Source organism: Pygocentrus nattereri, chromosome 22 (genome assembly GCF_015220715.1).
Source record: "Pygocentrus nattereri isolate fPygNat1 chromosome 22, fPygNat1.pri, whole genome shotgun sequence".
NCBI lineage: Eukaryota > Metazoa > Chordata > Actinopteri > Characiformes > Serrasalmidae > Pygocentrus > Pygocentrus nattereri.
In genome coordinates, this window is record NC_051232.1 from 14,292,382 (window position 1) to 14,436,560 (window position 144,179).

Sequence of the window (144,179 nt, forward strand, 5' to 3'; positions counted from 1 at the left end):
GCTGGACTATAACATTTTTAAAATAATTTTTTCAATAATTTTTTAATAACTTCACCTGGTAATTACTCTAATTAATATGCACAGTACTCATACTGCAAGGGTTGTTCATGGTAATGGCATATTGTACTGTATTTTTAAATGCAGTACAAAACTTTATTTTTATAGGACTACATGTTGACAGCAGTATATCCTCTTCTCTGAATATTACCTACATGCATGCACACATTAGGAGTTAAATTGCATCTAAAATACATTTTAAATAACTTTTTGAAGAAATCATAAATTCTAACAAACATATACAAACAGCTTTTTTTCAAAAGATTACAGGCTCCTCTATTTTCAAGTTTAACTTTATTAAAAAGATACTAAAAGATTTACTGGTTCAGTGATTAAAATCAATGTGGGGAAGTGAAAGAAAGCCACTGTTAGCTTGGCACTAACATGACACAGCAAATCCCAGAGCTAGCTGTAATTAGCATAAGTGTAGAGGTGGTAAACAGATACTGTACAATGATAAAAAAAAATAAAAATTTAAAAGGCCATGAAATTCTGCTTTATGTTTTGTATGTAAGGGTTGTGTAAGTAACAATGTTATTACAGTTAGCTAGCATTTACTAGCTAGGCTAATTTTCACTAACTTTACCACTAGTTAAGCATAAACCTGTAACATTTACATTGATTCAACAATTTTAGTGCAGTTATTAACCTTAGTATTGCCCTATCATTGCATGAAATGGTTTGATCCTGCTCCAAGACCAGGCGCAAACAACATTTGCTGTCTCTGATTGAGCAGCTTCCAAAATTGCAAAGAAAGAAAGGAGAGAGAAAAATAAGAGTGACAGTTTCTCACCTGATTTTTCATAAAGAAAGGCGGTGAATGCTCAAAAAGGACCTGTTAGCTTAGTTCATAGTAAAACAGGCTACTTTTGCTCTCTTCACATTAGCTACATGTTTACATTTCTCTCCTTTTTTAGGCAACGTTTAATCAATGCAGGCGAACTTGCAAGCTGTTCATAAAAAATCAGTTGTCCCTGCCCCGGTCATCATCCACATACCCCTACCAAAGAACCAGCCATCTCCCCAGCCCAATTCCCCTACCAATGAACCAGCCCTGTCTCCCCATCCCCATACCCCACCAAAGAACCAGCCCTGTCTCCCCATCCCCATACCCCACCAAAGAACCAGCCCTCTCTCCCTGTCCCCATACCCCTAGCAATGAAGCAGCCCTATCTCAGTCCACATACACCTACCAATGAACCAGCCCTGTCTTCCCATCCTCATACCTCTACTAATGAACCAGCCCTGTCTATCCATCCCCATTCCCCACCAATGAACCAGCCCTCTCTCCCTGTCCCCATACCCCTAGCAATGAACCAGCCCTGTCTCAGTCCACATACACCTACCAATGAACCAGCCCTGTCTTCCCATCCTCATACCTCTACTAATGAACCAGCCCTGTCTACCTATCCCCATTCCCCTACCAATGAACCAACCCTATCTACCCATCCCCCTTCCCCTACCAATGAACCAGACCTGTCTCCCTATCCCCATACCCCACCAATGAACTACCCTTCTTTCGTTGTCCACGCACTCCTACAAATGAACAAGTTTTGTCTCCCCATCATACACATACCCTTTCCAATGAACCAGCCCTGTCTCCCTGTCCCCATACCCCTAGCAATGAACCAGCCCTGTCTCCCTGTCCCCACACCCCTAGCAATAAACCAGCCCTGTCTCCATCCACATACCACTTCCAAAGAACCAGCCTTGTCTCCCCATCTCATACCTCTACCAATGAACCAGCCTTGTCTCCCCATCTCATAACTCTACCAATGAACCAGCCTTGTCTCCCCATCCCCATACCCTTACCAATGAGCCCTGTCTCCCTGTCCCCATACCCCTACAGGTAGACCAGCCCTGTCTTTCCATTCCCATATCTCTACCAATGAACCAGCCCGGTCTTCCCATCCCCATACCCCTCCCAGTCAACCAGCTCTCTCTCCCCATCTCCATACCCCTACCAATGAACCAGCCCTGACTCCCCATTCCCCATACCCCTGCCAACTAACCAGCCATGTCTCTTAATCCCCACACCCCTACCAATGAGCCAACCCTTCTCCCCATCCCTATAGAATTTCTTGTATCATTTATTTCTCACTGAAACATGAACATAATATCTTGAATAGTCAATTAATTAAAACTCATAAAATGCTATTAGATGGCTAGTATTAGCTAATTAGGCTAACTTTAACTAATTTTAGATAGTGCTGTACAGTGAGGATGTAACTATGATTACTTTTGTAATCAGTTGATCTCTCTATTTTTTTTTCAATAGCTAGCTGAGCTAAATTAATATCTGTGAACTAGGGTAAATGAAACCCTAACCATATAAATGGGTTCATAGAGTAAGCCATTCTGACCATGAGGAAAACTATCACAGCATGCCTCTGAAATACAAAATTGGGTTGCAGCCCATGCCACAGGCGTCATGTGTAATCTGTGATCCGGAGTGCCAGGGCCAGTGCCCAGCTATAGAACTCTCCAGGGTGGTAGGACCGGCTGGCAGAGACAACTTTCAGAAAGGAAATATTCACCCAGTGCCAAGTTTTCACACAGAGCTGAGCTGGGAGGACAACTGAGCTGTGACAATGGAAAATTAATAATATGGGCTGCATAAACTGGTCCACTAGTCTAGTGGTTGATAGTGTCCTGTGAAATATGAAGACCTGGCTGGCAAATGAGGCAAAAATGAGGAAATTTTAATGTATCACATACTATGTTTAACAGAAATAGTTCCATTCATTTTTAATAGGGACTCTTTCTGGGCCCTGAAAAATTTAATCTAAGAATGGTGCTTTTGATTTTTGGCTAAAGAGAAAAAAAGATTAAATCTATAGTTTTTTTAAAACTATAAAGTTTTTTTCTGGACAAAATAGAAGTCACTGGCTATGGGACAAATTATCATTACATCACAATGGCAAAGAACCTACCACAGATGGATAATGCAAGTAGCACTGCACTGGTACATACAAACTTTGTTTTAATCCTGAGACTTGTTTAACCAAGATACTGGAAAAACAGAAAGCTTTTTAAACTGAGGTGGTCAGGTGGCTTTTTTTTACTGTTGAGTGCAAAAAGATGAGGACAAATTCCATGGTTGCTGGCATAAATGCTAGTAGATTAGACTCTTATAGTTTATTTCACTGTATGTCAAGCTGTCTATGAAGTAATTGCTCCAAAAATAGCAAGCATCACATCAACATACCATTCAAGTTTACATTCTTGTGCTATTGATAGTGATGTAATTCTCTGGAAGAGAAAATTCATCAAAAAAAGTACATATCCTCTGGAGACCCACAAGGCTCAGTTTTAAGGCCTTTGCTTTTCTGATTGTATATGTTACCTCTAGGTGATTAAGAAATATGACATCAATTTTCATAGTATGCTGATGACAAGCAATTATACATTTCCATTTCTTGTGAAAACCAAGGCAGATCTGTGTGTCAGATATTGTTCAATGGATACGGTTTCTGAGAACATGGATCAAAGAACATTCAACACTTTAAATATAGACTAATGGGTGAACTATGATAACATATGGTAATGGATTAACTATGATGAATAGTGCCTAGTCAAGTCATACTTTAAATACCTAGTCAATGGGTAACCCCTGATGACCCCTAATATGATGTTGTAAGTAAACATTTTAATACCACTATTTTAACCCTAAAACAAAACAGAGAATGGCCGTGTTGTTCTTTGTGCACTGCAAAACAGGACCACAAATGGCAATAATGAAAACTGAAGAGGGACCAAGACAACTAAGAGTCTTTGGAAAGCAAGTGAAAGGAAAAAGTCGCATTGTGCCCATTAAGACTAATAGAAATACTGACGTTCTTCATCAGCTGCCCTGCAGGGACCTGGGCAGTTTAACGTTCCCCCATTTTTTTTACCCAGTGACTAAACACTGGGCCATTTGGGCATGAGCTTGATCAGGTGTGTCAAAGCAATGTCTACATTTATGCCAAATGTACAAAAAAATCACTGTTCTTCTCACCACTATGTCTGTAGTAGAGCACACATGATTCCATCTCACACCATTATTATCAACACTATTAATGAAACTGGCCTACATTTTTATTATTTAAAATTAAGCAGGTAAAAAAAAAATATTAACTTACAATATCATGTTTAAGATCCCTTACCCCCAACTATCTTGTAGAGAAAATACTCAGCTAGCTCAGAGACCCTCTGGTATATTGTATTTCTCTCACATGTATGATACAAATCAAAGATTTTGACACATTTACTACATAGAACAGGTTTTCTATTCTTATTTTTACTGAATGAACTGGATGGCCACCTCTAAAAAGCTCCCTCACAGAAAGTGATTACACGAAATGGTTATGAACATGCTGCATTGTTTTTACAATAGTTTTTTAAAAATTTGTTTTCTTTGCTTTTTTTGTAACGTATTTTAAATGGGGGAGTGAAATACGCAGGGTGCATATGTAAAAAAAAGTCACTAATAGTCTCTTGTTATGAGATGTTATGTCAGGCCCCACATGACTATTCAGAGCTTGGTCCAGCATAGTTTGGTGATTTCCAACTCAAACACACATTCTAAACTTGTTACGTAAGTGCTGAGTTAAAACATGTGTGTTTGATTTATCTGTTTTAGACTGTTGGACTGGGTTTCAGATAAACTCACACTTCATCAACCACATGCTAGTAGGTAATACTGAAGATCTGGAACGTGAATCGAAGAAGCTCCAGTGCTGGACGACTTATAGTATTAGAGAAAGGGGGGTGGGGGTGGGGAGGGATAGAGGGATAGAGAGATTGAGAGTGAGAGAGAGAGAGAGAGAGAGACAGAGAGATAGAGAGAGAGAGAGTGAGAGAGAGAGAGAGAGAGAGAGAGAGAGAGAAAGAGAGAAACAGAGAGACCCTCTGAGAGTGAAATTGATTTTGTTATTCTTCACAGGAACTGATTTTATAACATTAAAGTCTCCTCTGCTCTATCACTTCGGTTTGAAAAAGACCAGTGGACAAATAAATCCTCCTGCTGAAGATTTCGCAGCCCGGCAGCGGTCACTTCCAGATTTAATCTAACTTGTCTACTCCAGATAAATCAAAGACTTCATTGATTATCTGAATCAGCCAGATAAAAAAGAGCAAGAGATCTCAGAACTCTGTGAGGATGAGTGCTGGACTTCAGGCAAATAATGCTGAAGGGGTACATACAGGAGGAAATGGGGGTCATTGTTCATTTGTCATTTATACATAATATATACATTATATATATAGAGAGAGATATAATCTCATTTACAGTAAAGCTAAATAATATCTGTGTGTGAGTGTCATGCTGAACGAGAGAGTCCATATATGGATTGTATGGACTGAGTGAAGAGCATGTTCATATGAAACTGCAACAGTGTTTACAAACTACATCAAACTTCATTTAAAAGAGTGAGGAAAACTTGATTTTCCATGATATTACCTATTAAGAAATACTTGCGACTGTATTAATTACATTATTATTATTATTATTGCACCATATTGTACATGACAGTGGAGATCAGTTGTGGATGGAATTGTCTACAGAATTGTCTACAGCTCAAAATCAAACATATGTTATAGGTTTTTAAACTCTGTGCAGCATAAAAGCACTGCAGCATAGCTATTAAAACTAGGGAAGCACAAAATATCAGCCACTGAAAATCTTCAGTTGATAATTTTTGAAAGTGGTACTTTTGGTTTTCTAAAGTCAAACATGTTCTGCATAGAGTTCCATACACTTTTTAACTTGCTTTAACATTGACTTAATTGATTTAATGAAGTTCTTTAAAGGAAATAAATAACACTAAGTGAAAAATAGCTTTTGGTACAAAAAAAAAGGTACAACACTGTCACTGGGGCAGTACCCCTCTTGTCACTGTGGTGGTACCCTCAGGGGTACATCCCAGTACCTTTAGTCAGGAAACATAATTGTACCAGAATCCAATGAAATGATATTTTCTAAGCTGTACTGACTCTACACAGCCTGTCTCCAGGACTTTTTTTACTGTTCTGTTTTAAAACATTAGACTAAGAAAAGGTACAATATCTACTTTTCCACTGGGAAAAACTCATGTAAGGTACACCATTGGACCTTAAAACCACTGCTGTACCTTTGAGGGTACACTTACATTATGTGTACCTTGATGAATGAATCGAGTACCTGCATAGTACGTTTAATTCTAACAGTGTAATGAACTTTTCATTTTTATTACTGTAAACGTGCATTAGATCTTCCTGGTGTGGGTTCTTGACCGTTTCTTCTCTAAATGACGAACAGGCATTTTAAAGCCACGCCCACTTGCTTTACATATTAAAAAACAAGGTGTTTTCCATCGTTATAACAGAGTATCTCTGGAATTCAGTTTTAGATGCATTTGGGAATCCATGGGCATTTGGGAAGTACTATATATTCATTTTACAACTTTTAAATTGTTAACCTATAAAATTTGAAATACAAATAAGAAGACAATTGGTTGAATGTTAATGTACTGAAATTACTTATGTTGGCTGCTAGTGATAATCTATGACCTCAGCACCCCAAACACAATTTTAACCTGTTCAACATAGAATATATCAGCTTTTTTTTATTTATACCCTGATTTTCTCCCAAATTTATTCGTCTCCAATTCCACCCGCTATTAGGACTCCCCCAATCACATGATGCTACCAATGCTAGGAGGGTGAAGGCAGCACAGGCTTCCTCCGAGACCTATGAAACCAAGCAACGCTTCTTTTCAAACTCCCGCTCACGCAACGTCACAGGACAGTCGAACGCACTCGGAGGAAAACGCCAACTGCCAGATCTTTTATGTCAGCTAACAGACGCCTGGGCTGACTAGCATCACATTGAGTGATGGGGGGGAAAGGGGGCCATCCTACCTACCTACCTACCTACCTACCCAGAGAGAGCGAGGTCAATTGTGCTCTCTTGAACTCCCGGCTATGGATGGCTGTAGCATCACCAGGGATTGAATTCGCGATCTCCTGATGATAGGGCCAACGCTTAGACCATTGTACCACTCGGGAGCCCCAAGATGCAAACAATTTTTTTATATTTAGAATGCAATGATCACTTCGATAATACACATCAACTAAGCAAGCCCACATTTCAGTTAGATTTTGTTGTAATGCCCTCACAACACTCATATGCAGCCAAATGAATAGGAAGCTGCTTCCATGACTGCATGAATGCAGTGTAAGAATTATAGATGGACAGCAACAGAACTAAAAAACTAAACTAGCAAGGCTACATTTTCTTTATATGCATTACAAACACAAACACAGTGTTTTATTTAAGATGTCTGTGATTCATACACGGTTGCACTGTCACAACTTACCCTGCAGGCTTTATTTAATGCCGCAGCAACGCTGGCAGGTGCTACATTTCTTCTCTTTGCATTTACACGCACAGACGAAGCTGCTGTCATCCTACAAATGAGCTAATGTGGGTTATGGATCCGCACTGTCAAAAAAGAAATAACAACAAATAAATTCATCAGCAGATACAAGCAAATTCAGCTTCAGCTCTGATTAAACCGATAGTTCAGTTAAAAATCAAATTCACACAGTTCCTCCTCCTCATCTCAGATGTGGTCGATTAATCAAGACATGTTTGGTGTCTGATGTTTGCTTCTTTAGTTTTAGCACTGGAGCTACATGGTCTATGTAGCTCAGAAGTAAATGCTAAATACATGCCTGAATCATAACACATCTTGATTATGAGGTTTCTGACTCTGTATAATATATTTTTATAAATAAACATGAACTAAAGTATTGACAAAATTCAGGCTTTGAGGTGGCTGCATTTTGCTACATGTACATGCATTTTTGGCCTGTTAGACATTTTTCCATTCATAGTTTCATATTAACTGAATTTCATTTGTTTTTATGCTACATATTACTCTAAATCTAGTGAATTAATGGTAACGAGTAAAGACTTAATTGGGTGACCAGCTGTGGTAGTCAACATAGCCACATTCTTTGGAGCAAGACATTCCAAGTGGAGTGGTTTTGCTGTCATTCATTATACTAATTCAGAGGCTCTGTCTGAAGTATCTTAGCATAGCTAAAAACTGTAGCAACCATGTACTGAAGCTTGCGTTTTGTCTATAGTCTGCTTTTTAAGCCATATTCTTAATCTCTTCCAGAAATTTTAGACACTAAACATGTCATGATTAACACAACCCTTCTAACCTATCTTTCTTCCCTCCCACTCCGTTCTCTCTCTCTATCTCTCTCACATGTGTCGAGATGCCCCGTTGGCCTGTCTGGAGGTGCCCCAGTCGTGGTTCCAGCGTTCCAGCCATCTTTTTGCACTCTCTTTGTACTGTTGTTCTTGTTTCTGTTCTGTTTCTTCTGTGCGGGTCGACCCACGGGGGTTGGGTTCCTCGGACTGAGCCTTGGTCCCTTCTAAGGTTTCTTCCTCTTAAAGGGAGTTTTTCCTTACCACTGTAGTCACCACAAAATTGGCTTCACTGTGGTGATGCTCATAAGAGGCGTGGACCTGTTTTTCTGTAAAGCTGCTTTGTGACAACCTTGTTGTAAAAAGCGCTATATAAATAAACTTGAATTGAATTGAATTGAATTGAATGGCTGATCAGTGGGGAAACTGGTGAAATCTTTTTTTTTTTTAAGTTTTTTTTTTTAGACAAATTATCACTTTAGAGCCAAGAAAAACTTTTTTTATCCATCTGTATGCAAATGGAATAAAATAATAATGGAATAAAATTATGTTCATCTAGGGTCTGTGTTTACACAACAGGGCAGTAACATGCTCCATTTATTCAGTGACAGGAGGTACTGAAGCAACATTTTGAAGGATAATGGATGCTAATATGGTTTCTTCTACTCAAGTATAGAGTAAAGTCATTTGCTTTTCCCTCAGTCCTATTTTAATGATTAAGTTTCTAATTCTCTTTTTTGAGTTTAATTTCATTCTGTTGTTTTGGTTCGGCTCCTGTTTAGCTTTTATGGTTGTTTACAGCTCTTACTTTGGAGCTATATGCTTTATTGGACAGAAAGGATCCAAAAAAAGAACAGAGTCTAACTTCAATTCCTATGCTGACTCATGCTGGATGGACCAAGAAGTTCCCTTGCAGATCTATAGGGGAACTGAGCACGCCAGAGGTTTTAGGACCCTCACAAAGGTTTCTGAGAAGCTGGTTTTATGTCAATACTGCAGTCATTATTTTCCAGAAGAACTATGCTTTTGCATGAGTGTGGCTTTACCATACTCTACAACACCTCTTGTCCACGGGATTACAAAGTAAAAGTGAACAACATGGTGTAAAACAAAGTACTGTACACAAGCATAATGAACACAATTACATTAAATTACAATACTACAGTATAATACTGCCCACCAAAAGTTTAGATAAATGTTTTTAACATGACAAAAACAATTCAACAAAAAAGATGAGCTGTGAAAAGCTTTACAGACTGACTAGAACAAAACCACATTCAGATTCATCTGGTAAATATTCGGCTGAGCTGAACCTGATATTGGCACATCTTTATGGCTGTAACACATGAGAGCTCTACTTTTGGAAGGAATTCTTAACCATATTTATGTTTTTGGTTTTTTTTTTACTTTTGCAAACTTTTGTATAAAAGCAATAGAATACTCAACGTTTTGGGCAACAGGCAATAATAAACTGTAGTCACTTTTTAAAAATATATTGGCTTGGTATCAGTTGATACTCAAGGTTTCAATATCATTGTTGGGGAAAAAAATCTCCAGCTCTATTGAACACTGCATTTTTTTTTTTACAGTGCAGTCCTTAAATCATGTACAGTATGCTGCAGTGCGGAGGCAAGGCTCCTCCTGCTGGCAACTTTAGAAAATACACCTCTCTATTTCTCTCTTTCTTAATGAAGCAATGGGAACAGAGCATCTTCCATAGCAACAGCACTATGGCAACAGTGATGCTGAGTAAAGGACATCTATTACAGCCAGGCAAAAACGGTCGCTATAGCAGCAACACTCTCATCTCACACACACTCTGCATATGTGTCCTTGTGTTAAAAAAGAAATTTAATGTAGCACACACACACACACACACACAAACTACTACTACTCAGAGAAACCTACTAGCAGAAAGAGAGAGAGAGAGAGAGAGAGAGAGAGAAAGAGAGAGAGAGTGAGAGAGAAAGAGAGAAAGAGAGAGAGAGAGGAAATAAATGATGATAGAGTGATAGGGAGAAGGACAGCAGAGAGAGGGATAAGGAGTGATAAAGAAAGAGAGTGAGAGAGAGAGAAATAGACAAGAAACACATAAATGAGAGAAACAAACAGCTAAGAAAGAGAGGGGCAGTGAGAGGGACAGCAGAGAGAGGGAGAGAGAGAGAGACAGAGACAAGCAGAAAGAGGAAAGAGAGACAGGAAAGAGAAAACGGAAAGATACAGCAGCTAAGAAAGTGAGAGCTGAGAAAGGAATCACATCATTGCATTTCACTAAAGAGAAAGCGATAAAGAGAGAAGAGAGAGAGAGCAGAAGAAAGTGAAAGAAATGTGAAAGAAGCAAAAAGCATGTCTATCCCTTTATACACTTCAACGTGTGGAAATAAACAAATAAATAAATAAACGTGCTTGGTGCTTTGCTGCAGCCATGATGACTCACTGCAGGGCCAAATCAATTTCAAACTCTCACAAATCCCATTATAATACAAATAGTTCTGGTTATGAAATCTGACTGGCTGAGCTTCTTTATGAAATAGCGGATATGCACATATATGGCCACGCACATCCAATTTCTCAAGTGAACGTGATTTCTTTTCTTTAGTAATGTTGGTGATATTTTGATTTTGATATTTAAAAAATATTCAAGTTGATTTTCTTCCCACCAGTGGAATGGTCACTAAGGGGCTGCAGAAAGAGGTTCATAAACAATAATCTTACAACTTGTGCTAACAACTAACCACAAAACCAAAAACGTTCCCATTATGAGCAATAAAGCTGTCCACACTAGCCATGCCATTTTTGATGGACCTCCTGTTTTTAATTTTGACATGCCACAAGGCATTTGGGTAGCACTTTAACAAACATACATTGTATGTTTTGCAAGTTAAAACATGGTAAAACTAGACCAGTGATCACCAACACCCTTCCTGGAGATCTACCTGCAGAGTTTAGTTTCAAACTGCATCAAAAATGCTGCTTCTCATTACTTAGCACTAAAGAATCAGACTTTGCAGGAAAGTAGATCTCCAGGACCAGAGCTGGTGACCACTGAACTACACAATATTGGAGAAAGATTAATTATTCCATGAAGTACAGAAAAGAGAACTCCACTATTTTTATAAGGATATTATATATTTTTTGTTGTTATCTTCAGTAATCCACTGGTATTGCAATTAAATGTGTTACACAAATGCAAAATATGTGGTTAAAATATCTGATCTTTAAAAAAAAAAGAATTTTCATTGAAATACACTACAAATTTAATGCTGAAGTCTCAAGCTATCAGCTGGTAGGTCTGCAGTTTGTTTACATTTTGAAATGGTTGACACATTTGTTGATTGTTTACAACTGACTTAACATTTTCAATGTTGACATCAGAGATATTGTGACAAGATGCATCACTATATTTTAACATGCACTTACTGTCAGGACAAAGCCTAGCATTACTAATAGTGTCTTTATCCCTTCAAAGTAGGATTAGAGTTTCTCCATGATAATTCCAGCACTATGCTGACCACTATACATGGTGTCTAAATTAGACACCAGGGTCATTCTGAGAGAGAGAGAGAGAGAGAGAGAGAGAGAGAGAGAGAAGTTGGGTTACTTTGATCACTGTTTGATGGAAGTGGATGGGTGACTTAAAGGATTTATAGAGGACCTGCAGGGAAAAACTCTACAAATAAACACTTAGTGGTTAATATGAGGACAGAGTGACCTGAAAAAATCTGCAAATATTAATCATGTATGCTATTTTGATACACAAGAATAGCTGTGCCATGGGCACCGATGACATCCGCAAGAGAGGGCACAAAGGCGGTGCCCATGGGTCAGGCAACTAGCACACTAACGTTATACAGTATAAATGTAAATATTACAATAAAGGATGTTTTTAAATGGCAAATAATATGGTGTAATACATTCTGAATCTGTAATATAGGAAAAAGATAGAGCTGAGAAAGAGCAAAGGAGAGCTGACAGAGACAGCTGAAAAAAGAAAGCTAAGAAAGTGAAAGCGAGCTGAAAAAAGAGAACTACAAGAGAGATGAAGATAGAGGCAAAGAAAGAAAGAAATATATATATATGCGCAAGTACACATGCACTATGCCAAAAGTATTCGCTCACCCATCCAAACCATTGAATTCAGGTGTTCCAATCACTTCCATGGCCACAGGTGTCATAAAACCAAGCTCCTAGGCCTGCAGACTGCTTGTACAAACATTAGTGAAAGAATGGGTCGTTCTCAGGAGCTCAGTGAATTCCAGCGTGGTATTGTGATAGGATGCCACCTGTCCAGTTGTGAAATTTCCTTGCTACTAAATAGTCAGTCAACTGTCAGCGGTATAACAAAGTGGAAGTGATTGGGAATGACAGCAACTCAGCCACAAAGTGGTCATGTAAAATGACAGAGCAGGGTCAACAGATGCTGAGGCGCATAGTGCGCAGAGGTCGCCAACTTTCTGCAGAATCAATCGCTACAGACCTCCAAACTTCATGTGGCCAAGCAGCTGCATCCAAGCGCAATGCAAAGCATGGAATGCAGTGGTGTAAAGCGCCACCACTGGCAATCCGATGGATGAGTCTATGTTTGGCAGTTGCCAGGAGAACGGTACTCGTCTGATTGCATTGTGTCAAGTGTGAAGTTTGGTGGAGGGGGATTATGGTATGGGGTTGGGCTTCTAACACAGGTTTAACGATTTATAGTCATAAATGCGGGATCTAATGTATAACTGTGCTTTGACCTGTGCACTGACCTTTAAAACTGACACACATGGTCAGTCACAGACAACAATCTCACCTAGATAGTAGCTAATGAAATGGTAAAGAAGAGAACGATTCAAGCCAAACATCGAGATTGGACTAAGCAAAGGTAGGCAGCTGCCGAGGGCCTCCATGAATCAAGGATCTGTGATAATGCAATTAGATATACTGCACATGTTGATTTTGAATAAGCTTTTAGGAAACATATGCATTTTATAATGGCATGGACTGGAATAAACAAGGCAATAAAGCAATCTACATAATGCAAAGAAGGGCCTTTGGTATGATTTACTATAAGTTTCAAATGAAAATCAAATTCAAGTCAACCAAGTTCAGCAGAGAAACAGAAAAATAGGGAAAAAAGCAAAAGGTTACTCTGTACCAAATTAACATACTACACTGACAGATAATTTTGCTAGTTGAAAGTACATGTAATACAATAATAAGAATAATATTATAGTTGTTTTGTTTATTAGGCAATATAGTGATACACTTGCCAAGATGTCATTTTTTTGCAGTGATTTTTTTTTTTTAATCTTGGAGCCTTTAGGTTCCCTAAACAGTCGTTCATAGCATGCGTTTCAGAAGAGAATTTGTGGAAGTGGAAAACTGAGGTCCAGAAAGTAAAAATCCTCCTGAGAACTTTGTTCTAGTTGGGCAGACTCTTCTGCAGTTGGTTTTAGCTAATTGGAGATGACAGGCAGTCCTGAGGATCCTGGGGAGGATTTTAGCTTTCTGAATTTGAATTTTCCACTTCTGAGTTTTTGTACATGACATATGCAAGTGTGAAGAGCTGATTAAATGTTTAAAGAACATATAAAAAATTAATTATTGTAGCCAGTTTAAAGTAAATAAGGTGAGGCAGGCAAGTGCACTCACATTGTCTTTGAACACTAACGCGACACCTGCATGAAGATGTCTACTTGGCTCATTGTGTTAAATGCCAGTCGCCTCTTTAAATGGAGAACTTTATCTGATTCATGTTATTCAAATATGCTTATTAAAGAGTAAATAATGACATTTTTACTGAGACTTTGAGACTATTCTACACTATTCATATGTTCAGCCCACAAAGTGTGAGCATTGGGTTTAAAAAAAAAAAAGGCTAATAAAAATCCTAAAAAAAAAAAAAAATCAGCCATAGGCCGAATGGTCTATCGTGGCCTAAATAAATGCCTGTTATATGACCTGTGAAGTTATTTAGTGCTCTAGAAGTACTGACACATCATATACTCAGAAAAGAACATTGTGACAGAATTTATCATGATAATGATCAAATATCACCATATTGACCAACCCTACCTTTAAAGCAGGTTTTTGATCAGACACAGCTCAGCACCTGGAGCCCTGAGTGTGTAAGGGAAGGTTTATTACAGCATCAACCAACCAACCCGCCCTCATGAACTTTTTTAGCAACTGTCTGCATCTTTCATACTAGCTAAAAGAAAAATTACAACTTTGTCACCATTACTGCTCAATGGATCCATTTTTTTTTTAAACAACCTCCGACGATAACTTTACCTGCAATGTGTGCCTTTTTTGGGGAGCTCCAGATTGTTTTGACAGAGTGGCTCATAAACCATAAAAACTAACTTAATCCTTTCTATAATACTGCAATTTTAAGAGAAACAAAACACAAAACCACCCATTTAAGAGGAAGACGTCAGACTTATATCACTATATATTATTATACCATGACACACATGGAAATTGTGATATTTCATTCTATCAATATCACTCAGTATTAGGAGTGGGTGATATGGCAAAAAATATTTTACCACTATAATTCAAGACATTTTCATGATACACAATATGCTTGAAGATAATTAGTTGTTCTGAAATTCAATAACTTGACAAACCTGTATTGCCACATCTAAAAATGTAATAAACCTACAGTGACAAATGATTACTTACTCAATGTTTTACAAACACTGACTGTACTGATAATACCCACCATATGCTCATAAAAGCATACTGTGACATGACATCATAATAGCGAGAAAATAGTTATATTGCTCACCCGTACTCTATTAAAAGAAGCAAGGGGCATACTTTGGGCTTAAGAACATGAACCCTGATGAACAGCAGAGCTTTTGTACAGCAAAAGATGATACACTTGGTATCACTACATGCTCTGAATGCAGGGGAAACACTACATTCTCTCAATGGCAGTCTACCACATGAGCATCATGTGGCATTTTAATGATTTCCTTCCTCCAGCACACATGCATCAATGGATTAAATGCTTTACAATTACCTACTGAAAAATCAAGAACGAACAAGATAAAAACATGCAGAATACAGGACTTGCAGGACCTGGGCTGGTGTTCAGAATCACCACTTAAAGACTGAACTACACAGCAATTTATCTGTTATTTGGACAATGAGTGTGAAGACTCAAAAAAGGACATTCTGGAGAATCACCACCCATATGTCTGAACCAACTTGACAGCACTTAATAATATAGTCATCAGATTGTTCTTTAAGGTGTAATGTGTAACTGCATGCTCTTAAAAACCCACAAAGTATAACTTTAAAACAAACAGCAGAGAAACGTATCAACATTTAACCAGCTTGCAGCCAGTCAAAATCCCTTTCATTATTCATTTTACTCTAAAGGATTGCTCTGTCTGATCTTACACAGGTACAACTTTGTTTAAAGAAACACGAGTCCACAGCATCCTGAATGTTAAAGTTTACACAAAGGAAGGAAGCAGACAGTAAGTGCACTGTAAGGAACCACAACAGTTTATTGGCAGAAAACATGTTGCCCCAACTGTAGTTTTAGTTTAAACTTTGTACTGGTAAAACACACCAAACGTGTATGATCAATTTTCTCCAATTCACATAAAGCAAAGATAATGAACCCTGTGGCTCTTACAGATATAAACAGTAATCTCTGGTCATTTTAAACAGATCGTCATGCAGAAGATATTTAAAGTAGAACACTAGGAGAAAAGCATGAGCCCTAAGCTTAGTCTTGCATGTCCATACTGGGTTCAACTGGCACTTATGAGAGAGAAAAAAAAAGCACAGTGCTGTGGCTCAACTAGTCCACAAGCACAAATACATAAGTCCTATTCAGGTCCATAAAATGCAGATAAAAGTAAGAGTGCTTAAGGTTTGAATTATTAAAAGAAGTCACTGTGGAAAGTGGAATCGCACTCAAGGTCTGTCCACAACCTGTGGATAAAACTAAGAGGAAGTTAGACCATTAAAATATCCCAGTGTGAGGGGATGGGAAAGTATCTAGCATCCAGCAGCAGCTCTTCGTAGCTAGGTGAATGTACATGTAGCACACTCAGTCCGTGTACTCCGTATATTTCTTAGACGATCCGTGCACTTTGCTAGCTGGGTATTTTCTCCGGTTGAGCTCCATCTTTTGCAGCACAGCCTGTGGTAGGTCGACCCTGCACTTCTCTGCCAGTTCCACCAGATAAATACACACATCGCTGAGCTCCTGGGAGACCCTCTCCCGGTCTGCGTCGCTCCAGTCTGGCAGGCCCTCAGCCACCTCCCCGCGCCACTGGAACAGTTCAGCCAGCTCCCCTACCTCTCCCACTAGAGCCAGCAGCAGGTTTCTGGGCTGGTGGAACTGGCTCCAGTCACGCTCGGCCGTGAACTCAGCCTGCAGTCGCCTGATATGCTCCAAACTTGGTTCTGCGCTAAAGCTGAACTCTCCTTCTGGTTCAGATCGCTTAACACTCGCCGGGCCGTTAGCGACTCCATTCGTGTGGGCAGAACCATTCTGTTGCGCTGCCATGGTGTTAGTCTAAATATTGGCGCAAAACAAGAAAATTCAAGTTAAACCGTGACTTTAACAGCCAAAACGGAAAATGTAGACGCCAGAGACCGAGTGTGTTACTGGTGTTGCAGCACGCTGTCATAAAAACAATCATTAAAATAGGTCAAGGCAAACTCACGGTGTCGTTCCGACCACGCGGGTATGATCTCCCGCCACAACAAGATACGGGCGACGGAAATGGATGAAAGTGCGTCACAAACGGAAGAGGCGGAGTACTACAGCATTGTGGGAAATCTAGTTTCTTTAAAGCAACCACGCACGCCCTTCACCCACCGAGCAGCTAAAAACTCAATTTCCCACTTTACCCCCGTTCTATAAACACACAGCAATGGCTGCCTCCTCGTCGGGAAGTAGCACATTAAAGCGTACATTATGTACATTTATTAGATATAGAAGTGTCCGCTGTGTCAGGCAGTGCAACGCCTCGATTAGAACGGTTTGTACGTCTGGATCCACGTCCCAACTCCAACCCAAGATACAGAGTAAGGGGTAAGAAAGTGGTTATAGTGTTCAGTCTCACCCAAACAGGGGTCATCAGTGTCTCCAGAGTTCACAGCATTTTGAAAAACTGTTCCAGCTGTTTAAAACTGTACAGATGCCACTAAAATAACCAGAAACGCACCAGACTACACCTATACAGAGTGAACATGTTCTGTATCGTTCTTGTAACGGGTCTAGTTAAAATGCTACGACAAGCTATGACATATGATGTTGCTAAACGCGATGCTTTTCATTAAGTTAGCTGTCAAAACATTTTAGCAGCGAAATGTAACTAATATATTAAAGTAACAGTTAGCTAACGTGATATTCGTAATTGTAAGATTACAGTAGCTAGCTAAATGTCAAATGCATTGTGTTTTTCATCCAAAAGCCAAAGCCAAGCAAGGATATTTACATTAGCTTTAGCGTATATAAAGGAACACATTTTACTCTAAAACGCGTACTTCGTGTTGTGAAAAGAGCTTAACGTTGTTTAATGAACTACAGCAACACCAGATCTGTCACACTTTACTGGTCATGAACAGTGTCTTATTTTACGTTTCGTTAACCTGATATCGGTTATAAGGAAAGCCTTAACCTGGCTCAGTGTAATCAATGATCTCTGATCACATCTCTCGCTCACTTTATTGGTCATATAACGTTACCCTGTCTACCGCCAAAAATAACCTGGAAAGCAGATTTATTTAATGGTCTACAACATTAAGCCACGTTATAATGTGTTTTCGCCAAGAGGGGAAAAAAACTTTGCTTAGTCCAGACTTTAAACTAACTAAAGTTAGCTTACGAGATCATCATGTTAGCAGTAATGAGCATTTGCGAGCAGTAAACTGTGGGAAGTGTTTGTGTTTTAGTGCAGATTTAGTTAGTTACATTTTTTTATATAAATGTAAGGTTTGTGCCGATAGTATCTTAACGTACTAAAGAACACGTAACATCTTAAATTCAAAAAGTGGTCATAGTTTTCTGCAATCAGTCCGTTTTTCCCCGTTTTTTCGCTATAAGCAATGTTTGGATTCCGTTTTACTGGAGAATATGTTGGTGGATGGATGGATTTAATTTCCCACAGAAAATGAGATTAGTAGTCATATCTGATGACGACTGACCACAACAAGATTTATGACGGGGTTCTCCTCTTCCCTGGCCAGGTTTCCAAAAAAGTGAAAATTGCTATTTTAGCGTTACTGAAGATGGCTGGGTAATTAAAATCTCTTCATTGGTATTAAAGGAATATACTACACAACTGTGGACCAATTTGTCTTTCTCTCTTAGAAAAATGTTGAATTTGCAAAATGTAGTAATTTCCCCTCTGACATTATTCACTAGCATTAGCTTTAGCATGTTGGCTAACAAAGGTTGTCAGGATTGTCACCCACTTACCCTCCAGTCCTTTACACAACGAAACACAAACGTTGTGGGTTGCTAAATATGTAAATAACACGCTATTAAACTGGTTTGTTCGTGTGTGTTTGTTTTGTTAGCGTCTCTTCTCAGCTGCGCGGAGTCGTGGGACTGGAGATCCACGCGCAGATTCACGCGACGTCCAAACTGTTCGCCTGTTCCCGCGTGGCCTTCTGCAGCCCGCCCAATTCATCAGTGGCATTTCTAGATGCTTCACTGCCAGGAACCCTACCGGTGGGTTCTAAAGCATATTAGGTTCCACTGGAGAACTGCAAAAGGCCACACTATCTGTCTAAAAGTCTGCTCCCTATGAAGTTGCGCCTGTGTTCATGTGCATGGAAGTTCTTAGTAACATAAGCTGCTAAATTGACCACCACTGGCCCTAAGTGTCGAAAACCGGTGCCTTTCTTCATAAATCTACCCAAAAAGTGTTTCCTCTGAATTGTATGTGTAAGTAGTATATATGTGTAAGTATGTATAAATAGGGAACAAGGCTTTACACTAGAGGTAGGGAAAATTGCTTCAGGGATTTGATTGCATTCAGCCTCAAAAACATTGTTTAGGTACTGATGTTGGATGAATAGCTCTGGATCACATGCCACTGCATCTCACCCCAAAGATATTGGACAGGGCACTTCATCACTCCACAGAACAGAGTGCTTTTTACCCCTCAAGCCAACACTTGGCACTGGGTGACCTTGAAGTAGCTAATCTCACTCATTAGAAGGACTGCCTGGACACATAGTGTATATGTAATGTGCATAATGTGTACGATACATTTACCTATCCATGTCTAACATCTTGTATGATGAGAAAAAATGTTATGCTAATAATTAAATTTTCATTCTTGTATTCACAATTAAATTAGGTTTTTTCTTAAACGCAAAAAATTCTTTACATTTGTAGTTTGTAAGATTATGTATAGACCCCAGCCTACAGCATTTTAGCTCCAGCCATTCGCGATGAAGTATTGTGTTTCAGTCTGCAGAGCTTTTTGAAGGAGGCACAGTAAAGGATAGCCAATCACAGCAGAGCTCATTTACATATATACATAATCTTCTACAAGGGTACATTAACAAAAAACAGCCTGTTTAATTCTTAGGGCTAAAGAAAGGTTGGAAAAATAATTAATAATAATTAAGAATTATGGTTTTGGTACACAAAACAACATAAATGTCATAAGTAGATTTTATAGAGAAAAAAAATAAAGTACAACAAAAATGTAGGCAATGGATTCTTTAAGAATCATTCCTCTGAGTCATTGGGTCATTTTGTTTTTTCTCAGGTGCTGAACAGAAGATGTGTTGAGGCTGCAGTGATTACTGGTCTGGCCTTGAACTGCACCATCAACAGGAAGTCCCTTTTCGACAGGAAGCACTACTTTTACGCCGACATGCCTGTAAGTTCTCTCAGTCTCACAGTCGCTGGGTAATTGATGACAACACTTTGTCTAACAGTAATTGTTTGATAAAGTTCTGCAGCAGTTGTTTTCTTCTGTTATGGTGGAGTAAAACACAACAGATCACCCCTACACTTCCTGTACTCCATTACAGTCTGTCAGAATGGCCATGTGAATCACATATAGAGCACTGTTTAAGTAAAACAATAGAAGCCATGTCATCATTTGTTGACTAATCATTTTAGCTGTTCATAAGCTGCTCAGTTCAGATGTCATCTATCAGAATAAATGTTTATATATGTACAGAGCAGCACAATGTTTTATTAAGTCATAAGGAAGCAATGCTGTCCTGAAACTGAAAAGTGTTTGAGTTTTAAACCTGCAATTACAGCACTGTGGACTAGGACATACTTAGGCCGCAAAGTTGATAGGAGGTGATTTTAAGATCTCTAAAAGAAGCTGCTAAGTGTTCATTGTTGGAAAAGTGCTTGAAATAAACTTAATGTGGGTTTAGAGAATGAATTCCAATGAAGGTTGGATTGACTAAAAACAAAACTACTTCATTAACTCTTGAGTGATCTTATTTGGCTGTAATGTAGATATCCATTTATACTGGATGTTTGTGGCCCAATATATACTCACTTTGAACAGTTCTACCTTTATAATAAGGCAATAAGCTGAGTGAAGGAAAACAAGTCTTGATTCTTCTTGATTCTAAGGTGAGTGGAGATGCTATAAAACCACTTTTTCCCAATTCAGATACTGAAAACTTTAGTACGGACAGATACCAATCTAATATTTTTTCTTTAAAGGAGCATTCCTGCCAATAGCTTGCATTTCATTCTTTATTTATTGTGTTATGTAATGTTCTGAAGTGCAGCATTATATTTCTCAACCCCATTAGTTTGACGGTTTCATTCATCAGTGTTCTCTCACTACAATACCCAGCCTGCATTATGCAAATATGTCATACAACCACTGGGAATCCCTCCTGCGGCAATTATTAAAAAAAAAAAAAAAAGTCTGACTGCTAGTATAGCCCCTGCTGTAGCGGCTAATAGGTAGTGGAATAAAGTGATATTCCAAGTATTCACCCCAGGGTGCTTGAAGTTTTTGTCACGTTCCTCCCACCTTCAAGATACATCATCAGAAGGGGCTTTTCTTAGTCTTCAAATCATTAGCTCACCCTCAAGACGACTGCAGCCCCGCTGTAGGCATGTTTACATGTTTACAAGGTTATAGTTTTGTATTTTAGTCAAGATTGTCCTCAGGAGATACAGAAGATTACTACCAACATAATTAGGAAGTGAACCTATCATGTTTTGATTGACAATGGAGACCAATTTTGTGAGGAAAAATGTAAATTCTGGAAGTTCTAGATACGTGACTGACTGTGAGTATGTTTCTAAGCAGATTTCAGTCAGCTGTTAGAAATGGAAATGGCAGCAGCAGCTCTGTGCCAGGAATCTTTACTGAAAGACTGTAAAACTGATACATACAAGCTCACATGTATGTTAATGTCTGTTAGCTTCAAATAAAGCTTATGGAAAGTCTTATACAAGCTGTGTTTGATCTAGAGCAGCAAAAAAATGTTCATTAGCGATGACATACTATTAGAAATCCTGTAGGGAGGCTAGCAGTCTTGTTTTTTGACCAAGGTTTGACATTTCTGGCCCAAACTGAAGGCCTAGCTGTAGTCAGGGTTTACCGGTGTGCAATTTGCATTACTCTCCTTTATGTTGTGTTGCCCTACAAACAATTCTGGGACATAAGCTACATTTTGTACAGAATCAGATCAGATTTGTTCTTTTCTTCTTTAGTATCCAATGCCGGATTCTGCCGGTAGCTAATGAGTACATTGAGCATGGCTGTGTCGCCAGTAGATAAAGAAATATAAAAGCTCACATGCTGACGTGTGATGTGTGATGACGTGTAGTAAAGCAAAAAGACCTACTGCTGTGCTGGCAATTGGCAGGAACTACCAAGAATAAGTGTAAAACACTGTTTCAGCGTGTGAAAAAGCTGAGGTTTTGCCCAATCCTCCAGTGCCAACAGGCCCATGACTGATTGGTTTTCATCCCAGCAGTCGTTTGGAATTAGAGTGGCGCTCGTGAAGCGTGTCTGTGTGCCTTGAAGCCCTGCTGAAGAACACAGTAATTAGACGTGTGGATTAGCTGCTGGGGCGCCGAGCCGTGTTATTAGAGCTGGTAGAAAAGTTTAGCGTGACTGCTGCTTTAATGCTAACACAAAAACCTTGAGCAAAGCTGCAGCTGGCATTGCTGATGGAATTAAAGCGATAGTTTGGCGAAAAATCAAATTTACACAGTCTTCTCCCCTATTCCAAATGCAGTCGATCAGCCAAGACATGTTCGGTGTCAGAATTTTTTTATTTTTTATTATTTATTTTTTTTTTTTGCACTGCTTGGCTAATGCCGTTAACAAGTAAATAAAGCAATAGCTTTAATTAGATAGCAATATGCCAAATGCATGTCTAGATCACACTTGTCTCAAACCAGGTAATCTTTAATAGACTTGATTATTTTTGTTTCTGACACTGTTGTCTATAAACATGGACTAAAGTGTGTTAGAATAGCTAGAAACAGTAGCTGCATTTTGAAGACTATATTTATAACCTACTTTTGTCCAATTGTAGACACTGAGAACTGAGGAAACCTTTTATTGACAGCTGTTGTACAAGGAATGCCTTGAATTTGTGCTCTATAATTTTTTAACTTTATAAACAATGAAAAGCTCTTTGGTGAACTTTAACAAGCAAATTCGCACCTTTGACCTCAAGCACAACTGCTTTGGCTGTGTTGCACCGAGTCAGGGCTGCATAGCACCGAGTCAGAGCTGGTGTGGATCCTAATCACACTTTCCCAATCCTATTCTTACATCCTTTGGTTTCTGCTCACGATTGTTACAGTGTTATTGGATGAATCATACAAATTAGTGGACAACTCTGGTAGGAACTTAAAAAGGCATAGGTAGATATGTTTGTACTTCAAAGTATTTGTAAATTAATGCAACAAAGCTAGCACCCAACTCACTTAAATTAATAAAATTTTAGTTATCTTTAATGGCTTGCATGAAAACGAAAATGTGTTTTTAAACATTTGTGCAGGAGCTTCCTTTAAGTTTGGACAACAGAAGGAACATATTTCATCAGGACAGCAAAGACAGCTTACCTGTACCTTTCCGCTTTTCTACAACATCATATCTTGAGAAGTTAGCATTTCTGCTACTGAGTGCTGATTGGTTAACATTTCTGCTACTGAGTGCTAATTGGTTAACATTTCTGCTACTGAGTGCTGATTGGTTAACATTTCTGCTACTGAGTGCTGATTGGTTAACATTTCTGCTACTGAGTGCTAATTGGTTAACATTTCTGCTACTGAGTGCTGATTGGTTAACATTTCTGCTACTGAGTGCTAATTGGTTGGTAAGCTTATCAGCTCCTTGGCTGAGTAAACCGTTTGCTCACATTGATGCCATGAACATATGAGACACCATATATATATATATATATATATATATATATATATATATATATATATATATATATATATACCAAGTCCTATAACAACATCAGTGTTGAAATATTTTATGATATTGTGTTTTGCATTTATAAACTATGATTTTTGCATAAAGGTTCAATAGGAACCCCTTTATTTTGGAATCACTCAGGAGCACCGTCTAGCGTCTGACAAACCCAGAAGACATTACTGAATGACAGTTCTCTCTGCACATTCTCTGCACAATAGAAGACATTAATAATGTAACTAGCCTCTAAACACAAACCTTTAAACATTTCTTCCCCACTTACAATGAACAAACACATGAAAGACAGACTCTATATGTTGTCAGTTCAGACCTGGAAGACCGTATTATTAGATTTACATTTGTGCTTTCACCGTTTGTGTTAGAAGAGTTAGCCAGATTGCTAAAAGCAATGTTATCTTAATGGATAAACGCAGCTGCACACAAGTCACCCCACTATCACCAACCATGCCAGTTATCTGCAGATTTACTGCTACAGATTAGTGTGCAACACTTGTGAGTATAAAATTTTGTTCACTTGTATGTCATTGTAGTATGGCATGTGCTACGGCAGGGAGCTCTCTCACCGGCGTCCTCGCCGAGGTATATTGCCGCTGAGTGTTCGGGGCCCACCTTTCTGTCGGCTCTCTCGGCCGTCATCGTCGGGGCCCAGGGGGTGGGCGTATGCCACCGTCATCACTGGTTATGGTTAGTGAATTAGCTAACTTGTTCACTGCACTACATCGATTTTTTTTTTTTTTTTTTTTTTTTTTTTTTTTTTTTTTTTTTTCTTCTTTTTCATTCAAGCCCATTTTGCAAGCCCACGCAGACAGCAACATCTAGTGTGAATAATAAATGAGATTTTTTTTTTTTGGCACTTTCTCAGTTCAGTTTAACGCTGGATATCCAGGATTATTTTGTCACATTGATTTGTATGTTTATGCAGCTGATACGTCAGTAGTGAATCCCAAATGAATTCAAATCTGCCAAATAGTATCCAGAACCCACTAGGAGGTTCTAAATGATTGTAAACTGACTGTAAAAGACTATTATCTTTGCAGGTTTCTGGCAGTGTGCTAGTATTTTATTTGGCTGCAATACAAACATCCATGCTTATTGGATATTTTGGCCTGGTCCCATATACTCTAACTGCATATGATTTTCCCCTTTAAAACTGAGGAAAAGCATCCTGAAGGACACTAAGGGAGAAAACGCTGGTTATTATTACTCTTTTTCATCCATCCCCCCCTTACAAATCCAATTTCTCTAGTGCTCAATTGTGCTTGTTTTTTGTTCCAGTAATAAATTAATTGATCTGGTGGAACACACAGATGGTAGCTTGTTTGCACTCCACACACCCCCCACCCCCATGTATACATGTTCTGTTTCTCTTGGCATGTCAATAACTCTGATTAATGATCAGCCTTTTTCTTTTTCTTTTTCTGAGGAGTTGCTATAGTAACAGCTATGAGTGGTCTAGTACCTGAGCATTTTTCCTTTTTTAGAGCTACAGCCCAAATGACTGTTTAGCAGTGTAACTGTCTGACAGACGTGTTTCAAGTAAATGTTTGTTTTTTGTTTCGTGTGACTTGTTTTTGGTCATAAATTCATGATTATTTGAGTTCATGCATCCATTAAACATCATATAAGATGTAAACAAGAGGGGTAACATTGACAGAAGAATGTTCCACCCTTTATTGTAATGTGGAGTATAACGAGTCACAGTTCAGTTAAGGGTATGACAGTGGCATTGTGGGTCAGAACAAACATTGATGCAAAGGAAAGGCTTACAACCCCAAAATAACCTTGTTGTACATGTGGTCCTAAAAGCACGCACAGTAATTGTCCTCTGTTTGTTCATGTTGTGTGTAATGTTGTTGATGTGTCTTTGATGTGTCTTTACATAGACAATGTGATATTTTTCTGTAATTTTATTTAATTTCCTCATATTTCTCTTGTGGTAACGCATTGGAACCTGTACATCAACATACACTAGCTTGAAAAAGACTGAAAAATATATTAGAACATTTTAAGTGATTAATTTTCTTGTAGTTTTCATAGTGTGTGTGTGTGAGTGAGAGAGAGAGAGAGAGAAAAATACATTTTCAAGACAGCTGTATGAGGCATGGCCATTAATTAATTGGACTGGTGTAGCTACAGGTGTAAATGCGCCTTTAGACCAATAGCTTTTTCACTGAGCACTGCTTAAAATCAGACATACTTCCACACTCTGTTTACACTGACCCTAACAAATCAATTGTCACTTTGTTTGATCTAAATATACTGTGTACATTCATTATGCAATTAGTGTGGAAAAGTCTGAGATTAGTTATTTAATTCCCAGTCAAAATAGCCATTAAGTACAAGGTACTATTTTCTCCAGAGATATTTCTGGTTAGATTAGATATAAACTAATCTACGTGCATAAGGAAGGAGAATGTTAAAGGAAAAAAGTAACGGAGGAAGCAGGAGTTTCCAAAACTGGATTTTAAAGTGATTAAACGCTACAGGGAAAATTAAACTCCTAAGAACCATCTGTAATACCTGGTACATCACAAAAACTGTCCCCATCAGATAAACAGTATTTAAAGCTTTTGACCTATGGAATGTGGAGAAAATGTTAATCCAAGACTGAACTTAAGAGGTGTGGGGAAAAATATCCCTGCAGATTGTTTTGAAAAACTGAGAGCAAGTCTCCTAAAAAAAAAAACAAAACCAAAAAAAAACATAGAAACTGGTACTGAACTGATGGCCAACTGAAAAAAAGCACAGTTCCAATTTTCTACTTTGTGCAGTGCAAAATACCCGTTGTGGTTGTTGTGGTTGTTGTGGTTGTTGTGGTTGTTGTTGTTGTTGTTGTTGTTGTGGTTGTTGTTGTTGTGGTTGTTGTTGTCAGGCTCTTTATATTTGGTCATATCTGTCTTTTTTATGACCCATGCAGTCATTCAGTGATGTAGAAGTACTGACCATACCCATTGTGTACTCAGAAAAGAATATTGTAATGGAAATTGTCACAGTAATGGTAACACACCATCATATCGCCTAGCACTGGGTATCTGCCTGAAAACAGGAGCCAAAATCAGACATCAGTCCAAATAGGAATCACAGCTAACTGCTAAATCACTGTGAAATGTTGAGCAGTGAAAGCTGCCTGGCTGCCATATTTCTGTTTTCCAGAGCACCGGTACCCATATGGCAGGATTGCATTTGTCTCCAGTCCAAATCCAATAGCATTTCTCAGATAGAATAGAAACTGGAGCTCCAGTTCCAGGTTTATGGTGCTGGAATGGGCCTCTGTCCCAAGGCTTTTAATTAAACAGCTCAGTCACAGTAATCGAAATGGCATTGACCCCAGTGCTGCTGGACCCTTGAGTTGTCTCGATATATGTATATGTATGGTGAGGTGTACATTTCTGAAATGTCTCATTCCTTTGATTTGTTGAAGAATTTAGCTCTTCAGAAATAATTAATATTTTCTAATTAAAAGGAATACTGCATCTTTTTTTTAATCCTAATCTTGATGTGTTACTACGTCCAGTCAGCACCCATAATAATCTTTAAACATTTCTCTGAAACCTATTTGAATTTGAAACTCCAGTCTTTCCACACTAACAATGTACATGTTAAGATGAGACAGACCGAGAGACTGTCTTACCAAAACTGTTCTTATATTCTTAAGATTTATTTAACTTTACAACACTGGAGCAACACAATAAAATAAACAGTTACAATTACTATCACTTTTCGTAAAGTTAGCTGGAATCCATGGTGACAGGGCATCGCCTATGCACACCATTGTCCTGCTAATGAATTACCACAATTTCTTTCCTAGTCCCACCTAGTGCCTCATCTTAGAAAGATCCAAATATAAGATTTACAGATTATTTTCATAAAACCCCCAATAAAGCACCCTTGAATTCAAGAGTGTTCTACAAAAACGTGTTCTGCATAAATGTTCACTGGTGAATCATCTGTCCTTGCAAAAGTAAAGTATGGTGTTCCACAAGGCTCTGTTTTAGGGCCTATATTATTCACAATTTATATGTTACCATTGGGCACCATTATCAGTAAACACAGTATAAATTTCCACTGCTATGCTGATGACACTCAGTTATACATATCAAGTGAACCGGACGATAAAATGAAACGTGGCAAGATTGAGGACTGTCTGAAAGACATAAAAGACTGAATGTCGAGTAACCTTCTCTTACTTAACTCGAATAAAACAGAGATCCTGCTTCTTGGTCCAAAAGCAGCTAGAAACAAACTGTCTAACTTACTTCTTAAACTTAACAATTTTTTAGTTGCATCAAGCTCATCTGTTAAAAATCTTGGTGTCGTGATAGACCCTGATCTGTCCTTCAATGCACATATAACTAATATTACTTCGACAGCCTTCCTGCATCTCCACAATATTGATAAAAAAAAGAAATGCATTATCTCTACAGGATGTAGAAAAACTAGTTCATGCTTTTATTTATATACTTCAAGGCTTGATTACTGTAATACCCTGCTCTCTGGGTGTCCCAGCATAAGCCTCAACAAGCTTCAGCTAGTTCAGAACGCTGCAGCCAGAGTCCTCACAAGAACCAGAAAGTTTGACCATATTAGCCCAGTTTTATCAACCCTGCACTGGTTACCAGTTAAATTTCGCATTGATTATAAAATTCTATTATTGGCCTATAAAGCTCTAAACGGACTTGCCCCTCAGTACCTGAGTGAACTTCTTTCCTACTATGAACCATCACGCCTACTTGGATCACAAGGTGCTGGCTTACTACTGGTACCTAGAATTAATAAAGTTACATCAGGGGGGAGAGCTTTCTCATACAAAGCCCCCCAGCTCTGGAATAATCTTCCTGTTAATGTTTGGGACTCAGACACAGCCTCAGTTTTTAAGTTTTGGCTAAAAACTTGTATAGTCAAGCCTTTGGTAATTAGTCTTCCCTGTCAGATCTAGACCTGACCGTCTCTGCTGCTCTGTTATACTGTAATCTGTGGTCAGCCACTCTTTACAGAACTGACTCTGTCTTTTCTGTGTTGATTTGAACAGCTGCCCACCCTGTGCGTCTGATGCTGTTGGCCCTTCTGCCCTGATCGGGTGCCACTGCTCACCAGCCATGGGCTTGACCACAGCTGTTGCTGCATAATCATAAGAATCAAATTAGCCACTGCTTTCTACCCAATCAACCCCCCCCCCCCTCCACCTTTGTTCCATAATACTTCGTAGTAACAATGTTTGCTATCTGGTGTTGACCAGAGGAGTGTGGGTTCCCCTTCTGAGTCTTAGTTCCTCTCAAGGTTTCTGCCTCTTCTAGGGAGTTTTTCCTTGCCACTGTTGCCGCTGGCTTGCTCATGGGGGCTTGGACCTGGATTTTTCTTTTCTTTCTTTCTGTAATACTGATTGTTCTGTAAGGCTGCTTTGTGACAACACCTCTTGTAAAAAGCGCTATATAAATAAACTTTGCTTGCTTGCTGGCTTTACTGATCACAGCAGTTGCCCACTGACTTTTCTTGTAAGTGAAGCAACTTTTTCTTTGTAAAGCGACCTTGGGTAGGAGGAAAACACTATATAAATAGAATGAATAAATGAATTAAATAACTAATTGTATTATAAGTGAAGTAACTTCAGCTATGTAAAAGGCACTACATCAACTGCCTGTAGCTTCTTTTATAAGTAAACTTTTTCTTTGTAAAGCAAACTTCTTCATTAGAAAGACACTATGTAAATGGAATAAATAAATATCTTTGCCCATTGGCTTCTAGTACAAAGTGTTTAGACTCACTGGAGTTCCTGTTATCGCCTATTGCTATAGGTCCATATGACTGCATCCCTTTAACAGCTTACATTATTTGCACAATGTTTGTGCGTTTGTGTGTGCATTTTGGGGGCAGTCGAGGGCTGGAGGTTAGGGATCTGGCCCTGTGACCGGAAGGTTGCCGGTTCGATACCCAGGGCCGACAGTCCATGACTGAGGTGTCCTTGAGCAAGACACCTAACCCCCAACTGCTCCCTGGGCGCCGTGGATAGGGCTGCCCACCGCTCTGGGCAAGTGTGTGCTCACTGCCCCCTAGTGTGTGTGTTCACTAGTGTGTATGTGGTGTTTCACTTCACGGATGGGTTAAATGCGGAGGTGGAATTTCCCCGGTTGTGGGATCAAAAAAGTATCACTTATCACTTATCACTTACCCTCAGGCAGGTTATCAGATCACCCAGCAGAGACTGCCCATTGCAGTAAATGGGTCACTCATCTACAGCTATTTTGGAGGGAGGAAGAGGAACCAGGTGTTGAGCAGGTGTGTGAGGATCAAACAGATCCAGCTAGAGCAGGACAGCGGGAAGAGTCTCCATGACGACCAGCGCAGCCAGACGCTCATAGACCTCAACAGAGCAGGTACGGCCTGATAGTTTAACCGTGGTGGTCAGGAGAGGTCAGAATATAATGAAGGAACAGAATCAGCCACTTTAATCCCTACAGCTTTAAACACCACTTACAGAGCAAAGAGCTGAATTTAATTAAACAACACTGTCTTATTTTCTCTGTCTCTCTCTCATCCTCTCTTTCTTTGTTACTTTTCCGTTTCATAAATTTTTTCTTTCTCCTTTCTCTGCTCTTTTTCTTTTTTCTTCTTCTTTCTCCACTTTTCTCCCTGTTATCTCTATTTCTGTGTACTCCCTCTCTCTCTCTCACTTTCTCTCTTCATTTTCACTTCCTGTGTACTCTCTCTTCGTTATTTCTATCTGTACTTTCTCTGTGTTCTCTGTCTCTCTCTCTCACACACACACACACACACACACACACACACACACACACACACACACACACACACTCTCACACACACACACACACACACACACACACACACTGTTTTCTCTGTGTCTCTCTCTTTCTCTCTCTAGGAGTGGGTCTGATGGAGTTGGTGATGGAGGCTGATATGAGTTGTGGTGATGAAGCTGCTGCTGCTGTTAGAGAGCTTCAGCTGATCCTGCAGACGCTGGGCACCTGTCAGGGGAACATGTCTGGTCAGTCTCTGACACTTTTACACATTGTCTCTACCCCACCCATCATTGGAAACGGGGTGACCACCACTGTTGTCCTTATATAATTAGGGTGGTGGTCCATTCTCAGCCCAGCAGTGACAGTGACATAGTAGTGTGTGTGTGTGTGTCTGTGTGTATGTGGTGCTGTTACAAGTTTATTTTAATTTATTTAGACATTTTAGACATATAGACAAGTTTATTTAGACATACCAATGTTGCTGGAGGTTTTACGCATGTCAGTTCACTGCAAGGTTGAGAGTGAAGCACAGCCCAAGAATACACAGCTAACAGCAGGACTGATTATTCATAGAGGACTACAGCAGGGGTGCCTAGCTTTTTTGTCTTGAGGGCCAAAGTGCTATACATGTGGTGTTCTGAGGTATAGAGTATACAAATAAATAAGGTACAGTTTTATGTTAAAGTTTATATGCCCCTGGTCTAATTCCATGTATTTGTATGTATGTATCTTCTAAGTGAGAATAAGTTAACACATTGTCTACAGAGAACACACTTCAGTATATGTTAATGCACAACTACTATTTATCTGCTGACTCCAAATTAAAGGAGGGAAACATAAAATGCAGTCTGTGCAAAGATTATGTCATTACAGTATTAAAACGTAATATACATTTACGGCTATCCAGTGCCCACCTAATGTGTAATCTGTAGTGTTATAGAACAAGGCCAGGGTATGTGCGTGTCAGTGATAGCTGGGGAAAACCATAGCAAAATAGACAGGGTTCTGGTAAAACATGGCCCATGAGAAGTTAAAAGGGGGCAAGGGGGTCTACAATGGCACTGATTATCCATAAAGTTGGCCCTAGACTAAAAACGTTTGAGAACTGCTGCTGTAGACGATGTGTTAACTTATTTTCACTTGGAACACCAACAAAACATGTCATTTGACCAGGTGTGTTCAAAGTTTTGCATATGACTGAAGGTAGACCTTACATTTTTTGAAAATGTATTTTATACCATTACACTATAATTTATTACTAAAATGCTATGAAAATCCTGAATGTAATGTCATAGTATAAAAATATCTTCACATGAATCCCATTTGTTTATTCAAAATTTTCTACATAATTGGAACACAACAGAGATCCTTTATTTTCTGAAGGTGGTTTATGTGGCGTTGCTACAGTTTCTGTGGTAGTCCAGGAGGTTGCGATGGTATCCCAGATGGTTTGTAGGTTGTTGCTAAGTGGTTGGTACTGTATCCAGGGTGATTGCCAATTTGTTGCTTGGTAATTGTTTTGTTTTTCCAGATGGTTGCTAGGTGGTATGGTATTCCACATTGTCGCTAGTATTCCTGTTTGCTAGGGTGCTGCTAGATGTTTGATATAGTATTCTAGTGTGTTGCTATTGTATCCCAGGTGATTGCTGTGGTATTTCTGGTGGTTTCTGGGATGTTGCTAGGCAGCTTCTATAGTATTTCACAAGATTGGGGGGATATTGATAGTGTCGATGCATTATTGGGGAGCACAAATATGCCCAACATAATTCCACCATTCATTTCATATTGGAAATAATGCTTATTTTTCGATAATTGTTAAATTGTAGGTGTGATCAAAAAGCTGCATACAAGCATGTTATTCCCAAAGAGACTGAACATCTCAACTGAGCTAGAATTGATAACTGCAGCATAAGTAAGAGGACAAAGATCTGTCAGAAAAATAAGAATATGCCATCAGATAACAAAAATAGTTTTTAATAAATAAAGAAGTCAACTATATAAAAAAGTATTTATTAATGCAACCAGTTAGCCACTTCTGAAAATCCCTCTTTCCTCCAGAAATACAGTGATAGACTGCTTTTTCACCATGTTCACAATTTTAAATAAAAGATTGCTAAAAATTGCTTGTATTTTATGTTTGCTTTAACAGGTTTTCTGTTATTTTGTAAGTTCAGGGGAACCGGTTGAAATGATTGCCTGTGGTAAACTCATGCTCCAGATAGAGATTAAGAAAAATGTTTCACTCTTTGTTTAAAGCACTGAAGCTGAATGGCCTAGGCAGATCCAGATGTCTAATTACAGCAGGGTGTGAAATGCAGCCTTAATATTGGAGTAAATTGTGGTCCATTTCGAAACAGATCATGTTGGAGTCTTAAGAAAAAACATAATTGGTTTCTTCTTCATCTAGTCACAGCTTGTCATGGCCCTGCTGAACTGCTGTCTCCCCATAATGAAAAATACGAGCGTTCCAGTTTAATCAAAAGGCCCCCGAAGCAAAATACAGCAAATTGTTTATTTGGCTTGAACGAAGCAGTGAAAGATTTTCACCAGAGTGCAGGCTGCATCGGGACGCTGCATTATTCACCTACCTTATGCAAATAAAGTCATTCTCATTCAAATTTATGCACAGTCGTGCACAAGTTTTGGAGAATTTTGGACAGCTGAAACAAACCAGTGATTTCAGCACGTTTATTTACATTCTCATTCTCACCCCCCCCCCCCATTTCCTTTTTTCCTCTTTTTCATTTTCTCACTCCTACTTTCTTTTTTCTTCTCTCTCTCTTTCTCCATCACTCTGTCTGAAGAGGGTCAGCTAAGAGTTGATGCTAATGTTTCTGTTCATTGTCCTGGAGAGCCATTGGGTGTGAGAACCGAAGTGAAGAACATTAACAGTGCTCGATATGTAGCAAGAGCCATAGGTAAGAAAATCCCATTCACCCTAATGAGCATCCAGGACACACTCAGTTTATATCACAAGACCTACATTTAGTGCCGGTTATTCATTCAGCCTAATGAGAAACTGTAGAACAGACTCAGTTTATATTACAATACCTGCATTTATAGCCAGCTATTCATTAAGCCTAATGAGAAACTGTATAACAGTGACTGTGATATTTTAAATTTTTTTTGTTTTCATTTTGTTTTATGGAAAAGTTTACAGAATGTAAGAATGCTGTTCTTCTGTTGATGTTTTACAGACTATGAGATCCAGAGGCAGAAAAAGGTTCTAGAAAATGGTGGAATCATTGTAAATGAGACAAGAGCTTTTGACAGCAAGTCTGGGTAAGGGTCAAAAATAACAAAGGCCACATTCAGGTAGAATGGTTGATTGGAACAAAAATAAATGTAAAAGAAAAGGAGAAAAACATATGCATAGTCATTGTCAGGTCACTTTAACCTTTTTATGATAATAATGTTTATTCTGTTCATGTTAAATGTATATATTAAGTAAATAAATATAGTGTAGATGAAGCTCTGTCATGAGTTGTTATGATCCATATTGAGTTTATTCTCTTCTTCCTCTCTCCTCTTTAACAGAACCACAATTCCAATGAGAGATAAAGAGGGACTGCAGGACTACAGGTGAGTGAAAGAGCACGATGATGGGAGTTACAGGAGAGACGGAAAGAGAGGAACAGAGAGCAGGAGAGAGTGCAAAGCTATGGTGTCCAAGTGATGTTGTGTATATACAAGTTGGAGTGGTGGGGAGAGTGATGGGCAGTGAGGTGGTGGGGGCGGAGAGAGTGATGGACAGCGGCGAAGGGGTTATTAGACATCATCTTTTTCAGGTCTTCTCCATTGCAAATCATTAGGTGTATCTCTAAAATTATAGATTTCTTTCCCTGAATACAAACCTTTTAATGTGTGTCTCTCAATCCCTCGCTCAGGTTTATGCCAGAGCCAAACCTTCCCCCTCTGTTTGTTTATGAGGATGAGGCCTCAGTGCCTGCTGGTGTCAATCCCACCCAGGTGGTGATGATTGACAGGCTAAAGGCTGAGCTGCCAGAGCTGCCAGGAGTGAGACGGGCAAGAATGGTGGATCAATACAAGATACTGCCTGAACACAGCTTTACACTAGTGGTGAGAGAGAAAGAGAGATGGAAAGAAAAATGTAGAAAAATTAATTTTGAATTCTTTCCTTTAAAAAAAAAAAGTTGAATACCTATAAAAAAAGTACAGTAGGCATAAAAAGTACAACAGGCAATTAGTTGCTGTAACAACAACTATTTCTCAGGTTTATTATGGCAGTACAGTAGCCTTCATTAGAACCAATTATACAGCAATGATGACTTTCACACCCACACTTTCACAGCGCTAACTGAGTCATATACTGTATTAAGTGGTATTATGTAGGCTGATGGAAAAAACATCATTTGGGTTATTTTTTCTGTTTAAATGTAATTTTTGTCCATAAGGGGGCAGTAACTACTCACTCTCAAACAATAACACTAAGATTATTATTCCGTTATTACTCATTAGACATATTATTTAACTATTACGTATGAGCTATGATAAATGATTCAGCAACTACTTTGAATTATTTAATAATAAATGATGCTGTACTTTTATAGCTCATACAGTTGTCATTCCCAAATATCTTTTAGATATAAAGAAGACTGCTAACTTTAAATAGAGCCTCCAAAACTAGATTAGTTTTATTTAAGTGCTCACTGCATGCACAAGACACTATATTTCTGTTTGGCTAGTATGTTTAGAGATTTAAAGCAGCTGTATGACTATTTTACCTGTGTTTCAGAATGAGGATGGCCTGACGGAATATTTTGAGCGTGTGGTCAGGAACACAAAAGCAGAGCCAAGGAAAGTGATTGGCTGGGTGATGAAGGAGCTTCTGGGTAATCTGAACCAGCAGAGTCTGAAGCTTGCTCAGAGGTGAGTCATTGATAACTACGCAGCAGCACTGTCTGGAGAAGGAGCATCACCAAAATGCTCTGAGACCTCCTGTGTAGGGGTAGGGGGAGCATGTTTCAACAACAAAGTTCAGTTGTTGACTTCTAGAAAAAGGTAATGAATGACCAATGTGCAGGAAAAAGAAATGTTTTAGGAAAAAGAGGAAAACACACAAGGCTTTTGCTGCTCAGTTTCTCTCCCATTTCTCTCTCTTGCCTCCTACATGAACTTTTGCCTCCTCTTTCCCTCCTTTTTCCTTCACAATTTTCTCTGTATTCCATCCTCTCTTCCCTTCTTTTTTCAGAGGTAATAATGAGCAGCACTGACTCCTACAGCTCTGAGAAAGATCACATAGATGCTATCACGGCCAAGACCCCCAGTGCGAAATCGGCAGTTTGCTAATTGGCTCTTAAATTGCGCAGTGATGAAACGTTTGGTGTCAATTTTTTTTTTTTTTTTTTTTTTTTTAACTGAAACAGAACCGCTCATAACAACAGAAAGAGTCTGTGTTATACAGCCACTGGTGGTAAATAACAACAAATTGAGGTTGTTTTTGCTTGTTGCCTAAGGCTGTATGCAAGTGTATGTCTGTACTCAAGATCACTGATCCAAGACCAACTTGATGATCACCTCCATGTTTTTACAGTCCTCATTGACACTGAGTAAGTAGGGATTAAAAAAAAAGGGAGCCTGGAGGAGAGTTGGCCAGCCATGCTGCAGCTAAAGTAGCATAAAGTAATGAGTTCTCCTGGGTCCAAACAATCCTACTTAGACTTTTTCCTTACCCTCTCCATATCCACCAAGGGCAATATGTACTTATGAGTGCACACACACCCAGAATGTGCTTAAATACGAACACGAGGCACGAGAATTGAACATTTGGGTAGCACTTTATTTTATGGTATGTTAAATATTACTGTTAAGTGCCATCAAGTTAGTTCTGACTCCTTGTGACTATAGAAATAGTCTGTCTCCAGAATATCCTGTCTTTTATTTGGCTCGTCAGACTTCTAAATGGATTGTATCCATTCATCTTATTGCTGGTTGTTCTGTGTCCTGTTTTAACTTTAGCTTTTCCAAGCATTATGGTCTTTCCAGTTAATTGGTTCTTCTAAGAATATGTCCAAAAATAATTTTGAGTTTGGTTATCTGGGTTTTGAGGATGCATTTGTTTGCTTTGGCATGCAAAATATGTAATATGTAAAAAAAAATATCTGGTACCTACATTGCATGTGCATAATATGTTCCAGGTCTGTATGGCAGTACTTAAACATAATTTACTGTTAAATATGTAGTACTTACAATTACAACTTGGTGCATACTCTGCAAGAAGAAATATGTACAGAGTAACTAATGTGAAAAATGCATGTTTCTGCATTAGCAAATAAACACCTTTTATGAGAAGAGTAGATTACAGGTTCAGGTAACAAGTTTAGGGTAACTGAATTGTACCTCAGTACAAGTACCTTTTTTCCAGTACTGTAATTTATACCATTTTGGGCAAACGCTCTATGCTGTACCAATAAGAGTCCTTGAGCAAGACTCCTAACACTACCTTTGCCTATCTGTGTAAAATGATCAAAATTTAAATTGCTCTGGATAAAAGTGTCTGATAAATGCCGTAAGTGTTAACATATCACTTAATATAAAATTAATTACTGTCCTGGAATAAAGTAATACAGTAATTACTCTAACCTACTGTGTGCTTCTGGATCACATGTGCATGTATTTACTAAAATGCTGAATCATTAAAAGCTGAATTATACCTGGTATTTCTCACACTTGTTCCTTTGTACTTACATTCAGAACTTGCAAAATATGTATGAAGTATTACTTATAATGGCAGTTTGACTCAAAAGTAAATAAATGAAGCTGATGTTTACATAGTGTTCTTGAGAGTTTAAACAGTGTTATTTGATGTTTAAACAGTTATTTTGATATTTACTGCAGGTAATATAAATGTTAATTATTCTTTCAGCTTGTTTGAGGCTCACGTTACCATTTAGCTGCTGTATCTGCTGCTGCTGGTAAAGGAAATCTCTTAACATGGACTTGGAGATGCTGCTGCTAATTTGCTGCCAGCTACTGATAGTTGTTCAAATTTGAGTACATTGAGTTGAATATTTAGAATAAAGACTCACTTCCAAAATCTCCACTCATATTTCAGTGTGTTCCTCCCTCAAATGTATATGCATAACATAGAGCGAGGCTTGTATGCCTTTTTTGTATCTTACAGTACTATTCAAACATAAAATGTCTGTATTTCAGTATTGAAATAGTGGCACCTCGAATTGCTAACCTAGTACTCCAGTACCCATATACATTTTACTACTAGTATATATACCATATACTAGTTTTTACACCTCAGTGTAGAGGTGGTTACTATGAAGATATTTTATTGTTATTGTGATCAATTTCATTGTGATAAACAAAATGCATTTCTGAGTGTATTGTGGATGTTGTGGATGCTGAACACTGACTGAAAATGACTGACTGCATGTTTTATTACAAACAGAGCATAATTAGCCCTGTTTAACTGTATTTAGTGCAGTAAAATTATGTAAATGTAAATTATAATATACCCAGAGTTCTTAAGGCAAAAAATTACAGTAAGTGTAAAGTTTTAAATTTAGTCAATATGCCTAATATCTAACTTTGAGACAGTTGTGAATGATATAACATTATTTAACCTATTTCTAAATGTTTTACTTGTTTAAAATAATTTTCAATTGCAAGAATATCTTATTCTGTTGGCAGATAATTTTACTTGGTTTGGGAACCAAGTAATATAGTTTTGCTTATGTAAATAAATAATGCTAAAATCAAGTAATATTATCTACCAGTAAAAGTATTTTAAATAAGTGAAAGTGTCAAAAAATAAGTTAAATAATCATATTATTTTCTTACAACAATCTCCTAATGAGAAATATTACATCTATTAACTAGATTTAAGATGTTTCTGCTTGCTAAGATATAGTTTTGCTAAAATATCTGGCCAACAGTTGCTCTGTGGTCACAAAGTGACCACTGATGAAGAACTAGAGGATGGCTAACACTGTGCATCATTAGATGGGCTACAATCTCTAACTGTATACCAAATAATATCAGGATACAGCAGTGGTACCAGTGGTGGTCTTTTTCCACTGATAAATGGATAGAGAGGAGGGCTCAGAAACTGTACAGTAACAGATGAGGTAACTGTAGGCCTATAAAGTGAAGGTGATTCTTAGGCGTTTCTCATAAAATAGAGTGTAGCTGCATGTTTAAATAACAACTTATTGTGTATGTATTTACATTTTTTTGTTTCTCACCTCCTTCCCCCTCTTTCTTTCTCAGCCCTGTTTCTCCTGAAGCCCTGGCGGATCTGCTAAACGTTCTGGAATCTGGGCACATCTCCTCCTCCGCTGCCAAAGTGGTGAGTCAGAAAGGGAATGCTTCACTAATCTTGTTTCCATATTCAACACTACAGCACCCACTGACATTCTGCCTGCTGCCAGCAGAATGCTGAACCTCAGGGAGGCTCCTACAAGTACAAAACAGTGTAATTTATTTAAACGCTCTTTAATGCAAATCAGCTCACCTCGCCTGTGTGTGCAATTATGTACATTGGAGGAAAAACTGCATTGATCAGATGGCGGTGATTCAGCTGCCTCAACTTTAATAATAATAAGTAATAATATAAGTATAAACAAATATTATACAACAATTCTAATAGTATTCAAAATTCAAGATATATTGAGTATACTTAAGATGTTGTCACTTGCTTAGATATATCTATTACTACGTGTATAATATATCGTACTATGCGTGCATTAGATGAATGTAATAAAAATCAGTAAAATTAAAAATAAATAATGATAAAATAAATTCTCTGATTGTTCTACTTTTTTATTTCTTCTACTTTAATGCTGAATCGAACAAAAAAAACCGAATCAAACTGTGGTTACCTGAATCGATTCCTACAGAATCGTAATTGTATACTTGAATTTCATTCCAAATTTATTATTAAGATGAGCTCTCTGCATTTATTCATGAATGGCGTATCTTGAAAGCACACTCAGACTGTTCCTTTTGTACGTGAGGTTGGAAACTGTACACATTTTGTTTTGTGTCAAATTCACTTTTTATAAATCACCACTTAAACATGGATTTTCCCATACAATCAATTTAACTATAAAATATATGGATACATTTTTTTTTTGTATTGCATATGTATGTATTTATTAAACTGAAATATGGACATATTAGAACAGCAGAGACTAATCATACATGCATACAAAAGAAGAATGAATGAATAAATAAATAAATAAAACGAACAAACAAATTAGTTAATTAAAAAAATGAAAATACTACATACATCTAGAGACTAAGGCTACATTCACATTACCAGATTAAAGTAGCACAAATGTGACTCAGATCTGATGTTTTCAGGGCTGTGTGGACATACAAGTTTGATCTTTTAAATCTGACCTGAGCCACTTTCATATGTTGTCCTAGATATGTATCGGAGTCATGGCCATGCAACCTTAATGTGAAAGCTCAGATTGGAATTTGTGTGCTTTTTTCCTACTGCGCTTGCTAAGTGTTTACCACATTAGAAAATTCTAACTTCTGACTGGTGCTGAAACATTTTATATATTAACAAAGCTTTCTTAAAAAAGCTTTTAAAGCTTTCTCACTTTGCCTGATTCTACACATCTGTGTCACTGAGGCATCTGTGTACGTTTGTTTGTATGCCTATAACATACAAGCGTAGTGTTTTATTTCATGTCCGTAAAATCAATGCCAACGGCTTAAAAACTAAGCTGGCTAATCAGGTAATTTGGCCACTTCAGGCTTGTAATTTAATAGCTGCATACAATTAACAAGAAAAGTCAACTAAACTGTTAATTGCAATTATTTAAGTAGCAAGTAATTATCAGCTAAAATCATCATAATTACAGGCCTACCAGAGACATCAAACTATTACAGAAGGATTTCATGAATCAGGACAAACAGGGACATTGAAAACTGATCAGAGACTGTCTCAACGCGACAGGGCCTCAAAGTATTCGTTGAAAGATTTAGCCTTTTAAGGATTAAAATGGTCTGTAGATACACAAACTGATTAATTTTCTCTACCTTTAAGAAAACATTTTCTTCAAGCCAGAAGTTGAAAGAAGGGGACTTGTTTGATTTTCAAAATAAGTTTTCTTATTTAGTTCTGCTTCCCATTTCAGTCTTTGTTTCTGAAAACTACTGCTGTTATCTGTGAAATTTAAACCCTATATTTAATTGAAAGCAGATCAAAGACAACATATCAAATGTTGAAACTGAGAAATGTTATTGCTTTTGAGACGAGCGTTTTTCAGTTTCAACATTTGCTATGTTGTCATTGTACTGTTTTCTATAAAAAGCAGGGTTTAACTTATTGTGCAAAAGGCAGATAAAAACAGAACGCAATGATGTGCAAGTGTGCAAACGTTTTTGGAAATGGGATTGTTATTGTACAAATGTGAAATTAAACCTCTTCTGTGGGTAGTTTGGGAAATGATTGGTGGGCAGTGAAAGTAGAGGAATCTGTAGCAGATGGAGGAAATAAATAATTAATTGCTGTTTATGGCAGTAGTACCTAACTGCAGAACCACAGCACCGCAACTTTATACCCTAAACTTTCAACTCCCTCCGCATCTCTCATGAGTGCGGGGGTAAACTGCGGATTGGACTTCTACTACACTGCTCTTATTAGATGGGAGAACGTATTTATAATTGTGTATTTATGGTAAAATTTCAGTACCAGAGTGTAATTATGTGTAAAAATTGGTGTTAATTATCACTGATTAGCCACTCATTCACACAGTTTGACTCTCCATCTTCCAGCCAATGCTCAACCATGCCGCAGATGTAGTGTTTTGTATCACAATCACATAGGCTGAATCTCAGATTGCTTCCTAATCCCTATGTAGTGCATTGTGTAGGTCATAAAATCATGGCTTCTACACCCAAACACTGCATTATGTTGAATAGAAAGTCAAACATTTATAGCACTCTTTGTGTGCAGAATCCATCGTTTCCTGTAGGGAGTAGGGGAGCCTCTTGACTACTATTTAAAATGGTATCTAGAGCTGAGTGTGGATCTGAGAGTGCAGTACTGCAGCGGTGCACTTGGACCCTTCTCATTTATGGAGACACTAGAAATTTTAAGATATGAGCAAAACTGAGACCTTATTTGAATGGTTGAGCAGACTTCAGGATTCAAAGCCTATTTTGAGGGTGTTAAGGGGAGAGAGGACCAAGATTTGATAAATAAGTATGTATTTATTACAGGTCTTCCAAGAAATGTGGAAAGCTCCAGAAAAGGCTGTGGAGCAGCTGGTGAAGGAGCTGGACCTGGGGCTTGTCAGCGACAGAGAAAAGCTCCTAAAAATCTGCCAAAAGGTGGTGGACACTCATCCTGAACAGGTGTGACCACTCAGCTGTCCAAACTTGCTTTTCTGAAACACGTGTCTTAGGTTAATGCAGCTAACAACTAATGGAATTTACATGAATTAGCCATTAGCATGATGCTACCTATATGCATTATCATCACACTGTAAACTATGAGATTTTTTTACCTCTGTCTAGACCTGAAACTGTCTCATTTCACTGTTATTAAATAGTCATATGTAGAGGTTTATATGCCCCTGGTCAAATACCTATATTTGGTTAGTTTATTTGCTAAATTTAACAAATTGGGGAAAAATAAAACCTAAAATGTGACCTGTGCAGAATTTCTGACACATAGCATATTTTATGTTTTAGCTTTTTCCAATACGTTAAACTCACCAAATAAATGTGTGTGTGTGTGTGTGTGCATATATGTGTGTATTTTTATTTATATATATATATATATATATATATATATATATATATATATATATATATATATATATATATATATATATATATATATATATATATACACACACACACACACTCACACACTGCTCAAAAAAATAAAGGGAACACTCAAATAACACATCCTAGATCTGAATGAATGAAATATTCTCTTTGAATACTTTGTTCTGTACAAAGTTGAATGTGCCGACAACAAAATCAAATTTATTAACCATTGGAGGCCTGGATTTGGAGTCACACACAAAATTAAAGTGGAAAAACACACTACAGGCTGATCCAACTTTGATGTAATGTCCTTAAAACAAGTCAAAATGAGGCTCAGTATTGTGTGTGGCCTCCATGTGCCTGTATGATCTCCCTACAATGCCTGGGCATGCTCCTGATGAGGTGGCAGATGGTCTCCTGAGGGATCTCCTCCCAGACCTGGACTAAAGCATCCGCCAACTCCTGGACAGTCTGTGGTGCAACGTGGCGTTGGTGGATGGAGCGAGACATGATGTCTTAGATGTGCTCAATCGGATTCAGGTCTGGGGATCGGGCGGGCCAGTCCATAGCTTCAATGCCTTCATCTTGCAGGAACTGCTGACACACTCCAGCCACATGAGGTACCAGGGCCAACCGCACCAGCATATGGTCTCACAAGGGGTCTGAGGATTTCATCTCGGTACCTAATGGCAGTCAGGCTACCTCTGGCGAGCACATGGAGGGCTGTGCGGCCCTCCAAAGAAATGCCACCCCACACCATTACTGACCCACTGCCAAACTGGTCATGCTGAAGGATGTTGCAGGCAGCAGATCGCTCTCCACGGTGTCTCCAGACTCTGTCACTTGTGCTCAGTGTGAACCTGCTTTCATCTGTGAAGAGCACAGGGCGCCAGTGGTGAATTTGCCAATCCTGGTGTCCTCTGGCAAACGCCAAGCGTCCTGCACAGTGTTGGGCTGTGAGCACAACCACCATCTGTGGTCATCGGGCCCTCATACCATCCTCATGGAGTCGGTTTCTAACCGTTTGTGCAGACACATGCACATTTGTGGCCTGCTGGAGGTCATTTTGCAGGGCTCTGGCAGTGCTCCTCCTGTTCCTCCTTGCACAAAGGCAGAGGTAGCGGTCCTGCTGCTGGGTTGTTGCCCGCCTACGGCCTCCTCCACGTCTCCTGGTGTACTGGCCTGTCTCCTGGTAGCACCTCCAGCCTCTGGACACTATGCTGACAGACACAGCAAACCTTCTTGCCACAGCTCGCATTGATGTGCCATCCTGGATGAGCTGCACTACCTGAGCTACTTGTGTGGGTTGTAGAGTCTGTCTCATGCTACCACGAGTGTGAAAGCACCACCAACATTCAAAAGTGACCAAAACATCAGCCAGAAAGCAGAAAGGTACTGAGAAGTGGTCTGTGGTCCCCACCTGCAGAACCACTCCTTTGTTGAGTGTGTCTTGCTAATTGCCAATAATTTCCACCTGTTGTCTATTCCATTTGCACAACAGCTGTGAAATTGATTGTCAGTGTTGCTTCCTAAGTGGACAGTTTGATTTCACAGAAGTTTGATTTACTTGGAGTTATATTGTGTTGTTTAAGTGTTCCCTTTATTTTTTTGAGCAGTGTATATATAAATTGTTTAGTAAGCAGAAAAATGCCATATTCAAGTTTTCTGGAATTAACTTTCACTTTCTTTAAATGAGAAATATTTGACATATTGCCAAGATTTAAGATGCTCTCACATGCCAAAATATGATTTATTGCAATGTATATCCATACTTTTGTCTATTTTCATAGATAAACACTGTTAGTTATATGGTTAGCTGCATTAGCCTCTTAATTCCAGTCCTAAACTAAAGAAGTAAACTTCAGTCACAAAATATGTTTTATCTGATCGACTAAATGTGGGGTAAACGGGGGGGGTAGGAGCAATTATATAAAGTTGATTTTACTGCCAAAATATTCCTTTAAAATACGTAGATGAGGTGTGAGACAGTGATGTCATTCTTCTCTTTCTTTGCTGCTGCAGAGTTTATAATGTGTGGCTGTTTGAGTCCATGATTATGTCCACAGGTTCATGTTATCAGAGCGGGGAATAAAAAGGTTCTGAATAAGCTGATGGGTGCTGTACAGACGGAGACCAAAGGCAGAGCAGATCCGGTCCAAGTGAGGGCCATCCTGGAGGAAATGACATCATGATACCTGCCCAGGGTCCCTCAACACAGCCAACATGAATGAAACACATTTTGAATACATAATTAACAGTCAGTTCTTCAGAAACTAGCATTCAGGTTTGTTTGGCTTTAAAAGGTACAAGGGACTGTTTACTAGAGCAGAATTTGTCACAAAGCTGGACAAAATTTATTATTTTAAATTTGCTTTTGGTACCACAGAGATTACAAAATCACTTTTACAAAAAATAGGGCACAAAATGTTTAAAAATGGCACAAATAACAAAATACAACGAATTAACTTAAACTAAATAAATAAAAATAAGGTCACAATCAGACTTTTCTAGTAGTAATTGGTCAAAACTGACCAGTGCTCCATTCAAGAGAAACGTGCTGAGTCAGAATTGTTCACATTGAGGACAGGAACCAGATGTCCAACTTTCGCACAGAAAGTTATTACATAAAATCATGAATACACTGCATGACAGGGGAGACACTCTTTTAGTTTTAAGAAGGTTCTGGTATAATACCCATTTTTAAAAGCCATTCATGGTGGACGTTCAACACATTTTGAGGCAAAGAAAACCCCAAAAAAAACACATTATTTAAAATTTACATTATTTTACCATCACCATTACATATAATGAACCCAGAAGACACATGTAGGTTCATTGATGGTTTTGGAAGGAAAATAAACAACAAACCCTTCTGAATAACTTACTCAACCACTGGGTTACACAGAAAAAAACTGAACAAAAAACAAACAAACAAAAAAAGCAGAATTCCCCTTTATTTCTTCTTTTACTAGATGGACCATACTTTGGGCTTAAATTATCTGGCTAACTAAAATAATCCTGCTTTATTAAATATCCCTCAGGTCCCAAGCTAAAGCTATACAACTGTTCTTTTTAGTGGTTTTTTGCTCTAAAACTACATTCAAGTTATGAAGAACTTGTGCTATTTGAAAACTGAATTGACTGGAATATGTTAATATATTAAAAAATATAAATGAAATGTAATGTATTTTTGTTTTTGAATGGGACAGCAGGGAAGACAACTCTGTACAGCTGCTTATTTAAGTAGAGTGCTTTTTATGAGCCTGAAACTTTCTTAAAAAGCCAAAAAAATAAACGATTCAAATAAGGCTCAATACAACTCACAACTTTTTTTTTTTTTTTTTTTTTTTAAACACATGTATTAATGTGGTTTGGACTTGCTATATGTTTTGTTGCGCATTGCAAATGTGCAACTGTTAGCTTTATTCCACCAAACTTGTCATTTAATTTAATCTGTTTTGTTATCACCATTTTGTAATCACTTGTAAAGATGTCACTTCATTGTTGGTGCAGAAATGATTGCACTGATCTTTAAATGCAGAAAAACTGAAGCGTTTTCATGCACTACCGTGTCTTCTGTTTGGGTGTTGCTTAGCAACCCCCATCATCAGGCTTGTCTCCCAGCTCATGTGGAAGAGCAATTAACATCGGCCTTTAAGCCCTGAAGCCATCAGAAGATAATTAACTCCTGACCATTTAGCTCACCTGCAATGAGGCCAATTACAGAATTAGATTAGGTGAGCTAACATTAGCCACAGCATGCGGACCCACTGTTTAGCAAAAAGTCACATTCCTGTCAAATTGAAATCTAATTTATAAAAATCTAGAAAATGTGCTAAAGTACAAACAAAATTCATGCCTTAAGTTGATCTCAACACTATGATAGCATACATTTAGCTATGCTTTTAGCTATGCTAGCAGACTTTTGTCCATGTTAATAGACAACAGTGTGTAATACATGTACAGGGTGGGCCATTTATATGGATACACCCAAATAAAATGGGAATGGTTGGTGATATTAACTTCCTGTTTGTGGCACATTAGTATATGGGAGGGGGAAAACTTTTCAAGATGGGTGGTGACCATGGTGGCCATTTTGAAGTCGGCCGTTTGGATCCAACTTTAGTTTTTTCAATGGGATGAGGGTCATGTGACACATCAAACGTATTGAGAATTTCACAAGAAAAACAATGGTGTGCTTGGTTTTAACGTAACTTTATTCTTTCATGAGTTATTTACAAATTTCTGTCCACTTATAAAATGTGTTCAAAGTGCTGCCCATTGTGTTGGATTGTCAATGCAACCCTCTTCTCCCACTCTTCACACACTGATAGTAACACCGCAGAAGAAATGCACGACGACCAATCCACTTTCCAGGAAACTGTTCATCTAGGAATGCTCGGACCTGACACCCATAATGTGGCGGTGGAACGTGCCAGCTTCCAAAGTGGATTGGTCGTCGTGGGCCAGTTGAATGGCCCCCAAGGTCTCCCGATCTGACTCCCTTAGACTTTTATCTTTGGGGTCATCTGAAGGCAATTGCCTATGCTGTGAAGATACGAGATGTGCAGCACCTGAAACTACGGATACTGGATGCTAGCATTTAGTGGAAAGGTGATGTAACACAGTGGTAAACGTGCCCCTATCGAAGCTTCTTTGGAACGTGTTGCAGGCATCAAATTCAAAATGAGTGAATATTTGCAAAAAACAAAGTTAATCCGTTTGAACATTAAATATCTTGTCTTTGTAGTGTATTCAATTGAATATAGGTTGAAAACCATTTGCAAATAGTCATTTGCAAAAATTCTGTTTTTATTTATGTTTTACACAATATCCCAACTTCAATGGAATAGGGGTTGTACGAGAGTAGAATCACATCCATTAAGTTTACAAAAAACATCATATCTTGGGAACTTAATGTCACCAAACTATCAATTCAATATTAATCATCAGTTCACTGAGCCAGACTTAAGTCTCTGTGACCAAGAAAAACAGAGGATGATAGAAATCAGGTTTACTTAAATGTTATTCAAAGCCAAACTTACCTACTATTTATTTAGATGACTCAATACACTAAATACTTGATACAATAAGATATTTTGTAGCTGCAGAAAATGGATAGTTAAGTTTCTAGCAATGTGTTAACGCTTCAACAGTAAATCGTTTTGTCCCACAGTTGTTTGCATAACATCATTAGCTTTAAGTCCTTAATTATGCATTTGTTATTAAAAAAAATTAATCTGAGCCAATATAGACACGCAGTTACACTGAAATTGCCTGATGTACGTTTTACCCCAAAACGTAAAGTCTCATTTATAATTCATTATGTTTCTAATTAAGCATGGTGGCCTTTCTCCATGCCTACCAGAACACTGCCCACTTCCACTACCTCAGAGAGTGGCTAGGGTATAGGTGAATTGTTTCTGCCCTCTTGTGGCCTACAAGCAGAAGTGCACCACATTCAGAATAAATAAGTGCCTTTTATGTTAATTGAACATGTGCTACTCCACTAAAGTAACAGTAACACTGAAAATGGATATTTATTAGACTCAACATTGCTTCACCAGACAAATACCTTGGCTGAACAAAAATAATAAAAGTGTAAAAATGATGAGAAAACAGTTCATCTGAAGAATGAAATGGACAAGATGTTGCAGCTGAACAAGGCTGACATGTGGCTTTAATATCCCTGGCTGCAGCGTAATAAAGCAACATTCATTTAAAGGGTCCATGCACTATTTTTTCCTCTGCTTGTGTTTATGAACCAGCATAATTCATTTTTACATGTCCATTTTACAATCTCTCTTCATTTATGCTGTGTTCTTGTACATTTAAAACAGATAAAGACCACTCAGGGACAGGCATCAAATTCAAAATAGGCATATAGTTTTCAAAAAACAATAACATTTCGCAGTTTCAACATTTGATGTTTGATGCACATTATTACATTGTTTTATTTACATTTTGCATCATGCCCCAACTTTTTTTAGAAATGGAGTTGTTGATTGAGTTTAATTAAAAAACAAAAACATTATTTAAAAAATGGTCATTTTCATGTCCCTAATAAAACACTGCTAACACAGAGTGCTATTTTGGCCAAGCAACTGCATTTTAGAGCAGATTATTTTGATGTAAATGTCTCCAAAAAAATGTGTGGGGCTAAACTGTAGTAGGCTGGGTGGGTGGGTATATGTAAACACGCTGGTTTTCGTGACATCACAAAACCAATGAATTTAAAGCAGGTAGTTTTTGCAGTTTAGTTTCCTCTGTGTACCGGGGACTGAATGGTAACTTTTGAAACTGGTCCTGTGTTGTAATGCAGCAGTGAGTAAGTTACTGATATGGCATTCTGAGAGAAATGCTTTCTAAACAAATCTGATCTACAAGTTAAATTTGGACTTTTTTGATAAATTCTAACAAATACACATTGAATTTGATATTGGTGATGTTTTCTGAAGCTGACTGTACAATAATGCTGAGGTGCTGATGAAAAGCTAAGACGACTGTCTGTAGACAGTGTGTTCAGAGTGGCTGTATGAGGTCTGTAATAAGACGGCCGTTAGTGGGGAAAATGGCTATTGTTGTGGTGCTGCAGTGCTAGATGTTGTTTTCTACGTCCAGTGCAAGAGGAGGCCTAATTCTGAACAAAAGACTTTTAGTAGACTATTGTGGTCAAACTAGGCCACCTCTGTCCATCTGCAACCATTTTTAGTGCAAGTGAGCGAGGACTAGTAGAAACGGCAGGGCTGCCACACTTTTACATTGCAGAGGTATCTGTATTGATCTCAACACTCGTTTCACTATGTTTACATCAAATCTGACACTTCAGCATGAATACAGTTAGAGCCGTAGCTTGGCCAAGAGTCTAATTCCCCCAGCTTTCCCCTCTGATCCACGATATAGTTGATCAGCCATGGCGTTTCTGCAGTTGGCTTCTTCAGCTTTAGTAGTGGCGCGAAATGGCTCAAGCAGCTAACAAGTGAAGGAAGCTTATATACCAACAGTTAGCATGGTAGCATGATGCTGCCTAAATCACTAAATCATCACAAACCACGCGGAGATGTCAAGCAATCTTTAAAAAACGCAATTTGTCACATTTTCCAGTTTCTAGATGGCAACTGCTGCTGTTTTTTTGTTTAAAACTAGGCTAGCATACTTTTCTGCATTATACGCTAGTTGGCAGGCAACCCTTTGTTACTATACTCAAGTACTGTTTTGAAATATTTGTAATCCGGCTACTACTAAAATTCAATACTATACTGAAAACTGAATATTCTTTCAATCAATTAATTTTCCAAAGCAAAATTCATATGCTTTACTCCTTACATTTTCATTTAGGCCTTTAAAAAACTTACCACTCTCAAAGGTTAGATGTCATTTTCAGTTAAACTCATGTGGATTTGAACATGTAGGTGTTTTTTATTTTAAATTAGACATGCTGATTTGCATTTGTGCAATAATTGGTCTCACGGATACACATACCTACATGTCTTGCTGTCCGCTGTTCTCCATCTGAGGTGACAGTCCGCCGTTTTGCAGTCGAGCTCAAATTCACTTGTGTAGAGAGACGATGAGTTCTCAGAGTTAATCGGCCACAACTTCCTTACCTCATTTGTAATGTTGTAATCCTCAGACATAGATTAGTCTACACTGCACGGACTGCTCCGGGTAGCTTTTATGATGTTACCGTTCTGTGACCGTCGAATTCTGTGACCGTTGGGGGCGCTATTTTAAAGTTTCTGTTCACATGCACGAGCGTTTTACGCAGACTGCCTAAACTACGCCGACGCGCGTTCGTTTCTCGTTCTGCTGCCGTGAGTATGTCTTACGATGAGAAATGCGTGTGTTTACTTTTCTTGTTGCTTGGTTATCATTGAATTATTCCTGGCTCTGATGTTTTATTACAAATGTTCTACATGTATAAACGTCATGTGATGAAAGATACAATATGTACACACGCTTTTTTGCCTTTTCGCCTCCAACGGTCACATAATTCGACGGTCACAGAATTCGGTGTAACACCGGCAGAAAAGTATTCAGTCTGCACCTGAAGTTAAAGAACAGTTTAGCGCGAGCTCCGGCAAATCCATAAATGTGTCATTAGCCACGTTTACATGCAGCCTAATAATCCGTTAATAATCCGACTAATAGCTCAATCGGAATAGAATACGTCCATGTAGACACCTCAATCGGAATAGACTAATCCGATTGAGGCCAATCGGAATACAATTTCTATCCGATTGAACGAGGTGGGTAAACCTCTAAATAACCCGTTAAATAGAAGAAGAATAGCCATGTAAACGCCTGAATCCGATTAAACTAATCGGACGGTGTAAATCCGTTCTGCGCGTGCGCGCGCGTTATGGCGAAAGGTTTGAAACTGGTCTGCAGAGGTTTACATGACGAGGTTTATACTCTGAGCTTTAAAAGACGGCGGTGGAACGGACGTCCAGCTTGTGTCTCAGAGCACGACGTCTTCCTTTATAAGTACATGTGAATGACGTTTTTATGAACCTGACATCAGTTTAAAGCCATTAAAAACACAAACGCGCCGACTGGAAACTCATCTCACGCCGACTGGACCTCACGTGATGTTCGCTGTCATGGTAACGTTCATTCTCAGCGCTGCTCCACGCATGCGCGTCATTCTGCATCGGATTACTTGCAGCGAGCAGGTAAACGAAGATTTTCATCAGATCGTTGAACAGAGTGAGAATAAACACCTCAGTCTGAATCTGTAATCCGATTGTTTTCAAACGGATTGGCAAAACTCTTTGCATGTAAACATAGCCATTCTCTTCTAATCTTAATACACAGAATAATAAATGACTAATTTTGGACAGTATCTTTATTAAACTGCCGCTCTGTAACTGTATTGAATGTAATCCAGCAGGGATGTTGGCGGCGCAGCATCTAAGTATGTACATCTAAGATTGGTCTGCACACAACACACCTCCAAAGAAAATGTTTCATACATTTGTTAAAACATTTACTCTCTAATTTGACACCTGAGTTTGTTTTCATTTATATACTTTTTCCCCCCTCTGGTAAATTTTTGTATCATTAAACTTTGTGATGTTGCAATCCACCAATAAATGTATACATTTTCTGCACTCAAAATTATACAGAAGATTGTGCTGTCAAGTTACAAGCTGAAAACTGGTCTGTTTTTCTTGCAAGTGTGATGTACAGTACTGTATTGTGCCTTGCTTAAACAGCAGTCTGGCCTGAAACATTCCTCATAACTTCAGCGTGAATGTGTGGAGCTGACCTGCTGAAGGTCATGTAGATGTAAACAAGTTGGTTTCTGTGACAAAAACATTGATGTCCTTGTTGCTTAAATTTAGGGGAAGGGGGAAAACTGTCTAAATGTATTTTGGCTGAACTTTGAAAAATATTACACTGAATACAATACACAAGAAAAAAAAGAGGACAAGAAGTCTTTATTCAAAAGGGCGAATAAAGAATTCATCAAACGCAGCATTAACTGAACTTACAGCAGGGCTTCTTAGCACATTCAATCAGATCACCTTAAAGGTCATTTTTACAGATTAAACAAATACATCTCAATAGGTGGTCCTTTATTTATTTTTGCTCCCAAAACACATACAGAAAATGCTGTGTCTGCATGTTACTGTTAGTTATTTCTGCAGAACTGTCCTTATTCTTGTCCTGTAAAAATACACCTGATATTTTTTAAAAACCCATATAAATATCTTTGGATTAAACATATACAGTGTGGCTTGATCTCTGAAGGCTGGTCAGTGTTTGGTATGAATGAGGAAATACATTAAATATTTGTGGTAATGCTTCATCTAAATTTAGTCTAAATGATGAGATGTAGGACAAATTAGCACATCGCTAACTGCCCCTACCAGATTTCGTGCATTTTTAGCATTCTAGATAAAGTATTCCATAAGCTGTACATTTTACCCTTGACACGCTTGGATTTAAAATCTTTATTCTGTGTCAAATATGATTACTTTTGAAAAAGTGTCGACTAAAATCAAGGCATTCTCAGTGACAGTAAAGAGCACTTTTGCTGTTTTATAGTACCTCTGATTCTCAACAAAAATAACCTGTCATATCCAGTAGGTTGATCCTAACATTGTGATCCTTCACACACATAGAAACTCAATATCATTTGAAATGAACTGCACACTCTAAATGAACGTACAGTATTTTCATAAACTGAGCTCTTTGTTAGACTGAACAGGATTTTTGCCTACTCTCACAACAGAAGCTATGAATGCATTTGTGGACAGGTCAACTCCATATATCCTCAATACCAATATCCTTCTACAACAGGTCTAATGATGTGCTAATTGTATTGCACATTACAATAATCTGCTCTAAGACTTCACACCATTAATATACAAATTTACCACAAACTGAATATGCTGTTCTTTCTCCTGCCTGCTGTTTCTCCTGAGCCTAACACCATGTGCTATATCCCTAAAAGTCATAGCTAAAAAGACAAGAAATACTCAAGAGAATTCTTAAGTACAAGTACTCTGAAAAAATATGGCAATATAATCTTTCTAGAAAACCGTTTAAATACCCTCCCCCATTGAAAAAATAAGCCCAACTAATGATTAGTACTACTGTGCTAAGTTCAAATAATTTCCTAAAACAAACAACATTCCCATATAAGGTACTCAGAAAGGCTTAAATAAGAGTGATGAGAGTTTGTTGTATTGCATTAGTTGACTAATGGCAATGTGATGGTGTTAGATTGTACAACTGATCCGTCTCTGTCTACAGACTTGTTAGTGCCTCTTATTACCATTAATATTGACACATTAGCATGATTTTGTCACTGCTAGTTCAAACCATGCTAACTGGCCTCTGTTGTCATTTTACAGTCAGCAAAGGAACTCTGGGTCTAAGCAGTTTTTCTCTGGGAAAATGAATGGCATTTGCTGTTATGCTCTGTGCTGACAAAACTTTTGTTAAAAATGTATTCTGTGTACATTTTTCCTCCAAATGTCTCTGGTTGTTTAGCAATCAATAATCTAAAAAAATAAGGCAAAATGAAAGCTAACACTCGACATGCAACCTCACTAAAATACCACAAATAAACCCCCATGCTAAACTACCAGTGTGGTACGCTGCAGTTTGTTTAGGGATGTGCATTCTGACTGACTTTGATATTCAAGTAAGAGTTTATTAGGGAAATCAAAATAACTGAAGAGAAGAGAAAAAAAAGATTTTAGCTAAAATTTAAATTTAAACACGTTTTATTATTCAAAAATAGATGAGAGAAACATAGGATTGCGTGTCAGATGAGTAGCATAATGGAGACTGCCACTTCAGAACAGTTAATGAGTAAAAACAATACAAATAATTGCTACCACTAAATACTGATTCATACTTGTCACCTTCTACAGGTGGACCTTTCTCCTGAATGAACAAGTCTGCATGTTAGCTTGTCAGAGGAATATGTGTTCACTGTTTCTGTAACTAACAACATTATTTAACAACTATTTAGCAATAAAGGCTGTGCTGTTTCTACCTTCCCGGTCACATCCCTGGAAACACACTCAAGCTCAGGATGTCGTGTTTTGGAGTTGCAGGTATGACATACTTACTTGCAAATACGTGCAAAACTTTCACATTATATTCTGTTAAAACATAAAATCAGCATTTCTGTATAGTTTCTCTGTCTTTATGTGACAAAACAGAATGAATACCCACAGTGATTTCAGTATTTGAATACTGGCACCTCAAATGGTTAATTGAATATTCACTACTTGCTAGTAGCATGCCTGTAGCATTATTCATATTTTGACTACTTAATGACCTCATAATACAAATAATCCAGAGACATTCAGGGGGAAAATGTACATACAGTGAAATGTATCAATTTTGGAAAATTTCTCTTAACCACAAGATAACAGATATATTCAAAACATTTCCCAACGGTATTATATGACATAAATTTAGAGGTTTGTTCACTGTTAATGAGTGAAATGGTAATTGGCAGTGCTACCTCCCACTGCTTCCTCTGTGTGGTATTATCTCATCTTATTGACTTCAGAAATGGTCAAGTGAACCAGTAAATATCTGCAGCACTGTAGATGAGAGAAAGAAGGCACTACTTTCTGTATTAAGGCCGAATGAGGATACAAAAGGCATGAGCTGTGTATATTTAAACTGGCTGGACGCTACAATCGTATCATCTGCTGTGTTTTGAACCACCGCTACCAACCTGAAACTTCTCATCTTTCAGTCTTTGGTTTTTGCCTGGAGCTGGAATTTCAGTACTGTTGAGCAGTACTGTGTTTCCAGCCAATGTGGGCCAACGTGTCTCTTTCACTGTGATGCGAAACTCCATACCAGCAAGGCTGGTGAAAAATAAGAGTTGATTATGAAAGCTGATAAAGCTTAAAAATTGACCGTGTCTGAAAACATAAAAAACAGAATTTCCGTGTCTAAAAACATAAAAAACAGAACAGCAATGGGTTTAAGAGGTATCTTCATCTAGTAGTACTGAGGGTTTAAGATAAAGAAAAAAGTCAGATTTAAGAATTAAAAATGACAGTGAACTAATAGCAGCTCTACTCCTCCATGGTATGGTGGGAAAGAATTGAGTGTTCCTGTGCAATAGCTGCTAGCTCTTTAAGGAACTCTGTGAAAATGACTGTAGCGTACACCTCTGTCCGGTTAGGAGGGACCACAATCTTGGGCTGGACAGGTGGGTTCTTCCGGGTCCTGCCTGCAGCAGAACTAGAGAAACCTTCCGTATTGTGAGGGCTGTTGGAGCCTGGAAGCAAATCTACAGCAGGACAGAGATTAGCCAAAGATTAATCAATTCGACTGAAACAATGGACTGTGCATGTGTGCTCAGAGTAAGGGCATTTGCATATACCTTCCTACATTTCTGCATAATTCAGAGGCTTAGATATAAACAAAGTCCCTCAGAGTGGTTTAATGTGAAATGGTTAATTTATAGAAAAACATACCGACTTAGATTCTTAACAGTGATCATGACAGGAACCAAGGATCACTATACCATTTTATTTACTATCCAAAACCATCAGTCATGTATGTTTTAGACCTTCTCAAAATTATCGTAAAACATCTCAAACATCAAGCAGTGTATTAATAACATATTAAACATATTAATAACATTTCACATAGTAATTTTAAGTGAGGTAGCTTTTATTAGAGGTGAATGTCTGGTTCTGGTCAAACACCACTGTTAGTAATTCTAAGTTTCTATAGAACAGAGCATTTCACAACAAACCACTGTGAATTATTTTGTTTACATCTCAACCACTGACTTATAATGAAATATTAAGAAATTATTATTAATCATCATCCACCACAAAAATTAAGAGCTCAGACAATTAAGAGTTCAATTACACTTAAAATCATGCTTATTGCCCTTCTTGATTATGTTTCCTAATTGTTTTCTTTTGTTTGACTTATAAATGTATTTTTTAATGGGTGAAAAAACCCTGCATGATTTGCATAGTGCAGAACTGTCAAAGTAGAAATGTCCAAAAGGAAAACAGGTGTAACAAAGCCTTTTTCTTCAGGCCCAGGGACTAATCTAGAAGAAAATATTCAAGCGGTTATGCAATGAGGAAAAAACATAAATTAAACACAGCTTTTATTTTCTTTTTTTGGTGCAGAGATATTTGTTTTTATCATATTTTTCATCTTATCATGGTTAGAATTTCTGTGTAAAAAGTTATTGCTCCCATCTGGTTATTCAGAAAACAGCACACTACATCACTGTATTCTGATGGAGGTAAATACATTAAAAGAATAGGACAAAAACATAAGATATTACCAGTGTACTTTTCTTCTGAAAATACAGTGTCAAAGGACCAGGTACAGTTTAAAATCTTTCAAATTTTAATTTAGTGGTTAAGATGTCAACAGCTATTTACAGTGGTCTGATGTGAAATGGCCAAGACAGATTAGTTGGCATGACTATACTCTGCAGAGCCAATACAGCCACCCTCCACCAGCTGTAACAGTCTAAATGAACTCTGGAAGAATCAAGTTGCACAGGTTCTTGAATAAAAAAGCTCAGACTATAACTCAAAATGTCATGTTTTCTATTCTGGATGTTTATTTAGAGGGCTGCAATATTGATCAGGGCTATCTAACAGTGACGTTGGTAGGTGGTCTAGACTTTTGCACTGGAGGTGTTATGAGTAGATGACAGATCCTGACCTCTGAGTGAACTCTCTCTGGCTAGTAGGCACTGCTGTGCAGCTGTAAGGAGCTCGGGGAAGTCCTTCCTTGTGGCTGCCAGCTGTTCTATCTGGTTCTTCAGAGAGGCAAGCACCTACAAAAAGTGAAAATGTGTAAAAGAAAAGGATTTACCATCCTGGCTGTGCTAAAGCTTAAATGGTGTTCGTTTTCATCCAGCAATTGAATTCATTGTAAGTCAAAGGGAACAAATCTTTATCAGCTGACTGACATGAATGAGGCTTTCATCATCCCAATCAGAAGCTTCTTTATGAGTCATTCACAAAGCAAAAGCAGACATGAGCTTTAAACCTGGCTTGTGCACCAGACACTGTTGCAGAACATCATTCCGCTTTCATCTCCTCTCCTCTGATGCGTGTGTGCCACTGCATCATTTGTTTTTCTTGATTACAAACTGTGCTGTTAATTATGTATGACAGGCGGACATAGCCCTCAGAAACACTGTTAAACCAGCTCAGGTTCCAGTGGAGAGGGATGAACCTTGTTTATGAATGTTTTTGTTTTTTCTTCGTGGGATTTCAGCTTTCAGTGACAACACATTCAGTGTCAGTCATTACAGAGGATTACACTATGGGTGGTTGCTACAGAGCCAATTTGGGATGACGGTTAATTTCTTTATTGCACTGATAAGAGATCTATGGTTTGTACCGAGCTGCAGTACCTGGTACAGCGAACGGACGCTGGGCTGGAAGACCATGTTGGTGTTGAGCAGGAAAGACCGCAGCAGGGGCTGAGGATATGCAGCTAGTTGTGCCAGAATACCTGTTAGCAACAGGTTCACATGGAGAGAGTTATCCAGCATGTTCTCCAACCGAGAGAGCAACACGCTCACAAATGGACCTGAAACAACACACAAACACAATTAACAGTATGTTGGATGTCAAGACCACCTTTACACACATACAGACAGAGCACAAGGGACTTTTGCTCTCAGACTGTATATGTGTATAATATATTTTTTACACAGCCATTCAAGATCTGTTTCAGTAAGACGAGGATCAATCTCCCCCTGGGAATAGTCTGCAGGTTGGCTAGAATTGCATAAGCTTCATCGTTCTTAAGTTCCCCTTCTGGTGCAGTACTGACCCACTTGTGGAAGGTTCCCCCTCAGTAACTCCAAATTGCCTCAGATCACACAATGTTGGAAATCCCACTGAAAGCACCGACTACATCTCTTCAAGAAAGCGACACATTGCATAATTGCATAATTTTAAACAACAATCCAACACTAAGGGGCACCAATATCCTGTTAAACCAAGTTATAAAAATCAAATATTTATGCCAAGTTCTGTAGAACTTATAAACAGAGCTATACCTCCATTTACAGCAACTGCATAGCACAGTGGAAAACTCGCAGCTTTTACGTTAGAGTATGGGGCTTAAATCCCTGCCTGGGCAGTAAAGATGCAGTCACACTGGACTGCCACCTTACTGTTTTCTTGTCGAGGTGAAGAAGTTGAGTACAGGCAGTAATGATGTGACGTGGTTTTGAATATATGTATGATGTGGTTTTTGCAGAGAATATTGTTTGGTAAACTGTAAATGTTAGCTGGTTAACTAGATTATATATTGACTAAGCAGCAGTTTCTCTGTTTAGTTTATTTTAGAAAAAAAACACCACTGCTCACCTTCCTTTTCTGTTAACTGACACATCCCAGGTTCATTAAGCAAAATTAAACACTAATGGAGTGAATTTTGTTTTTTTCATTCCTGTGTCCTTCCCTATTCATGTGTTCAGCGTGACCATGGTGTAACGCAGGTAGTTTAGGATTTCTTGGGGAAAAACTCTAAAACATGATTACATTGTTTCTATTGGAAAGAGTTTTGGCAGCATGTTACAAATAAATTAGGTTGTATTCACATTTAGGTTGCTTTTTAATCCCCTTGAGCAAACTGTCCCGCAAAGCTGTTTGTGTACAAGCCTGGATAAGACTTGAGTCTAAAGCAGGTGAAGACAGAGTCAGAGTTCAGTACCTTTTCAAATCTGGGAGAGTTATTTGAAAGTCAAGCTGCTGGTGTTTTAAAACAACTTATTGTCACTGCTGGACTGAGAATAGTCCACCAACCATAAATATTCAGCCAACAGTGTCCTGGGACCACTGATGAAGGACTAGAGGATGACCAACACAAACTGTGCAGCAGCAGATGAGCTATTGTTTCTGACTTTTCATCTGCAAGATGGACTGACAAGGTAGGAGTGTCTAATACAGGTGGACAGTGAGTGGACACAGTCTTTAAAAACTCCAGCAGCACTACTGTGTCTGATCCACTCAGAGCAGTGCAACACACATTAACACACCACCACCACCACGTCAGTGTTACTGCAGTGCTGAGAATTAATAGTACCTGCTCTGTGAGGGTCCTTGGGGGTCCTGACAACTGACGAACAGGGTAAAAGGGGGCTAACAAAGTATGCAGAGAAACAGATGGACTACAGTCTGTAATTGTAGAACTACAAAGTGCACTCATGTAGTAAGTGGAGCTCATAAAGACAATGAGAATAGAAAGAGGTGGTCATAATGTTATGCCTGAAACTCTATAGTACCTTTGTAACGGTGTGTTATTTTGCATAATGTGCATTAAACAGAGCATAAAATAACTTCTAAAGATGCAGAAATTAGTCTGTCTGCTCTTACCTGTAAAAGGTATGGTGTGGTTCCTGCTGCCAATGCGAGGTTTGTTCCCAAACGGCAAGGGAGTTTTCTCTGCTTCTGGCGTTTCTGCTGAGAACAAGCTGAAGTCTACTTCATCCTCTTCTTCCTCCTTCGCCACTACTGGACTCCTCAAATCTTTGTCTGATTTTGTTGGACTGGCTGCTTCTACCACCAGAGTCTGAATTAGATCCTCATACTGAGTAACTAGGTCATCTCCTTCTGGACACCTGGCCATCACCTGGAACCCATCTTTCTCTTTGGAGTGGTTCTCCTTGTCTGTCGATATCTTGGAGATGCTTAAACCATTACACATTTGAGGTTTCTTGTTAGGAGAACCAGACTCAGAATTCTGAGTACTGGGATTACTTAATGGTTTTCCTGGCGTTTCTACAGCTGGTTGGGTGTTAGCATGATTGAATTTAACTTTAGCAGAGTCCTGAGCATCCTTTTGGGCCACCAGATTGTAGACCATAACATCATTTTGGAAATCTGACTCCTCAATGTAGGAGCCCTTAACAATCATGATTGCCGTCCTCCGCAATTCCTGGATGTGTTTTGGGGGCTCCTCCAGGATCACAGCAGGAATTACTTGTTCTTCTTCCAGCTGTGCTTGTGCAGGACACGCATCATAGCTATCGTCCCACTCCAGTTCCAGTACATTGGCATTATTGAGGTCATTAAGGGTCTGTGGGTTCACCCGAGACAGATCTTGTGGGCGTTTTGATGCCCTCTGGGTGGCAGTGGAGGTACATACCCGACTCCCTTCCTCCAGCGTACTTGGCTGGTACTCATCCGGAGGCGGGTTTTCACCATCATAAGGGGCGGACCAAACCTGACATGCCCGCATGCAGCTGCTGATGCCATTTCGGGCATCATACAGATAGTGCAGGTAACTGACATCCAGGTAAATCTCTGAGCCAATCACACAAGTGTGGCCGCAGTCATCTTCTTCTGACAATGACTGCTTGGTTTCTGCAAAGTCAATGGAAAGTTATATATGTTCCTACAACAACTAATATATGTATCACTTACTTTATTTTTTAATCTCTTGAACCCTGAGGGTCCTTATGTTGGTAAACACTTCAATTCCTCATTCTCAGAACCACAGATCTTACTAGTTTAATAGTAAATACTGCATAATTCATAGTAGACACTGAATGATTTATATTTGTTACTAAATAATTCATAGTAGATACAGAATAATTCATACCAGTTATAGAATAATTCACAGTAGGTACTCAATAATCCATAGTAAGTACTATGCATTATTTAGTAAGTACTATGGATTACTAAGAATAATTAATAGTAGTTTCTGAAAAATGTATAGTAACTACTCAATAATATACAGTAGATACTGAACATTTTGTAATATAAACTAAAATAGTAATAGTTACTGAATAATAAATATTAAGATTAATATGTGCTCTGTTTCATCAGTGCAATGTGTGTCTTTAGTAATTTATACACTGCTATTTTGTTTGTATAAATTATTCTTGATTGTGGCTTGGTTGTTTCTGTAATTATTTGCTGACAGGTTAAAGGGTTCCATTCTCAATTAAACTATAAATGTACACTAAATATGGTATCTACAAATAAGTCGAAAGCAGGCTTCATATTTTTTATGTGGTCACTGAGATCTGCATGTGGGAAACACTGTGGTCATTCAGAAGAAAAGGTGGTGAAAATGTTCCTGTCACTCCAATGTGCAGAAAACGCAGCGTGAAATTAGAGAACAAAGAGAACAGCAGAGCTTCTGTAATCCTAATTTGATCCTAATTTATTCTGTTGAGTCTCACTAATCACCACTGCATGACTCTGAGAAAAAGACTAAAATAATGGATTTTATGTCAGCCTGTCTCAGTTCATCCTAAAATATGAACAACTTCACATAAGTTTTAATGGTTACACTAGAATTCATGTCCAGCAATAATTTCTAATAAATTTAATAATTAGCATGAAATACTTTTATTATTTTGTGGTATTAACTGCTAATAAAATTTTTTTTCAGAACATTTTTCTAATAAAATGAATTTCTAGAATGAGGTTCTTATCTGGAATTAATTTATAATACAATTAATATCCAGAACAAAGTTATAATAAAATTACTACTCACAATGAAGTTACAATGAAATTAATATAATGAAGCTAATATAATAAAATTAATAAGATTAATAATAAGACTAATATCTTGAATTATGTTACAATCTTAAGGCAGATAAATATTCAGGCAGATTATTATTTGTTAGCCATCTTTTGACCTGTTCTTCAGTTGCCAGGATCCCCATGGACCCTAAGATTATTAATCCTTACTAACTTCTTCATGCTCCCAAGAAACTTAAAACACTGAATAAACCATAAATACCTTCTTGTGATTTTGTAGTAACATTTAAACCTACTTTTTAGTTATCATGGAATAAAATGAAAGCGAAAAGAAAAAGAAACTGTAATTCTGTAATAAGAGATTTTGAAATGTAGAGTGGTGTATATTACCCATCGTTCCTGAGTGGGGTCCATTGGTGCCCTTCGACCACAGAATAGAGTCCAGTTGTCTGAGAGGTGGAGGGACAATCTCTGGAGAGCAGCAGGACGGGGTGAGGGTCAGGATTTTAGTGGCCGAGACAGAGTAACAATCTCTCTCTTTCAGCACCTGCCGCTGACTCCGCATCATGTGATTACAGGGGATCAGATACCTGCCAAAAAAGAACACCATCCAGTAAAAGTATGGTAACCTTTACAGTGGCATAAGCACTTCAACAGTCAGTACTGATAATGCCTACTCAAATAAGAGCACTTCTACTCTTCTTCTGCAGGCATAATTTATTTCAATATACAGTCAAATGCAAAAAATAAAAAAATACCCTGGCCAACTTCTATTTTGTTGATTTTCCAAGTGAAATTAAGGCAACACGTCTTCTGCATAGAACAAACGTATATATTTACATTTTACAGCAACATTTAGTGCGCAATTTCCATTTGCTGGGTTTAACATATTGGAAAAAAGAAAAACCTAACATATAAAATATGCCATAATGTCAATATAACTTTTTGCACAGGCCACATGTGCTTGTGTTTTCTGACTGGGACTGTATTCTGCTGGTAGGGTAGGCTCTGAGTTTTTATTTACTTCTACTTATTCTTATTCTGTATTCAAATGCTAAATTAAGACCCATCTCTTTGTGAAGCAATCAAATTAACACTAAACTAGCACTAATTTAAATGTGTTGCATTGCACTTATGCTACATCTTAATTCTGTATTTTGTATCTTTCTTTCTAGGTACCAGCACTAACTTTTGTTTTAGACAGTAAGCAGCTAAGTATATACAAAATCATAATTTATAGGGTACTTTCTATTTGGAGGTGGCTGTGGCCTTGTGGAAACAACTGTTAATTCTTTTGAGAATTCAGAATTTAAAAAATTCTTTTAATGTGAAGTTTGGAGATTTAGATTGATCATAAATCTGAATACAATAACTAAACATTGAATAAAAATACAATAAATAAATACATAAAAACATCATTCAAAAAAATGTTGTCCCACATTTTTATGTCATTAATGAAACACAAAATTTGAGTACATTAGGCAGAGCCTTATTTTAGTCACACTCTTGCATTTTAGAGTAAAAAGTCTCTCATGGCCACATTGCGAGCAGTTAGACCTTATTGTTTTAAAGTAAATGTTTTCCAAAGTCTGATAGCCAGTGGGTAACATTAAGTTTGTCCCCACCACTGTAAAGAAATCTGGATAGTGAACCACTTTGTATCAAGCCACTGTGAATGACTGTTTACATCTCAACCACTGAACTGTGCAGAAATTGTGAAAAATTGATGGAATTTCAATGCGTATGAGAAATACTTACTTTAGTATGAGCTGCAGCATGACATCCTCACAGTAAAGGCTGATCAAAGTGTGAAAAAGACCCAAAGAGACTGTTCCCAACTGAAACATCAGAAAAACGTAAGTGTTTTTGGAGAAATAAACGTACTTGGCTGGCTTCTTGGACATGGATTGAGCCTGGACAGCAAACAAATTATAAAAGCAATATGATGTATACAATTTTGTCATTTTTATAAGTTATAAAAGGTATCTATCTATACACAAAACGTGTATAGTTTAAAATTAGTTTATTAATGTTGTTTATTTAGGTCATAAACACTGAAGTTTAACATCATAAATGACTGAGTTTAGTATTGGGCAAACAACAAGTCAGTGTTGCTCTTTTTATTTTATGTGTTGTGATTGATGCAAATTATTTTAAAGTGTTTATGAATGAATTAATAAGCATCAATAAACTAATTTCAAACAATTCATAAACATTTTATTGGGGTAATGTTGTTTTGAAGTGATGTCTAAAAACCTCACATCTCCAAAACATCCAACTTATAGGAGATAATAAAGCATCTATATTTAATATGTTATTATTAAAAAAAGCCAAAAACTGATGTAAAAAATATTTTTAAAAATACTGAATAGTTCACACAGTGTAAAGGGTAGCCAGTGTTTCCTTAGCAAAGACCAAACCACTCTGAAAGACAGCAATAACAGTCAAACTGAATGCTAGCTACCTGGAAAGGTGTGTTGATGCGGCTGACCAGTGTGTCCAGGATGTGCACATTGTCATAACGATGGAGGAGGATGAAGCTGAGGAAGGTGTGCAGCAAGGCAGGTTCGGTCACACTCCGCAAGAAGAGGTCCAGATATGCTGTCGTGGTCATCACTTCCTCTACAGTGAGCTAAATAAACAACAAAAAAACTATATACCAATGTTCTACTTAACACATCAGAACAAACTATGCCTAACTGCACTCAACATAAAACAGAAGTATATTAAGAAAAGTAAGTTTCATTTAAAAACACGTTACTCTAAACAATGTGAGGAAAACAGAATGTGTTAGAAGTGAACAGCGCACACTCACTTTATGCAGTGCTGGTGCTAAAACAGGCACCAAAAAACCATTGCAGATGTAACCAACCAGCTGATCTCTAATGGACGGATGAGCCACCTGCAAAAAAAAAAAAAACAGCATATAAACAATGCATCTGTGTAATTTACCTTTATAAACATAAAATAGAGGTTATATTGAAATGAAATGAACCTTTATTGTCATTACACATTGTACTTGTACATTTGCGCAACGAAATTGGTTTACAGCCCCCCCCCCTTCTTGGTTCAATAGAAATAGAAAGTTAAAATGTAAAATAGAAAAGTTTTAAAGTATAAACAAATTAAATAATAGATTAGAACTACGGTTAACTATACAGGCGTAAGCATAAATTAACTAAGCGCTCCTATTTACATACTAAGCTTTCCTATATACACAAGTGATTTCCTATATACACAGTGGAGAATTGACATATGCAGCATCAATTATTGCACATTATATTTTGTTGTTAGCAGCATGGGTCATTGCACTTATCCCTGTAGGCAGACAGAAAATATTGTACATTTGTGTATCTGTATAATGACTGTATAACCGAACATATTCTTGGAACATGCAGTACTTAAAAGAAAAACTCAAAACAACACACAAACTCTGCAAAATCAGCTCAGTACATTCAATCATTAACCATTCTACAGTTGCATTAAACTCTCACTCTCCCTCCCTGCTACTCCTGTCCATTCCACCCCTTCATTCTCCTCTTGATGCAACCTGCACTCCACTCCTTCCTTGTCTTTTGCTTCAACTATCCTGACCACCCTTCCCCATCCGGATTCATTTTCTTCTCTCTCACTGGACATGGCTACAGACGCTTTCCTTTCTTCACTCTCATCTGCAATTAACTTTGTGTCCTCTCTCCTCCAGGCCAGCAAGATCTTAGCCACCTGCCCCCTGGCTAGGTGTTCTGCACAGCAGGAAATTCCAGCTCGACTCGGATCTCCACTCCTACCAATCTCTCCTTTCCAAGCTCTCACTTGAAGTTACTGCTGCAAAGTCATCTTTCTACAGAGGGAAACTAGAAGCATCAGTATCTGATCCACGCAAGATATTCAGCATTTTCTCCTTTTTCCTCAACCCTCCTCTCTCACCCCTGAGGATTAGGTCACCTTCTTTGAGGAGACAGTTGACGGAATCCACCAGTCTTTTTCAATTCCAGTAACCCAAACCACTGCTGCCCTGCATCAGATGTCCTTGTCATCAGCAGTCCTTGTCATCAGATGAAGTTCCATCAACTTTCAAGACTGCAAGAGTACTTCCCATCCTGAAGAAGCCCACACTTGACAGCTCTGATGTCAACAACTATAGACCAGATATTACTCCTTTCTTCCTGTCTGTGCTGTCTATAATCAACTGTCTCTCTTTCTCACATCGAACCAGCTCCAGGACCCCTACCAGTCTGGTTTCAAACCAGCACACTCAACAGAAGATGCTCTTATAGCAGTGACTGAGAAGCTCCAATCAGCAAGATCAGCCAAACAGCCATCTGTCCTGATTCTTCTTGACCTCTCAGCAGCTTTTGACACAGTCAAACATACAATCCTTCTGGATGTCCTCAATAACCTTGGAATCACTGGCTAAGCATGGAAGTCGTTCAAGTCTGGAGGATCTTTCTTATTAGGTAACATGGAGAGGGTCCACATCGGTGCTGGGTCCTCTTCTCGTTTCTCTTTACACTAGCTCTCTTGGTGATGTAATATCATCTCATGGCTTCTCTTATCATTGTTATGCTGATGACACTCAAGTAATGCTTTCTTTCTCACCCTCTAGCACACAGGTTTCCAGCCGCATCTAGGCATGTCTGTCTGACATCTCTTCATGGATGGCAGCTCACCACCTGAAGCTCAATCCTAGCAAGACTGAGCTGATATTCATCCCTGCAACTACAGGTCCTCCTCATGATCTTGTCATCTCATTCGAGAAACTCTCTAATTGTTCCATCTGTAGAGGCAAGAAGTCCAGGGTGTGATTCTGGATGGCAAGTTATCGTTCTTGACTCACACCGCGAACCTAACTCGGTCATGAAGATATCTCCATGTACAACATGCTGAGGATCCACCCTTTTTCACTCGAGAGGCCACCCGAGGGGCTAGTGCAGTCTCTTGTCATCTCAAGGCTTGACTACTGCAACTTGCTCTTGGCGGTCTTCCCATGCAGGCCTCTGCAACCCATCCAGAATGCGGCAGCATGGCTCAATCTTCAGTATCTTAGAGATCAATTTATTGACTTTGGTGTGCTTCTGTGAAATTATGCTTCTGTTAAGTCAACTACACTATTAGCTGCGTGTTAGTGCTGTTTCGTATTTCCTGCATGACGGCATTACAGAATTCAAGCGAGTTGAGGAATTGGATGAGAGCAGGCACCTGCTGCCATCCTCTCATGTTCAAGACAGTGCCAGTCTTCATTGGGCACCTCCAGCTTAGTGGGGCAAAGATGAGTACAGACCACTCAGACCTGTAGCTATACCTGTAAGGAGGGGAAAAAAACAAACATACACATTATTACTAAAAAAATAAAGTTAAACACAGTTTAAAATAAATGCAATGTGACAAAATATATCATGTTATAAATACATGTTAAATAATGATTTATTTTAATATTATACCATTCACAATAAACAACTCTTTTCCAAATAATGTAGCTAGTCAACAGTATTATGTACCAAGTTATGGTTGCCAAGCAAAAAATGATCAAAGAATAGGTTTTCCATTGTTTTTAATAAGCTGTCGCATTTATACAGAATTTAGCTGTGTGCAGTGATCTGCATGCACACTGAGAGTCTCAGTCAATCAAATCTTACTTATTTTAAATGGATTTTTGATAGACATTTCCCTTAGAGGCAAGACAAGTCAGAACAGTCAAGAAGAGGGTGTGTATGATGCCTGTACACACTGTACAGATGACATTGACACATGAATCATCATCAAGTTTTAATGTAGTTAAATCCCCTATGCCATTATATAACACCACCCAAGCATGCCACAGCACACCTTACATCTTCACCAACAAAGCTCCAACACAGACCTTTAAAGTCAAGCTTTGGCCTGACTGTACCTGTGCAAATGCTCATATCAGTTTGTGTCTGCATCCTATGTCCAAATGTATATACTTCTGATTAGTGAATTAAGGTCTTCAAGGACTTTAAGGTCACCCTTTTCTTTGAAGATTATGCAGGCAAGCACTGATCAATAGATTGGGTGCACACTGATCAGCTGCACTAATATCTAAAGTAACCATGGCCAGTGCCAAGCATAAGGCCAGAGGGATATAAACTTCCCCAGCAATGGAACAGCATTCTCTAAAGTTTAAGGGTCTCCATTGAATACCTTTGGAATGAACTGGAATGCCGTTTGTGAACCAGTCTAGTCAGTCAACATCTGTACCTGACCTCAGTAATGTGTTTCTGGCTGAATGCAATCAAATCCTCACACGAATGTTCCAACATCTAGTGAAAAACCTTTTGAACAGTTGGGGCTGTTACCGCAGCAAAGGGTGACAACTTCCTTGAATTTCAGACGATTTCTTAAAAAAAGGGCATCAGTTTCCAATAGCTTACCGACACTTTGGGCCAATGGGGGGGGTGTCCAATTCAGCAGCTTATGTACTAATAACATAATGCAAAGCCATGCAAATGAGCACAGCTGCAACTTCATGATTAACATACGAGCAGGGTGTTTAGCTCACATGCTTCCTGTAGGAAAGTTTGTTTCCACCAAAGATCAGGGTTATTATAGGTTTTAAATGTTCATTACTTTTTGTTGTTAGTTTTTATTTTGGTTTTAAATTTGTTTTTAAATTAGTTTGTAAGTTTGGTTTCATATAGTTTTAAGGTGCTGTTAATGGTCTAAATTTTGTTTTTATTTGCTGAAAAGTAACAACTGTACATTTTTTTTAGATTCAGTTTTAGCTATAGTCTTAGTATTATGATTAACATTAGGTTAACAGGTATTTGTAAGCATGGAACAAAATGAACACAGCCAAACATAGAAGAGTTCTAGTTTAAACTCTTATTCCTGCACTGAAAAAATGAAGACTAAATATAACTATAATCATAATGTCAAACAGGAATTCCAATAATTTTCAAAAATGGTACAAAATCTCTTAAAAAAATATGTAAACAAAGTAATTCAAAGTGGTTTGCTGTGAAAATCTCCATTTTAGACAAACTCATTAAGTCAAAATTGTTCACAATGGTGCTGACAGTAACCAGATGTCCACCTCTAAAAGCTTGCTCACAGAAAGTTATTAAATAAAATAGTTGTGAATACGCTACCTGATGTCGGAGATATTGTTTTATGATAGTTGTTTCATCCATTTATATTGGAGGGGGCATTGCAGGGTGTTGAGGCAAAATAATAATATAAAAAAAAAAAAATTCCCAATATTTTATCCTCATAGAAAAACTCAGAAGACACATATAGGCTCACTATCCAAATGAATGGGCTCATGTGGAGCTTTACAGCATAAATCATGGTTTGTAAATGCTTAAACATTTTACCTAGAAGAATGCATTCATTTCGTGAACAAAGAACAGCACAGATCATTAACATAGCTGTTATATTTCTGAGGACTTTCTAACAGTGCCTCATGCATTTTAAATACATAACTAAATGCAAACCACTTCACTCAGCCAATGAGTTGATCAACCAATCATCAACTAATCAGCACTCAGTAATAGTATAATACTAGCTTTCTATGGGCCACAATAAGTTTGCTGTAGAAAAAAGGAACTATACAGGTACTATTTGCTTTTTAGTGAAATACATCCTTCATCTAGTGAGAAACTATTTTAATTTTTATGTGTTTAGCCATTTGGTTCCATTCAACCCATTCACTGAGGACTTGCTCGCAGGCGCCCTCTGGAGTTTTGAAGTCATGTTTTGGATATAATGGGAAAAACAGGAAGTGGCCAGGATCCTCTTAAACCAACTCCATGGCCATGCTTGCCCATTGTGACCCCTGGTTCTTATCACCAACACTATCAAATCACCTCTGAATGATTTTATTCTGAAAAAATTAAAATCAGTGCAATTCCCCCTTTAACATTACATAATCATTATAATCATCCACAACCCAATGTTCTGTACTTTGAGAGGGAAACTCTAATAATAGGACATGCAAATGAGGTGAAAACTCAAAAGAGCAGTGACCCCCCTTTGATCTTGTTATGGATGGTAAAGGTCACTTTTTAACACCGAAATAGTATTTGCAACAGCACAACACATTAGTAAATCTGACCCACTGTGTACTATAATTAATATTGGATTATATATGCATCAGATCTTGCACAAATGTACTGATTCACTCTAGATGTGGGTGAATATGCCAAATATTATCATGATAGTTCAAGACCTTTTCACAGTACACAATATGAATCACAATATTTAGTTTTTCAAGACAGAATAAGTTGTAACAGACAAAGCAGAAACCTGCCACATAAAATACTACGATAAAAGCAGAAAAAAATAAGAAGGACAAATGACCAAGGAAACTACAATGACTTACCTGACATTTTATAAACTGCACTGCACTAATTTCACTGAATATCTAATTAAATAGGCCTATGGCTCGACTTTGTTAGTCAGCGTTCAGTACTGATGATAATACCCAATATAGTGAGAAAAGTGTATTGTAACAATTTACCACGTCAATGACAACAATCTTTTTATATAATTTTTCCTCTTAATTAAGTCATATTTGTATTTAAGATCATAAATGTGTGGTCAACCAAGTCTAATTCCTCATACTGTAACCCACTGAGCAAAATAAAGCAGATTCTGATTCTAATACATTGTGATTTTCTGTCTGTGAAAAAGCAAGAACATTTCTGACTAATGTGCAGTAGGTGGATTGAATGTATAATTAATCTACAGCATCATGATCTGCAAATGAGCAATTATTACTATGACCAGTCACGCCATGGTTATGAACCCTAAACAAGCGGCTGTTTATGACTCATTTATAACAGGTTTTTCATCTAAGCCTGTACAGCCAGTTTCCAGTCATGTTTGTTTGTAATTGTTAACATTAAATGTGTAATTCGATACACAGCCAACATGCTTGCTTTATTCAGCATTACCATTCTGTCTTTAAGATGAGCCCATTCACTCAACAGGCCAAACTCCCTCTCACTCTCTAAATGCTAAATAAAAACATTAATGCATTAACACAAGTGCATTAAACAAAATCATCACTGTATACAGTTCTGTTTGAGATCAGCATGTTGAGTAAAAACAGAAAAATTAAAAAATGAGCCATCTGAGATGTGTTAAGATGAAATTTAAATAGTGCTATATTTATACTTCTTTCTTAGCTGTTATTAAAATAAATGAACAACAGCCAACAATATAAAAAATATGTATTTATTAATTACGCAAATTCTAGCTAGACACCAGCTACCTGCTCTGCATACTGCAACCAATTTACACATTATCACTGAATTGAAAGATACTGATCTTAGTTATTATTAAGACTTTGGTTTGAATCCAAGTCACCAAGTCTATTATTTATTTATTTTATTTTAATTTTTTACCTAATTTTATAACCAATTTTTATCTCCAATTCCACCCGCTACTAGGACTCCCCCAATCACATGATGCTACCGAACGGTAGGAGGGTGAAGGCAACACAGGCTTCCTCCGAGAACCTGTGAAAACCAGCCACCGCCTTCTTTTCAAACTCCTGCTCAGCGCAATGTCACGGGACAGCTGAACGCGCTCAGAAGAAAGCGCCAACTGCCATATCTGTTCAGTCAGCTAACAGACACCTACACTGACTAGTATCGCATTGAGTGATGGGGGGAGAATGGGGGCCATCCTACCCACCCAGAGAGAGCAAGGCCAATTGTGCTCTCTTGGACTCCCAACTACGGGTGGCTGTAGCATCACCAGGGATCTCCTGATGATAGGGTCAGCGCTTAGATGGTCGTGCCAGTCGGAGGTCAACAAGTCTATTTTCATAGAGTTTTCAGAGATGGTGATGATGATGATGCTTCAAAGGTGATAAATCATTGTGTTGGGAAAGAGAACTGAGAGGATAAATTACTAGAGAGGATAAAAACTAAAGGATAATTTTTTACTTTAAACAGCTCACTAAATGATAATAATATAATTTTATTCACTTTGACAATTAAAATAGTTGATTATTATGGAGAATTAATGAGTTTTTGAAAAGATTAACAGCTTGTGTTTAGCAAAATACTAACTTATTTTTATTTCTCTACTAAAAGGGGTATATATCATAATATAGATATAACACTACACATTACATTATTCTTCTTTGTAAGGCTCTACTTCCTGAAAGGAAATCAAGTCAGCAAATCTTTAACGGGCCCATATCATGAAAAAAGAAAAAAAATAGCCCACTTTGAATTAATACAGGGAGTGTCACCCGAAAGAGGCCCTGAATATTCTGTAATAACTCTCGCTAGAGTGAAGCAATCTGAACAAAACAACGTGCAATGCATTCCTCAGTATACAGCGCTTCAGACAAGCCGGGATGCCCGTGCGCTGGAGCGATAAGGTAAGCGCCAGGCGGTTTGCAACTTCCAAGTGCAATCCCTGTACCCCTTTATGTGCCTGGCAGAAAATGGAGATCACTTCCAACATCACAATCAGTTACAACATATGTCAAGGTATGTAGCGTATTTTTTTGGTTCAGATTGCTTTATCGTTACAACAAAATATTCGGGGCCTCTTTCGAGTGACCCTCCCTCTATTTTTTGTACACACATACTACACACACTGTCCAAATATACTATCGTACAGCGAGTGCACACATGTTTCAAACAGCACGCATATTCAAATAACATGCTTTATGCAAATGACAAAGACACCACATCGCCTCCTAAACTTCCTGTAGTGTAATAAAATCTGTCAGAATGGCTGTGTCGATCATACAAGCATTATACAGCACTAAAGAACTTCATCAGGCTTTTCCCATGACTGACGACTAAGCATTGCAGGCCTACACAATACAAGGCAAAACCAGGCAGCACTTACCGGACAGAAGTAAGTATTCTCAGAGATATGTTTGGCCACCACATGGTTTTCAGCAGACAGTGCCATGATGAGGAGCAGGGCATCTCTGGCCTGCTGCCCCACAGCGCCCTCTCTGTGGATGAAGGGGATCAGCAGAGAGAAGATGAGGAAGTTAGCAGCCCCCTGATCCTCACTGGTGTGGAAGAACAGTTCCAGGACTGAGGGATCTTTGGACAGGACGCAGCACAGCTGGTTCAGGAGCAGAACCAGCTCAGTCTCCACACTGCCTGCTGTGCCAGGTGTGCAGGGCTTCACAATATGGACAAAATATATAATTGTGATTATATTGTGATAAAACTGCAACAACAATATTCCTTGCAAAATATATACATAATTGTGAACTCTTGATGTGAGACAGTTAATGGCTGGCTTGCAATATGTTGACCAAAATTATTGATATTTCCTTGCTGGTGTATGAAAACAACATTAATAAAAAATTTTTTATTATTATTTATTCACAAAATTCAAAAACTCCAGCTGCCCTTTACACAATTTCACGACAGAATCTGAGAAACATAAAAGCATCATAAGGACGATGTGGTAGATTTCTCTGCTAAAAAAAAAAAAAAAAGTTGTAGTGGACAAGTACTGTTAGTATAACGTTGGTGAGATAAAGCTTAATCTGAAGCTTTTACTCACCTTAAGTAATCTAAAATGATTTGTGTAAGAAGCAAGACATGATTTTAATTATGTGTTTTTCCCAAGAGCTGAATGTGTGAATCTAACATGTAAGGATGTACCTACACAGCTCAAGAGCTGCATTTACAGAACAATCTCAGTTATGTTGGTACAATAAAAGTGGTATTTACATAGGACATCACATCGTCCAACATGTTTAACAGTTCAGTTATGTTATATGTGGGAATATTAGTTTCAAAAATCAAATGATTTTTTTAAAATTTGTGGTAAATAAGGTTTTACTTAAGTTTTTTCCATTTGGAGGCTGTTTTAACAGTAACTCAGTTAATTGTCACATATAACAAGCCTAAAGTCTGAATTAATCAGGCTGAATTCCACTGTAACATTCTGAAGTATCTAATATTCTACTTTTAATGTTTAATCTACTAATAAAGATAAGATGGAAATAGTATCACATTAACATATGGACTGTTGACATATGGAGCAATAGGGCTCCAACAATAGGTGATTAGTGAATTACAAATTTGGTAAATCTCTACCAAAAGTTTGTGCACACCTGGTCAAATTCCATGTACCTGTTGATTTACTAAGTGAAAATAAGTAAACACATTTTCTATAGGTTTTATTGCACAATTACTGTTTATTTGCTACATTTAACAACCTGACACATGTGGCTTGTGCAAAATATATGGCACATTTTATTATTTTTCTTTTTAACTTACTTCTGTTTACAAAATCAGCATCTATGTTGGTACATGGACATGGAATTTGACCAGGGGCATTCAAATTTTTTGCACCTGACTGCCCCTATGTGATAGCAACTGTGCCGTACCACTGTGCCAGCTGAGCCAGAGCAAGATGACAGCAGCATCATCAATGGCCGTAGGATGGGTTTGTGGTGCAGCAGCGGCTGCCTGGCCTGAGCAATCAGCATCTCATACATCTTCAGCTGGTCTAGCTTCATGTCATCCGTGAACTCTCTCCTGAGGCTCCAGACAAAAAGCCTCTCCATCACATTCTCCATCACTACAAACTCCAGGATGGGCCCCATTGCTCCGTTCTGGCCACTCTCCTCCTCAATCAGCAGGAACAGCATGTGTTCCACATAGTTTTGCACTGCGCTCGCCTCATCACTGGGAACTGCACCCAAACGAGGGCCTCCATGACCTCCGATCCCCAGACCAGGGCCTCCAGTCCCTAGACCACTCCGTAAGGGGTCATGCTTCTCCAAGATCTTCACCACCTGATAACAGAGAGAGTTTCAATGCGAAGCACAGCACAGCTACCTACAGCTAAGGGATTGTTTAGAGGCAGTGCTAAGTACTAAAAGTATGCTGTAGAAATCAAGCAAAAGCCCTCCACTAACCTCTAATTGAACACAAATATATCATTCAGCCTTTCCAGTTTTATAGTGAGATTTTTTTTTATATAATAAACAAAATCTTTCCTATTTGGTTTATATCATATTTTAATAGTATTGGACACTATTACAAAGCAAGGGAAATCCACAAATTTTTAAACAAAAATTAAAATGTTAAGGCACAAACAAAGCCATTAAGAGGGGTTTGATGTGAAATGCTCAGTTCTAGACAAACTTACCATGTCTGGTGGTGATAGGAACCAGAAGACCACCTCAAAAAGCTCCCTCATAGAAAGTTATTGCATGAAATGTTGAGTATGCTACCTAATGTGACAGACATTGATTTATAATTGTTTTGAGAAGGATTTGGGTGTAAATTTTTTTTTTTTTTTACACAATTCATTCATAGTGGAAGCATACTTGGTGTGGTGAGCAAAACAGTCCCTGAAAACATTTTTTTCAGATTTTACAGTACTGTCCCATCATCAACATTACAAATAAAAACTCAGAAGACATGTGTAGGTTCACTGGTGGTTTTGGATAGTAAATAAAATGGTTTTATTTGTGTTGTAGATATTGTGACCCCTGGTTCCTATCACCGCCACAGTAAATAACTAGAGTCTCTACAAAGAACCATTTCTAAATGACTTTGACCAACCCTCAACCACAGAATTCATGAGAACTTGTGATAAGTTCTTGTGATCCCTTTTAACAAAAACATGGTTACATGGCTGCTCCAGTACTACTACCACTACTAACAATAATAGTAACTTATTAGCTATTTTATATTTGTAACTGTATAATTGCATAATGTAAACTTTAAACTCACAGTTTTGGTTTCTTTGAAAAACTCAGCACTGATGCACAAAATCCTTCTATTTTGGTTTAATTAGACCTTAGTGCAGTTTTTGATACCGTTGACCACAACCAGCGTCTTGAATGCTGGGTCAGCCTCTCCAGCACAGTTTTAGAATGAGGAGTCCCCCAAGAATCAGTCTTAGGGCCATTGCTTGTCTCTTTGTACATGCTACCTCTAGGTGATGGCATTAGGAAGCATAGTATAACACCCAGCTATACATTTCTATTCCTTCTGAAGATCAAGACTCTGTAGACAGACTAACCTGCTGTATGTCATATTTCTCAGTGGATGCTGCAAAATTACAGCTAAAAAATGCTGTAATTAAATAATAAAAAACTGAAATACTGATTGTTGGTACACAAAGTCAGAGAAACTTAGTTCTTTAGCTTCATATACCAAACCTGAAGTATGAAACCTGGGTGTGACCTTAGACTCTGAGCTCTGTTTTACCCCGCATGTAAACACAGTCACTAAAGTTGTTTTTTCATCATTTAAGAAATATTTTTGCTTCTGCCTTTTGTTCATGCATTTGTTACAAGCAGACATGACTACTGTAATGCTCTTCTTCCTGGACTTCCTAAGAAAACTATACATCCCTTACAACTTGTACAAAATGCAGCAGCATACTAACTAAAACAAAAAAAGACAGCTCACATAACTCCTGTTTTAAAAGAACTGCACTGGATGTCTGTATCATTCAGGACAGATTTCAAGTTTTTGCTACTGGACTTTAAAGCTCAACAACCTAGCAACTGCTTACATGACAGAGAGTCTGTCTGTTTACGTTCCGGTACGTAATCTAAGATTTGCAGATAGTGGCCTTCTACAGATACCCTCTGTAAAATACAGAAAACATGGACAGGCCTCTTTCAGTTATTATGCTTCTGAACTGTGGAATTCAATTCCACCTTTTATTAGACAGTCAAACTCACTGCTCACTTTTAAGAAGCACCTAAAACATCTCTTTCAATTAGCATTTAATTAAACAGAATGTCTCATGGTGTTTATCTTGTAATTTAGTCTCCTTCTTTTTCTTCTGAATCTAATTAAATACTAATGAATTCTTTGATAAATATGTTTTACCACCTGTCTGTAAAGCAGTCTGAGCTGCCACCGGCATGAAAAGTGCTATATAAATAAAATTATTATTATTACTATTATTGCCAGAGTGGTGTATTTATGTGTATATGCACTGCTAGGTGCACTGCTGTATATAATGTATACATTAGAGGCCAAAAGATTTCTGTAAATTAACACTCCATGTATGTAATTTACAGTTTTTATTGAATACAAATCATCATGTTTGTATTTAAAGATTAAAAGTATTGTAGTAATGCTAGTATTTCATTGTTAAGTTTTGATTGTAAATGAAAGGATTAACTTCTTGAAAATTAAAACAATAAATATCAAGATTGTTTTCTCAGTGGTATATAAGTAGATACAGCCAAGTGAGCTCTCTCATTTGTTAGAACTTCAGGAGCTGGACTAAAGGCCTGACAGGTTAGATTACCTACCAACATAATTAGGATGATTTGATTTACAATGGGTGGAACTAATTTTCATGAGTAGTCTGGAGGTTCTAGACACATTACTGACTGTGAATACGAGTCATAATTCAAGTAGATTTCAGTCAGTTGATAAAATTAGAAAACAGTGGCAGCAGCGCTTATGCCAGGACTCTACTGAAAAAGTCACTGTACAACTGATACATAAAGCTCAAATATATGTTCTTTCCGTAACAAACATGATCAGAAACTGACCACTCATGAATGGCTAGAGGACGGCCAACACAATCTGGAGGAGCTACAAGGGAAGAGTTTTTAATAAAGCAAACATTTCACCAATAAATAAACACAATGTCACATGTGTGGTGGCTGTTTCTGATAAAATGACCAGTAGGAGTAATAAACTAGACATTCAGGTGTTTCTAATAAAATGGCCAGGAAGTATGCATTACATTACATTACATTAGCATCTGCCATAGAGGCCCATTCTCTGGCTCTCCTCTCCTCTCTCTTGTACACAAAACAATGTAGGCAGTGTTCTGGGTCACTCTGTCAAGTCAAAAGCCTGCATGCCATATAAACACAATCTGCTGACCTCAGGTCAGCTCAGCAGTAAAACACATCAGCCTACAGCAGTTTAGTCCCCTCATTCAAACTGAAGTTATGAGGAGTGTTTTAGCCTAGACCAGGCGCTAAGCCGCAACACAGGGCAGCTAATGACCAAAAGAACTGATCGGCATATAATAGTCTTAAAGGCACAGTAAGAAAAACGGTGTGCTTAATTGTAAATATGAAAAGAGATTGAAAAATGATCATTGTTACAATTAATTAAGGCTACTTTTGGTGCATAATGCCACTCAAACCTCATAAGTGAAAATAGAGCAGCAAGAAAAATGTCAAATGAGTATTAATTATTATTATTTTCCTAAATTTACACCAAATGACTACATTGATTAAAATGTGGTGACATTTGAAATGTTCTAAACTGAGATGGCAGAAATCTACACCTGTAATAGAAATCCTCTGAACTCTGCTAAATATGTTTCATCTACATTTACAGTGTGGCCTGCCTTATTTGTTTTTGGCGTTAGCACTCTCACAAGTCAGTCCAAGGTTATTTCAGAGTTAGCTAGATAACTAGGTTAGGTCTAAGGAAGTTAAACAGTTGTGGAGCCACCAGCACTGCCAGCAGAAGCAAAACAAAGGGCATTTCAGCATTCTTCACAGGCTCTAATGTTTGAAATTTAATCCTAATAAAGCTGCTGCTACTGAAATGCCTTTTTTTTCTTCACACATCACAGTTTGGTGCTATGAAGGGTCACAGAACAGGACACAAATAAAAAATTAAAAGGTAAAATATTCAAACACAGCTTTTTAGCTGGGATCTCTATAACTCAGTTTGAGCTGATTTTGGAGATGCAGTTCCACACAAGTTGAAGCAAGATGTTGTGTAATGTCTTCATAAGCAAACAGTGACACTGGGCTACTTTCCTTTTTAGAAAATAGAGCAGCATAGAGCTTGTCTCTATTGTTTGCCTTGCTTCATTTAGCTGAAACTTCACATATAATTCAGATGTCCTTAGCCCAGTTTGAGCTACTTCTAAATGTTCTGTTCCTTCCAACGTTTGTGGACAAATTCTAGTTGCTGGTACACAGCCAACATGCCATTGGCAGAGAGGCCGTTATTAGTCACTAAGTTCATGTGCTGAAAGTTTCCAAAAGCTGAACAGAGGACAAATAAAATAATGTATTTTCACTGCCTGAAGTTTGGTGTGCAAGATATTATCAGTTACACACATGCTCTAATTAACTGCTTGAGTAGAAAGTGTAAAGTGCGTAACAGCCTTAAGTCGTATGATCCCATTACTACATGCAAAACACCACAAATGACTGCATTATTAAGCTAAAAGAGCAAGAAATGTAATGAGTCAGTGATGTATAAGGAGTAGAAAGTCCTATTTGTGAAGAGTATATGGAGAACAGTTACCTGAGCCCAGTGGTTCTTGAAGACAATCATGCATGTCTCAGGGTCCACACCCTTCAGGACCACAGTCTGGCCCCGCCGTGTCCCATTGACCAGTACAGATGCCATTATAACCTCACAACATGGTGTTTGTGTAGGAGGGGGTTCCTCACTGCATTCTGATTAAAGGCAATACATGCAGAACCTGAAAATGAATAAAACAGAGAACAAGTCATTAAAGTTTATTACTCAGTTATTAATCTTTAAGGTCAATATACTACACTTTTCTTGCATTTATTTTTTTCACTTAAATGGCGACATAAAATGCTTGTGTCTTACATGCAAATAAGCTCTGCTCTTATTGACTGCATTGTGCCTCATTCAAGAAGTACTTGGAGCTGAAATACTCCTTGTCAGGACTAACTGCTGTATAGGTGAATATACACTATATGGCCAAAACTATGCTAACACCTGTATGTTGCACCCAAATGAGGTTGTTGGACTTTCCCATGGAAAGCCATGGAAATTAATATAGAGTTGAACCCCCTTTTGCAACTATAACAGCCTTTCATCAGTATAACAGATTTTAGAGAGTGGCTACAGGAATTTCCAAACATTCAGTCAAAAGAGCATCCAAGGTGGCATCTATGACAGTTCCATGTATTACCCATTCTACTGGAAATGTTTGTCTGTGGACACTGCAGACTTATCTGCTTGGCTTTATCCACCTGTGAGCAACGGAAGTGGCTGAAACATCTGAACTCAATAATTAGGAGGGGTGTCTATATACTTTTGCATGTAAATGAGACAACTAAAAAGACTGGAATTCTTTGTCTTGGGTGTTTATATAAACCATGTATTAAGTACTTTTATTCAAAGCCTGTAATATTAAGTCATTTAGTTCATCTTTTACCTTGTTATCTGTCTTTTAGCTTGTTAGCTGTCTTTCAGCCTGTTAGCTAGTTGATCAGTCTAGTTCTAGTTAAGAAATTCAACTGTCAGTCCCTCATTTTAAACAAATTCTCAGCATCTCCCTTGGTGGTCAATGCAAGCAGCATCACAGACAGATTATTCCACTAAAAGGACACTGTTTTTAAATCAGTAATACAGAATTTAATTGTTGTGAGGCAGCAGATTTGGGGTTGGGGGGGGTTACTTTTTCGTCAAAATACTGCTTTAAATGCTTTGTGCCACTGCAGTAACACAATTATACAGTACTGATAACAATGATAACACTGGCATTGCTTTTAAAATTAAATCTGCATTTACTTCTTGCAAACAGATCTCAAAGTCAGTACATAATCCACCAAAACAACAGTATGAGAGCCTTGAGCAGGAGATTGTGCGCATAAGCCCCTCTTCTCCTCTCTCCTCCACTGGCCTCCACACAGCTATGAGAGGAATGTGTACAGAGTAACATGAACTGACTCAGGAAAATCACTGCTGAACTTCTGAAGCCTCAAGTAGATTCTCCACCAGCCCACCATGCACTCAGACACCAGCTGGTAGCATGGTTTAAAGGGGAATTCCACCAAATTTAAGATGTTTTTTGCATAATTCAGAGACATAAACAAGTTCACTCAGAGTGGTTTGATGTGGAATGGATCACTTCTGAGACTTTACAGTGGTGGCGATAGGAACCTGGTGTCTACAACACAAATATAGTCATTCTATTTACTAACCAAAACCACCAGTTAACCAATGTCTTCTGTTTTTATATGTAATGTTGATGATGGTCAAATAGTGATCAATTGGAGAAGATGCGTTCCTTTGGGGATACAATGCTTTGCATGGGAAAAAAACATTTTGGGAAAAAAAAAAACATTTTAGACAGAAATCTTTCCAAAATCTTCATAAAACAATGTCTCAGATACCAGGCAGTGTATTCATAACCATTTCATGTAATAGTTCTCTGTGAGGGAGCTTTCAGAGGTGGATGTCTAGTTCCTATCACCACCACTGTGAACAGTGCTCAGTTAGTTTCTCTAGAACAGAGCATTTCAAACCAACCACTAAAGTTTGTTTGTTTACATCTTACCCACTTAATTGTGCATAAATATTGAAAGATCTGTGGAACTGACCACAAATGGGTGGGAATCCCACAATACTGTGGCTGACATGCCTCTTAAAGGTGACACAATGCCTTGGCCATTTACAGCAGTGGCACAAACATCATTTTATTCATTAAGTTCATGTAGTTTGCTGCCATTTGACTCTGAACACGATTTATACTGTCAACAAGTGTGGTAAGACAATCACAATCAGAACTGGTTTTCTTGTCCAAGTGAGACAGTACTTGAAATGAGCTTGTGTTTTCAGCCAGATTTTGTTCCACTTTCCAGACTGTTCACAAGGTGTTCTTACTCTACACAGAAATGGTGGCATTAATATTTAAGAAAAAAATGTTAAATAGGTTTAAGGACATTTGAATTGCCACTGAAGTATATTTGTATGTTGGGAATCTGCATTGTTTAACCAAAACATTAATGACTAGCTCTATAATGAAAATGCTTTGACTGAATAGCGATCTAGACTAATTTGTAACAATCAGGTACTGCTGTTGGCAACACACATTTTGAGTGTTTGCTCTTTCAGTTAGAGTTAGAGAAGCTAAGCTACTCAAAAAAAAAAAGGAAAATTCTGTCCCACTTTACACACTAAAACCTGCCAGTAACTACTGCAGCTGTATTCACTTATAAAGATGGATCACAGTAGTACAGCTTACGTAAATATACATGCATCAACTTCAGGTTTTACTCTTGTAATCACACAAGTGTATCTTCACTTCTGTAACAGGATATTTTCTCTAATGTAATTACACATGTAACTTGGTAAACAGCGTACACCGGATCTGTATAAAAAACAGCAACTTTTCAAACATTTAGCTATCTGATATACTCGTGTGGTGGTATGATAACCAAAGTTCTGTAAATCATTTGGTAATGTGACTGTATTTAAACAGCAACATCAGCTGTCCAAGTATGCAAATCAACCCCTTAAAATCACAAGCTTACATATTGCTTATTAGTAAGTAAATACATGGAATACAATGCAAACTGGCCAAGTTATTCCTAGGTTATAGAAGTCCGCAGTAAAACTTTGGACCTCCTGGTGGGTGCTGGCATTTAATTGGATAGTTCCTGTGTAGTTTCTCACATACAGACCCAGCAGCAAGTAAAAAGGCAAATAGTACAGTTAAAAATTAAATGGAATGTTAAAAAAATGTGACATTGATTTTTGCACCATGCACCAACTGGACAGCACGTTTCACTTTATTTAACTCCAAGTTAAAAAAAAAAAAAAAAAAAAAAAAAGAGAGCCTGTATGCAAGAGCTCATTGCATGTGCAGCTATTTTTAGCGCATGCAATTAAACCCACATGCAGACTTTATAATCGGAAACTGGGAGATTCCACTCACACTTGCTTAGAGCTGTTCTCCAGGCAGAAGGAACATGACAGAGCACCAGATTTGACTGTAGTGTTTTCCATCCAATTTTTCGCACATTTTGCAAATATGCATAAAAAAAAACTAGGAGCTACAAAGGGGAAAAATATATATATGTTGCATTGCGACATGCCGATAAAGGTTAAATGCGAAAAATGGTGAAAGAAACCGATTTATAATGTAAATGTTGACATAGTGGGAATGAAAGTTGTGCATTTGACTCTATGTTAACAGCTTATCAACATGACAGTATTTATGGTTATTGCGGTGAATTGTCACAATATGCTTTTTGAGCATGTCATGGACATCATCATGCTTAGAAACACTGACCAGCTGCATGTTTGATTACAGAGAGCAGAATGTGAAAAGAGTGTGAAATATAAAATACAAACCACTTAATTCAAAGTTTTTGTTGGTGTTTTTAAACAAGACACTGCTCTGTCTAGTTCTAGTTAAACTAAAAGATGCAGGAAAAAAACATTGTGGCATACTATGTATCAGGAAAATGGCTTTAAGTATTGTGATATTATATTTTTTGCCATACTACCGAGCTCTGCTCCATGTCCTATCAGAACTGTTTGTTCTAGTGGCGTTTGCAGGGTGGGTGACCGAAGTGGGTCTTCAGCCCTCCTTAAATGTGCCACTATCCACTCTGTCTAACATCTCTCTCAGCGAAGGTGCAACAAATGTTGTGCATGAAATGACAGCAAAGAATGGTAAAACTGAAATCTACTTTCTAAAAACAAGTAACAGGTGGTCCTTAATGAGCACACAAGACAGTCAACCAGAATACACACACACACACACACACACACACACACACACACACACACACACACACACACACACACGTGTCTTAAAGGCACAGTAACAAAAACAGCCTGAGAGCTTAAAAATTCAATAGAAATAGGGGAAAAAATGTAGGATATAGACCCTGTAAATTGTAATAATGCACTAGAATTCTTTTTTGTCCTGTATTACAATTATTTTGACACTACGTGTGCTTCACAGAGATTTAATGTGAGTGTATTTTCTAGGAAACACAGTAATGCCATGAACTGTCTGTATGCTCTTCAGTTTCATTTATATTTGATGATGTGTAGGAAGGATAAGGGCTTGATAACACTTCCACCAACATCATTCCTCACAGGAAAGTGGTGACAGTTCATATTAGAATGCCATCTGTTACACCTATGTGTCTCTTAAATATGTCAGTTTGCTATATAAATTCACCCTAAAGTCAACATTTTGCTAAAGAGTACCACTTGGATCTTACGCAGAACTGTATTTATATTTAAAACTATGAGTACCGACTGTATGATTAGGAAAGATATAGTAAAGGCTGGTATGAGCTAGCTAGGAGCTGTATAGTGAATATAAGTATGAATTAAATAGAGGTTGTGTAGTCAATCTTAGCATGAATTAACTAAGCCTGCATAGTGCACAACATTAATTAGTTAGATATTAGCTAGAGTAAGGATTAGCATCAATTAGCTAATGGCTGTCAATATTAGCATGAATTAGCTAGGAGCTTTATATTAGCACAAATGATCCCATCTCTACCAGCACTAATCTTCCGTGCAGAGTAAGTGCAGAGCCTTGCAGGTAGTCACAGTCATATAGGAAAGAGAGTAGTACTATATCTATATTTATAACCGTCTCAACACTGCCACAGTTTAATTCAGTTCAGGAGACAATGCGTGACCAAATGCTAAACCCACAGACCTAACAGATGGATGTGTCTCAAAAACCATAAGCCCCACATTACGATCCCCACAGGGGGTCAACCGCCCATAAACTTTCATTGTCAAGCTTCAGACAACACTCTCCAGCCTGTCACTAGACAGACAACTTGGAGCATCCCTGAATTTCCAGCCAGTCGCACTCCTTTAGCGTTAAATGAAAGAGTGTGACAGAAAGAAAGACACAGAAAAAACAAACTGGTTCTGAGTTAAATTTGGAGAGCCAAGGAAATTTGCAGTAGAGAACAGCGGAAAGTGTGAGGCCATCTGAGAAAATCTGACGCTTATCTCCGCATATGCGTCAGCCTCATCATCGCTCGCCTGCATTACATGATTCTAATATACATTGCTTTTACAGTGTAATTATGACTTAGAGCTATTACACCTTCAAAGGCTGGCAGTGAGTAAAGTTTGTTTAATTAACGTTTATTAATAATACTTTTAAAGGGCAGCGGTGAGTAATGTTTATTTGATGTGTGACAGTGAATTGTGTTTATTTTAATTACCACACATCAAGGTAACAAGTGAGCCAATCAGCCAATTCAGCTAGTTTAAGCCATATACAAATTGTTTTAAATCAAAATCATTTATATGGCAAATAATCGACACCTAAAATGTCATGATCGTGAAAAATTCTTACACAGTAAATTTCTTCTGCATTTCTAGAACACTGAATATGTCCTACCTGTCTTTGTATGTAGCCGCTAGCTGAAGGGACCTCCGTATAAACCGAGCGTCAGCATCTTCAAAAGATCCAGCAGATTTACATTCAAGTCCAGGCAACTACAGTAAACTACATTAAATCCCACAAAGAGAAAAGGACTCGGACCAGGAATGAAGCTTCAGCCTGAGAGGGAAAAGAGCAGCTTTTGTGTAGGAGTGCAGCGTGAGTGAGTGAGGGAGGAAGTGACAGGATGGAAGTGAGTGATGAGTAAGACCCTCCAGTAATGCTTACAGCCAGAAAGCGGGAAAGAGGGATAGCTGGAGAGAGAGTGGGAGGGGAAAAAGGGTAAGGAGAGTAGGAGGAGTTTGGTCATGTATAGTGGTCATAAGCTTGGAGCAGAGCATGCAGGATTTCTTCTAAATGAAAATGCACCCTCTCAAGAATGTAAGTAAAGGTTCCAAAACCACACTGAAAACAAAAGCCCATTCACTACAACCCTCAAACAGCAAAGCAATTCACAAAACACTGGAGCTCCCACACAAATACAAACACAATCTGCTGAGCTGTGGTGCTTTATTATTTTTTTGACTATATTAAAGTGCTCATAAGACGAAGAACTGAATTTTCCTCATGTTCTGAAAATCGAGGGAGTACATAATCATTTTCATATTCAGCTTACAGCAGTTTAGCTCCACTCATCCAGCCTACAGTAGTACAGCCCCACTCATTCAACCTACAGTAGTTTAGCCCCACTCATCCAGCCTACAGTAGTTTAGCCCCACTCATCCACCCTACAGTAGTTCAGCCCCACTCATTCAACCTACAGTAGTTTAGCCCCACTCATCCACCCTACAGTAGATCAGCCCCACTCATTCAACCTACAGTACTTTAGCCCCACTCATTCAACCTACAGTACTTTAGCCCCACTCATTCAACCTACAATAGTTTAGCCCCACTCATTCAACCTATAGTAGTTTAGTCCCACTCATCCAGCGTACAGTAGTTTAGCCCCACTCATCCAACCTACAATAGTTTAGCCTCACTCATTCAGCCTACAGTAGTTTAGCCCCACTCATCCACCCTTCAGTGGTTTAGCGCCACTCATCCAGCCTACAGTGGTTTAGTCCCACTCATCCAGCCTACAGTAGTTTAGTCCCACTCATCCAGCCTACAGTAGCCCTGTCCCTTCATGCTTAAATTACATAGTTTTTCAGCCCATAGTGCTTTTCAAGTGCAAGTTTGAATGGTAGTGTACAGAAATGCTTTACTATTAATAATAATAATAATAATAATAATAATAATAATAATAATAATAATAATAATAATTATTATTATTATTATTATTATTATTATTACTACTACTACTACTACAGTGATATATTAATTATTGTAACTATTAAAATGTTTTTATTATTATATAATGTGTATATGTAGCTTCATCCATTACATGTTTGGTGTCTGAAGTTTACTTCTTAATTTTAGCACTGGAGCCACAAATATAATAGCTAATAAGTGGTTGGTGTGGTGTAGTGGGTAACGCCTCTGCCTTCTACGCTGTAGACTAGGGTTCAATCCCCCACCTGGGTAAGCACCCTACACTATACCAATAAGAGTCCTTGGGCAAGACTCCTAACACTGACTTCGCCTACCTGTGTAAAATGATCAAATTGTAAGTCGCTCCGGTTAAGAGTGTCAGCCAAAATGCCATAAATGTAAATGTAATAAAGCATTAGCACTAATTAGCACAGTGCTAACTGCATGCCTGAATCATTACATGCCTCATACAGTGTGGAGTTGTTCAGTAATCTCAAAAAGACCTAATAATGCGATTTGACACTGTATTACATACTGTACTCTCTATAAGCATGGACAAAAACATGTATAAAACTTGTGCCTTGGGATAAGGTGGAAATTATGCGATTCCATGAAGTCTTCAAGAATTGCAAGAAAACCTGTTCTCAGTATGTGCTGAAGCTCAAAGCTAGATCAAACACTTGGGTTTTTAAAGCCCTGCTAGACTTTGCTTCAGAAGGCACCAATAAAATCCTAAGCTCAAACATCTACTCCACATCTGAGGACAAAAAACAGAATTAGGGCATATGTCTGCTCTGCTTTTTGTGTTAAACAGGTCAACCCTCTCAAGCCCTTCACCCATTCAGATCTGACTAGCCTGAACCTGAATTTTAATTCTTGAGCAGCTGGGGTTTTTTTCCAGTTAACAGATGGATTTCCATACCAGACTGTATGAGCTTATGTAGGCGGCTTACAAAGAGTCAGAGAGATTACCAACACACCACAGTCACGATTAACCAATTTAAACCACACAACAGTGCTGTGTAACACCGTGCAAGAATTGATCCTTTGCATTGGCAACATTCTCCTGCCTGAGCTACAATTTGCAAAGGCCCCAAAAGCTTATCAACACAACACCACCCCGATTAACCAATTTAAACCAGACAACAATGCTGTGTAGCACAGTGCTAGCATGAATTTGTATGAGCTACAATTAGCGAACAAATACTAGCTAGTAGCTTGTTCCCATTCAGCATGTCATGAACAAAGTTTTCCCCTTTAATTGAAATGAATAATTCACACAAAAAATGATAATATTGCCAGTGCAAAGGTACAAGATGGCATGGCCACCATTAACCAGTTTAAAGCAGACAACAATACTGTTCGACAACGCTACCTTTATTTTGCCTGAGCTATAACTAGCTAACAAAGAGAGCTGCTTATTCCCACTCAGTTAGGAACATGGAATTCAGGTTTCACCCACTTATTTAAAGAGGACTTTCATGCTGAAATGACCGCATTAACAATATATCAAATTCACAGAAAATAAGATGTCAAAGAGATTATGCCGAGTACTATACCATCCTGTCTTGCCCCGCCCTCATCTGTTTTTCTCCTTTAGTTTACGTTCCCTCATGTCTCTGCCATGTGATTCTGTTTGTTTTGCTTTCCCTGCTCTTCCCTTGCTCCTAACCACTGCCTTGTCCCTCACCTGTGTCTTATCTGTTGGCCTGCCCTACATTTGCTCCCAGGAGGCTCCTTCCTCCTGTATTTATAACCTGTGGTTTTGTCCTGTTCCTTGCTTGGTGCTGTTTGCTGTGTTCTCTGATTCTGGGTTGGTGTATTTATCCCCAGTATATGTACTTCGTTTGGTTCTGTGTGTTCTGTGTTTCACAATTCCACTTGTTTCTTAGGTTATTTTTCAAGTTTTGTAGTAGCTTTAGTTTTGTTTATTTCCATTTTCTAAATGGACAAAGTGAAAAATGAAGAGGTTTTTCAACACACACAAAAAAAGAAAAAAGAGGCCTCTGTTTTGAGTCACTTACAGAAATGCTGGTTAAATAAAATTAAAAAAAAGTTCAAAGTGCTTTAGTTGAACAAATTAACTGAGCAGACAAGTTACCTTTCCTGCTTTCAAATGACCAGCCAGCCGAGGGAAACAGTCTTAAGTTTTTGAATGAGTTGATCCAGAAACAACTGGCTTAATGCAAGTGATCAGATTATGCTGAAATTCATCATTTTATGATTCGTGTTTATCATATAGTGTGATCCATTCAAGACTAATTCAATAGGCTCAATTGATTATGGTGTTATATTTGCTTGTATTCTACACAGATACATCTTCTTGGTGGCCATGAAAAGCTTTGTGGTTGGCAGCAAACCCCTGCACTACAGAGACCATAAACAGAAATACGCTCTAAATAACAGATAAAATAAGACAAAAGTGTTCCAACATGAACATTACCATTAAATCCAGGCCTTCTGACTGAAGACAAAAGATATTTGCTCAGCAGAGAGGATGAATGAGAGATTAAGCGGGTGTGCGTTTTCCTCAGTTTGACTGTACTTATCCAATCTCAATAATTGGATTAATTATGCTGGTGTGAAGCTTCCATCCTTACATTTACATTTACATTTATGGTATTTGGCTGACGCTCTTATCCAGAGCGACTTACAAATTGATCAAGGCTAAGGCGGTGTTAGGAGTCTTGCCCAAGGACTCTTATTGGTATAGTGTAGGGTGTTGACTGGGATTGAACCCCAGTCTACAGTGTAGAAGGCAGAGGTGTTAACCACTACACTAACCAACCACCATCCTTGTGATCACAGGGACAACATCTGATATTATCACAGACAAAAGAAAAAGTAAACCCAAAGTAAACCCAAAATATTTTTATTGGACAACATGACTCATAGGGCTGTTACACTTGAGCTTTTACCTATGGCTGTCAGACTGTGAGGATGGCTTGTAGGCTGAGATTGCAACGTTACCTGAAGCAGTTGGCCGTGCACACGTAAAAAGCAGGCTAGTCCCCACACTGGGCTAACACCTAACAGCTAACCCCAAGACACTGGTTTGTCATTCAACTCTCTTTTTCTCCTTTAATCTTTACAATCTGATGTTAATCCTTCAACAACAAATTGAACCAGCTTACCTTAGGCTGCAACTCTCCACATCGGAGGTGTTTGGCACTAGATTTATGCTGTGTTATTTGTGGCATACTGGTGTAAGTCATGGCAAAGCTCATATCTGAGAAAGAATTTCGACCCATTTAGTGGATGCACCGGTATAACGCTCAGTTATTAGCACCATCCACTTACTGTTCCCTCTTTGTCTCATTCAAACTTGCAGCCTTTTATTTATTTTTTTAAACCAGAATATACATGTTCACATCTGCCATGAAAGTCCCCTTTCAATGGCCAACAGCTGCTTCACGCCTCAGTCAAAACACAGAAAACTCCTCTGTAAAACAAAAGCGCCACAGAAGAGTTCTGCTTGCAGCAGGTGCGCATTAGAGGCAGATTTTGCTGCCTGCTTGAGTGGTTTCCCACTAGAAATGAACTCAATCTAAAACGCTGCAGAAATGTTTTTCTGGCACTAATAAAGTTGTCACTGGTATTTTCTCAGACAGGTTACACCCAGAACCCTAGCTTAGCACAAGTGGACAAAACATACAGGAGCATATGAAGATTTAAAGTAAGTTGGCGGAATCAACATACAGTATTAACAAACAGTAGGCCTGTAATGCTTATTATATACAAATATAATAAATCTCTAATTTGTGAAACAGTTACTTGGTAAAGGAAAAAAATTCTTAATTTCAGGGTAAGCTATTCAGACTTCACCCAGAAATGGCAAACATCACTTCAGACAGATTTAGAATATAAACAGAATAAATGCTGCTCTAAACAATACACTGAAATGAGAGCAAATGTGAGCGGCAGAGTTCTCCTACAGGGAAATTCTTTCTGACATCAAATCTGAAATAAACTTTCTCTCAGAAGAAGTACAACCGTGAAAATCCTTTTCATCCACAGATCTTGCTGAGAACATGTTTGAGCTTTGAGGAACTGATCTCAGCTTGGCTCTCAGCACTACATTTAGCCTCAAACTGAGAGCAAATCTGACTGGTACTTGACATATTTTGTTCCTAATAAAATGGCAAGCGAGTGGAAGGACAAGTGAACAGCTTGAAATAAAGTTAGTGGTCAGCAGATACACTATGGACTGTACCTCAGCATGTACAGTGCTGTACAGAAAGTACTGCTTTCTCTATGTTCATATAGCTTTGGGATGCTAAGATTAGTTTACAGGTGGTTGGATGTGAGACCCCCCCAGAGACACTAATCTCACCAGATTAGAAAAAAAGTGCCTTGCTCATCACAGGGGCACGTTTGGGGAATACAGTCCAGGCTGAAGTGTTTAATATTCAGGAAAAACAAAAGTAAAAGGAGTAGTTCAATAGAAAATTGACTATCCATAAGTGTAGTCAGTCAGTTAAGACATGTTTGATGTCTAAAGTTTGGTTCTTTAGTTTTAACACTTTAGCAACAATGATAATGTACATTATAATTGCCAGAAGTATTTGCTTGTCTGCCTTCACACGCATTTTTTTTATTCAAACCTTGTCAAAAGACAGTTTAATAGAATATTTAGTTTTAGAAATAAACAGATATTTATAATATTTAAATCTAATATATATTTTATAACTAAAATTTAACTTGCTTGTTCCTTGTTTTATTATTCTATACTTTTTTTCTCAGTTTTTGAGCTAGTACCATGAAACTGCAGGATCATGGAACCTATACAGGAATTGTGCACTTGTACTTTTGGGACTGATCACATATGCAGTTTTCATACAGTAAACACCTTAGAAACCACCTGTGTTTTCATAGCAATGGCTTTGTCCAACCAAACTGACAAAAGTCACAAACTTTCCCTTGTAGTTCACACTGTGTTCCCTGTAACATTAAACATTACAAAAAACACAAACAAACTTGCCCCTGAGTCTGTAAACTAAGCCTGAATCTTTCTCTTCTTGTAAGACATGTTACAGTGGAGAAATCTGGTATCGATTACACAACGGTTTGTGTGTTAATAACACTGGGAGTGACTCCAACAACTTCACACCCCAGAGCTAACAGCCATGTGAGAGAGAGAGAGAGAGAGAGAGAGAGAGAGAGAGAGAGAGAGAGAGAGAGAGAGAGAGAGAGAGAGACAGAGACAGAGAGAGAGAGATAGAAAGAGAGAAACAAAGAGACATAGAGAGAGAGAGAGAGAGAGAGAGAAAGAAAGAGAAAGAGAGAGAGAGAGAGAGAGAGAGAGAGAGAGAGAGAGAGAGAGAGAAAGAGAGAGAGAGAGAGAGAGAGAGAGAGAGAGAGAGACACACATACAGGCACAGACAGCAAGGGAAAGGGGGAGACAAAGTAAAAAGTTTTCCCACAGGCTTGAACTGTTGTTCTTCTAATTCACTACAACTGTGGCCTTGTGCTTGAAAAATAGATTCTATATTATGGGAGACTGAATTTTCCTTAATATTTTGGACATACAAGATTTTACAAAAAAAAAAAAAAGCAAGTAAACATGAAAGTGTCAAAACATACTAGTCCATTTAGTCCATATACTGCAACAACCTGCCAAAACAGGCTGTTTTGCATTTTTGTGATGATTTGTGGAATAAATCATAAGTTGTTTTCTTGACGCACCAACGTTTGTGTGGCTTCATGCTGCAGTTGGCTGCAAACCATTCTGAGGCACAGACTGACTTTTTTTAAAGCAAATGTGCAATCGCAGGAAATGTGTTATTCCAAAACATGATAAACATCAAAATTGTTTTTGATGAGCTTCCTGGTCTGTTTTTATTATCAAAACAGGCACAGAACATTAAATTAGCAAGCGGGAGAACTGCCATGACTGTTTCTTTATGCTGTGGTGCCCCAAAATAAAAACCAGCAATATCCACAACATTGTCTACTTTCTTACAAAGTTGCTACAACATTGGCAAAAGGTTGTGCTGTTTACGTTTTCTGAACAAGGTTGTCACAAATTGGTCACAACCTCAATATTAAGTAACACCGCCACTGTTATGACTACCTGTTGGCAACGTGACAAAGTTTTCCCCTGTACTGTATCAGCATCGCAAGAGATAAATTATTTCATACTTTTGCATCAGCAATTTCATGTAGGTCACAAAAATATATAATTAAGGAAATAATAATAATAATAATGAAGAATAATAAGGGTGCCTCAATTTAAAATTCGCAATTAAAACATCAGTTAAAAAGACAAGCAGCACTACATTGAAGTTTTCATTGACTCCTAGCTATTAATACTACTAATACTACTACTCTTAATATTAGTACTATTATAACTTTGTAGGTAGTTTGTACAGAGGAGGATGCCCCCCCCCCCAAAACCTTGTGTTAGACAGTGTGGTATAAAAGATTTCAATAAAAAAAGCACTTATAGGTAAGAATGATATTTGAAATTGAAATCTCCACTGCAAGAGGCTCAAACACCATCAATAACGTGGTATCTCTCACAGAGCTCTGCACAGGGATGTTAAGTCTTGAGGTGAGCAGTGATGTAAAGCCTCCTGTCAGGATCTACTGAAATATTTACAGAGAACCAGATCACCCGTGCACAGCTCCAGAGGAGCTGATCTGAGAGTAGTTTTACAGCTTTACACAAGCTTTCTTCTCAAGCGCTTTAAAAAGTCCTTTACAATGAAACAGGCTATTTTTCGTTACTGTAAGACTGGTAAACATGTAAAGGAGCTCTGTTTCAGGTTGTGCTGTATTGTAGCTTGTTCAAAAAGCACCCCTTATAACTTCAGTCTGAGAGTGTGGGCCTAAACTGCTGTTGACATAATACGCCATATTATGCAAATGTTTTGAATCAGTAGTTTTCACTGAGTGAAAACTAATTGTTTTTACTGTTCAGTTTCTGTATACCAAGTATATCATTTTGAGAATTTTGACAGTGTTTAAACTTCATTAAAAAAGTGAGGAATGACATAGGCCCTTTAAAATCATTGTGCTTTATGTTAGTGCAGAACTAAGGTTATTTGTTCCAAACAGCAGGGAACCAAAAATGAAAACATTGTGCAGCAGATTCAAATTCATGTTCTTCAGTACTCCAGAGACACGCACATGCAAACACAGCACAGCCTCATTTACATCCCCTGCAACCTCATACAAGGAAGCTGTTCAGTCCTAAGGGAAGTGGGGTGTGACACGGTAACCATAACTATGGAGACATCAACAATTGGTGAGCAGTTTAGAAGGCCCAGGAGACTGAGAACAGACACCAACAGTCTGCACGCACCACAGAAGTTCTAGATGATACAGGACGACATCCACAAGCTCAAATATACCAACAATACACATTTAAAAAAATCACAACTACTGGCCTACAAGCCCAGTTCCAGTAATGTTGGGATGGTAGGTAAAATGCAAATAAAAACACAAAGCAATGATTTGTAAAATGACTTTTACAGATATTAAACTGGAGAAAGAAGACACATTCAATATCCATCCATCCATCCATCCATTTTCTAAGCCGCTTCTCCGTCAGGGTCGCGGGGGGGTGCTGGAGCCTATCCCAGCAGTCATCGGGCGGAAGGCAGGATACACCCTGGATGGGTCGCCAGTCCATCGCAGGGCAGACAGTCACTCACACACTCACACCTAAGGGCAATTTAGCATGTCCAATCGACCTGACAGCATGTCTTTGGACTGTGGGAGGAAACCGGAGAACCCGGAGGAAACCCACGCAGACACGGGGAGAACATGCAAACTCCACACAGAGAGGACCCCGGTCGCCCGGCCAGGGAATCGAACCCAGGCCCTCCTCGCTGTGAGGCAACAGTGCTACCCACCACGCCACCGTGCCGCCCTACATTCAATATTTTATCTTAAAATATTAACTTTATTGATTTTTTGTAAATATAATCTAATTCCAAATTTAACACCTGCAACACATTCTAGAAAGGTTAGGACATGGGCAATGTAAGACTAGGAAGTTTTGGAACTTTCCACAGGTACACAGGTAAATACGCAACAGGTGACTCAATCACGATTATGTATAAAAGCTGCATTCACAAAAGGCTTAGTATATTTGCTTTGTGAAAAACTGTCTGAGCAAATATACAGCAGTTCAAGAACAGCATTCTCAATGCACGATGGCAAGGATTTCAGGAATTTCTCCATCTGCAGTCCATAACATTATAAAAGATTCAGAGAACCCAGAGAAATCTCAGTGCCTAAAGGCCAAGGCTATTGGAAGTGGACTAATATATAGGATATGGGCAAGAGCAACATGCACATCTGTAAAACAACAATTAAAGCCAGGGGATACAGGGGCCGAGACCTCCTTCTGAAAATGTGCGGCGCATTATAAAGCCAATATATAAGAAGGAACTATTAAACAGCTGTTATGTTATTGTTATTATTATTATTATTTACATAGGATTGTTATTATTATACAGGATTAATTTCACATTGTACCAAGTTTACCTGTGAACATGGCACAGTGTGAACATGTGAACAAAGTCAGAGAGACTTTGGCCTGAAATCCACTCATGGTGAAGGGCTACATGACAGTGTTGTGCAAAACATTTCTTTTTTAGAATTTTCACTTATTTTACCATCATCAACTTTACGTATAAAAACTCAGAAGACATGTATAGGTTCACCGTTGGTTTTTGGATAGTAAATAAAATGGCTGTATTTGTGTGGTAGACATTGTGACCCCTGTTTCCTATCACCAAATAAACCAATTCTCTGCAATGAACCATTTCACATCCAACCACTCTAAGTGACTTTGGTTACATCACAGCCACTGAAACACACAAACATTTTAAAAATTGGTGGGATTCCCGTTTAAGGACACTTCAGTCTGCCTGCCTCCTAAACAGACACACACACACACAGAGGATGGGGGGGAGAGTGACAGGGGGTTGTGTACAGAACTGCCTGTAATGTGGAGATAAAGCTACAGTGGCTCCTGAGGGATAAAATACAGCGCTGTAGTCATAACATCCAGCTGATAAAATTCACAAACTGAAAGACACTTAACTTCCCCTCAAACACACACATACACCCTCACTCACTCACACACACACACATACATTCCATTCTGAGACAAGGAGGAGGTTAATATAGGAGGAGTAAGAAGGAACAGAGAAGAAACTGAGCAGGAACAGAGGAATAATAGAGAAGGAGAAAGAGAGGAAAAAAGGATGAACAGAGAAGAAGTAGGAGTATGTGATCTCTGTAGAGAATGTGTTCATTTATTTTCACTTCAACAAAAACTGGAAACTTGACAAGGTGCACTCAAACTTTTGCAAGCGACTGTTTATTTTATATAAAGAAGAAAGGCAACTTGCTGTTAGAGACTAAAAATGCAATTTGGGATCTAGATGGGTCACCACACACCATATACAGGCAGTGATTATGCCTGTCAGATCAAACACAAAGCTGAGAGAGAGGGAGAGAGCGAGAGAGGGAGCGAGAGAGGGAGAGAGGGAGAGAAACAGAGCACGAGAGAGAAAGAAAGAGACATACAGACAGCGAGACACAGAGAGAGAGAGAGAGAGAGAGAGAGAGAGAGAGAGAGAGAGCGAGAGCGAGAGCGATCATGTTTCTGTGCTCAGAAACTCATCTCATCTCAATGTTGAATTCATGAAATTATTTCAACAAAGCATCATTAGAGGTGGCCAATAAGGCAAATATAAAATATCACAATGCATTTTCACAACACATGATGTTTCAAAATATTTAAAGATCTGAACAGGCAGGCAGAAAGCACAGGTAGTGCCACATTTAAAGAGCCTATTTTATGGTAAAACCAAGCTTCCTTAAAAGAAAAGAAAAGAAAAACATGTAGTATAAAAAAAGTTTGATGTAAGTTTAAGGTACCATTCACTCCCCAGTCCATAAGAAAGATAAGCTACAAATACAGCCAATTTTGAATTCACTGTTTCTTTGATGTCACAGCAGCTTAGCTATGCCCATGCTCTCTTTAGCCCCAAGTTTCAACCTGGACTACTTTTTGAATAACGGCAGCCAATGAAAACAAAGCTCATTTACATATATCAATCTTAAACGTATAGTTACCAAAACAGCCTGTTTATTTGTGAGAGATAAAGAGAGAGAGGCTGGAAAATGGTCACATAAAAATTCATTATGTCTGGCTTTGGTACATAAAATCACACAAACATTATAAGTGATCCTCAAGGGAAATTTTTAATGAATAAAAATACAGGATATTAGCTCTTTAAAAATACTATTAACACTATAAAAAATTATATTTATTTTATATTTCACATACAATGCTGTAGCTAAATTCAGTTAAACAGGATTAATTGTGCTGTCTTTGCAATGAAGCATGCAGACGTTTTGTAATCTTTAAGTACCATGTAAATGATATGCTCAGAAAGACATATTCTTCCAAAATATACCACAATGCGATAACGTCATATTGTCCACCACAAGTATAATGTAGCCTGAATGGTGAATGAGTTAGTGAGCATGTTGAATTGAGTCTCAGAGCGGAGAGTGTGTAATCTCTTAGCAATCTGAAACCACCACACCCGGCACTAACCTGAGAAAGACACAGAGAGACAACAGACAGAGGACGGGGAGAGAAACAGAAAGACAGAAAAAGAGAGTCAGAGAAAGTGCACAGAGAGAGACATTTACATACAGTATTGTAGAACCCCAATTCCAATGAAGTTGGGATGTTGTGTAAAACATAAAAACAGAATAGAATTATTTGCAAATCCTTTTCAACCTATATTCAATTGAGTACACTACAAAGACATTTAGATTTAGATATTTAATGTTCAAATGGATAAACTTTGTTATTATTTTCTGTAAATATTCACTTATTTTCAATTTGATTCCTGCAACACATTCCAAAGAAGTTGGGACAGGGGCATGTTTACCACTGTGTTACATCACCTTTCCTTTGAACAACACTCAATAAGCATTTGGGAACTGAGGACACTAATTGTTGAAGCTTTGTAGGTGGAATTCTTTCCCATTCTTGCTTGTTGTACAACTTCAGTTGCTCAACAGTCCGGGGTCTCCGTTGTCGTATTTTGCGCTTCATAATGCGCCACACATTTTCAATGGGAGACAGGTCTGGACTGCAGGCAGGCCAGTCTAGTACCCGCACTCTTTTACTACGAAGCCATGCTGTTGTAACACGTGCAGAATGTGGCTTGCCATTGTCTTGCTGAAATAAGCAGGGACATCCCTGAAAAAGACGTTGCTTGGAAGGCAGTATTAGTTGCTCCAAAACCTGTATCTACCTTTCAGCATTAATGGTGCCTTCATAGATGTGCAAGTTACCCATGCCATGGGCACTAACACACCCCCATACCATCAAAGATGCTGGCTTTTGACTTTTGAACAATCCGGACAGTCCTTTTCCTCTTTGGCCCGGAGGACACGACGTCCATGATTTCCAAAAACAATTTGAAATGTGGACTCATCAGACCACAGGACACTTTTCCACTTTGCGTCAGTCCATCTCAGATGAGCTCAGGCTCAGAGAAGCCTGAGGCATTGGTTTTCTGCCTTGCCACTTACTTGCAGAGATTTCTCCAGATTCTCTAAATCTTGAACCTTGCCCCATCCTTGCTTGTGAAGGACTGAGCCTTTCAGGGATGCTGCCTTTATACCCAATCATGACACCTGCTAACCTGTTCACCTGTGGAATGTTCCAAACAGGTGTTTTTTGAGCATTCCTCAACTTTCCCAGTCTTTTGTTGCCCCTGTCCCAACTTCTTTGGAATGTGTTGCAGGCATCAAATTCAAAATGAGTGAAAAACAATAAAGTTTATTCATTTGAACATTAAATATCTTTTTCTTTGTAGTGTATTCAATTGAATATAGGTCGAAAAGGATTTGCAAATCATCGTATTCTGTTTTTATTTATGTTTTACACAACGTCCCAACTTCATTGGAATTGGGGTTATACAAAAGGACCTGAAAGATTAGATTTAAAAACTTAAAAATGGTTTAAATTGAAAGTGTTTATTTTCTCAGAAAAAGCACTACATAACAATAAAAATGCTTAACATTAATAGCATATGTAGTGATTTCATGTGTGTCCGTCTATTTTGTTGTGTTTACAATGTTGTTTTTACTGTTTTGCGATTTCCTGCCCTCACCTCAATGAAGCTCAGTATTATGCAGTTTTCATCCAGTCCCTGCTTTATCTAATCAATATTTCATTAAATTAAATCAGGTGCTGCTGATGGAAGTGAAAAAAATTTGTGTGACGGCTGGAGTGCAGCAAGAAAGTGGAAAACCAAGCCTGTGATGCTGTAACTGTACTCTTCTAACTAACTTAGACGATATAAACTAATTTTCAAAATTTCAAAAGAAGTTATAAAATAAATGTTATGGGTTTCTGTTATGTGTATTTGTATTTATTGTAATCACATGGTATTTTTACTGGGAAAATGCACTTACTGCATAGATAAGAAAGCTTTTTAAAACAGTTTAGGTGTTAAGCCCTATTTGGACAGGATTGGTTTTCCACAGGAACATTTCTATATAACATTTGTGACCAATTGGAACAGAACAGGAGATCTCAGTATAAGTGACAGAAATGCGAGGGGCTTCTCTCTTCATGCATAACCTTTACTCCAAAAACACTTAATAACCACCCGTCTAGCGGTCTTAAATGAATGCAGTGTGTCATTAGCTAGGGAATTCACAGCCAACAGTTAACGTCAAAACTAAAAGTAAAAGATTGTTTCATGTCATTTTCATTTTTTATTGTTCCGAGTTGTATCTTGATCCACAGACAACAAAAGCCAACACTTTGTTGAGAGCTTCTTTACGTCTTCCAGAAAACATGACAGCATATTTACCAACATGTCAATATGCACAGATTTAATATAACCTGGGTGTCTCATTCTATAGAAAATAACGGGGGGGGTGGAATCTTTACTGATGCGGAAACAAAGTCAATAAAAATGACTGACATGGACGATTTAGACGGGAATAAAATCACAGAGAAACACAAGTAAAAAATACATCACTCCACCTCAACATGTAATCCTGTCCGAATATTTCTGCACAGTACTGTACATATATTGTCACCATCAGCACAAGACGCTGTAACTGCAATATGATAACTTTACCAGAGAAAAAGGTATTTAACTTTAAAGTATGTCAATGTAAAGATATTTTTACAGACATTTTAGAGAATTTCTGTTGTAATCATTATGAAATGTTGCCACAATGTACAGGACAGTTGACATGTTCAAATCAATATAAAAGATTTTTTTTAAATCGTAAATAAATATATAAATAAGCAAATAAATTGAGTTACCAGGTTTTAAATGTTTGTGCCAATACATACAGTACTGTGCAAATGTTTTAGGTATATAAGCAAATTTTTAAACATTTTAGCTTAGCAGTGAGTTTATCACAATATATACATTAGAATAAAGTCATATTCATAATTCAAATAAACATAAAAACAATAAAAAGTAACAAGAACTTGTTGGGTCCATATTTTTCATTGACACCTTCACAACCACCACAGAGACCTGTTAATATCATTAAATCCATCATGAGCACAATTTAATGAAGCGCTGATTGGTGAAACCAGGAGTTGCTTTTTAACTACATATAATACTGAACTTCCTCAAGGAGAGGTTTGAAAATGGTTCCATAAAATCCCTACTTATTATTTTTATATATACACACACACACACACACACACACACACACCCACACACAGAGAATATACAAAAAATAAAGGGAACACTCAAATAACACATCCTAGATCTGAATGAATGAAATACTTATTGAATACTTTGTTCTGTACAAAGTTGAATGTGCTGACAACAAAATCACACAAAAATCATCAATGGAAATCAAATTTATTAACCATTGGAGGCCTGGATTTGGAGTCACACACTAAATTAAAGTGGAAAAACACACTACAGGCTGATCCAACTTTGATGTAATGTCCTTAAAACAAGTCAAAATGAGGCTCAGTATTGTGTGTGGCCTCCACATGCCTGTATGACCTCCCTACAACGCCTGGGCATGCTCCTGATGAGGTCGCGGATGGTCTCCTGAGGGATCTCCTCCCAGACCTGGACTAAAGCATCCGCCAACTCCTGGACAGTCTGTGGTGCAACGTGGCGTTGGTGGATGGAGTGAGACATGATGTCCCAGATGTGCTCAATCAGATTCAGGTCTGGGGAACGGGCGGGCCAGTCCATAGCTTCAATGCCTTCATCTTGCAGGAACTGCTAACACACCCCAGCCACATGAGGTCTAGCATTGTCCTGCATTAGGGGGAACCCAGGGCCAACCGCACCAGCATATGGTCTCACAAGGGGTCTGAGGATCTCATCTCGGTACCTAATGGCAGTCAGGCTACCACTGGCGAGCACATGGAGGGCTGTGCGGTCCTCCAAAGAAATGCCACCCCACACCATTACTGACCCACTGCCAAACCGGTTATGCTGAAGGATGTTGCAGGCAGCAGATCGCTCTCCACAGCGTCTCCAGACTCTGGCACGTCTGTCACATGTGCTCAGTGTGAACCTGCTTTCATCTGTGAAGAGCACAGGGCAGCAGTGGCGAATTTGCTAATCCTGGTGTTCTCTGGAAAATGCCAAGCAGCCTGCATAGTGTTGGGCTGTGAGCACAACCCCCATCTGTGGACGTCGGGCCCTCATACCATCCTCATGGAGTCGGTTTCTAACCATTTGTGCAGACGCATGCACATTTGTGGCCTGCTGGAGGTCATTTTGCAGGGCTCTGGCAGTGCTCCTCCTGTTCCTCCTTGCACATAGGCGGAGGTAGCGGTCCTGCTGCTGGGATGTTGCCCTCCTACAGCCTCCTCCACGTCTCCTGGTGTACTAGCCTGTCTCCTGGTAGCGCCTCCAGCCTATGGCATTGATGTGCCATCCTGGATGAGCTGCACTACCTGAGCCACTTGTGTGGCTTGTAGAGTCCGTCTCATGCTACCACAAGTGTGAAAGCACCACCAACATTCAAAAGTGACCAAAACATCAGCTAGAAAGCATAGGTACTGAGAAGTGGTCTAATTGCCAATAATTTCCACCTGTTGTGTTTTCCATTTGCACAACGGCATGCGAAATTGATTATCAATAAGTGTTGCTTCCTAAGTGGACAGTTTGATTTCACAGAAGTTTGATTTACTTGGAGTTATATTGTGTTGTTTAAGTGTTCCCTTTATTTTTTTGAGTAGTGTATATATAAGGCCTAATATATATATATATATATATACACATACATACATACATACATATATATACACACACACACACACACACACACATGGAGGCAGATGATCCGCTGTGGAGAACCCTAAAGGAGCAGCCGAAAGAAGAATATATATATATATATATATATTAAAAAAATACACACACACACACACACACACACATTTTACATATAAAATTAAATAACATTCTATAAATTTTGTTTATTGAAATAACACTTTTCTCAGCAAATAAACACACTACACAAATAAATAGATTTTGAAAATGTGTCTTGGGTGCCTAAGACCTTCGCACAGTACTGTATCTCACAGATAATGAACAACTGTATTATTATAAGCAATTTTGTACTATTGATATTGGTCTGTTCCTCATGAAAATGACAGCAAATAAATAAATGGAGTTTGTGCAAAACTGCCGTGAACTTCACTCATTACCCGCTCACTATGAGCTCGCAAAGGCTGTCTATTACACAGCTTTACTGTTCAAAAACATTACATTACATTACATTACATTACATTTAGCAGACGCTTTTATCCAAAGCGACTTACAAATAATGTGGTACATAGAACAAACATAGTCAGGCCTTAAAGGAGGCCAAGGGGTAATAGCGGGGTAGAGAAGGGAAGGAGGGCAAGAAGGAGATGAGGTTGGTAGTGGCTAGATTTGCAAGAGGCGATTAGAGCAAGTGCTCCCTGAAGAGCTCTGTCTTCAGGAGTTTCTTAAAAATAGCGAGGGACGCCCCTACTCTGACAGTGGAAGGTAGGCTAAGCTAATCCATCAGCCATTCATACGGAACGCGACTGAAGCTCAGCACCCACAAGTAAACCACAATTTTTTCTTTCTTCAAAACATTACTTATACACAAAACCTTAACAATAACTTCTAGATCAGCCAATAGCTTTAGAGAAAGAGCGATCAGTGCAGACATATCCACATCACAAACACAAGACACTCACAGGCGGCATATGAGATAAAAGCAATTGGTTTCATCAGAATCCTAAATACAGAAGGAAAACTGACCAAACCTGCTTTTCTGCTCTGTAACATACACCTTTGGTATTTGACATATTCGGAGCCTCAGACCTTTAAAAAAAAAACCCCACAGTGATGTAATGATACTGTGTGTGTGTGCTTGTCTGGAAGAATAAAAAAACTCTGTTCTTCATCTAATTAATTATTTCATAGTTTCTGAAAAATGTACAATTATTCTAAAAAGTGTAAAATACTAAAATACGTAAAATTTATAGCAGTAATAGTAAGAATAATTAATAACAAATTAGAATTCATTATTATTAATTTAGCTTCGGTATCTTTTATTCTTTCAAAAAGCGCTCTGTAATGTTTACATGATCTACACAACATTCCGACAAACTGTAATACACTACAGGAAGTGTAGAGGGCAATATGGATACCATTGCTTTATGTAAATAGTACACAGGCCACATATAGGTGAGAAAGGTAGCTTTTTTTTAGTATAATTACAGAGTAATTATATAAGTATAATTTTAGAAATTATTCTAAAAACAATGCACAAGGTTCCTCATGAATTTACAGCATCTATAGATGAAAGATGGAGAAACGTCTGCGAATTACTTATGTAGCACACCTCGCTTGAAATAATTAAATCTCAATGGATTTTAAATAAAAGATGATGCAGGTGTGAAATACAGATGGGCTTCTTCCTGAGCATGATCAGATTTTAGTAACCTACTGCAGATACAGACCTGAGACCTCCAGGCCTCAGGCCATTTCCTCCAGTTTCCACTGCAGATGGAATAGTTGATGAGATGGACTCCACAACCCACACAAGTGGCTCAGATAGTGCAGCTCATCCAGGATGGCACATCAATGTGAGCTGTGGCAAGAAGGTTTGCTGTGTCTGTCAGTGTAGTGTCCAGAGGCTGGAGGCTACCAGGAGACAGGCCAGTACACCAGGAGACGTGGAGGAAGCTGTAGGAGGGCAACAACCCAGCAGCAGGACCGCTACCTCCTCCTTTGTGCAAGGAGGAACAGGAGGAGCACTGCCAGAGCCCTGCAAAATGACCTCCAGCAGGCCGCAAATGTGCATGTGTCTGCACAAACGGTTAGAAACCGACTCCATGAGGATGGTATGAGGGCCCGACGTCCACAGATGGGGGTTGTGCTCACAGCCCAACACCATGCAGGACGCTTGGCATTTGCCAGAGAACACCAGGATTGGCAAATTCACCACTGGCGCCCTGTGTTCTTCACAGATGAAAGCAGGTTCACACTGAGCACAAGTGACAAATGTGACAGAGTCTGGAGACGCCGTGGAGAGCGATTTGCTGCCTGCAACATCCTTCAGCATGACCGGTTTGGCAGTGGGTCAGTAATGGTGTGGGGTGGCATTTCTTTGGAGGGCTGCACAGCCCTCCATGTGCTCGCCAGAGGTAGCCTGACTGCCATTAGGTACCGAGAAGAGATCCTCAGACCTCTTGTGAGACCATATGCTGGTGCGGTTGGCCCTGGGTTCCCCCTAATGCAGGACAATGCTAGACCTCATGTGGCTGGAGTGTGTCAGCAGTTCCTGCAAGATGAAGGCATTGAAGCTATGGACTGGCCCGCCCGTTCCCCAGACCTGAATCTGATTGAGCACATCTGGGACATCATGTCTCGCTCCATCCACCAACGCCACGTTGCACCACAGACTGTCCAGGAGTTGGTGGATGCTTTAGTCCAGGTCTGGGAGGAGATCCCTCAGGAGACCATCCGCCACCTCATCAGGAGCATGCCCAGGCATGGTAGGGAGGTCATACAGGCACGTACATACATACAGCCACACACAATACTGAGCCTCATTTGACTTGTTTTAAGGACATTACATCAAAGTTGGATCAGCCTGTAGTGTGTTTTTCCACTTTAATTTTGTGTGTGACTCCAAATCCAGGCCTCCATTGGTTAATAAATTTGATTTCCATTGATGATTTTTGTGTGATTTTGTTGTTGGCACATTCAACTTTGTACAGAACAAAGTATTCAATGAGAATATTTCATCCATTCAGATCTAGGATGTGTTATTTGAGTGTTCCCTTTATTTTTTTGAGCAGTATATATATATATATATATATATATATATATATATATATATATATATATATAGTAGAAACATAGTCAGTGCAATACTAAAAATATTCAATACGGTCTTCAAAGCAGTACTTAAAAATGTTTAAACAGTGGTGATCTGCCAGTGAAATCTAGAGTAGCAGTCTGTAACGGTGCAACCTCCAAAAGAAGAGGCACCGGGATTTACGTACGGCAAAGTTGGCACTATGGGCGTGTATGTGGATATGAGGAGGCAAGATTCCAAGTTCAAGTGCACACGTGATTATTTTATTGCACACAAAAACAAAAGAAAAATTGAATCAAACAGAAAGAAAACGAAAGATAAACTGGACAGTTACTTGAGGCTTCGCCGCAAGGCTAATCCTCATCACGCAATTTATTCCCTAGCTGTTACAAGCAGCTAACAGCTTCACACAGGGATTACACCACTCCTCCCACAGGTAGCTGAGAAGACCTAGCTGAAAGAACACCGAGCGCTCTTATCATCGAAGCCCCACCCAGACTAAACTAATAACTCGCTCGGAGGGACGATGTCCCAAGGCTCTAATTTACATACACACCCATATATACACACCCATCTACACAGCTGTTGACTAGTCATGACTAATATATATATATATATATATATATATATATATATATATATATATATATATATATATATATATATATATACACACACACACATGGTAAGTATTCACTTATTAATTAATTACTTCCTTTGCCCCTCTACCCCCCGAAGGTGGATCCGCTCAACAGGGACAAGAAGCCTCGGTCCCCTTTACCTCCCATTTGCCCTCATCCCCTTCTACACAGGACATCAAGGTAGGTACATACAACATTACACAAATATTCCAATTGTTACTATTAATCTCAGTGATGGGCATACACTGCACAATCACACAGTCTTTGGGTTTTTTTTTCGCAAAGCAGAAGTTTCCTACAAGCTAGATCATTTAAGACAGCTCCAATAGGAGTGTTTCCATCATTGTACAGTAGTGACCTTGAGTTGATTTTTCTAAATCTTTGCATAATTAAATGTTACAGATGCAACTGAAGTCATTCTGAGTGTTTGGTGTGAAGTGCTCTGTTCTAGAGAAACTTACTCAGTCAGAACCGTTTACAGTGGTGGTGATAAAAACCAAATGTCCACCTCTAAAAGTTCCCCCACAGAAAGTTATTACATGAAATAATTATGGATATGCCTCCTGATGCCTGTGACATTTTGATGAGATTTTGATCTAAAATGTTTATATTATTTTAAAGTCAAAGTTAAAGTGGAGCACATAGAGGATGTTCTGAGGCAAAATCGTCCCTTAAGAAAAGAAGTGTTTTAAATGTATGACCATTTTAACATGATCAACATTACATATAAAACTCAGAAGATTTGTGAAGATCCACTGGTGGTTTTGGACAGTAAAGAAAACAGTTATATTTGTGCTGCAGACATTGCAAGCTGATGGGGGAATTCCCCTTTGTTATCCATTTCACATTTAGTCAGAGTTGGATAGGTACTACATGATTATCTGATTATTTCTAATTTGGGGAACCTGAAGTGACAGCAATAAACTATAAATAAAAATTATAAATTAAAATATGATTTTAAGTAATAGCATTGCATTGTAAATATAGCTGGGCAAAAATATAACATCACAATACTTCGTGAGTTTTTACTAACAATATTTAGTTTTAGGTTGGCCAAGTTAGAATACACACTATGCATAAGTAGCAGCACATTTAGTAAAAAAATTTAAATTAAAAACTACAACAGTTTAATTTAACAAATTAAAAACTACACAGTGATTTTTACTAAGCCTATTAGTCCCTACATTCAATTAAACAGGACTAATTATGCTTTATTCATTTTCCTCTGAGGTCCACTTATAATGTTTGCTCACACATCATAAACAGCCATAATTCATGTATACATGTCCATTTTCAAGACTTTTTTCGATGCTGTACCTTTAAGACTAATATAGGTCTATGAGCTCTGCTCTGATTGGCTGTCTTCTTTAAGAAAGTACTCAGAGGGGGAATGCTCCATTAGTGTCAACGGGAGTGGGCGGAGCTAAACAGCTGTAGGCTGAACAGGTGGATCTATCTGAATGTGTTTGTCTTTGTGACATCACAAAAACAGTAAATTCAAAACAGGATGCTTTCGCAGGCGTACAAACTTTAACTTTCAATGTTCACCTATTACATCAAAGTATTTTATTTAAAAAAAAAATGAAATTATTAAATTATTTTTCCCAAGATAATAGCCCTTCAGAGATTTCCATAATAATTTTATGTGCAAAAACACTGTTTTTCTCTCAGGATTTTTATGGCATCAAAGAATTTTTATACAGTGAACGTAAGAAAACATAGATATTCCTTGATAATTGGACGGTGATAAATGGACTGTAACTATCCAGATAAACTAACCTCTCTCTCCTCCTCCTTACTGGCCTGATTTGATCACTTTATCAGGCTATCTGAAAATAGTTTCTTGTGAAATGACCTTCTGGACCACACAAAGCCAAGGCAAGATGTGGCAATGCAAATTCCACAGTTTTCCTGCTCTAAAAGTAAGAACATAACTCCTCTGTAGGCTACTTTAGCATATGTTTACAGCAAAACACAGAACAAATTAGCATTAGCATTGTTTACCTACACAAACTTTTAACATCGATATCCTCGAAGATTAGAGGGGTTTTACCGCTAGCTAACTTAGATGGAAAGAAGAAGCCAACAGTTCTCATATGTGGGCCTAAGTTATCCCGCACAATCCTGCTCAACAGCTTCACGAAGAAACGACAAAAGCAACGACGACACCAGGCAAACGCAGCAGTCAGTCAGTCAGCCAGTCAGTCAGTCTGGGCAGGCGGAGGAGGTAAAACAGGTAAAACTCACCCCTACAGGTGTAATTCCGCCAGGGGTTGAGGGTGAAGGTACTTCCTTTTCTGAATAAACAGCCCGAACTCTTCAAGCTATTCTCCTTCTCTCATATTCCTGTGTCAGCCTCTCACACTCTTTCTGCATTTTTCAGTGAGACTCATTTCAACACAGACTCTCTCCCTCTGTCTCTCTCTACCACCTGGGAGGCACGACGCCCCGCCCTCTCACTCAACGGCCACGCCCTCTACGTTACTCGTGAAAGCGTGGCGCTGACGTTTCACTCTCTTTCACTATTGTTTGAACAATGGCGCCCTCTTCTGGATATTTGCTGTTACACCATTAAAGTGCCCATTTCTTATAATTTTGTTTTTTTCCTGGCGTGCACTTACAGCGTTTGTGTGATTTTATGTACCAAAAAAACAATCATAATCCATTTAATATGACCATTACAGTGAATATATATGTTTTAAATTTAAATCTTTAAATCATTCATTCATTATTTAAATCATAATTCGACCATGTCATCACGTCTACCTTTCAAAATACTGTGATAGCAGGAGCCGACCTGGGGGAGGGAGTTTTAACAGAGGCTGTCTATGCGGACCCTGGCCTCTTCCTATTTCCCCCTCATATCAAAAACATGATGGCGAAACGCCAGAGGGCGCCCGCGAGCGAGTCCTCAATGAATGGGGGTGAAAAGACCTTAACGGCTAAAAACGAAAAGTTAAAATAGTTTCTAATCACTTACCCGGAACTTTCCTTTCATTTTAGAAAGCAGAAGGATGTATTTTTTACATGTATTTCATTAAAATAATATAAAATAAAACACCTGTATGTTTCCTTTTTTTACAGCAAGCAAGTTTTGGGCAGCAGAACACTAGCATTACTGCTACTGAGTGTTGATTTATTGAACGGAGCACCTCATTGGCTGTTCGTGTTTACTGACGTCATGGACGTATGTGAGGCGCCGTTTTAAACTCCTACAAATTGAGTTTAAAAGCTCTTAAACTATAACAAAGGTGTTGAAATGCTTCACGCTGTTCAGTGTTCAGGAAAACAATGTATTATTTTACATTAAAAATGTTTAAGCATTTATGAACTATGACTTCGCTCTAGTGGTCTGTCTAAACCCATTCATTTTGGGCTCGTATCGCTCTAGCCGACAGACAACACTACCTGGCAGTTCCGCTCATTACACATTGTTTCTCTGCATGTAACGTCAAAAGTGGAACCCTCGGCTCTTCCACTCATATCAGACCTCATAAGCTGTTATGACATCTGAGGGTCGGTCTCTGTGTAACCTGTATTTGAATCTGCCCTCTAATATAGCAGGGAAATCCATGCGTTAAAAGTAAGAGCCTGTCCCTTTAAGAGAACACAGTTTCTGGCGTGTTTTGTTAAGCACTGGTTGCCATAGTAACTGGCGGGGCGGGGCTTTCATGGGCTCATTATAATACGTTGAGTAGTTCAGAATCCCACTCAGCGCGGTAGAAGCTGGTCGCTCAGCTCAGCTCAGCTCAGAAGCAGCTGCGTTCTGAGAAAGCGGTGCTGGGTGAACTGAAAGCTCATTAAGCGCTGGACTTCAGCAGTGTTCGTGCCAGAGTGAGAGAAGCTGAGTTTGGTTATTTTTACTGGACTGCAGGTGGGGCCAGAGATTTACTTTGTTTTGGATACTCATGGCTATAGTACAATTTTTTTTGGAGACCTTTTTTTCCCACTCAGACTGAATGGGCACGTTCCGTACACATTAACACACACACACACACACACACACTGTTAGGAAGGGTCTCCTAGAACAGCGCTCTCCCTCAGAAACCAGAGAATGAAGCGATAAACCTGCTCGGCAATCCTACTAAGTCCCAAGACAGAGAGAGCTCTCGATGCAATAATGAACAACACTCTCGTAGAGAGATGAGAGTTTTATTCATAAAGCACACAGAAGAAGGGGCAGTCCCCTCTATATAAACACAGAGAGCCCGTCCCATGTGCACGCAGGCAGCCAGGAAGGGCCCGACCACATTCTAACATATGTCGTAACCTGCTGGTCCATACATGGAGTTGTTTTTCTCCATCCCTGGATGTGCTCAGTTCAACATCAAAATCCAGTAAGTCAAAAGTGCAAGTGGTTTGCAGAATAAAAGAGGAACAATAGTTATTAACAGCCTGTAAGTATGCACAAAGGGCAGACACCCTTGCACCCTCAGCAGAGTCTGATTTTATTAATACATGTTAGTCACTGGGGAAGAGACAGGCCAAAGGAAAGTTAACCCTTTCACACACACATACACTAAGGACGGAAAACACTGCGGATGAAATTGAAGTTTCTTTCTGGATTATTTCAAGGTAGTGATTTGAAGTTCACTAATGCTTCTGTTTCAAAGTACCATTGTGGTGTGGTGTGGTTTTTTTTTGTCGGTTGTTTATTACTGAAGTGAAGTGTATAGAGAATTCGTTTGTCATAAAAGCAGACAGGTACGTTCCAGTTCAAGAGAATATATATTTCTGATCATATGACAGTATACAGCTATCAGAACCAGCAAATTAAATTCATTAAGGTCATCGGGTGGAAGGCAGGGTACACCCTGGACAGGTCGCCAGTCCATCGCAGGTTAGACAGACATACACAATCACACCCAGGGGCAATATAGCATGTCTAATTGGCCTGACTGTATGTACTTTCCGTCATAGACACGATACAACCGGCTGGATCACAGCAGAAGGGGTAAGGAACGTGAACAATCGTGGGTAAGTGAGACTAGACTATGGAACTGGCGAACTCATCTATTCACAACAGTGAACATATACGTCACTCCCCTATATCCATCAAACGCAAGTCTTAAGGTGGTCTGCACCCCTAATTGTCTTAGCCTTTTCTACACGTTCTGTTAGTGGAACTCCTGATAGAATCATAGGACCGAACGTAGTGCGGATCTATCTTTTCACTGTATGATCAAAGCGATATGAGTGTTCTAATCCTAGAGCAAGACTCTTGAGATTAGTAGAGTGCTGAACTATCTCACTCACCTTTTCAGGATCTTGTATTATCTCAGGTGTGGATGGAGTAGCTGTATGATTTCGTGGTTTGATTTGGTTTCTTTGATTATTGGTTTCTTCAGATTCATTACAAGAATCCTGAAATCTATGACGGCCACATTGTAAACAATAAACAAAGACAAAAACACAAACGCAAATTTTGGCTAATGACTTTTAAATATAAATGTGTTTATAAATTAAACGTACATTTCACTCTATCGTTCTTACATGTGTGTTTGCTAATCAGAAATGATTGGACAACTGATATTTTTAGTAAAGAGGGAGAATCTGTTATCTACTACTTCCAGATCATCAACTGAGCTCACAGTTAAAGACTAAGACTGGCAGATACAGCTTTCTACTACTACTGTGCTCTTTTAGTTGAAACTCAGTTATAAAAAGTCTCTGAGAACACAAAGAAATCAAAGTAACATGGGGGTATCTGTTATTATCTGATATGACTGCAGGTGGTAAAACTTGCAAAAAAAAATAGAATATGCACAACACACAAAGTTTTGTTTGTTTGCACAAAGTTTGTTGTTTTTTTACACTCTAGTGAGTTATGCTCAACAGTTTGCCTACCTCTGGTTAAAGTACATATTTTCTTGATTTTCTAAGTGACAATAACTCAACATATCTTCAACAGACACCCAATATCTGTACACTTTAATGCACATTTACCATTTATTTACTGAATTTAACATAGTAGAAAATAAAACATGAAATGTGGAGTGTAGAAAAGTTATGGCACATTTTATATATTATGTTTAATCTTTTTCCAATATGTTAAATTTAGCAAATATATGTAAACTGTGCTTAAATTTGCTGAGAAATGTAGCAAATTTAGAGAATGTGGTAACATAATTTCATTTTGAATTTCAACAAAAAATGTGGTTTGATCAGGGGTGTGCAAACCCAACTTAACAGCATTGCTTTGTTAGTTAATCATTACCATTTTTTGTTTTTAGGCTGTGGGATTTATAACCATTTCTAAGATATATAATTCAAAGTCAAGTCAGCCTGACCTCTGAAATGCACCAGACACCTCATCAGAAAACATGAAGGGGCAGTTAAAGACTAAAGAATTATCAGTGAAAAACAGTGTTGATGAGTGTAAAGTGTGTTTTTCTTCTTTTGATCAGCTTCAACAATAAAAGTCAAATTTTAGAACGCAGAACATAAGATGACATCACTTTGTCACAGGAAAAGTGTGATGTCACAATTCACATGTTAACATCGGTGTGATTGTCATAGTGCTGCTCAGACGTGTTGTTTAAACGCTGCCATATTCTTGTTTGAAGGCTAGTCTGTCTACAAAAACAAAACAAAAAAAGAGTAAGAAGGCATGATAGTCTTTTTGATTTCTTCATCTGTATATATTTGGTTAAACCTACAAGAGATATTTTAATATAATTGACATACTTTTCAGCTACTTAAAAAAGAAAACTTCATAAATAACCAGACTAGTCATCTAGCTGCTTCTTGGTAATATTGTATCAGAACAAAAAAAAAAACTAAATAGCCTATGACGTAATATATCAATGTATGTAAAACAGCCTATATATAGAAAACATTGTTATTCAATATTGATTATGTAGCTCAGATGTGTTGTAAAATGGCATGACAAAAATGGGGGACTAGATCACAGTAGTTTCTTATATATGTTTAAGATGACATACGAGGTGAGTTTGGATAAATATGTCTGAGATAATATGTCCAACTTACCTAAAGTCAAGTAGAAACATGTTTCCTAAGAGCCACATTTTAAACCATATTTTTGTACAATGATGTTTTTTAGATGTCTTGTTAATGAATATTTCAGTTTCAGTGATATTTGCTATGTTGTTATAAAAGAAACATACATCAGACATCATAAAACTGGATTAATTGTGTGAGTTAATTGTAAATATAACTCATTGCTTTGTTGAAATGTATTTAAAAATTAAATGTAAAAAGTTGCCTGCACTCTCCTGTACACAGCAGAGTATACTGCATTCTGATTGGCTAACAAAAATATCAGGATGGAGTAGTTGAAGGTTAAACAGAATGCTACAGTGCAGCTTCCGGGAAAGGAAAGTAGAGCACAATGTTTCTCTGTTCATTACTGCTTTTTACAGTACTCACAGGTAGGATTTTAGCTTCATTTATTCAATATGTCTTCTTAAAGTATTATATCTGTATGTCAAATGTTCTTTAGTTATATTCAAGAAATTAAGATTTAAATTTTTCTCAAATTTTTGATTGTTGAATCAATGTGAAAATCTTTTTCAGGTTCCAGCATTTAAGACAGTGTTACTCCTACATCTTCTGCTGTCAGTGGTAAAGAGAAGCAAACTGTTAGACTCTCCTGTAATTATGAATATAAAGTGTCTATGAACAGTTTACAGTGGTATCGCCAAAGTACCAGTACAGCGCCTGAGTTCCTTGTTCTAGTGATGGAATCATGCCAAAATCAAACAGCAGATGCTCCTCATCCTCATTTATCTACTATAGTGCATAACTACTATATTCACAAGAATAAAAAGCGTCTGATCTGATTTCAGACGGACTAGGAACTAGGAACAAGGCTCACACCCCCATCTCCATCAGTGGAGTTGCAGTGGACCAGGTGTCCAGCTTCAAGTTCCTTGGTCTCCACATCTCCAAGGATCTCACCTGGTCCTTGAACTCCTCCGTCCTCATCAAAAAGGCGCAGCAGCGCCTTTATTTTCTACGGAGCCTCAAGAAAGCTCACCTGTCTCCCAGGATCCTGGTGAACTTTTACCGCTGTACCATTGAGAGCATACTCACCAACTGCATCTCTGTATGGTACGGCAGTTGCTGCGCTGCTGACCGCAAAGCACTCCAGCGGGTAGTAAAAACGGCGCAGCGCATCACAGGCACCGATTTACCCACCATCGAGGACATATACCACAAACGCTGCATGGGCAGGGCAAGAAACATCATCAAAGATGTTACCCACCCAAATCATAGACTTTTCAGCCTCTTACCATCTGGCAGGCGTTACAGGAGCCTCCGCTCCCGCACCAGCAGGCTTAGGAAAAGCTTTTTTCCTGAGGCGGTTATCCTGACGAACGCTACACAGTCACTTTAAAAAACTGCACTTCCTACACCTTCTGCACTGATGATATACTTCATTCATACAACTTTCATTTGTATTGCTGCTCCCTGATCTGTACAGTATCCATTACATCTACATGTCTATATTTGTATACGCATGTGTATATAATAACCTACATTCATATTACTGCATATCTCACTTTATGTATGTGTTATGTATATATGTATATTATATACTATATATTCAATATGTACATTCCTGTATATAAACATAATACACAGATAGATAGATACATATAACACTGCATATATAACACTGTATATTTTATATTGTATGTCTCATATTTTATATTACATATTTCACATTTCACTTATACACACATGTATATAACAGTTATATTTATGCACTGGTCACTGTTACCACCGCACTTTATGTAAATAATGTTATATATTGCACTTCTGGTTAGATGCTAACTACATTTCATTGGCCCTGTACTTGTACTCTGCACAATGACAATAAAGTTGAATCTAATCTAATCTAATCTAATCTAATCTAATCTAATCTAATCTAATCTAATCTCGTCTGCTGCAGTATCAGAATCTGCATTCTACTACTGTGCCCTGCAGCCCACAGTGACAGGAAGTCCAGTTACACTGTACAAAAACCTGTGTAGATCTTGCAGCTCAACTCAGATTACATATAGTCTACAGACTGTGTGGCTACAATAATAAAACCCTTGGATGCTTTACAACAGAAGAAGACTCTATGGATGTACTGTTGTTTATCAAACAATTTATCCACAATGAAAACAAGACTGTATACAGAAAATGTGGACATAAGCCATCTACCACAAGGTTGCAGCACTATAATGTTTCTTCATCTCAATTCCTCTCCAAAAAAAGTCAGCATTCCTGCAGTGTCAGAATGAAAACATTCCTAAACAGGGAAAATGATTTTGGTCCTTATTTATACTGGAAACAGTATCAAATTAAATTACTTACTTTCTTGGTAAGTTTCTTGTTAAGACCTGATCATCATAATCATCCAATAATGGTGCTTTAAGTTAATACTGAACAGATTCAGTGTTGGTATAAATACAACCCCAATTCCAATGAAGTTGGGACGTTGTGTAAAACATAAATAAAAACAGAATATGATGATTTGCAAATCCTTTTGAACCTATATTCAATTGAACACACTACAAAGATAAGATATTTAATGTTCAAATGGATAAACTTTATTGTTTTTTGCAAATATTCACTCATTTTAAATTTGATGCCTGCAACACATTCCAAAGAAGTTGGGACAGGGGCATGTTTACCACTGTGTTACAGCACCTTTCCTTTTAACAACACTCAATTTGGGAACTGAGGACACTAATTGTTGAAGCTTTGTAGATGGAATTCTTTCCCATTCTTGCATGATGTACAACTTCAGTTGCTCAACAGTCCGGGGTCTCCGTTGTCGTATTTTACGTTGCTTGGATGGCAGCATATGTTGCTCCAAAACCTGTATGTACCTTTCAGCATTAATGGTGCCTTCACAGATGTGCAAGTTACCCATGCCATGGACACTAACACACCCCCATACCATCAGAGACGCTGGCTTTTGAAGTTTGCGCTGTTAACAATCCAGACAGTCCTTTTCCTCTTTGGCCCGGAGGACACAACGTCCATGATTTCCAAAAACAATTTGAAATGTGGACTCGTCAGAACACTACTTTGCATCAGTCCATCTCAGATGAGCTCGGGCCCGGAGAAGCCGGCGGCGTTTCTGGGTGTTGTTGATATATGGCTTTCGCTTTGCGTGGCAGTGTTTTAACTTGCACTTGTAGATGGAGCGACGAACTGTGTTCACTGACAGTGGTTTTCTGAAGTGTTCCTGAGCCCATGTGGTAATATCCGTTACAGAATGATGTCAGTTTTTAATGCAGTGCTGCCTGAGGGATCGAAGGTCACAGGCATTCAATTTTGCCGCTTACTTGCAGAGATTTCTCCAGATTCTCTGAATCTTTTGATGATATTATGGACTGTAGATGATGAAATCCCAAAATTCCTTGCAATTGCACGTTGAGAAACATTGTTCTTAAACTGTTGTTCACAAAGTGGTGAACCTCACCCCATCCTTGCTTGTGAACGACTGAGCCTTTCAGGGATGCTCCCTTTATACCCAATCATGACACTCACCTGTTTCCAATTAACCTGTTCACCTGTGGAATGTTCCAAACAGGTGTTTTTTGAGCATTCCTCAACTTTCCAAGTCTTTTGTTGCCCCTGTCCCAACTTCTTTGGAATATGTTGTAGGCATCAAATTCAAAATGAGTAAATATTTGCAAAAAACTTTTATCCATTTGAACATTAAATATCTTGTCTTTGTAGTGTATTTAATTCAATATAGGTTGAAAAGGATTTGCAAATCATTGTATTCTGTTTTTAGGTTTTACACAACGTCCCAACTTCATTGGAATTGGGGTTGTAAATCTGGTTTTAGCAGAGACAGACATAAACCACATTATCATTCTTCAACAAGCTTATTGATACAGAACCTGTATGTCTCTGTAGTGTAATACTCTGCTGTGAACTCAGAAATTTTAAACTCTGAAACTTTTTTGTCTACAGGTAGATTCTAATATGATGTGAAGGAACTTTATAACTGATGTTACTGAGAAGAAGAGTTTTAGTATTATTTAATCACATGTTTACTAAAGATCTTGAAAGAAACAATTGAAGCAAATTAATTGAGTTTGAATGAAATACATTATTCTGTTTAATAGTAGTCTTCATCACTGTCTCATCATGACTTCTTAATTTTTAATATGATGATGAATCAAGATGACCTCTTTTAGGCAGTAAAATACTACCATATAGTACAATATTGACTCTGTCTATAGTTTATATACACATTGTGCCGATCAAACACAACAGGGCAGAATTGATGTATGCATGCTGCTAAGAGACTGAACTTCTGTTCATTTAATTTCAAACAAGAAACAATAGCAGTGAGTTTAAGAGTGAAAATGTTGAGACTGTTCTTAGCAACGGACCATCTGGTGAAAATAGCAGTGCTGTCAAGTGCACTGTATTCTGGTAAGAGACTTATTTGCAATAAATTACATGTAAAAAATAATATTCATTTCTTATAAAGTCTTTCTTTTGCTATTGTTATTATTTATTTTTTTCAGTTTGCAGGGGACGAGGCTCACTGAAAGAGATGCAGCACTTTTACACTGTAAGTACAGCACTGTTGATCAGTCACCATATCTCTTCTGGTACAAACAACAGCGTAAATCTCCTCAGTTTGTTCTAGCTTAAGCCAGATAAAAATCTATGAGAATCCTTGATCTTTGTCTCATGTCAGAAACCAAGCAATATGGGACTTGGTCAAGGCTTATATTGTAAACTAAATGACATTTAGAAGTTACAATAAGGTTTTAAACCTAACCTTTACTTTGAAATAAAAATAAGTTTGAATTAAAATTTTGAATAGTCAGAAATTCAGCCTCTCTTATGACCTAATAGAGTGGTGAGATACTTTAAATGGAAAGCTAGCCTCTACCAGTGGCTCTGTGGAGTTGGGAATCCTTGGGCTGGATTGATCTCTAAAGCTAAGTAGGGCTGGTCCAGGTTGGAGATGGGATTGGAGACCATCCTCCCTTGCGAGGAGTTCAAAGCTTTTCAACCAGACCTTTATTTTGAAACTGAACTAGGATACAGTAAAAAAAAAAGTTAATACTGTGGGCCCATGGAGAAGGCCTAGGCCAGCCAACAGGAATTCTGCATTTACTTGAGCATACGTTCTAGTAAATTACTTTAGAAGACCTGTATAGGCTTTTAGCTTCAGCCAGTGTATACAAATCTATGTGAACCCTTGGACCTGTATAAGAAAGTAAGAAATGTTGTATTTGGTCAAGATTTGTACTGAAAACTAAATGACATTAAAAATTGCAGTAAGGTTTTAAACCTAGCCTTTACTTTGAAATGAAAATAAGTTTGAAAGTTTGAAAATAAGTCCTAATAGATTGGTGGGATACTTTAAATGGCCAATGCTGGAAGAGCAGTCTCTACCAGCGGCTCTGTGGAGCTGAGACCCTTTCAGCTGGGTTGATCTACAATTCAGGCTGAAGTTCAGATTTTCCATTCAACCTCAAGTAGCACAGCAGTTACATGGCAGTGTATGGTACTGCAGAATGTAACTGCTGTAGTTTTTAAGGTGGAACAGAAAATTTGAATACAAAGTGTCGTCTTGGTAAACAGCTGGCAGGCAAAATGAAAAAGGATCTCTTCAGTTTCACTGTACATCAAATATTAATAATGTAAATCTCAAGATGTGAATAACGCAGGGGTTTTGTGTTTATATTTTAGTGTTTCAGGGTCAGCCTTTTTAAAAGCATTATCACAGGCACTCGCATATCACAACATCCTCGCATATTATTACCACTCAGATTTTTTAGTCAGAACACAATATATCCATAAATGTGATAATATGTGTGGGCATGTGCTGAAATGTTTGTTGTCTGAATAAAGTATATTAATAGTTGTTTTCACTAATGTACATAAACCCTTTTTTATTTTGTAGGAATGTTCCAGAGATGCCTACCCAAAAGCAATGCTTTAATTGTGCATTGATAGGAGTGTCAAGTAAAATTTGCAAACTTTGTAAATCATTACAGCCTTATAAAACAAAAGTGTTTTAATGCCATATTAATACAATTTTGAATCATTTAGTCTTATTTAAATGTGTTAATTTATTCTTGTAAGCTTCTTACAAGAGTAGTATCTTACTCTGAGGTGTTATTTTTGAAGAGCATTAGAACATTTATTTGTAGTCTTTATTTCATTTAGACAAAATATTTTGCAGATATGATACAGTGAGGGAAATCAAGTATTAAGTTGTTTTTTATTGTTTTTTTGTAAGTAGAAGACACTACAAATTTATGACATTAACACTTTGTTGCAAAGCGATTTTTGAATGAGTTCCAGCTTTGAGATATTTTGTAGGCTTTTGTAGAATTATGGTTAAAAATTGGCCCATTAATAAACCATCTTCAATCCATCTTCTCTCCAGATTCAGTTTCTTGTCTGGTGAGATTAAATTTTCTTTTAATATGTCCCAGTACATTGCTCCATTCATGTTGGCTTCACTGATATGTAATGCCTCTGAACTGTATGCAGAAAAGCAGACACATACACTACATTGCCAAAAGAATTTGCTTGTCTGGCTTCACACGCATATGAAAATGAGTGCGATCCCATTCTTAATCCCTTGGGGTCAATATGATGTCGGCCCTTTGCAGCTATAACAGCTTCAACTCTTCTGGGAAGGCTTTCCACAAGGTTTAGGAGTGTGTTTATGGGAATTTTTGACTGTTCTTCCAGAAGCACATTTGTGAGGTCAGACAGTGATATTGGACGAGAAGGCCTGGCTCGCAGTCTTTGCTCTATTTCATCCCAAAGGTGCTCTATCGAGTTGAGGTCAGGACTCTGTACAGGCCAGTCAAGTTCTTCCACACCAAACTCGCTCATCCATGTCTTTATGGACCTTGCTTTGTGCACTGGAACAGGAAGGGGCCGTTGCCAAACTGTTCACATAAAGTTGGGAGCATGAAATTGTCCAAAAACTCTTGGTCTGCTGAGGCATTAAGAGTTCCTTTCACTGGAACTAAGGGGCCGAGCCCAACTCCTGAAAAGCAACACCACATCATAATCCCCCCTCCACCAAACTTTACACTTGGTACAATGCAGTCAGACAAGTACCTCCTGGCAACCCCCAAACCCAGACTCATCAGATCATCGGATGCATCGGATTGCCAGACAGTGAAGCGTGATTAGGCACTCCAGAGAACACGTCTCCACTGCTCTAGAGACCAGTGGTGGTGCTTTACACCACTGCATTCCACGCTTTGCATTGCGCTTGGTGATGTAAGGTTTACATGCAGCTGCTCGGCCATGGAAACCCATTCCATGAAGTTCTCTATGCTGTTTTTGAGCTCATCTGAAGGCCACATGAAGTTTAGAGGTCTGTAGCAATTGACAATTGAAGTTGGCAACCTCTGCGCGCTATGCGCCTCAGCATCTGTTGACCCCGCTCTGTCATTTTACGTGGCCGAGGTGATTGGAACACCTGAATTCAATGATTTGGATGGGTAAGTGAATACTTTTAGAAATATAGTGTAGTTAAATGGTAAGTGAATGCTTTTGGCAATAAAGTGTATTATAACGCTCTCACCTCCAAACTTCACTGTGAGAATGCTGTTCCCACATGCACCACTTTTTTTCTACAAACAGAATAAGCTGAATTATTGCCAAAGAGTTCTGCTTTTGTTCTAGTCATTGCTCTGCCCAGAGTTATGATGTGTATAAATGCTTCTGTGCAAATTTTAGGCACATATTCTGTGTAACTGTTCTTCATGACCAGTTTGTTCTGCAATTCTTCAAGTGACTGCTGGCTTTTCTCTCACCTTCCTTATAATGAACTTTCCACTTGTGTGTTATTAAACCTCTGACAGAGTTTAAGCTCTTTACCCCGGCTGTGCTTTTCACCTTTCATATATATATATATATATATATATATATATATATGAGAAACCATTTTGGGACAAAAACATGTTTGCAATGAAGTGTAGGGAACTACACGTGAAGTGTAGTGCACAGTAATGGAGCAAACTCTCCAGCTTTTAAAAGTTTAATATATAAAGCTGGCAAATTGTAATGGTGGGGAGCGATGTTGAGGCGGACACGTGCAGAGACAAGCAAGATTTATTATGGGCAAACCCAAAATCAGGGTCAAGACAGTCCAGGTTCAAATGGCCAATGCAGAGAGCAGGAAGGACAGACATGACAAAGAACAAAGAAATCCAAAATACCAAACAAGCAATACATACACATCAAACAATCAGCATAATCAAAACATACAAACAACAAAGACCAGCAAAGACAAAGGGTAAACACAGGGCTTAAATACAACAGGGCCAACAAGGGATCACAAGACACAGGTGGAAACACAGGTGGGAACAGTCAGGGACGGGGGCACTAAACAAGGGGGCTGGACTACAATACCAAAACAATTAACACGTGAGCTAAACCAAAACACAACACGAACACATGGACAGGACTGGGAGGGGCCAATTGTAACAGTCCACCCTACAGTCTCTAGAACCGCGTCCTCTTGCTCATTAGCCCCTAACACTGCATGCTTCTGCAATACAGCCTCTTGTACTGTCTCCCACCCTACAGTCTTCAGCTCAACATCCTGCACTGCACTCTGCTAAACCATCACACCTGCAGCCTCAGACACCTGCGCAGTGGGCCCTGCAGCCTCAGACACCTGCGCAGTGGGCCCGGCAGCCTCAGACACCTGCGCAGTGGGCCCTGCAGCCTCAGACACCTGCATGGTGCACAACTGTACAGTGCCAGACTCCTACACTGTCAGCTCTGCAGCATCATTTACTTGCACCATCAGTCCTACAGCCTCCAGCTCTTCAGCCTTTAGCACCACCATGTCTGCAGCCTCAAGTACTTCATCTTCCTGCACCATCAGCCCCAGACATCTGCGCAGTGGGCCCTGCAGCCCCAGACACCTGCGCAGTAGGCCCTGCAGCTCCAGACATCTGCACAATCAGCCCTGCAACCTCAGACAACTGCATGGTGCACAACTGTAGAGCAACAGACTCCTACACTGTCAGCTCTGCAGCATCATTTACTTGCACCATCAGTCCTACAGCCTCCAGCTCTTCAGCCTTTAGCACCACCATGTCTGCAGCCTCAAGTACTTCATCTTCCTGCACCATCAGCCCCAGAGTCTCCTGCACTGCAGCCTGCAGATCCTCTCACTGCCTTTGCAAATGCCATGGACCATCTGATTCCAGTGAAGAGTAAAAACAGCAAAAGATGCAAAGCAAACAAGAGGAAGAAGACGACAGGTAATGTCTCTTTTAATACATGCAGTTAATGTAATTTTTTAAGTGTTAGATATTAACATTTTGTTTTTACTACTAGCAAATATTCAGTTTAATTCGTGCATAATAATTTCTCTCTACGGGCAGCACGGTGACGTGGTGGGTAGCGCTGTCGCCTCACAGCAAGGAGGGCCTGGGTTCGATTCCCCGGCCGGGCGACTGGGGTCCTCTCTGTGTGGAGTTTGCATGTTCTCCCCGTGTCTGCGTGGGTTTCCTCCGGGTTCCCCGGTTTCCTCCCACAGTCCAAAGACATGCAGTCAGGCCAATTGGACATGCTACGTTGCCCCTAGGTGTGAGTGTGTGAGTGACTGTCTGTGTCTGTCTGTCTGCCCTGCGATGGACTGGCGACCTGTCCAGGGTGTATCCTGCCTTCCGCCCAAAGACTGCTGGGATAGGCTCCAGCACCCCCCCGCGACCCTGACGGAGAAGCGGCTTAGAAAATGGATGGATGGATGGAATTTCTCTCTACTCCATTTTGTATGTTTTTCAACCCCCTAAATGGCCATGGCAATCAGGCAGGCCCAAAGTTTTATTACACACTCCTGTGACTAAAGAATAGCTCAGCCAGTTTACATTGATGTCCCTGAAGTTATACAGTAGAAAGCCTTAATATGCATTAAGCCTGGGATTATAAATGGTTAAATAATGTTTTTGTCCCAAGACAGTAAAAACATGTCTGTCTCATGTTTGTCTGAGTTTTTATACCCTTCTCTTAGTTAATAGTATGAAAAAAATAAGGCCCTAGCTTTATCTGACAATACCTGATTATTTATTTATTTTGTATTCTAGTTCATACATGTTATAAGCCTCTTATAAAAGTGATTATATATATGAAAATGTTTTATTTATCTAGAAGTTTTACTTGTTTATGTTGGTTAGTTGACTTATTTCTGTCCAGCAGAAAACTGTCCTATTAATGTAAATGCAGAAACGTTCCCTTATGAAAGAATTCTGAGAAGGAGAATCAGGGAGGTCAGTATAGGAGAGAGCCGCAAAAATGTAGCAGATGATCTTTGTAGCAGCCTTCCTATAGAGATACTGAAGTGCATCAACATATGAATCTTTGGAAGGACACCAGTACACACTGGCGGCGTTTGCATTCAGGACTTACACTATTTCAAGTGGGAAGCAAAGTATATGATACAAGAGGGTTACTTATAAGAACAGAGAGGCGATGCAATACGCCGAGCAAAAAAAACAAACTAAATATAAATCAGAGGATAAAAAGAATGACTAACCGTTCAATATACAAAACATTAACTAATGGAGCCCAACAACAAAAGGAGGACGATGGACGGTGGCAAAGAAATAAACCAAGGACAAGAATCTAACCTGCCTAGCCGTAAATCTAATCCTGTCCCAAAATACAGCGGGTGGCACTCGCCCCTTACCTAATGTGTCTAAACAATCAAGCCACTATACTGAATGCATATATGTATAAGCGCGCCCAACTAGCCTGTCCACACCTCGCACTGGAGAGAGGGAGGGAGGGAGGGAGGGAGGGAGGGAGAGGGAGAGAGAGAGAGAGAGAGAGAGAGAGAGAGAGAGAGAGAGAGAGAGAGACACTCATGTTACTGGCTACGTCTTCCCAATTACACTAGGGCCGTTTTACGCTAGTCTCAAACATGCTAAATGCTCTCTTCCTAACTGGCCAAAGGTGAATCCTTTTATCCGCCAAGGCCCGTCCCAGAGCAGGAATCAGCCATTCAGATTGGGTGGAGAAAGAAGCAGAACCAAGCATCCAAGATCCACAATAGTCCATTATGCACACAGCTGCACCTGATCTGGTTGGGGTGAAAAAAGAAAAAAAAACATATGTGCAACGCTGGCACGTAACAGCTGCGTTTACACAGCAGGTAAAAATGGCCTGGATCTGATTTTCTCACCAAATCCGATTTTTTGTTTTGGCTGTTGGCGTCATCTTTTAAATGTGACCTGTATGCGACATTAATCAGAACAGATCAGCGGCTAAACCGACCCGCATGCGCAAAGGACGATGCTTCACGGGGCGGCTCGTCCAGAGGTAAACAGTCATGACGGCCAGTGAACGCCTGTCGCTCCCAGTGTCGTCTTCGCCAGCATCACAGGAGCGACTATGAAGTTACAGTGGTTGACAGCTGGGCTCGTCACCCACAGTGTGTACGAGTTCGCTGTAAAAAGGGGCGCGTTATACGGTCACGGCTGCTTCTTTGGTTCGTGTCCTCAGAATCTTCAAACGCTTCAGCCTCGGGGTTCCTCCGGCCGCGCTCGGCCGTTTTCGTTCGAAACCCGCGCAAAATCGGCGTGAGTGGGAAGAGTTTCTTCTGTTTTTTGTACAGACTCATAAATGTTTATGAGCCTCAACAGCGCGAAATTATGACGAATGTCGAGTTGGACTGAAGTAAACGTCAAATGAATTCCGATCTGGCTGTTCAGACTGAGTCGGGTTGGCGCAGATCGGATACGGATCGGATTTCAGTACCACATATGAACACGTCTCAAATCGGAATGGAAAATGTCAGATTCAGTGCGGTTTTTGCTGTTCACACTGCCACACAAACGAGGAAAAAGATCGGACTTGGGGCGCTTTTACCTGCTTTGTAAACGTAGCGTAATGTCATCTTTTACTTTCTTTCAGGGCAATATGGAGGTTTTATTTCGCTGGAAACCATGCTCTGGATGGTATGTAGTGATTTAATTAAATTTAAAAGCTTTTAGAGACACATGCCTAGAGTGAAGAACTGGAAACTTCAGGTTCAAAAGTCAAATGTTCTCTACAGGATTTAATTGCATGTGTCTGAATTCATAAGGTATTAGGTTGAATGAATCAGCTGTGAAATCAGCTGAATGATGCTAAATCATGAGAGGATTTTTACTTTTGAGTTATGTCATGTCAGTTCAGGTAGGGTTGTTGTTGCATGATTTACATATTGCTCATGAAGTTTTTTGTTGTTGCTTGTGAAGTCTCCTAAAGTACACTGCTCAAAAAAAATAAAGGGAACACTTAAACAACACAATATAACTCCAAGTAAATCAAACTTCTGTGAAATCAAACTGTCCACTTAGGAAGCAACACTGATTGACAATCGATTTCACATGCTTTTGTGCAAATGGAATAGACAACAGGTGGAAATTATTGGCGATTAGCAAGACACACTCAATAAAGGAGTGGTTCTGCAGGTGGGGACCACAGACTTCTCAGTACCTTTCTGCTTTCTGGCTGATGTTTTGGTCACTTTTGAATGTTGGTGGTGCTTTCACACTCGTGGTAGCATGAGACGGACTCTACAACCCACACAAGTGGCTCAGGTAGTGCAGCTCATCCAGGATGGCACATCAATGCGAGCTGTGGCAAGAAGGTTTGCTGTGTCTCTCAGCAGTGTCCAGAGGCTGGAGGCACTACCAGGAGACAGGCCAGTACACCAGGAGACATGGAGGAGGCCGTAGGAGGGCAACAACCCAGCAGCAGCCCCGCTACCTCCGCCTTTGTGCAAGGAGAAACAGGAGGAGCACTGCCAGAGCCCTGCAAAATGAACTCCAGCAGGCCACAAATGTGCATGTGTCTGCACAAACGGTTAGAAACTGACTCCATGAGGATGGAATGAGGGCCCAATGTCCACAGATGGGGGTTGTGCTCACAGCCCAACACCATGCAGGACGCTTGGCATTTGCAAGAAAACACCAGGATTGGCAAATTTGCCACTGGTACCCTGTGCTCTTCACAGTTGAAAGCAGGTTCACACTGAGCACATGTGACAGACGTGACAGAGTCTGGAGATGCTGTGGAGAGCGATCTGCTGCCTGCAACATCCTTCAGCATGACCGGTTTGGCAGTGGGTCAGTAATGGTGTGGGGTGGCATTTCTTTGGAGGACTGCACAGCCCTCCATGTGCTCGCCAGGTGTAGCCTGAGTGCCATTAGGTACCGAGATGAGATCCTCAGACCCCTTGTGAGACCATATGGTGGTGCGGTTGGACCTGGGTTCCTCCTAATACAGGACAATGCTAGACCTCATGTGGCTGGAGTGTGTCAGCAGTTCCTGCAAGATGAAGGCATTGAAGCTATGGACTGGCCCGCCCGTTCCCCAGACCTGAATCCGATTGAGCACATCTGGGACATCATGTCTCACTCCATCCACCAACGTCACGTTGGACCACAGACTGTCCAGGAGTTGGCGGATGCTTTAGTCCAGGTCTGGGAGGAGATCCCTCAAGAGACCATCCGCCACCTCATCAGGAACATGCCCAGGCGTTGTAGGGAGGTCATACAGGCACGTGGAGGCCACACACAATACTGAGCCTCATTTTGACTTGTTTTAAGGACATTACATCAAAGTTGGATCAGCCTGTAGTGTGTTTTTCCACTTTAATTTTGTGTGTGACTTCAAATCCAGGCCTCCATTGGTTAATAAATTTGATTTCCATTGATGATTTTTGTGTGATTTTGTTGTCAGCACATTCAACTTTGTACAGAACAAAGTATTCAATAAGTATTTAATTCATTCAGATCTAGGATGTGTTATTTGAGTGTTTCCTTTATTTTTTTGAGCAGTGTGTTTCAGCTGAATGATATTATCATGTTTTCACTCTCCCTAAAATTGGGTATTTATTTAACTTAAAAAATGTTATCTGGGATGCCATGTTTAGGGTTTATTTCCAGACATGGGATTTTCCAGCTAAATTGGCAAAGATAAAGGCAGACATGATTTCTCTATTTTATACATGGTCAGACATTAAAGAAGGATCAGTGTGCTCTTACAGTGTTCTCAAATTCCAAATTTGAATGATATTAGGTGCTTTAGATGCCACTTTAATAGATGCGGTTGCTAAAAGCCACAGTTTGTGCTTAAACTATTTGCATGTGCCTAGATGATGTTGATTCACTAGTAAATGTGTTCAAAATTCTGAAATATGTGTAAAGTATGATCTTGGTATGTAAGTTGCAAGATCCTTTTACATTGTCTTCATGGCCAAACTGAAGATATTAGCCAAGTGTTTTACCTATTTAAATGTATGTATACAGTATATAATGTTATGACCCTCGGTCATAATTGCCCTTCTTTGTGTCTGGGATAGCACAGTGGTGTGGTGGGTAGTGCTGTCGCCTCACAGCAAGGAGGGCCTGGGTTCGATTCCCCTGCCAGGCTGGGGTCCTCTCTGTGTGGAGTTTGCATATTCTCCCCGTGTCTGCGTCGCTTTCCTCCCACGGTCCAACGACATGCAGTCAGGTCAATTGGACATGCTAAATTGCCCTTAGGTGTGTGTGTGTGTGTGTGTCTTGCAATGTGACCCCCCAACCCTGAGGTTAGAAAGTGTGTCTGTTTGTGGCCGTTTTGTGTGCTTTTTCCATTGTTTTGTGTAGATGCATAATTGGCCACTTGACAGTATAAGAGGTCGCTGAGTCACCATCTTGAGAGACATTTAGGACGTTTCTCCCCCTTTGACCCGACCTGGAAGATCACCTTTCCAGACAAGCCCGGCAATCTTCACTTCTATCTGCTTTGCTTTCCTGCTGTTGTTAAAACTGTGGCTGTTTGATTATGCTTTGAAAGAAGGGGACAGGTGCCATGTTGTTTTGGTTACCTTTTCTCCCGTTTAAGGTAGGGAGTCAGGGTAGCCTGTATGCCTTTTGGTTACTTTTGTTTGTATTTTAGTAAGTCTGAAATCATTAATTGTTTTGTTTGTTATTTTGGCTAATGCTTGTCCCTGAAGCCATCAACCCAGTTTGTTTGAGCTTTTTTTTTCATTTTCTGGTTTAAATGGTGTTCAGTGTCTGGTCTGGCAGCAGGTCTGGGGTGAGAGCCCTTTTCTTTTTTCTTCTTCTTCTTTCGGCTGCTCCCTTTAGGGGTCGCCACAGCGGATCATCTGCCTCCATCTTGCCCTATCCATTGCCTCCTCTACTTTCACACCAACCATCTCCATGTCCACCTTCACTACATCCATAAACCTTCTCTGAGGTCTACCTCTTCTCCTTCTACCCGGCAGCTCCATCTCCAACATTCTTTGCCCAATATATCCACTATTCCTCCTCAACACATGTCCAACCTGGCCTCTCTGGCTTTATCTCCAAACTGCTCCACCTTCACTGTCCCTCTGATCTGCTCATTTCTACTCTTGTCCAGCCTTGTCACTCCCAACGAAAATCTCAGCATCTTCATCTCCGCCACCTCCAGCTCAGCCTCCTGTCTTTTAGACAGAGCCACAGTCTCCAAACCATACATCATAGCAGGACACACTACTGTCTTGTAAACCTTCCCTTTCCCTTGCTGCTATCCTTCTGTCACACATCAGCCCTGACATCCGGCTCCACCCACTCCATCCTGCCTGCACCCTCTTCCTCACCTCTTTTTTGCACTGTCCATTGCTCTGGATGTTTGACCCAAGATATTTGAAGTCATCCACCTTTACGACCTCTACTCCTTGCATCTTCACCTTTCCACCTGCCTCCCTCTCATTTACACAGATGTATTCCATCTTGTCTCTACTGACCTTCATTCCTCTCCTCTCCAGTGCAAACCTCCACCTCTCCAGATTCTCTTCCACCTGCTCTCTACTCTCACCACAGATTACAATGTCATCTGCAAACATCATGGTCCATGGAGCCCCCTGCCTGACCTCATCTGTCAACCTGTCCATCACCATTGCAAATAAGAAGGGGCTCAAAGCTGATCCCTGATGTAATCCTACCTTCAACTTGAAACCATTTGTCACTCCAACTGCACACCTCACCACTGTCTCACTATCCTCATACATGTCCTGCACCACCCTAACATAGTTTTCAGCTACACCTTACTTCCTCATACAGTACCACAGTTCCTGTCTTGGCACCCTATCATATGCCTTCTCTAGATCCACAAAGACACAATGTAGCTCCTTCTGACCTTCTCTGTACTTCTCTACCAACACTCTCAACGCAAAAAATTGCATCTGCTGCTCACTGATCTGAACCTCTCGCCTTAGCCTTGCTTCAACAACTCTTTCCCATACCTTCATGGTGTGGCTCATCAACTTTATACCTCTGTAGTTACTGCAGCTCTGCACATCACCCTTCCTTGTCTTCTTTCCTCTGACCAGACGAAACACCCAACACATTCTTGCCAGTTTCTCTCACCACCTTAGCTGTAGTTTCCCAGTCCTCAGGTAGCTCCTCACTGCCCTCAAGGGCCTGTTGCAATTTTTCCCTGAACTGCCTTCAACCATCCTCCTTCAGCTTCCACCATCTAATCTTTGGCTCTGTCTTCACTCTTTTCCTCTTCTTTGTTTCTAATCTAATTCTACAGACAACCACCCTATGCTGCCTTGCTACACTTTCCCCTGGCACCACTTTACAACCTCCAATCTCCTTTAGGTGGCATCTCCTGCTAAGGATATAATCCACCTGTGTGCACCTCCCTCCACTCTTGTATGTCACCCTGTGTTCTTCCCTCTTCTGAAAATACGTGTTCACCACAGCCATTTCCATTCTCTTTGCAAAATCTACAACCATCTGACCTTCCGCATTTCTGTCTTTCACACCATACCCAACACCTCTTCATCCCCTCTTTTCCCTTCACCAACATGTCCATTGAAGTCTGCACCAATCACCAATCTCTCCTCTCTAGGGACACCATCTACCACTTCATCCATCTTACTCCAAAATTCCTCTTTCTCCTCTAACTGACAACCAACCTGTGGTGCATATGAACAGTCCACATTCAAATTCACACCATCAACCTCCAACTTCAGGCTCATGATCATGTCTGACACTGTCTTTACATCCAGAACACTTTTCCCAAGCTGTTCCTTTAGGATTATGCCTACTCCATTTCTCTTCCTCTCTACACCATGATAGAACAGTTTGAATCCACCTCCAATGTTCCTGGCCTTGCTTCCTTTCCATCTGGTCTCCTGGACACACAGAATATCTACCTTCCTTCTCTCCATGATGTCTGCAAGCTCTCTGCCTTTACCATTCATTGTCCCTATGTTCAGAGTCCCTACTCTAACCTCCACTCTCCTGCCTTTCCTTCTCTCACGCTGCCATCTAACCCGCCTTCCTCCTCTCCTCTCTGATGGTCTTCGACCTACAGTAGTCCAATTTCCACCGGCACCCTGCTAGTCAACAGCACCGGAGGCGGTCGTTGTTAACCCGGGCCTCGACCGATCCGGTTTGGCAATCATATTTTTGATCCGCATGATAGTTTTACGCCGGATGCCATTCCTGACGCAACCCTGACCATTTATCCGGGCTTGGGACCGGCACCAGAAGTACACAAAGTACACCCCTAATGGCTGGTTTGTCTGGGGAGAGAGACCATTCTCATTAAATCAAATTATGAAAATAATGGTGAATACAAGCAAGCTCAGGTAATTCAAGTTCCGACTTTAATGCTTCCATGTTCAGTGGCATGTCTCCTTCAAGTGTCCTGCATCTGAGGACAGCTGCTGCGTGCTTTTCTTTTTTCCTTTAATCAGACTAACATTTTTGCAATTCTTTGCAAACAGTCAAAGAGAAGTATTATGAGTTGTCATAAATTGTTCTTGTGCCACATGCCAGCAGTATTAGTAATTAATTATGTAATGTTTTAAAACATTGCTAATTAACTTAGACAAAACATCTTTATGTAATAAAATGAACATTTTTACCAACCAGTTGCTACTCCATAGATTAAACTTTTCTTTACAATTAAAATAAGAGGTTGCTGACACTATTAAATTTGTATTTATTTAAATTTATGAACAGTTTATATAAGTAATTATATGTATATATATATATATATATATATATATATATATATATATATATATATTTATATATTTATATAAAATGCATATTTATGTCCTATTGTAGACTGGATTAGTCGCATAGATAAAAACCATGGCTCATATTTTGTTAGGCTTGAACATGAAGACAATATGGAAGATGAATAATCTGAAATGGTACAAATGTAAGCATTAAACTGCACTGTGTTTAAAAAAAAAACATATTCTGTAGCAGCAGTAGTAATTTAAGATTTGAAAGTTCATTCAAATCCAGGTTTCCTAAGATTTGCTGACAAATCCATTATGTTATTGCACTGTCTAAGGGAGGATTTGGACAGTATTGTATATTTCTATATGCATAAAACCCCAATTCCAATGAAGTTGGAATGTTGTGTAAAACATAAATAAAAACAGAATACAATGATTTGCAAATCCTTTTCAATCTATATTCAATTGAGTACACTACAAAGACAAGATATCTAATGTTCAAACGGATAAACTTTGTGTTTTCCAAATGTTCACTCATTTTGAATTTAATGCCTGCAACACGTTCCAAAGAAATTGGGACAGGGGCAACAAAAGACTGAGAAAGTTGAGGAATGCTCCAAAAACACCTGTTTGGAACATTCCACAGGTGAACAGATTAATTGGAAGCAGGTGAGTCTCATGATTGGGTATAAAGGGAGCATCCCTGAAAACCTCAGTCGTTCACAAGCAAAGATGGGGTGATGTTCACCACTTTGTGAACAACTGCATGAGCATATATTCCAACAGTTTAAGAACAACGTTTCTCAAAGTGCAATTGCAAGGAATTTAGGGATTTCATCATCTACAGTCCATAATATCATCAAAAGATTCAGAGAATCTGGAGAAATCTCTGCAAGTAAGCGGCAAGGTAGAAAACCAAAATTGAATGCCTGTGACCTTCAATCCCTCAGGCGGCACTGCATTAAAAACCGATATCATTCTGTAACGGATATTACCACATGGGCTCAGGAACGCTTCAGAAAACCATTGTCAGTGAATACAGTTCGTCGCTCCATCTACAAGTGCAAGTTAAAACCCTGCCATGCAAAGCAAAAGCCATATATCAACAACACCCAGAAATGCCACCGGCTTCTCTGGGCCCAAACTCATCTGAGATGGACTGATGCGAAATAGAAGTGTCCTGTGGTCTGACGAGTCCACATTTCAAATTGTTTTTGGAAATCATGGATGTCGTGTCCTCTGGGCCAAAAAGGACTGCCCGGATTGTTATCAGCTCAAAGTTCAAAAGCCAGCATCTCTGATCCATCTCTGGTATGGGGGTGTGTTAGTGCCCATGGCATGGGTAACTTGCACATCTGGGAAGGCACCATTAATGCTGAAAGGTACATACAGGTTTTAGCAACATATGCTGCCATCCAAGCAACATCTTTTACAGGGACATCCCTGCTTATTTCAGCAAGACAATGCCAAGCCACATTCTGCATGTGTGACAACAGCTTGGCTTCGTAGTAAAAGAGTGCGGGTACTACACTGGCCTGCCTGCAGTCCAGACCTGTCTCCCATTGAAAATGTGTGGCGCATTATGAAGCACAAAATACGACAACAGAGACCCCGGACTGTTGAGCAACTGAAGTTGTACATCAAGCAAGAATGGGAAAGAATTCCACCTACAAAGCTTCAACAATTAGTGTCCTCAGTTCCCAAATACTTATTGAGTGTTATTAAAAGGAAAGGTGATGTAACACAGTGGTAAACAGGCCCCTGTCCCAACTTCTTTGGAATGTGTTGCAGGCATCAAATTCAAAAAAGTGAATATTTGCAAAAAACAATAAAGTTTATCAGTTTAAACATTAAATATCTTGTCTTTGTAGTGTATTCAATTGAATATAGGTTGAAAAGGATTTGCAAATCATCGTATTCTGTTTTTATTTGTTTTACACAACATCCCAACTTCATTGGAATTGGGGTTGTACAATGAACATTGATATATATGGAAAGAACTTTGATATATATGGAATGAACTTTGATATACATTGATCAAACACTGAGATAAAAAAAAATTTAGTAATATAATTCAAAAATAAAAATAACATGTTTTTTTTTTTCTTCACACAGAGAGGGACATACACACCGGCTAAACAGACTGTTTATGTTGTTCTTTAGTTTTTAGTAGTTGTATTATTTTCTGTCTAGCTCTTTCATTCAATATATATCAATGTTAATTCCATATATATGAATGTTCATTGTATATATTGTGGCATGCGCCCGCCCCCCCGGGCCCCGACGATGACGGCCGCGAGAACCGCCAGGAAGGCGAGACCCAGCGGCGCCGATTATGGAGGGGGCGGAGCACAAATCCCGAGCTTCCCCAACGGACGCGAGTCATGAGAGTGATGGCGGGAGAAGGAGGACGAGTACGCCATGCCGGCCACGAGAGGCACCAGAGGGATGAGCGAGTACCGAGCTCCGCAGCCCGGGTCCCGCTCCTGTTACGCAGCGAGGCTGCTTCACTACACCTTACCTTCGACCCAGTTCATTCCATATATATCAATGTTCATTATAAATATATGTCAATGTTCATCATTTTATATATATATATATATATATATATATATATATATATATATATATATATATATATATATTCATGATATTCATGGTCAGAGTCCATGGTCTTAGCCCGGAAAAGAATGGCATGCCCATTGGTTGCAGGCTGGGACAGGCGGCAGCAGTAATGCGGTCACTGTACCAGTCTGTAGTGGTGAAGAGGGAGCTGAGCTAAAAGGCGAAGCTCTCCGTTTACCGGTCGGTCTACATCTTGACCCTCACCTATGGTCATGAGCTGTGGGTAATAAACGAAAGAATGAGATCGCAAATACAAGCGGCGGAAATAAGCTTTCTTCATAGGGTGGCAGGCAACACGCTATTTGATAGAGTGAGGAGCTCGGTCATCCGGGAGGAGCTCAGAGTAGAGCCACTACTCCTCCGCACTGAGAGGAGCCAGCTGAGGTGGTTCACTGGACGCCTCCCAGTGGGTGTGTACCAGGCACGGCCTACCGGGACAAGACCCCTGGGTCGTCCTAGGACCCGCTGGAGGGATTACATCTCCAAGTTGGCCTGGGAGCAGCTTGGGGTCCCCGGGAATGAGTTAGAGGAAGTTGCAGGGGAAACGGTCTGCGGGGATTCTCTGCTCTCTCAACTGCTACCATGACCCTATCTGGACTAGCAGTCAACGATGATGATGACGATGATGTTCTTCTGCGCTTTTCTGATTCTTTCAGTGCTGACAGGTAAGAGACACTTGAAACTCCTGTTTTAATCAGTTTAACATCTTTAATTCTACTGAACATTTCATTTTCTTTTCTGATCTCATGGGTCTGTTAAACATGCCAGAGATGGTGAGTGTTACTCTCTCCTGCAACTACAGTGGTTCCCTTTCAAGCATTCGTTTCGGTATCTCACTATGGGGTACGCCCCTCTGCGTAGTCCTCAGGAGCACTTGTATCAATACGACACGCCCAAGAAGCACTAACCTCACCTGAGTTCTGTGAGCATTGTGCACGCTTCTCCCTCAAGAGTCTCCGCCACAGGCTAGCACGCCAAGCTAGCATGTCTGACCGAGACCCGTTGTTGGTAACTACACCAAGTTCAGCAACCGTGGGTGCGGAAGACTCAGAGGCGCCTGCCAGCGCGAGCTGGGGCGATCGGCTAGATGTAACTGAGCCGCTAATGGATGATTTCGGTGGCCTCACAGCCATACAGCGGATCTCCGCGGTCGTGGACAGCGAGTCTGACTCACTGGGCGAGTTGGAGGGGCTTTTTTCTGAGGAGGAGGACTGCAATGAGTCCACTTTCATCCCGTCAGCTCAGGCTATCCAACCGAATACTGCGGGAGCAGACGGCAGCGATGCCGACTCACAGCTCCTCAGCGTGGATCTGCAGGACGTGTGCAAACGCGCAGTATCTTGGCAGTAACTACCAGATCCCGCTATGAAGGGAAACAGCTACCCAGAGCCAAGCGAACAGCGAGACAACTCCTACCAGTGTTCCCCGAATGAAAGGACGAAGTTACTCGCTCCTGGAATAAACCATTCTCTGCCAAAAACCCCATTCAGGGAGGGTCAGTGCTAGACTGTGTAGATATGGAAGGAAGTGGCCTTTCTCACCTACCTCCAGTCGAGTCCATAGTGGCCTTCCACCTGCACCCAGGGCAGAAAACCATGACTGGGGCCAGCTCTACTGTCCCATCCAAATCTGACGGCTTTCAGTCCTCCATGACTGAAAAGTCATATCGTGCGGTTGCTACAGCTGTCAGAGCCCTCAATGCCTCATCCATGCTCATGGCATACCAGGCTGAGCTGCAGGAGGAGATGACGTCCAAACCAGACTGATCTCTGCCTTCGACTACACAGATGTGCTGTCCAAGCCTCTGGCAGAGCAATGGGCATCATGGTGGAACAGGAGAGGGCCCGGTGGCTCAACCTTTCTAGCCTTTCTCATAAGAAGAAGGTTCAACTTCTGGATGTTCCAGTAGACCCCAAGGGCCTGTTTGGTCCTGCTGTTGCTGCCATGCAACAGTGCTGTGACGAGAAGAAAAGAGAAGGTGAAGCTTTGCAGATATGTCTCCCCAGGAAGACGCACATGACCGCATCTGCTGCTCCTCGCCGGACCTTTGCACAGGCAGTGGGCCGCCCACCCCGGCCTTCAGGATCCCTAAGCGCCCCATGACGCAAACAGGACCTCCTGCACAGCCCAAGTCCCTCGATGCAAGAGCTGCTTGGTCCAAAAATCCCCCTCCTTCCACCTCAATGCAGAGGAGCCAGCCAACCCAGGCCTCCACTCCAGGTGGAAAGAAAAAGCGCTGTGCTACCTAGGGCACAGCTGTGGGAAGGGAGCAACCAGGATAGCCAGATGCTGGTTTCTCCATCCCCCCAAGAGTAGCAGTTCAGGCATGCAGAGCCCCAGTTGGTACTCTGTTCCTTTAATGCCACCAAGTTTGGCACACGCCAGTGTTCTTTAATAAAAGTGTTCCCCATAGCGCATCCAGGCTTACAGCGAAGGGCGCTATCACATGTTACAAACACATGTAGTGTTAAACACAGTGTTCATACCATGTTGCAAAACATTCCAGACACAGTGTTAAACCAAAATATAACTGCCCACAAAAAAGGGCGCAGGAGCACCTGGATGGTGCAGACCTGTCAGGTGCCTCATGCTGGGGCGCAGCTCCCGCTTACACCAGCAGATGGCGCACATGCCCCACTGGTGTCAGTGGAGCTCCCCTCAACACCACTTGCTGTAAGGAGGGACGCATGGTGGGCATGCGTAACCTCAAAATGGGTGTGGAGAACGATTCCACAGACTCCAATTTGCCGTCACTCCACCACAATTCGGAGGAATATTACTCTCAAAAGCCCTGGCCGAATCAGCTCGTGTTCGTATTGGCTCCTCCCACTGCGCAGGGATCTCCTATCACAAGCGTAAGGGGAAATTTTTTGCCCTCATCCAGAGCGCTTGGGCTTGGCACGTGAAAGGTCCAATCTAACTGTTGCTGGTTTACCAGATAATGTCATAGCGACAATCCAGAGTGCTAGGGCCTCATCTACGCGAACCATTTACGGGCATAAATGGTGAGTTTTTGAGGAGTGGTGTGCAAAATCACAGGCGGTGTCTTTTCAGTTCTCTATTCCTGTGATTTTGTCCTTCTTACAGGAGCTCTTGGACAAGGGAAAATAATTTTCCAACATAATTTCCATTATGGGGCAGTCGTGGGCTGGAGGTTAGGGAGCTGGCCCTGTGACTGGAAGGTTGCCGATTCGATCCCCAGGGCTGACAGTCCATGACTGAGGTGTCCTTGAGCAAGACACCTAACCCCCAACTGCTCCCTGGGCACCGTGGATAGGGCTGCCCACCGCTCCGGGCAAGTGTGCTCACTGCCCCTAGTGTGTGTGTGTGTGTTCACTAGTGTGTATGTGGTGTTTCACTTCACGGATGGGTTAAATGCGGAGGTGGAATTTCCCTGTTTGTGGGATCAAAAAAGTATCACTTAACTTAAAGTTTATTTGGCTGCAATATCCTTTTACATTACGTTTAGCAGGCGCTTTTATCCAAAGCGACTTACAAATAATGTGGTACATCAAACAAACATAGTCAGGCCTTAAAGGAGGCCAAAGGGTAATAGCGGGGTAGAGAAGGGAAGGAGGGCAAGAAGGAGATGAGGTTGGTAGTGGTTAGATTTGCAAGAGGCGATCAGAGTAAGTGCTCCCTGAAGAGCTCTGTCTTCAGGAGTTTCTTAAAAATAGCGAGGGACGCCCCTGCTCTGACGGTGGAAGGTAGCTTGTTCCACCATTGGGGAATCAAGTATGAGAACAGTCTCGATTGCTTTGTGTGACTGTTTGGCAAAGCTAAGCGACGTTCATTGGAGGATCGCAACGGCCGGGTGGTGCTGTAAGCCTTTAGGAGCGAGTGCAGGTAGGAAGGAGCCTGCTCTGTTAACACCTTGTAGGCAATCGTAAGAGTTTTAAATTTGATACAAGCAGCAACCGGTAACCAGTGGAGCTCAATGAGCAGTGGGGTGACATGCGCCCGTTTTGGTTGGTTAAAGACCAGACGCGCTGCAGTCCTCCTGCCATGTGGGCTTCGATGGCGCAACAGTGGGACAGCACCCCCTGATATGCCGTTTTACGAAGGGAGCATGCTGGCTCCGCCCTATATCCAAATCACTCACTCCGTCATGGGATCTGTCATTGGTTTTGGAGGCTCTAACATGCCCCCCTTTTGAACCTCTACATGACATGGTTCTCAAAACTTTATCTATGAAGACAGCCATTCTTTTGGCGTTAGCATCAACGAAACAGGTCAGTGAAATCCATGCGTTTTCGGTGCACTCAGTTTGCACTGGGGGATCTGGAGGTCAGGTTGAAACCTAACCCTACCTTTATCCCCAAAATTGAGTCGTCAGTGGCGTTTTCCCCTGTGGTGCTAACGGCTTTTTACCCCCCACCATTTGCCTCTGATGAGCAGCAGCGGTTAAACATGCTGTGTCAGTTGCGTGCGCTGCGCATTTATCTGAACAGGACTAAGGAGTTTAGGAAAACTGATCAGCTGTTCGTATCCTGGGCAAGACCTCACATTGGGAAACCCATCACCAAACAGCGCCTGTCCCTGGGGCTATACCTCTAGCTTACTCCAGTAAAGGCATGCAGCCTCCCACTGGTTTGAGGGCACATTCCACGAGGGGAGTGGCAACATCTTGGGCCCTGTTTCAGGGCGTTTCTGTTCATGAGATTTGTGCAGCAGCCAACAGGGCCTTGCCTCATACCTTTACTAGGTTCTACAGGCTGGATGTCACTGAGCCTACCTTGGCGCATACTGTGCTTGGTGTATGCCCACCTGTGGGGCGGGACCCGCCAGCCAGGGAATGATTCGTCTCTGACGGAGCAGATTTACATGGCTTGGGGCGAGCGGTTTTACGAAGTGAGCTTGTCTGGCAATACGGGAGTTGGCATATCCCATAGTGAGATACCAAAACGAATGCTTGAAAGAGAACTTTAGGTTACGAACGTGACCCCGGTTCTCTGATAGCATGAGTGAGGTATCTCACCAGACCACCCTACTTGCTTGAAGCTCGTTTTGAATGACCAAGTGACGTGGCGTCAGTCCTTAAATATGGAGGAGAGATGGCCCCTCCTTGATGTCACAGCTGCCAGCTAATAGGGGCTGGCGTTTTGATACAAGTGCTTCTGAGGACTACGCAGAGGGGCATACCCCATAGTGAGATACCTCACTCATGCTATCAGAGAACCGGGGTTACGTTTGTAACCTAAAGTTCTCCATACAGCCTGTTTTGGTATTGTTGGTATTCCAGAATATTGTCAGTATTCTCATCTCCACCACTGAATCTGAAGGAACTGCTAAAGCTGATCCAGCTGCACAGTTTTCTGTTAGTTGATAAAATTCAGAACAGCAAAGTTCTGGACCTGATGATCTTCTCTGCTGTCTGCTATCAGAGACTGCACTCTACTATTGTGCCCTGACGCCCACAGTGACAGGAAACCCAGCTACACTGTATAAAAACACTGTTTGGAGTGGAGTTCTGCTCTTACTCATGTTTGTGTTTCTGTACAGTGTTGTACTGTTTCACTGCTGCATTTCACTCTCAAAAATATCACCCTTGATATCAATATTGCTCACATATTGTCACAAACAATAGTTTAGAAAACTTGAAAAGTACGTTGGAATAAGTGTTATATTATAAAAATCTCTGCTACTGTTCAAAGTAGTGACTGACTTTTGTTCATTCTGCTTGATATGCACATGAACAAGGTTCTGAAAATAAACTTCATGATTCTGTTTCTGAGGGAATTAGGTGAGGCTAGTTTGTTTAGGGTTAACAGTAAGCAAGATGGTGTGTCGGTCAGGACATAAAAAAGGAGATATAATTCCTTGTTTAACTGTATTGAGTTCCAGCAGTATTCAGTGATGCAGCTTGACATTCAGTATATTTTCCCTCATGTGTGTGGCAGTGTGAACAGCAAAAACCGCACTGAATTTGACATTTTCAATTCCGATTTGAGAGGCGTTCATATGTGGTACTGAAATCCGATCCATATCCGATCTGCGCCAACCCGACTCAGTCTGAACAGCCAGATCGGAATTCATGCGACTTTTACTTCAGCCCAACTCGACATTCGTCATAATTTCGCGCTGTTGAGGCTCATAAACATTTATGATTCTGTACAAAAAACAGAAGAAACTCTTCCCACTCACTCGAGTTTGCGCGGGTTTCGAACGAAAACCCGAGGCTTAAGCGTTTGAAGATTCTGAGGACACGAACCAAAGAAGCAGCCGTGACCGTATAACTTCATAGTCGCTCCTGTGATGCTGGCGAAGACGACACTGAAAGCTCCGGGAGCGACAGGCGTTCACTGGCCGTCATGACTGTTTACCTCTGGACGAGCCGCCCCGTGAAGCATCGTCCTTTGCGCATGCGGGTCGGTTTAGCCGCTGATCTGTTCTGATTAATGTCGCATACAGGTCACATTTAAAAGATGACGCCAACAGCCAAAACAAAAAATCGGATTTGGTGAGAAAATCAGATTCGGGCCACTTTTACCTGCTGTGTAAACGCAGCCCTAGAGTCACATACAAACGGCAATAGTTCTCCTCAGAGGAATATGTGTGCTCAAACATGTATATAAAGGACAATGGTGACACCCCCTGGCTATCCGGGGTACTGCAGAATGGCGTTTACATACAGCAGCCATTTTCATACACAGAACGCTGCCAATCTTTCACGACGACACACTTGGTCTCACATTAACTGAGATATATATCTAAAGGATTACAGCCTTCCCAACGATTGGCTTATCACTTCCTGCAGTCGGTTATTTTAATGTACATCGTGACAACATTGGCAATGTCTCCTCTCACACTGACATAGCGACTGTGGGGTTCGATGTATAAACACAACAACAGGACCATGGGGAGAAGCCGGAGTACCCAGAGGAAACCCATGCAGGCACGGGAAGAACATGCAAATTCCCCACAGAAAGGACCCTGGTCATCCGGCCCATCCAAACCCAGGCCCTATTTGCTGTGAGGTGACAGCGCTACCCACCGTGCCACCTAAAAGACCTCATAAAGGTCTATAAAACCCCTACCCTATATCAGGGGTTTCTGCGTTTGTGGCTGCCCGTGGGTGCTAAGCTAGTTTAGCTAGGTTAGCTAGCTAATGTCAGACCCACCCACTTTCCATGCCACTCAGCTGAGGTTAGCTAATCAGGGGTCACCAGCAAATGTATTTTGGATGCTTTTATGCTGATCAGCCACAATGGAAGTTGATATACTGATCACCACCAAAACACCCTTTGTTGTGTTTTAATGCTGGTCAACCAGCAAGAGCATACTGAGGTGACCAGCTAATCCAGCCCTATAATTATCATGTCAACTAACCTAACTTCACTAACTCTCTAAAACTAGGCCAGGACTGTACATTTTTATTGGCTTTTGGTGTTGTTTGTTTTTTGTTTTGTTTTTTGTTTTGTTTTACTACATCATACAAGGTATACAAACTTAACAAGCAGATAGCATAACATTAAAGGTTGATGGAAAACAGACATTTTGGGGCCATTTAATTCTCCTGGGAGAGCATGTCCTCATACCCCACCTTATACAGACCCCTATCCAAAAACTGTAGTGACACCCCTGTTTTAGACTCTTAGAAGGTATGGCAGACCAACCAAATATTTGAGCTGCACTACCTGAGTCACTTGTGTGGGTTGTAGAGTCCGTTTCTTGCTACCACGAGTGTGAAAGCACCACCAACATTCAAAAGTGACCAAAACATCAGCCAGAAAGCAGAAAGGTACTGAGAAGTGATCTGTGGTCCCCACCTGCAGAACCACTCCTTTATTGAGTGCTTCTTGTTAATCGCCAATAATTTCCACCTGTTGTCTATTCCATTTGCACAACAGCTGTGAAATTGATTGTCAATCAGTGTTGCTTCCTAAGTGGACAGTTTGATTTCACAGAAGTTTGATTTACTTGGAGTTATATTGTGTTGTTTAAGTGTCCCTTTATTTTTTTGAGCAGTGTATATATATATATATATATATATATATATATATATACACTGCTCAAAAAAATAAAGGGAACACTTAAACAACACAATATATATATATATATATATATATATATATATATATATATATATATACTTTTTTATATAACTTTTATATAACAATTTAACAAAACATTTAAATCTTTGCATGGTTAAATAGTTCTGTGTGATACAAAAACTATTGTATTAGTTTTTTTTTATTTAATATATTTAGATATTTGAATATTGGAGTTTTCTTCCTGTTTTTTTAGTTTGTGTATAGTAGCATTGAATAAAATTTTGCCTTGAAATGCATTGTGATAATTTTACACAGAGTTGTCCAAAAAGAATAACAATACATCTTACACATAAAAAAACAACGGCTTTCATATTTATTTCATTTTAATCTGTCATTCCTTACATGTGCTGGTCCTCAGCGCCCTCTGGTGGATTCTCAAATAAACGCCACTCAGTGCTGGTTCTCAGCGCCCTCTGGTGGAAGTTGCAATTAGACCCTCCTTATTGCTGCTCTCGCTCATTCATCACTCTCACTTTTTGCTGGACGGGGCAGCAGAGCTGAGCTGTTTTCTTGGTCAGGATTAATTATGAGAGAATGTGAGAGGACTGTTCAAGGACAAGATGTTTAACTTTTGAGTCCCACTCTGCACTTCTCATTCCTTCTGCTGGTATAACTAAAGGATCTGATGGCTGAGGGGAAAAGAGAAGAGGAGGCTGAGGGGCTGTCATGTGGGAGAGTTTTTCGGAGCCAAAGTGCAACAGGTAACACAGCTGCATGTATTAACTCTCAATATTTACTCAGTAAACTTTTACTAAGTGAAATTCTGATGGATTTGTACTTCTCTGAGTATTTTCAAATGACAACTTTTTCTTAAATTGGACTCTACTTGACTGAAGTAACAGCAGAGCATTTACAGACACTTTCTTCTTTCACCACTGAACTGTGCTGAGCCCTTGTTAGTTTGCTCTCTGGCTAACATCACTTTTCCTGTGTTTGATTGGTGAATCTCATACACAGTGATTACTGAATCAGAGCTTTCAGTAACATTTATTCCAGATATCAGAGCTGAAACTGAATTTAAACCAATAAAATTTTATTATACTTATGAAATAGTTACATTTATATAAACAGTTAATACATCACACGTACATGGAAGTGCTGATTTGCAGATGGACCACAGTAATCTCAATTTTATTAATTTAATTAAGGAGGACTGATAACAGTATATGTTTCTGTATTGTAAATATGGATAAGCAGAGAGACAGACAGATAAACAGATCAGAAGACAGAAAGTTAGGTGGACAGACAGAGTGACATACAGAGAGAAATACATAGATATATAGATACAGATAGACAGACAAACAGATAGTCAGTCAGATAGACAGGCAGACAGAGGGACAGATAATGATTTATAAGTTTATAAAAATGTGTAAAATTTATAAACATCACATATGGAAGACATTGGACATGACAATATGTAGTTATTCAATCAAAAACTATATATTTGTTTTATTTGGTTTTTCTTTTATTTATTTTTTATTTGAATTTTAATTGGTTTCATTCAACTTAAATAAATTGTTTGACTATATTATCATTTGAATCCAAATCTTATAAACACTGTACATGCAGCTCTGTAACAGTTTTACAGTGTAACCTCATCAGTAGGAGGATAATGAAAGACACTCAGCGAAGATATTGAGTTTAGTTTGAGTTTTGAGGGGAATTTCACACAGTTTAACATTGTTTTGTAGTTTCAGAGCTGCTGAGTCAGCAGGGTGTGTGTGAGAGAGCGAAGCAGACCACTGACACCCCCCACTCCCCCCCGCACAGGGTGTGTTGTACTGCCAGCTGGTCTACACACTTAGCCACCTGTGTGCCCGATCCCAACAACTGTCCCGTATCAGAATTCACCAAAACCCACACAACACTCTCAGCTGCTGCTGAAAGCTGGAAAAGCTGCTAAAGTGACAGTTCAGCAAAATGTCTAATTCCCCATATTCTGATCAGCCAAGAAATGTTTGGTGTCTGAAATTTACTTCTTTAGTTTTATTAGAAGAGTTACAAGCCTTATGTAGGTTTGTAAGATATAATGGAATTAAAGGAGATTAAACAGAATTTTTAATGACTTAAAAAGGAACTTCACTGATTTTTCCATATAAAATCTCAGAAGACATGTGTAGGTTCAGTGGTGGTTTTGGATAGTAAATAAAATGGCTATATTTGTGTTGTAGACCCTGTGATCCCTGGTTCCTGTCACCATGTCACTGTAAAGAAATCTGACTCTCTACAATAAACCATTTCACATCAAATAAAAAGTTTTCTGAAATGCCTCAACAAGATGTTTGTTATCAGCTAACAAGTTCTCAACCAAAGACTACTAAAAAATCCTGTGTAAATTCTTTTCAATACAAGTAAATACATTCAAGAAAATGACTACAGTACATAGACTGCTGAAAAACTACATTTAGTCAATATTCACCTAACAGAAAGGTAGATACTGTCTGTAGCTAGGTTAACCCATTAGCTTACCTTCACTGTTAGCTTACGTTAGCTAAATTAGCTAGCCAACAGGGTCTGGGAATAAGATTTTTCCACCATATTGGCAGGGATCCTTCCTTGTTTTCAAGCAGAAATCTTCACACACTGCAAGAGCTAAAAGAGATTGCTGCTTTATTGCCTTTTTGATGCCTGTCATGCTTGAAATTGATTCAAATGAATTGGAAGTGTATCTTACCTGACTCCAGAGCAGAGCCAAACAACTACATAATGATAACATGAGCACTTTTTGACTGCCTAGACCCACACAATCTAAACAACGTAATGCACTGAGCTGGATATGCTAACCTCTGCTGAAACAGCACCGGCCAGTATGAATGCCATGTTGATCTAAGCCGGTTTACGTTGGTTTATGTTAGTCTGGTGCTGGTTTAGTTGATCACTCAGCAAGGTTATGCCGGTTGTACAGCATGCAAACATTAAAAACATATGTTGGATTTTGCTGTTGGCCAACATATTAACTTCCATTGCTACTTGCCAGCATACCAGCATCCAAAGCATAACATATTAACATATGCTGGGTTTGCTGGATACATATATATGCTAACCTCTGACACCATGGCTAAGATTACTAGCCCACTCACAGCATAACTTTTTCACTTGTACTTTTTGTTGGAAACAGTACATTTTGGAAGGTAAAATTCAGGTTTGTTAATCTCTAGTTGCAATATCAGTCCACACCTTACTACGATGCTGGGATTTGCCAGCAACTTACAGGCCAGCAACTCATTTCTACTCCCTTTATGTCCAAAAAAGAATACATACATTTCAAATTATGTAACTGTAAAAGGATACTTCTTTATACATTGAAAAGTTTGAAAATGAGAAAAATAAAGGGAACATTGTAATGGAATAGTATAGCTAAACGTCTAACAGGGTACACTGACTGCAATAGCTTATCTGTTTTTTCCCTGTCAAGTAAATGCAAATGGGAATGTAGCTAGCTAGCTAAGTGCTTCCTCTAGTTGAGAGTATTACTGTGGTAAAAAGTGGATGTGTTTTTTTAAGGTGAATACTTTATTACAAATAAACTCAAGTAAAATAATAATAATAATAATTATTATTATTTAAAAATACACAAAGAGCAACATTACTGGTAAAAATGCATAAGAATGTGTGTCCACATTTTTGAGCAGAGCTGTTAGTGGTGTTTTGGGTGGAGTAAAATGTGCTTAATCATAAAGGAGGGGTCCTAAAGCTGCTCCTCCTTCATACCGATCCAGGATTTGCTCCTCTCAGGGCTGCACTGCTGCAGAGAGGAGGCCAGGCTGATCTCAGAGCAGTGTAACACAGTGATGAGTCAGAGTGAAAACCTGCACAGGCAGGATTTAAACACATTACACACTCAGAGAAAAACTTAGAAAGTATTTGTGTGTGTGTTCTCTTCTGTTTTTCTGCCATTCTAGCCAACAGAGGCACTGGGAAAACTCACTAGGAGCTATTTTGAAAGTTGACATTCAGCTCGTGATAAGCGACTTTGA

General features: G+C 39.4%; 4 protein-coding genes across 4 annotated transcripts in view; 2 read left to right on the forward strand and 2 right to left on the reverse strand.

The window, feature by feature from the left end:
- Positions 1–15,722: 15,722 nt before the first annotated feature.
- Positions 15,723–17,003, reverse strand: dctpp1 (dCTP pyrophosphatase 1). The gene is made up of 2 exons (XM_017713521.1): positions 16,921–17,003; positions 15,723–16,769 (listed from the first exon to the last, which is right to left on the reverse strand). Exon 2 carries the CDS (start codon positions 16,758–16,760, stop codon positions 16,299–16,301), a length of 462 nt encoding a protein of 153 aa, XP_017569010.1. The 5' UTR covers positions 16,761–16,769; positions 16,921–17,003; the 3' UTR covers positions 15,723–16,298.
- A 91-nt stretch (positions 17,004–17,094) lies between these two features.
- gatb (glutamyl-tRNA(Gln) amidotransferase, subunit B) lies at positions 17,095–46,210 on the forward strand. The gene is made up of 13 exons (XM_017713535.2): positions 17,095–17,291; positions 18,782–18,935; positions 19,987–20,100; positions 29,837–30,035; positions 30,542–30,664; positions 33,224–33,337; positions 33,617–33,701; positions 33,957–34,001; positions 34,307–34,499; positions 35,176–35,309; positions 38,664–38,742; positions 41,634–41,768; positions 44,255–46,210. Exons 1-13 carry the CDS (start codon positions 17,131–17,133, stop codon positions 44,378–44,380), a joined length of 1,662 nt encoding a protein of 553 aa, XP_017569024.1. The 5' UTR covers positions 17,095–17,130; the 3' UTR covers positions 44,381–46,210.
- A 5,392-nt stretch (positions 46,211–51,602) lies between these two features.
- Positions 51,603–106,936, reverse strand: fam160a1a (family with sequence similarity 160 member A1a). The gene is given in 15 exon segments (XM_037533089.1): positions 51,603–54,966; positions 56,379–56,493; positions 57,079–57,257; positions 59,054–60,043; positions 61,562–61,761; positions 62,930–63,009; positions 63,636–63,803; positions 63,987–64,073; positions 66,314–66,382; positions 66,384–66,434; positions 66,436–66,473; positions 72,004–72,295; positions 73,518–73,928; positions 78,397–78,577; positions 106,783–106,936. Coding segments are annotated over 14 exon segments (3,003 nt in total). The 5' UTR covers positions 78,502–78,577; positions 106,783–106,936; the 3' UTR covers positions 51,603–54,748.
- A 33,761-nt stretch (positions 106,937–140,697) lies between these two features.
- Positions 140,698–144,179, forward strand: part of sh3d19 (SH3 domain containing 19) — a 39,793-nt gene continuing 36,311 nt past the window's right edge. The window contains exon 1 of the mRNA XM_017713531.2: positions 140,698–140,903. Coding sequence (XP_017569020.1) covers positions 140,828–140,903 — 76 coding nt within the window. The 5' untranslated portion in view covers positions 140,698–140,827. The remainder of the gene's footprint in view (positions 140,904–144,179) is intronic.

Excerpts from the sequence above, each read along its gene's own strand:
- dctpp1 (XM_017713521.1), bottom strand. The coding sequence starts at position 16,760 with ATGGCAGCGCAACAGAATGGTTCTGCCCACACGAATGGAGTCGCTAAC.
- gatb (XM_017713535.2), top strand. The coding sequence starts at position 17,131 with ATGGCTGCCTCCTCGTCGGGAAGTAGCACATTAAAGCGTACATTATGT. Across the intron at positions 17,292-18,781 it reads CCCAAGATACAGAGTAAGGG|CGTCTCTTCTCAGCTGCGCG; the intron begins GTAAGAAAGTGG and ends TTGTTTTGTTAG. Across the intron at positions 34,002-34,306 it reads GAGGGACTGCAGGACTACAG|GTTTATGCCAGAGCCAAACC; the intron begins GTGAGTGAAAGA and ends TCCCTCGCTCAG.